At 45.0% G+C, this 144,179-nt stretch overlaps 1 protein-coding gene across 1 annotated transcript; it reads left to right on the forward strand.

Annotated features, from left to right (window-relative positions):
* Positions 1–11,291: 11,291 nt before the first annotated feature.
* On the forward strand, positions 11,292–11,981 carry LOC306915145 (kelch domain-containing protein 3-like; the record flags this gene model as incomplete). The annotated part of the gene is made up of 1 exon (XM_079492394.1): positions 11,292–11,981. The coding sequence occupies one exon, from the start codon at positions 11,292–11,294 to the stop codon at positions 11,979–11,981; it is 690 nt and encodes a 229-aa protein (XP_079348520.1).
* Positions 11,982–144,179: the final 132,198 nt, after the last annotated feature.

The following is a 144,179-nucleotide window of genomic DNA, read 5'->3' on the forward strand; positions in this document are numbered from 1 at the left end:
CGACCTTGTGGATCTGCTACTGTACTTGATGCTTTTGTGTCATTGTGTGACACTGTAGTACAACCAAGTAGGGAGTTAATTTATGAAGAAAACATGAAAAGTTAAGAGCAATTATGGAGATGAGAGGTTTCTGCCGACAGCAACGGAACACCATAACTATTCACAAAACTAGTATTTCAAACGGAAACTAAATTACAGCTATACGTCTAATTAGTAACGGGTATTTCTACATGACCTTTTGTGTGTGTGTGTGTGTGTGTGTGTGTGTGTGTGTGTGTGTGTGTGTGTGTGTGTTTCAGACTGCAGCTCGAGATGCGTGGGCATGTGACCGCACCGATTTTCCGGTCATGCCGAGGCAATAAAAGTTCCACCGTATTGGTTTCTCACTTTTTTGGAAGCGAGCCCTCCTCGTTATGTCGGCTCTAAAAAAAGTGCATGTTTGTGTGTTACGGTCCGTGAAGCGAGCGGACGGGACGGGTATACTCACTATACGAGCAGAGCAGAGCGGAGCGGAGCGGAGCGGAGCGGAGAGGAGCAGGGCTGGTTGGTGGTGGTGGTGGTCGGTGGTGGAACGTAACTAAGTACTTTTACTTAAGTACTGTACTTACTGTAAGTACAATTTTGAGGTATTTGTACTTTACTTGAGTATTTCCAACTTCCAGTACCGTTACTTCTACTTCACTATATCTCAGAGGCAAAATGTGTACTTTTACATCACTATACAATCATTTGAAAACTTTAGTTACTAGTTACTTTGGCGATTTGAATTTTGATTAGAAAACATACATTAACCGCTTCAACCCTATACATTTCGGCCATTTGAAAATAGCAGATCTACAAGCTCACAATGCGTCGCAACATTGTGAGCTTGTAGATCTGCTATTTTCAATAGATGTTTTACACATTTTGAACTTGTGAAGTGAGACATTCTGCAATATGAGTACTTTTACTTTGAGTACTTTAAGTACATTTTGATGCCAATACTCTTGTACTTTTACTCAAGTACATTTTCAATTCCGTACTTTCACTTGTAACGAAGTAGTTCTAAATTGCAGTATTGGTACTTTTACTTAAGTAAAACAATTGAGTACTTTTTCCACCAATGGTGGTGGTGGTGGTGGTGGTGGGTCCTGGCCTGCATGGGCAGAACGGGCCCAGATGTGGTGGTGGGTCCTCCTGGGTAGGATTAAATGGGGCCCAGATGTGCAGGTCTATAGCCTGATGAGCAGATCCAGTGTGCTATTAAAGCCAGGCATGCAGGGAAGCTTGCTGGGGGGGTGGGTTGGTTTGTTGGGTGGGTGGGTGCGCCGAGGGGCAACATGATAGGGGCCTCCTCTAATCAGCCAGGAGGCGCGCGCGCGCGCGCACGCACGCACGCACGCACGCACGCACGCACGCACGCACGCACGCACGCACACACACACGAGAGAGAAGGGGGGTTTAATTATGTTTTGTATTCCAGGGGTGGAAAGTAGCCACGTACGCATGCACACGCACACATACCATCAAAAGCATTTTTTTAGAGAGAAAGAGGGGGAGAGAGAGAGAGAGAGAGTGTTCTTGGCATCTTTAGATTCAAATTATTGATTTATTGCGACCATAGGTCGCAGCTTATTGCGACCGTAGTAGAGTACTATGAAAAACATGCAAAAAAAACCCTGCAAAACCTGTCAGTCAATCTGTCCGCCCGTTCCATATGCCGTCAGTCCGTCACGCCTCGTGACACACTCCATATATGAAGATCACGACACTGACCTCATCAAGCCCTGGATAGCCATACATGGAGAAGACTGGATCATCACCTAGATATGCATATGGCGCCAGCCAGCAACTCTACATCTAACCTCAAACCTCAAACCCTAACATCTCCATATATGGAGTTGACCTGTTCTGACATTCCATATGTTGATCCTTCCCCACCCGTCCTTCCTCTTCAATGTCTCCCTTTTGACTGATACCCTATTTGAAGGCTTCAAATAGGGACAACCGGAAGTTTACGGAATGCATTGGAGTCTATATGGGCTCGCATACGAGTACATGAACCACGTGACCAGGCTGTTTTCTGCCCCCTCAATATCACAACTCTTCTATTAGATGGCTCTGGAGCTAACGAGGGACAGGTGAGAGGGGGTGTGGTCCAGTGTCCAGTTGGTTGAGAAGTCAACCAACCAAGAAGAACCAAGAAGTAGGGGTAATTATAGCGGTGCTAGTGCTTATTAATACGCTGACCGTGAGGATCTAGGAAATGAGGGTGTGGCCATGTGAGAGAGTAGAGAGAGACAGAGACAGAGAGACATAGAGAGAGACACAGACAGAGAGACATAGAGAGACAGACAGACAGACAGACAGACAGACAGACAGACAGACAGACAGACAGACAGACAGACAGACAGACAGACAGACAGACAGACAGACAGACAGACAAGGCCGGTTCTACAAAGGCCGTCTATATGTCAATTAATTTCTCACACTTTCAAGATTGTTTAATACATGAACACAATCTGCATCACTCGCATGCAGCGAGCTTGTATATCTTCTATTTTTGAACAGCCAATGCTAAACTCTAAAATTACGTACTGTACGCTTTCCCAGTTTTAAAGGGTTAAAGTGAAGTAGAAGACACTAATGCATTTTTCAATTCCAGTTGTAGTATATTTTATTCTAGTCAATCTTCTGAACAGCCATTCTGTATATAAGTGGCTGCTTTAGGAACTTAAATGCATACAGGACTGTTACTGGTAACAGAGCTTTCTGCTTTTACTTAGAGTGAAAGATGCACTGCTGTATGCTGATGTGTCTCTATTGTCTCCATGTGAAGACAATGCAGACATTAAAACATCACAACGTCAAGATATAAACAGACACACAATGAGAGGCGGAGAGGGGGGGGGGGGGGTGCGCGCACACACACACACACACACACACACACACACACACACACACACACACACACACACACACACACACACACACACACACACACACACACACACACACACACACACACACACACACACACACACACACACACACACACACACACACACACAGAAAGAGGGCCAACAGTATCCAAATAAACAGGAGACAGATGTACAACTTGTAGATTGTAGATCATGGGTGTGTGGAGGATATGGAACACGCTGCTGATTTATCCACGTGTGAATATGTGAGCGTGTGTACGCAGTATTCATATTTATCTATAATGTATGACAGTAGGCTACAGTACCTTGTGGAAAGCATATACCAAAGTAGGCGTGTAAGGTGCAAGTTAAGTATAAGTATACGGTATGTATACAGTAAGTATGTAACTAAGTAAGTAAGTAACCAACCAACCTACCTCCTGGAAAGAGTACTAGAATATCCAACTCAAATGTTATCACACCTGAATATTAACCCATTTAGGCCTGATGTCTATGTCTAAATATTAAAAACATATTTAAACAGTCTGTAACAAGCTAAATACCAGCAAGCTTGTTGTAATGTTGTGAACTTGCTTGTTGTTGGTGGTTATTCAACTTCATGTCACTCTGTGGTGTTTGAAAGTTACCTGCCCAGTTAACGTCAGTCACGTGACGTGACGACCATGATATAAAGGAGGTTATCACTGATTAGTGATTACTATCACCTGATGAAGGCTGTTCACGGCCGAAACGTTGTGTCCTAATTTAATGGTGTTTTAACACAAATAAACACTGTTGGAGCAAAGCCTGTGTGTGGACCACTTCTTCTCTGTATGTATCTACCTTTGTCCAGCACCAGCCAGGAACTGGAGGTGCGCAAGCCACCTGCTTTTTAAACCAATTCTACAAATGCCTTCTTGATCACTTTCAAGATTTTTCTAAATATTTCAAAAGCAGCAGATGTATAAAAGCTCACAGTGTGGCACGATATTTTCAAGTAGCCTAAATAAAACTCCAAAATGACACAGCATGTGTTCCCCTGTTTTTAAGATACCAACCAATCCCTGTAATTCATTCACTCAATCACTCAAGAATATTTTTTCCTTATGAGGAGTTTTTCCTCAAAGATTGTCTTGAGAGGGAAAATAAGTTAGGCCTACTGCCTACATTTAAATAAAATGACCCTCCTGATTGTGACATCAAAGCATCAAACATACTGCCTCATAAATGTTGGTTTGGTGACTTTATACAAATATACATTGTCTGAATACTGCCTCATGAATGTTGGATTGGTGACTTTATACATTGTCAGATCCTTGAAAGTGGAGCTCAAGTGGAGTTAGGAGGTTTTTAACATCATCATTCTATAAGTAATCAATGATAGACAACACAACTATCACCACAAGTTGGAGTTATTAGGTGGTTTGAACGACAGTTTGAGGATCCCATGGAGGTAGGTGGTTTAGACAGAAGCCCTTTTTTTAAATACTTTCCATTGGATCAGTATTTGTAAAAAACCCACACAATGGCACCTCATTTATTTAAAGTTGAAAGTTGAAAAATTGCTGGTTTGTGCCCAACAGCGACGACATATAAAATATACGAAATGATACATTTAGTGACTTAACCACCCCATCTCTCCCTCCAGTGAAATGGGTTCCGTGCTCGATCTCCCAGGAGGGGGAGGGGGAGGGGGGGGTGAGAGTGTCGCGGGCCCAGCGTGGTGCCAAAACGCATCCTGTTGCGACTTGATGTGTCGTTTAATCCATTTACACCTGACGACGAAATGCCTTCTAAATCCTGAGAGTTTTCTGAAAAACCTATGTTTCTGGGTCAGTGGTTCTCAACCTTTTGCATGTCAAGGACCCCCAGAATTATATGTAATTGGCCGCGGAGTCCCATCTGAAAATGTGTTCCAGTGACCCCCAAGAAAACGTTCACTCTGAAAGTATATATATTCAAAGATTCGCGCCACGTTTTCGCGATTTTTCAAAAATAGCAGATCTACAAGCTTGTAGATCTGCTATTTTTCAACAGCTAAAGCATAACATAATGCTTGAAACACCAAAAGGGGGTTCCCGTCTAGAATGGATTAAGAGAAATCCTCAGCTGCCCTTTGATGTGTGATTTAAAAAAAAAAGAAGAGACCCAGGCTGACTGATCCAGGATCAGAGCCCAGCGGAGGCTGTCTGCCTTTGGCTTACCCTGCATGCTGATCTGTGGACAGCAGCCTCACAGCAGAGGTACGGTACAAGATGGTGGTGGAAGAAATATCTCATATTTCGTACTTAAGTCAAAAAGTAACAATACCACAATGTAGAAATACTACCGTTACAAATGCAGATCTACAAGCTCACAACGCTTTAGGGAAATGGAGGGAGGGCCAGACTATATAAGGCTGAAGTACGTGGTTAATGTACGTTTTACAAAGTAATAATTGTAGTGGAGTATACAAAGTACAATAGGCTATTTGCCTCGGATATGTAGTGTAGTAGAAGTATATTGTATATTGAAAACTGGAAATACACCAGGAAAGACAAATATATATATACCTCAAAATTGTACTCATTTATAAGTACAAGTAAGTATTTGAGATGTGGTAAAAGATAGTAGAGAGAGATGAGAGAGAGAGTATTTGCACCACATATCTGGAACAAACTCCCAGAAAAGTGCAGTAAGTTATTTTACACAGGAAATCAAAGCTGTAGACTAGAGTATCTAGACCACTGCCTTTCATTATCGGTTATGTGTCTCTTATTTGTCGGTTCTATTAACTCTTTAATATTCATTTTAAAATGTATTCAAATTGAAATGTACGAGTTTGTTTTGTCTTTGACTTAATGCTCTTAATGTTTTGTGTAAAGCAATTTGAATTGTGCTCTTCACATACACTTTTTCTGCCTTGCTTGGGCGTAAGAAGATAGATCGATATAGCCAGACAGACAGACAGACAGACAGACAGACAGACAGACAGACAGACAGACAGACAGACAGACAGACAGATAGTGTGGGATGTCGCATGACAGTGGGCCGTCAGAGCGTCACCCCAACGAGAGTCAGTGGAGCATCAGAGGCGGAGCACAGCCCAGAAGACGTGATTGACCACCAGTATCTACCCATCTTCCTCCTCAATCAGAGCAATTACGCAACAGCCGCACTGCGCGCGTAACGTTTGAAAGGGAGGGCAGACGAGCGCTCCGCCTCATTCTCCACTGACTCACGGAGGGAGCACTGACGTGGCAATCTGGCGGTAGGTCTCCACAAACACACACATCCCCTCTCATTTCCACTTGTCCAGACTCTGTGCTAACAGTGTTTCTCATTACACAGGCAAACCCGGGATGGAGGCATCCTGAAGAGGAACCCATATGGAAATAAACTCCTGAAGGAATAGGAGAGTGAAAAAGGGACACGGTCCCGATAGGAGGACTTGGACTGAGTACCGAATATAAACTGTTTTGCCCTAGTGAAAGGAAGAACCTGAGTTATCCATTTGTGTGCCAGTTAACCAACTGTGTGTGCTGAATTTAAGTTGAACTTGTCATATCCTCAATAAATGCCCGCGTAGGCAAACCTTGCTGTGCCTCCCGCCTTATCGTTGTCCAGTGGCGCCCACAATAGATAGATAGATAGTAATAGTCACTGGTGAATAAAGTTTAAAGTTCAAAAGATTAACGCTATCAGCCAGATACATAAATAAAATGTATTTACAAGATAACTATAACAGGTCATATATACCATCCATCCATCCATCCATTTTCATCGCTTATCCATAGTCGGGTCACGGGGGCAACAACTCCACCAGAGTAGTATAGCGAATTACTCTGCAGAAATAGTAATATAGTAACTATTTACTCCGCCAAAACACGCTTCGTTACTCCTTACTTTCACTTACAAATGAGCGTCATTTGTTTTGGTTAATTTGTTCGGTTATGCACTCATAGTAGATCAGGGGTCGGCAACAGGCGGCCCGCGGGCCAAAATTGGCCCCCCAGAAATAATATCTGGCCCGTGAGATAATTTAGAGATTTTTTTTTTTCTTTTTCCCCCACGTTAGCGACCATATTTACAATATGAAAACTGTCACTTAGACAATGTAGGTTACACACCGCTGGAATTAAACATGGAACCTGCAGGCAGCATTAGGTGAGTAATTCATTGTATATGTGTTGGACGTTCGTGGTTGTGCTAATGATAAACGGACAGGTGCTGCCAGTGGGATCCTCCTGCTGCTTAACGACGACACTGTTCTGTGACTAGGTGTACTAGTGTAGCTTTGCATCTGCCCGTGTGAAAGCAGCATAACGTCGTGTCAGCACCATATTTTTCCAGCAAAAAAAAAAGAAAAAAGTTGATTTATATTGGTCAAATAGACCCGAATTAGACCCGAATAAGACCGAATTAGACCCGAATTAGACCCGAATTTTTTCGCGCACGCACGCGAACGGGCGCACGCGCCAGACGGCCGGCCCGCGATGGAATGTCTGGGAATAATATTGGCCCGAGGACAATCTCAGTTGCCGACCCCTGTAGTAGATGGTTGTTGCATGGCATGCAAAAATAGAACAGATCTACAAGCTATCAACGGGTAAAAACAGACATGCGTTGTAGCTGGTAGATCTGTTTTTGTTGGCCTGCACAGCCTGCGCACATGTGACGTAGTGTATGCAACAACAACAGAGACAGACAGAGACCATGACAGAGAAATGTATCGGTATTATTTTGCATTCTCGTCTGTCAAAGATGCCAACTCCGTTGTAAACTTTGCGTGTGCAAAAAAACACTTTGTCTAAACGTGTTGAAGCATCTGTTTAAAGACGCACGAGAAACACAGAGCTCCCCCCCCCATGCAGGCAAAACAGACTGGATTTGATCCGCCAGGACATTAAATGGAGACTATCTGAAGAATTGGCTGGTCGCTGGGTGTATTGTTGTAGACGAGAGGTTAACCCGTCCCTCATGAACAGTTGACTCGGCCTCATTTAGATCCATCATGGTGCGGAGTGGTTGCGCAAAGACCCGCCCAGCATCACTGTTTAGGCTAATGCAATGTATTTGTGTGTGTTATACGTTTTTTTGGTTGAATTACTCTTGACAAAGTTGTAAAAGTCAACAGTATGTATATCCATAACATAAGCAAGCATCACGCTAGCAGACAATACACTAGTTCTGTCTTTCAATCATTTTATTATTATTATTGTTATTATTATTATATTTTCACAATCTGATACACAGATACACAGGCTACTTTCTGCTTGCTTATGTTATGGATATACATACTGTTGACATTTACAACTTTGTCAAGAGTAATTCAACCAAAAACCAAAAATTGGAGACTTCTTATTCCAAACAATTGGATTCAGTTGTAAAAGGAGCTGGCTAAACAGATTGTGTTCTTTTTGCGGGTGGAAGGGGCCCGGTTGAAAAGTAATATAAAGTAATATGTAACTATATTACGCTTGATTCCAAGTAATAAGTAATGTAATATTATTACTTTTTCTAAGGAGTAATAAGTAGAGTAAACATATTAGTAAGTAAGTAATATTGCCCAACACTGGTCAGTGTGGCGGGAAATCTGCGGACTAGGCAACCCAGTGAGAAACTGTCGACTAGGTGTCGTTCTCTCGCAATTTGTGGTGTTGCAAGTTTCAGACCTATTCATAGACCTGCTGTTTGCTTTGCAAATGAAGCAGATAAGCGTCCCGAATCATATCCACGTTGACAACGTTTGTAATAAACCAACCCGTTTGTAAATCCGTCAAGATTTGAGCGAGTTATGACTGTTTTTGTTTGAGCTGCCATTGAACATACTGTACTGTCGTCCCGAAGCAAGATGGCCGCCGAGTGAACTACGTCAGAGACTCCACCTTGAGCCATATAGCCTTTATACATGTCTATGGTCTCTATAGCGGTATGTAGGAGGGGCCTTTTATACATGTCTATGGTCTCTATAGCTGTATGTAGGAGGGGCCTTTTATATATGTCTATGGTCTCTATAGCTGTATGTAGGAGGGGCCTTTTATACATGTCTATGGTCTCTATAGCTGTATGTAGGAGGGGCCTTTTATACATGTCTATGGTCTCTATAGCTGTATGTAGGAGGGGCCTTTTATATATGTCTATGGTCTCTATAGCGGTATGTAGGAGGGGCCTTTTATACATGTCTATGGTCTCTATAGCTGTATGTAGGAGGGGTCTTTTATACATGTCTATGGTCTCTATAGCTGTATGTAGGAGGGGCCTTTTATACATGTCTATGGTCTCTATAGCTGTATGTAGGAGGGGCCTTTTATATATGTCTATGGTATCTATAGCTGTATGTAGGAGGGGCCTTTTATACATGTCTATGGTCTCTATAGCTGTATGTAGGAGGGGCCTTTTATATATGTCTATGGTCTCTATAGCGGTATGTAGGAGGGGCCTTTTATATATGTCTATGGTCTCTATAGCTGTATGTAGGAGGGGCCTTTTATACATGTCTATGGTCTCTATAGCTGTATGTAGGAGGGGCCTTTTATATATGTCTATGGTCTCTATAGCTGTATGTAGGAGGGGCCTTTATATATGTCTATGGTCTCTATAGCTGTATGTAGGAGGGGCCTTTATATATGTCTATGGTCTCTATAGCTGTATGTAGGAGGGGCCTTTATACATGTCTATGGTCTCTATAGCTGTATGTAGGAGGGGTCTTTTATACATGTCTATGGTCTCTATAGCTGTATGTAGGAGGGGTCTTTTATATGTCTATGGTCTCTATAGCTGTATGTAGGAGGGGTCTTTTATATGTCTATGGTCTCTATAGCTGTATGTAGGAGGGGCCTTTTATATATGTCTATGGTCTCTATAACTGTATGTAGGAGGGGTCTTTTTTGCCACATCACAGAAATTGCATTTCCATTCATGCCAATGGACTCTGGTTATGGGACTACAGCGTTGACAGACAGCCCCTTCAACCAATCAGAGACTCTGGTTATGGGACTACAGCATTGACAGACAGCCCCTTCAGCCAATCAGAGACTCTGGCTGTAGTCCCACAGCATTGACAGACAGCCCCTTCAGCCAATCAGAGACTCTGGTTATGGGACTACAGCGTTGACAGACAGCCCCTTCAACCAATCAGAGACTCTGGTTATGGGACTACAGTGTTGACAGACAGCCCCTTCAACCAATCAGAGACTGGTTATGAGACTACATCGTTGACAGACAGCCCCTTTAGCCAATCAGCCTCACCAAAACAACCACAATAACCACACATGAATGACCAATAGGGTCTGAGCAGGTTGGAGCTGACCAATAGGGTCTGAGCAGGTTGGAGCTGACCGATCGGATCTGGGTAGAATCTAATAAAAACCCACATGGGAATTAAAGCCCATTTGTGATTTTTTTCATAGCCTGAGCACAGAACGTTTATTACTATGTTTTTTCATCTCAACTGCTCATTATGGCTTCCCAGCAGCACCGCAATGCCCAAATATGGGGTTCCTGACATACATACTTATGTGACCGGTATGACACGACCAATCACAGCCAGTATGATAAAAAGCACTGCAGCCTCAGTGAGAGTTCAGATTGAATCAACTTCTCCAAGACTCAACTCTTCACCTCAGATCTCTACCAGACTGTTCTCTTCAAGACTCTTTCCACCAAGACTCAACTCTTCACCACAGATCTCTACCAGACTGTTATCTTCAAGACTCTTTCCATTAAGACTCAACTCTTCACCACAGATCTCTACCAGACTGTTATCTTCAAGACTCTTTCCACCAAGACTCAACTCTTCACCACAGATCTCTACCAGACTGTTATCTTCAAGACTCTTTCCACCAAGACTCAAAGAGCTCTAGAATCTAGAAGCGTACTTACTCTATAAGGGTGACGAGGGTGACTGGGCTGTCCTTTTCTTTGGCTCTTGAGCTCTTCGTTCTTCTACAGAGCAGGAAACCAACAGGTTTACTTAAATTCACCATTAACTGTTAAAACATGCTTTCCTGGACGTTGCATCATAAAGGATCACCAAAGGAAGATGGTGCTGCTGTAGCATTGAGACACCAGCTGTACTACTTTGGAATGATCACTGACGAGAACCACGAGGATCAGGTTGGTGTGCAGGCCTTCAACACACTGACTTTACTCTGGAGGCAGTTGGCCCCAGTGACCTCTGGAAGAGGAGTACCTCACTTTGAGGTTCCCTCGCGCTGGGGCCACACAGCTGTGCTGATTGAAGATATTGTCTACCTCTGGGGAGGGTGTCTGTTTCTGTACTTCTCAGACGAGCACACCAACGTGCTTTATGCATTTGATGTTGACACCCACACATGGTTCAAACCACAGGTTTCTGGGTCAGTTCCAGAGGAGAGGTGGAACCACTCAGCCTGTGTGTTGGGGAAGGTCATGTTTATCCATGGAGGAAACACCAAGCTGACTGGAGAGACTAATGACATCTACAAGTTGGACACCAGCAGGATGGTCTGGTCTGTAATTAACACCAGAGGAACTCCACCTCCTGAGTCATCAGGTCACTCTGCAAGCATCATTGGGACAAAGATGTTTGTATTTGGAGGCTGGTGGTTTCGGTACTACAACAATATCAGAGTGTTTGACACAGAGACCAACTACTGGGTGACAACACCTTCTGCACAGCCTCTTCCAGAAGGACGTGGTCATCATTCAGCCTTTACCTACAATGGAGAGCTGTACATATTTGGTGGTTCATGTGAGGAAGGAGACCTCAATGATGTGTGGAAATTCAGTCCAGAGACCTTCTCCTGGAAGAAGGTTGAGCCCAAGGGGAAAGGCCCGTCTCCGACGTATAATATGTGCTGTTGCATGGTGGGAGATCGTGCCATCCTCTTTGGAGGATACAACACCTCTGATGACCTGTCTGTCTTAGACTTCAGTCCTAGCCTCAAGACATTATGTAAGCTAGCAGTTATTCAGTACGGTCTGGAGAAGTCTGGACTCCCACACAACATCAGGTGGGAACTGGCAGCCATGACTAGCAACAGCAACGGAAAGAATAACATGAAAAAACAAAAACAAAAACAAAACAGCAAGCCCAAAACCAAAACAAACAAACACTAAATCAAAGTTAGTGTTTGGTTAATTATGGGTGTGCGAGATGTATTCTCAGATATTGGGGAAGAAAATATATATAGATTATGGTGTCTAGGTGTGTTCCCAAAGAAGAGAGAATTACAGCAATTGGTGAGTTAAGGAGAGCCTAGGAGGTCGTAAATGCCAGGCCACTTCCTTGCTGGGGGGTTGGCTGTTGGCCAGCATTCCAGCTGTGAAGGGTCTAATAGTTTATGGCACCTCTCAGGGCAGTGTCAACTCACACAAATAGAACATGGAAAATGGGGGATGAAGTAACCAATCTTTAATTCCTCTTCAATTGTTTAAATGTGTTCTAATAACCTACCAATATATTGGGTTGGTAAAAAGGCTAAATGATAAATACCTGTAATAATCTAAACAGTTTAAAGTAGTTGGGCATAACAGGGACTGTGTAGGAGCTGCTGTAGCCAGAGGTGCAAGCAGGATGGTCTGTGGGATCTGATTGGCTGAAAGTGTTTGTATGGAGGTGGGATCAGTCAGAAGGCTGCATTGACTATTCTGTATGGCACAAAGTGCAATTAGATTCACCAATACCATCGAACGTGACATGTCTAGGCAGAGACCAGCGGTAATTATATGCTATAATGTATTGTGCGATGTAATTGTGCATTATTAATAATTGATGTAATATGATGTTTAGATTGTAACCAAATGTCATCTGTGTTCTTGTCTCCCGATCATTGATCAATTACCATCTGATTAACGATAAGGTAGATTTAAAACCACTTAATACTTAATGTAACTAAGTCTGAGAGTCAACAATGACAAGCTAAACTGTACCATGATCTGGGAGATTAGAGTGTTCAAATGATAGTAAACCCTACTGACAGAGTTAGGATAGAACCACAGACCAATAGGACCTGTAATCCAGATTCCGGGGTTACTGTATTCATCTTGAGTTGGGGGGAAGTGTGAACAGAACGTGTGAATGTATGATTGTAAGTGTTTAATTAATATGAATTAATAAAAACCCTATAAAATGCACGTTTGAGTTCATCAAATATAAGCTATCATTGGGAGCATTTAGTTCAACTGTGCGTGTTAGTCACTTTAACTCTGCCTAGTGCAAGGGCTGGTCGGGGCCTCGGCACAACATCGCCAAATAACCGAACAGTTTTAAATCGCGGCCGGGCGGTTTGACTAGTAATAGCCTATAATCTAGACATATTACTAGTTTAAATCGCTGCGTGCAGCGACTAGCTTTAAACAGACACCAGTTTAAAGCGCTGTGCCACTCAAGTGCACAGTTTTAAATCGTTGCGGGGGGTTTGAAGCGTAATATAGCCTATAATCTAGGCATATTACAGTTTTAAATCGTTGCTGGGGGTTTGAAGCGTAATATAGCCTATAATCTAGACATATTACTAGTTTCAAATCGCTGCGTGCAGCGACTAGCTTTAAACAGTTCAACATAATCATGTTCAAAGCGCTGTGCTACTAGAGTGCACAGTTTGAAACCGTACGGCCACTAAAGGGCCTAATGTACGGAGTTTAAATCGCGGAGCGAATAGTTTAATTCGTTGCGTAGCCGTGCGCACAGTTTAATTCATAGCGTGTCACTGACGTGACTTGACTTGAAACAAGATCTGTACCGTGCGCTCAGCGCACAGCTTAGATCACGGCCGGGCGGTTGGAAGCATAATATAGCCTAAACTGAGACCGTTTGGACATATTATGGTTTCAATCGCTACCGCGTTAAATTAGTGGTCACTAAAGTGACCACAATTTAAAGGCAGTTGTGCTGTGCATTGGGATCAGTGCACAGTAATTCGCCGCCGAGCGAAAGTTAATTCGCCGCCGAGCGAACTGTTAAAACCATAGAGCCACTAAAGTGCCTAGTTTGAACAGAAAGAAAGAGCCGTACGCTGGGATCAGCGTGCAGCAGCAACACGCGCCCGGGCATATTTAAGATATAATATAGTCTGAACCGAAACCGTTTGACATATTACAGTTTAAATTGCTACCGCGTTGTAAAGGGCTTTAAATAGCAGTCACTAAAGGGATCTGCAATTTAAAGTTGTTTAATTCAGAATATAGTTCAACTGCGACGGTTTGAACTTATTTGGTGGCCGTGCTGTTTGAACTAAACAGCGTAGATCGGTGTATAGTCACTAAAGTGACCACAATTTGTAACAAAAATAAATTACAGTGTGTTGGGACCAGCACACAGAGTTGAATCGTGCCACACTAATAACCACAGGATTAAATCAGACAGAATTGGGGCCGAAAGACGGCACCCCGTTTGATTGTGGTTGTCTGGTGTGACGTTATTTAACTGAAATTTAAGCCGTGCGTTGATGGCAGCGCACGTTGATGTGAATGCGATGCCGCAGCGTTAGTATCCACAGGATTAAATCAAACTATAAATGCTGCCGTGACGGCATGCCGTTGATTTGTGCTACTAATAAATGCGACACCGTTAAACCGTTTTGTGTGGTTATGGGGCCATCTGAAACGGACTGTTAAAACCGTAAGCCACAAAAGTGACTGCGGGTTTAACAATAGTTTGGGAGTCATTGTTCGATAAGGCAGAGTTCTAATCGACGGTCAGTTTAGGAAACTGATTATTAAAGACTATTTGTAACCAAACATAAAGTTTAATTGAGACCGGATAAGACACCGGTCGTTTAAACCAAGAGAGGTGCTTTTTATACTAACCACAATAAAAGTATTTTCCTGCTGGGTGCAGCACCAAGAACAGCAGTTTAGTGCATGTGGGGGGAGATGGAAATTCCTTTTTCCCACTGTCATGCAAATGTCCCAATGTGTCACTGGAGTGACAGGGGGACTGGTAATTACTGCGGCGGTATAATCTACCAAAGTAGTAATTAATAGCGGTGATAAATGTTTAGAACAAAATAGGGTTTTAAACTCAGCATTAAAGGCGATGTAATAATCTTACCAGTCAATAATGTTTAACGCTGAAAGCATGCTTTGAAGTGCGCATAAAGGAAGGGCGTGTCTATAATAACTGTTGCGTAACGCATCTAGCAAAACCTGTAATCCAGGTTTACGGAAGGCTATAGAGTTTGACCGCCCACGGCCAGTATAAATCTATATACTTATATTATATATAATCTATATAATATAAAAAGGTTATAGTATAAAAAGGTTTATTTGGTGAAGGTAGTAACAAGGAAGTATGGGCTTCTCTGAGTACAAATAATGTCAGAGTCCGCTAATGAAAGCTGGGCAAAAAACTAACCATTTACTTGAGTGAATGAATGATTTGTGAAGTCGACTAAACCACTAACCCAGTCCAATTAGTTCCTGTACTGTTTGTTAAGGGGAGGGACAGAGGGGGTGGAAAATGGCTTCCTTGAAGGAGCTGCAGGATGGCAGCTCTGTAACCAAAGCTATTTTCTATAATCTAGCATTTAGTTTGGAATTGTCAATTAAAGTGGGCGCAGTCTGCGACATACCTGAAGAGCTTATTAAGCTGAAATTTGCTATGAGAGATGTGGTGGACATGTCCACATGTTATAGCAGAGCTTTGGGAAGAATGGGCTGGTTAGTGCTTGCTGACAATGAGAGACATGAGTTAGGAACTTGTGTGGAGAAATACTCCCAGTTTAGTTTCGAAGCAATCATGCAGGCTATCCGTCAGATGAAAGGCAGGGTAGCCATAGACACCACAGGGTGCCACCAGATAGGCCTCTGTGAGTTTCCTGCAGAAAGCAGGAACAAAGAAGACCCAGAGGAGGGGGGCATACTCCAGCCCGCAGAAGCAGCACCAGGCGTCACGAGATGTGACATCACGGACCCCTTCGCCAGCGCAGAGACGGGCGGAGCGGACACGGTGCCAGCGGACACGGCCCCTGAGGGGCGAAGAGACAGGGCTACCAGCCATCCAGACTGGGAGCAGATGGAGCCTGTCACAACGGAGGAGCCTGGTGCCTGCAGTATCCATGCAGGGAAGCCAGAGCCCTCTACCATGGGCAACGAACCCACGACAGGACAAGCCCTCAGTCAGTACCGTAGCAGGCCAAGAGCGGCTACGGGCAGAGCTGAGGGAACCGAGCCTGTCACAACGGAGGCACAGCCTGGTGCTTCCTGCAGTAACCATGCAGGGGGCCCAGGGCCCTCTACACCAACCCTCAGTCAGAGTCCTAGCAGGCCAAGAGCGGCTACGGGCAGAGCTGAGGGAACCGACGTTCCGCAGCCTTCGACAGAGGAGGAATGGCCGAACATCGAAGTGGGAAACCAACGAGCGGCAGACGTCGCACCTGTGAACGACACAGGACAAGGAGAACCGACAGCAGCGGCAGAGCAGCTGTCAACAAGAGCGGAACAGGTAAGCGGCCGTCCAGAGAGACTGGAGGCTGTCTACGCCTCACCGTTCATCATCAGAGCCATGCCCGCAAACGTAGTGGGCAAGGCCGACGGGTCGTCGATCCTCATCACAGAAACGCCGAGCGTGATTTGTGGCATTACTGGTGCCAGTCTACGCGATCAACGGGCGGAGGAGCATGACGCACACACCAGGAAACCTGGGGTGACTTTCGTGAGGGGTCCCGTGAGGGGTCCAGGCGAGCCAGAGAAGCACCCTGGGGTGACTTTCGTGAGGGGTCCCGTGAGGGGTCCAGGCGAGCCAGAGAAGCACCCTGGGGTGACTTTCGTGAGGGGTCCCGTGAGGGGTCCAGGCGAGCCAGAGACCGGTCCGGTCTTGAAGTTTGGGTGTGGTTATGAAACGACACATCTGCCGACGCATCTGTTGGGCAGAAATGGCTTTGATAAGAACAAGGCCACAATAACGCCTTTTCTGATTGATCCTGAAAAAGGAACGAGACCATGGAAGAACGCTTTCATGCCAGCGAGATCAGAACTGGGACAGGAGAGTAGCATGTGAAATGCTTCTCCACCCATTTTGTTCCTACAGCAGGGAACAATTGGGGCTTCAGTGACAACAAGATGTCACAAACACAGCACACACACACACACACACACACACACGCACGCACACACACACTCACACACGAGATGTGTGTCTGATCTGTGCATAATAAATGTGATGATGTATGTGGGTTCATTATATCTGTACAATACCAAAGTTACAGGTAAATGGATTTAATTTGTGTCAATTAAGTCCTTATGGACAAAGGTAAAAAAGAATGCTGGTAAAATGATTAAGTTTCCTTCGATTGGGAGGGGGGAACACGGTCTCTCAAAGTGCAAGTGGGTTTTGTGCGTGAGCGCGTGTGCGCGCACGCACGCACAAACTAACACACACACACACAAGCACAAAGACTGCATGTGTGAAAGACACATAATGTGGTTAAGATGTTGCAAGGATTTGCAATTTTCAATTGGGTTGCTTTTGGTAGGTAAAGTCAAAGTAGAAAATCCAAAAAGTCAAATGACACCAAGTTGTTGAGATGCAAAATCGATTATTTTGTTAAAATCACAATTTGAGGTTCCTAACACAGTGACAAAATACTAAGGCAAGTTTGTGATCATGATTGATTAGGAAACAACCAGGGGTAATAAACTGCATTGTTTGAACATGTGTTTACCAACTGGGCCCCATTCTGCAACCAAAAGAGTCGTTTCAGGTGGGGGGAGCGCAGGAAGAATGTTTCTTAAGATAAGGAACCAGTCTTGTGTGGAAATAAACTGTCTTCTTAAACAAGGGGGTTGTTTAGATAAGTCTGAAGCTTTGTCCGGGCAAACAGCCATAAAAATTAAACGGACAGAGGTGACCAGTTAGGTGACCCCTAACTGACATGAAACAGCATCTCTCCTACAAAGTGGAGATGCACTGTATCACATTATTACTACAAGTATTACATAAGTTTGATTAGCTGTAACTGAATTTAATACTTAAGGGTGCGTTGGGATAATTACAAAAAATGTCCACGATATCGACGCATGTAAACCTTTTATTATTTTCATTGTTTTATTGATTTATGCAGTTAATGGGTTGTGTTTTATTTTAATGTGTTTTTCAAAGTTGTATAATGTTATAACTTCAGTATGTGGATCCAGTATTATTTAACAGGTTCCGAAATTACTAAAAATGGCATGCGCCCAAATATAAAAAAAATAATATTTCCGAAAAAAAATTAATATCAAAAATAATCTTTCAGTTTATGAAAAATGAATAACCATATCAATTTTCATAACTGACGTGAGGAGTGTTTGGTTAATTATGGGTGTGCGAGATGTATTCTCAGATATTGGGGAAGAAAATATATATAGATTATGGTGTCTAGGTGTGTTCCCAAAGAAGAGAGAATTACAGCAATTGGTGAGTTAAGGAGAGCCTAGGAGGTCGTAAATGCCAGGCCACTTCCTTGCTGGGGGGTTGGCTGTTGGCCAGCATTCCAGCTGTGAAGGGTCTAATAGTTTATGGCACCTCTCAGGGCAGTGTCAACTCACACAAATAGAACATGGAAAATGGGGGATGAAGTAACCAATCTTTAATTCCTCTTCAATTGTTTAAATGTGTTCTAATAACCTACCAATATATTGGGTTGGTAAAAAGGCTAAATGATAAATACCTGTAATAATCTAAACAGTTTAAAGTAGTTGGGCATAACAGGGACTGTGTAGGAGCTGCTGTAGCCAGAGGTGCAAGCAGGATGGTCTGTGGGATCTGATTGGCTGAAAGTGTTTGTATGGAGGTGGGATCAGTCAGAAGGCTGCATTGACTATTCTGTATGGCACAAAGTGCAATTAGATTCACCAATACCATCGAACGTGACATGTCTAGGCAGAGACCAGCGGTAATTATATGCTATAATGTATTGTGCGATGTAATTGTGCATTATTAATAATTGATGTAATATGATGTTTAGATTGTAACCAAATGTCATCTGTGTTCTTGTCTCCCGATCATTGATCAATTACCATCTGATTAACGATAAGGTAGATTTAAAACCACTTAATACTTAATGTAACTAAGTCTGAGAGTCAACAATGACAAGCTAAACTGTACCATGATCTGGGAGATTAGAGTGTTCAAATGATAGTAAACCCTACTGACAGAGTTAGGATAGAACCACAGACCAATAGGACCTGTAATCCAGATTCCGGGGTTACTGTATTCATCTTGAGTTGGGGGGAAGTGTGAACAGAACGTGTGAATGTATGATTGTAAGTGTTTAATTAATATGAATTAATAAAAACCCTATAAAATGCACGTTTGAGTTCATCAAATATAAGCTATCATTGGGAGCATTTAGTTCAACTGTGCGTGTTAGTCACTTTAACTCTGCCTAGTGCAAGGGCTGGTCGGGGCCTCGGCACAACATCGCCAAATAACCGAACAGTTAGTGAGCTGGTAGTAATGACTACCATCTTCCACAACAGACGTTTTGTAATAATCCAAAGATAAATGATGACAGGAGATGCAGTAAAATAGACCCCTGACTGAAACCCTGTCTGTTAGCCATGGGTCAAATAGGCCTTTATCCAGGCCCGTTCCCAGGCCTTATCAGGAAGGAATCATGCTGCTGAAATATGTTTCCCACTGAGTTTTTTAGCGGTCTAGGCCTTACATTAGACGTCGAAACAACGTAGTTTCAACGTCTATGTTTAGGCCTCCCAGCAGCAGGTCAGTCATGCCCAAATATGGAGTCCCTGATGTCATACTTATACTGTACCTGTGAGTGTCCAAATAGTCAGCATTTTCTTTCTCTCCCTGAATTTGTGCACGTGTCTCATTCATATGCATGGCTATGTGCGTACATGTGCGTGCGCACACACATGCACACGCGTGCCTGCAATACGTGCATGCCCATACACACGCCCTGTCGGTGGCGGCGGTGCGCACACGCCGACTCACAAAGCTTTCCAACCGTAAAGCACCGACCCCGCCCGCCCGCTCTCCCACAGCCCCTCCCTGTATTAGAGCTCCACACGGTGAAAAGTGGCCCTCAGGAGAAAAAAAGAGAAAAAAGGAGTTTTGGAAATAGTTGGAAGGATGACACACGCGAGGCAAAAGAGAACGGCTCTAGAGCCAAAGGAGCATGAAATAAACTGGCCCCGAGCGAGCGCAGACAGAGACCAGAGAGCAATTTGTTTCCCCTTTCTCCCGAATTACAGGCCGGAGCCAGCCACTGTCTGTAACCCACTAAGAGCTGAAGCCCGTTACAGGCCGGAGCCAGCCACTGTCTGTAACCCACTAAGAGCTGAAGCCCGTTCGTTCTATGAAATGCCTTCTAAAATCAGTAGTTCTCAAAGCATTTTCATGCCATGAAGGACCCCCAAAATGATATACTGTATGTTTGGCCGCTGACTGCCCCATCTGATTAGTTTCGTTTTGTGCCAGTGAAGATTTGTGTTAAAAAAAAAAAACACTTTCAAGATTTTTCATAAAAGAATAGCAGATAACCCTAACCGCATTACTAACCCTAACCCCCCCGATTATTATGTTCTAATTAAACCACTTGCTCTAGTGTTTTCTGAAAAACTATACATTTTAAGTTCAGTTCAGTTTAGTTTCGGCACTTTTTGGTGAACAAAACACATCTTTAGAATGTACTATCGGTGCATTTAGAACAAAAGGCACAATCATAATAAAGCTCCAGCCAGGTGCCAGGCACAAGTCCATTTGACACGCAGTAACAATATGGTGTCCAAGATTCCGAAAAATGGGACAGGGATAAGCGTATATATATAGTGCTAAAATGACACAGATGCTTTCCCGGTTCTAAGGGGCTAAATGGGAACCAGAACCAGCCGGGCCCCTAGACAGACAGCTTCCACTGCTCCTTGGGCACAGCACAGTCCGTCAGTGAGCATGAGGGGAGAGAGAGAGAGCGCCAGCCAAAACCCCACCATACCACGACTCCTCTGGGGTATATAGACGGAGCCAGCCCTGCCTGAAAAAATTCCTGGGTGTTCCTTCTCGGTTCCCTTTGAAAAGGAAGACGGGGGCTTATGTAAGTGTACTAGTGGTGGAAACATCTAATATGGTGTCAAAGATTGTTTTTTCTTTTAAGGCGTCGACTGCGTTTTAGTGCGGTATCGTTATTTTGTACGGGTCTATGTGGCACCGCGGCTGTCCTGCTCCATTATGCCCCGATGACGATGATGTGTACATCGTCGTGTATACCTGAAATATGACCGATCTACATGCTCACATCGTGTCGTGCTGAGACGCGCTGTGAACTTGTAGATCGGCTGTTTTATCGGTGCACGATACGGGCGAGCATCAGGCTTTAAATGGGGCATGGAGAAGCGTGCGTGCGTGCGTCCGTGCACACACAAACAAACACACACACACACACACGCACGCACGCACGCACGCACGCACGCACGCACGCACGCACGCACGCAAGCACTTATCCACTCACACGCACGTTCTGGCCTCGACTTCACATTTTGCTCTCCTTTACCTTATTTGTGTCCCTTTGTTGTCGAGATGTTTGTGTTTATTGACGGGAAGTAAAAGCTTAAAGCTTTATACTTCAAAAGAACCGAAGCATAGGGATTTATTAAACACCAACAAATGCTCAAAAGGTTTTTTTTTTGGTGTTTTTCCCTGTTCTCCCGGCCGGCGGGGATGCACATTCAACAGAAACTTTATTTCTCATGACCCGAAATGACTCTTTTGTGGGCTAGTTGTTGTGCAGACTGACAGAAAATGTACTTTTTTTTTAAGTCATTTGGGCCTGTACAGTATTTTTTTTACTTCGGCCTGCGTTCAACTATAAAAGACTCTTGGGGGAAGGCGCTGGCGACGCGATAGTCAGCAGATTCAAACAAATAATAGAATTGTCCAGTCAGAACGCCTCCGTCGGACACGGGTCCTAATTCCTCTCGATGTGACCCGAGGCACCGTCCAGGTCTCGTATTTATAAAGAAATAACTGCTATGGCGCCGACGATGACACTCGGTAACCCCAAAAATACCCTAGGTAATTACTTTTCCTTTGGCAACATTGTAGTCCATAACCTCTCCAGCATATCGACAGTGTCAGGCGGAAACTTTGCAAGTCCAAAGCCGTTACGTTTCAGGTAATGGAAAACATTATAATATCCGTGTTCCAAGGACGTCCAGTGTAGTTATGGTTTAGTCACAAGCTCTTGATAATGGCCAGCTTTTCATTGGTTCAGTATATATAAAGCCCAAGGACCTCCAAAAATCTGAAAATATGTTGTTCCAGAAGCAAAGATTTGAGTTAAAAAAATGTTCGCTCTGAAAGAATATAAAGATTTGCGCAACATTTTCACGATTTTTCTAAAATAGTAGACCATCTGCTATTTTTCAATAGCTACAGTATAACATAATGCTTTAAACACCAAAAGGGGTTCCCACCCAGAATGGGTTAAATCGGCTCTATGTAACGTTATTTTTCTCCAATTGGGGTGGTTGTATTTTGGTCTCCTCCTCCTAGACATTTAGATCGTGTCAAACTATAAGATCATGTCTCACCATAGACACAGGATCTGACACCAATCTGTACCTGATGGTCAATATACAATTTATGCCCTGAGCAAGCAGGCACGCTCTATTAGATCATGGGTAAAAGTGACAGCACTTGCACGGGAAGTGCATGAAGTATTTTGTCCAACAGTTTATCATTGGGGGGGGGGGGGGGGCTGTGACACAAAAGTAGTGGAAATAGCAGCGCTATTATCATTACTATTAAGCTCACAAGCTTGTGAGACTATTGGCCTGCATTTTACTTAAAGGGGCATTCCACTCATTTTCAACATTTTACTATGTCATTAATATACCTTAGAGCTGTTGTGTGGAAATAATAAAAAAGTCCCCCATTCTGTGTTTCCTAGAACTGGAGGTCTGAAAAAAATAATTAACATGGTGAATCACATCTTGATGATGTCATCAAGATGTGATTCACCATGTTAATGATTGTTCTAGGAATTTTTTTTTATTGTTTCCACACAACAGCTCCAAGGTAAATTAATGACATAGTAAAATGTTGAAAATGAGTGGTATTCCCCTTTAAAAAAAGAAGTAATAATTACAAAAAGAATGGTTTTGGACATACATGGTTTCTACCCGACACCAACGACACATTCATCACCAACCCAACCCACTCCAGGTGGGCTAAACCCACTAAGCTCAGCATCTTTTAGCCCAGACTGTCATTTAATGTCACCTTAAACTTGCTAGCTCATGTTTTAAATAAACTCTTATTCTTTTTGTCATCTGCCACCATTGCATATTATTATTCCTTATGAAACTTTAATTCCCGCAGGGATGGCAGCTGCCTGTGACGATGCCAAAGGCCTGCCATCCCATTGCTGGGACATTTTTTTTTTAAATCTCTGCTTGATGAAAGGGAGGCAAGTCAGTAACACCCACCCACCCTCCGGCCAGGGAGGTTATTCAATGTGAGACCCCTGTTTTGTGTCAGAGGGGTGGGTTGACGCTTCGTGCGGTTGGGTTCATGCTTTCGTGCGGTCGCGAGTCGCGACGCAGCAGTGCCCACGACGACATGTGGCTCCGCTGGCATTAAAAAAGGTTCTCTCTGGCTGGACTTCTGAAGAGCGAGGGACTCCAGCTATGCTGAGCGAGCATGTCATCCCACCAATGTATTACGCACACACGCGTGCACGCGCTCGGGAGGACACATTTTGCTCGCACACACATTTGTATTTCTATACTTGCGAGGACATGAACCCTTTATAGGATTTTGCTGATGTTTTCACCACATTTAACCCTGTAACCTGGAAGCCGTGAAATAGCCGATCTTCAAGCTCACAACGTGTCGCAGTGTGATGCGTTGTGAGCTTGTAGATCGGCTATATTTCCGTGAGCAGCACCAGCAGCACACAACTGTGATTGTTAATCACTATACAACACAGTCAGCGAGAGGACCATTATGAGGAATGATTGGCCAACACTATTTTAAGCCAGGTCACGCTGTTTCAGTGACAGGAGACAGATTTTTTGATGACGAAGATCTGATCGCCCCTGTCGGTTAGGAGACCCTGAAGAGTTGAGAGGTCAAACAGGAACCTCAGGGTCTTCCTTCTCTGCTTCTCTTACCATCCCCCCCCCCACACACACACACACACTGCCCTCCCTTCCCACGTCTCCCCCCCCAACAATTCCCGCAGAAATGCTTCTGGATAGCATTTCCCGGTCTGATTCCTAATGGCTGGAGAATAGAAAAAGGATGGATATGGGGCCAGATTCCAATTCCCCCCCCAAAAATGTTGGAATGTATAAGAAACTTTTTGTCTTTTCCGTATCCTTCGCGGTGTCGTGTGTGTTTTCATTTGCGAGAGGTTTAGCAGATCGCACAGTCTTTCCGCCCGCACCCTCACGCACCGTATATCGACGGGACGGGAGACCCCCAGAGCTAGAGTTTCCTAAGTGCTCTGTAATGGGTGTGCATACTTACTGTACACATCTGTAATGGGTGTGCATACTGTACACATCTGTCAGGACTCGGTGTGGAATGCATCTCACTTGCAGCAGCAGCAGCGCTGATCAATTCACAGCAGCGCTGTCAGCAGATGTCAGTAAACGCGTTCATTAATTCATTGCAGTAATGTAATACAATAAATGTGTCTTCGTTACTCCTTCGATGATAGACGATGTCAAGGTGTTTGACAACAAATAATCAGAAAAAGAATAAAAAATAAAAAAAACTGCGTCCTGCCGAATACGCCAGATTGTAGCATTGTGCGGAAGTGGGGATTGAACCCGGGCCTCTCACTCGCCAGACCAACGCGCAACCTGTCGTGCCAATAGGGCTGCGCCCGATTGGCAGGGCTGTTGCGGGCTGGGTCTTGGCTGGGGGCTACATATACACAAATATTATAAAACAGGGGCAGGATCAGAAGGTATATGGTTCCTATTCCCCCGGCATCAAAGTGTCCTCGACTCCTTGAGCAAGACATTGAACCATTACACTGAATTCCAATACCCAACGTCTCAGTCACTCCAACACGGTGGTGTTACGGTGAACTTGGTGCCCTGCTGAAATATGTGACACACACACACACACACACACACACACACACACACACACACACACACACACACACACACACACACACACACACACACACACACACACACACACACACACACACACACACACACACACACACACACACACGATGATTATACTACAATAACTATAAACACGCTTAACGGCTCAAAGCCTTATCAGTGATGAAATAAAAAGACAGAAGGGGGGGATAAAACAAAGTGCAGCAAAAAGGAAAGACATACGCTGTATCTGCAGCCGCAGCATCAAACCAGTGTTGTGACAGGTCTGTCTGGGGTCTGGCTCTCACGGGGAAATTCCATGTCGTCGGTTCAAAAAACGTCGAAAAAGAAAACCCACATTTTTCCGAACGCAGAACAAATCATCATCCGTCAATGATTTGACGGCGAGTGAAAAGGCGCGATGGCTTTTTATTTGTTTTTTCAGGCAGATCGACAACTATATATTATACGGCCAAAAGTTGACACGACCGGGCTGCTCATGCGTCGATTGTTGAAAGACTATTATTTTATGGCAGTACGCGGCGAGGTGAGCATCCCGCGGTCGGTTCGGCACCATCGGCCGTCAAGAGGGAGTAGAAATGTCTCGTCTACTTGTGGCGCTCGCACTGCTGACACGCCGGTTATGCCCTTTTTGCCGCTGTCGGCTCTGACGTCAACGTTGGGCAAACTTTTTTAACGTGCCCAAAACTCTGATGAAGTGCGGGTGATTTTCTTTTAACGTGGCACTCGGATCCAACACATTATTCAATGTTAAATTGTCAATTAAACTTTTATGTTCCGACTATAGCGAGAGAAAGCCGCAAATCACCCAGGCCCATCTTTTATTCATCTTGGCCCAGTTTGCCGGAGACATAAAGAGTTGTGGTACACACACACACAGCACATCTTGAGATGTCAGTTCATCAGTCAGGCTTTTTATTTTAATAGCGCGCAAGCCATAACTTCACCTCCCTGATTGGATGACCTCTCTCTCGAGGCAAGACACATTTCATTCATAATGTATCGTCGACGCACGATGGTGTCGCCGCTTGCCAAAAATAGCCAACGCACAAGCTCACCACGCCTCGCAGTGCAACTTAGTGTCGTATAGAGCTTTGTGGATCGGCCGCGTTCGGCAAGCGACGCCATCGCACGACGAATTACGAATCAGGCTTTGAAGGGGTGCCTCTGTGTGAACATTTTGTAAATGTCTGCGTTGTGTGTTTGTGTGCGTTGTGTGCGTGTGTGCGTGCGTGCGTGCGTGCGTGCGTGCGTGCGTGCGTGCGTGGCTGAAACACAACAGAACCCAGTCAAAGTCCTCCAGAGACAAAATAGTTTTTTTGGAGAGAGAGAGAGAGAGAGAGAGAGAGGGAGAGGGAGAGGGAGAGGGAGAGAGAGGGAGAGAGAGAGAGAGAGAGAGAGAGAGAGAGAGAGAGGGAGAGAGAGAGAGAGGGGGAGAGAGAGAGAGAGAGAGAGAGAGAGGGAGAGAGAGAGAGAGGCCGGTGGACTCCATCCATCCATAGTCAGTTTAAGAGTCACACCACATCAATCCACCCAGAAGCATCTGCTTCAAACCCAACGCCTCACACCTCATTTAGCCTCGCGGCCATTCTTCACTGGCGGAATCCACGACAATGAGGGAGTGGCACGAGAGAGAGAGAGAGAGAGAGAGAGAGAGAGAGACACACACACACACACACACACACACACACACACACACACACACACACACACACACACACACACACACACACACACACACACACACACACACACACACACACACACACACACACACACACACAGTACTAATATACCGCTGTTCTGGAAGGCATTCAGAGGCACACATAAAGGATGATTCTATGACTGAGCTAGCTGGTGTGAATTGTTTGCACGTGTTCGGATGTTTGCCCCTCAAAGTTTCTTGTGCACACCGCCAGTATCTCTATAGTCTAGGCCAATGAAGCATCTCCACTCCATTGGATATTTAATGGTCAGTAGTAACTCATGCCTTCATCCAAAGCGCATTACATTCACCAATTCTCTCTCTGGCCCCTTTTCCACCGGTTGGTTCCCAATGGGAACCAGTTCAGTTCTTTTTGGTTCTTAGTCCATGAGCCAGAGCTCCAACATTAAAAAACGTGAATTATGAATTGAGTGTGCAAAACCATACCTATATTAAATTGTTATCACCATGAAACTTCCCCAATTGAGTACTTACACGAAGACAATGATTTATTCCATTACAAATGTTGTATTTTTAAATATGCAAATGAGGCATTATGTAGGAAAATATGCAAAATAATCGAAAATATGAAAAGGCTACTACTGTGGAAGGGTTATCATGTATTAATTTACTTGTATTGATCATATAAACATTTTAACATATTTAATATAGGTCTAGTTTTTCCCACCAATTTTGGAGCTCTGGCTCATGGACTAAAAACCAAAAAGAACTGAACCGGTTCCCATTGGGAACCAACCGGTGCAAAGGGGGTCTCTCTGGAGTTTTCAAACGTGAAATGTTTGAGGTTCGCTCTAACATAGGAGTGGAAGATCGTTCCACAGTTTCAGCCTCGTTTGTGGGACCAGGAGAAATGACTGGTCACTCAGTAGTAGGTTTGGGATCCCCTATAGGATATTTAACGATTCCGGTTCCTTGACGATTCCCTCCTAACGGGCGGATTCCTTAACGGTTTCCCTCAACGATTCCTATAGGAGGTTCCAAGTGGACTGTGGTCTGTAACAAATGGAACTAAATGGACCCTTACAGTTCCATTTGAAATGTAAAGGTTTGGAATTGCAATTGTATAGCAGATGTGAAGTCCACATGTGATAAAACCTGGCCTCAGAAACGGTTCCAAATGCGACGGAACCGATTCCTGGTTACTCCGATTCCAGATCCCAACCCTACAGTCAGTAGACCTCAACAAGACCCTTGTGGGGGGGTTTGCGAGTTACAAGCTCCGATATGTACAACCCAACAAAAGAGGTCCAGGTGGAGGGGAGATGAAAGAAAGTGATATGGGCCACGTATCGACTACGTGGCTCCGGCGTTGGTGGGGGTCTGTCCCGTCCTCACATGCCCGCCATGGAAAGGTGGGCCAAACACCCTCAGAACGCAGCTGCTCTCGCTCTCTCTCTCTGCTGCCCGGAGGCCAACGGTATACCGCCGCCAAAGCACACAATCTGTCCCCATTAACTCCTCATGCTTCATCTTTGATACCGGGCCCATCCAAACTGTAGACGCATGCACGTCCGTTTTCCTCTCGCCCCGATATAACTCTCTGTGCTCTCCGCTGCTATAAGCTAACCGCACAGAGCTGCTCCTCTCCAGGCCCCCCCCCCCCCCCCCTGGACTCATGGGATCTGGGTCTGGGACATATCCCTGCATGGCTTTTGGGAGCAGAACTCCCGTGATAAAACCAGGAGCAACGCAGAGCTTGAGAAATTAAATCTTTGTTTTTGCAGGGCCGAAAACTTGTATCTCCACATTTCATATTTCTAAAAGTGTTTTTTTCATAAATGAATGTCCTATTCCTGTATTCTTCTTCCTTTCTTTTTGCCCCCTTGTCTCCACAATTTAGCCATTTTGCCAATTGTTAGAAGTGAGGAGCCCCCACCGGGAGGACATAGAGCCTTCGTCCTACTCCTCCCGCCCAACATCCCCTACAGGTCCATCTCAATGAATTAGAATACTTTGTAAAAGCTCATTTTCTTCCGTAATATAATTCCAAAAGTGAAACTTTCATATTAAATCTTGATGATTATGGCATACAGCTCATGAAAATCAAAAAAATCCTATCTCAATGAATTAGAATATTTTACAAGACCACTAAAAAAATGTTTTTTTTAAACAAGAAATGTCGACCATCTGAAAAGTATATTAATACTTGGTCTGGGCTACTTTTGAACAAATCATTTCATCAATGGGGCGTGGCATGGAGGTGATCAGCCTGTGGCACTGTTGAGGTGTTATGGAAGCCCAGGTTTGCTTTGATAACAGCCGTAAATTAATTTGTATTGTTCAGTCTTATGTCTCACACCTTCCTCTTGACAATACAACTTAGATTCTGTGTGGGGTTCAGGTCAGGCCAGTTGGTTGGTCAGTTAAGCACAGTAATACCATGGTCAGTACACCAGTTACTATAGTAGTCTTGGCTCTGTGGGCAGGTGCCAAATGGAGCTGGAAAGGAAAATTAGCATCTCCATGAAGCTTGTCAACATACCTCAACAGTGCCACTGGCTGATCACCTCCATGCCACGCCCCATTGATTAAATGATCTGTTCAAAAGTAGCCCCGACCGGCCTGGGCCGTGGCTCAGCGGTCCAGGCACCTTGGCTGGTAATCCAGTCTGGCAGTGTGCCGCGGGTTCGACTCCCGATCCCGACGGCCTTTACTGCATGTCACCCCTCCATCTCTCTCCCCATTTCCTGTCAGCCTACTGTCTATCCCTCCATAAAAAAAGTATATAAAATAAAGGCGAAAGCCACAAAAAAAAACATCCGTCCACAGTAACATGCAGTATTTGTATTGAGTTGTGCTTTCATGTGAGAAATGTACCCATTTTGCAAACTGTTAATAATACTTCAATCAATCAATCAAGTATTCCACGTCCTTTCTCCTCGAGCCACGTTGCCATGTTGGTATAGCCCCTCCATTCATCACCCGTTCGTACAATCCGTGTCATGCGGTGCCAGGCCAAGACTGGGGGCGAGAGAGAGAGAGGGAGAGAGAGATTGAGAGAGAGAGAGAGAGAGAGAGAGAGAGAGAGAGAGAGAGAGAGAGAGAGAGAGAGAGAGAGAGATTGAGAGAGAGAGAGAGAGAGAGAGAGAGAGAGAGAGAGAGAGAGAGAGAGAGAGAGAGAGAGAGAGAGAGAGGCAGCTGCTCCCGGTGCCCACCAGCTTTGTAGCCATGCTGTGCCGCTTGGCCCTGCCGTGGCGTTGACTTGGCAGTGGTGGAACAATTTAAAGTACTCAAATGTTTTAATTAAGTCAAAGTATCAATACTGCAATAGACAAATAGTTACAAATAGAAGTCTGGACATTCCTAAATGTATACTTGAGTAACAGTACAGAAGTATTATTGGTATCAAAATGTACTTAAAGTGCCAAAAGTTATATGTATCATTATAGAATATCCCCTTATTAAGCACGTTTTCAAATGTATCTACAAGCTCACAATGCATCACATTATTGTGACGTAAATCAGCTATTTTCATTTTCCGAAATGTACATAATAGGCCTGAAATGGTTAATTAATGGTATGTTTTGTAATAATAATTCAAATCTACAAAATAACTACGTACTAACAAAAGCTGTCAAATATATGTAGTGGAGTAAAAGTATAGGCTACAATATTTGACATGTAGTAGAGTAGTAGTAAAATAATTGGAAATTGAAAATACTCAAGTAAAGTACAAATACCTAGAAAGTGTACGTTAATGCACGTTAATGTACGTAAATGTACATATTTACATTCCAGCACTGCCCCAGATGCCTACTAGCTTTGTGGTCATATACATGCTGCGCTTGGCCCTGCATGCATCATGGCATTGACTTTGACGCTGTGCCCTGGCATCATGGCATTGACTTCGACGCTGCGCCCTGGCATCATGGTATTGACTTTGACGCTGTGCCCTGGCATCATGGCATTGACTTTGACGCTGTGCCCTGGCATCATGGCATTGACTTTGACGCTGTGCCCTGGCATCATGGCATTGACTTTGACGCTCCACCCTGGCATCATGGCATTGACTTTGACGCTCCACCCTGGCATCATGGTATTGACTTTGACGCTCCACCCTGGCATCATGGCATTGACTTTGACGCTCCACCCTGGCATCATGGTATTGACTTTGACGCTGCGCCCTGGCATCATGGCATTGACTTTGACGCTGTGCCCTGGCATCATGGTATTGACTTTGACGCTGCGCCCTGGCATCATGGCATTGACTTTGACGCTGTGCCCTGGCATCATGGCATTGACTTTGACGCTGCGCCCTGGCATCATGGCATTGACTTTGACGCTGTGCCCTGGCATCATGGCATTGACTTTGACGCTGCGCTGTGCCCTGGCATCATGGCATTGACTTTGACACTGTGCCCTGGCATCATGGCATTGACTTTGACACTGCGCCCTGGCATCATGGCATTGACTTTGACGCTGTGCCCTGGCATCATGGCATTGACTTTGACGCTGTGCCCTGGCATCATGGCATTGACTTTGACACTGCGCCCTGGCATCATGGCATTGACTTTGACGCTGAGCTGTGCCCTGGCATCATGGAATTGACTTTGACGCTGCGCCCTGGCATCATGGCATTGACTTTGACGCTGCACCCTGGCATCATGGCATTGACTTTGACGCTGCACCCTGGCATCATGGCATTGACTTTGACGCTGCACCCTGGCATCATGGCATTGACTTTGACGCTGCACCCTGGCATCATGGCATTGACTTTGACGCTGCACCCTGGCATCATGGCATTGACTTTGACGCTGTGCCCTGGCATCATGGTATTGACTTTGATGCTGCGCCCTGGCATCATGGCATTGACTTTGACGCTGCGCCCTGGCATCATGGCATTGACTTTGACGCTGCACCCTGGCATCATGGTATTGACTTTGACGCTGTGCCCTGCCATCATGGCAGTGACTTTGACGCTGTGCTCTGGCATCATGGTATTGACTTTGACGCTGTGCCCTGCCATCATGGCAGTGACTTTGACGCTGCACCCTGGCATCATGGTATTGACTTTGACGCTGTGCCCTGCCATCATGGCAGTGACTTTGACGCTGTGCTCTGGCATCATGGCATTGACTTTGACGCTGTGCCCTGGCATCATGGCATTGACTTTGACGCTGCGCCCTGGCATCATGGCATTGACTTTGACGCTGCGCCCTGGCATCATGGCATTGACTTCGACGCTGCGCCCTGGCATCATGGCATTGACTTCGACGCTGCGCCCTGGCATCATGGCATTGACTTTGACGCTGCGCCCTGGCATCATGGCATTGACTTTGACGCTGCACCCTGGCATCATGGCATTGACTTTGACGCTGCGCCCTGGCATCATGGCATTGACTTTGACGCTGCGCCCTGGCATCATGGCATTGACTTCGACGCTGCGCCCTGGCATCATGGCATTGACTTTGACGCTGCACCCTGGCATCATGGCATTGACTTTGACGCTGCACCCTGGCATCATGGCATTGACTTTGACGCTGCACCCTGGCATCATGGCATTGACTTTGACGCTGCACCCTGGCATCATGGCATTGACTTTGATGCTGCACCCTGGCATCATGGCATTGACTTTGACGCTGTGCCCTGCCATCATGGCAGTGACTTTGACGCTGTGCTCTGGCATCATGGCATTGACTTTGACGCTGTGCCCTGGCATCATGGCATTGACTTTGACGCTGTGCCCTGGCATCATGGCATTGACTTTGACGCTGTGCCCTGGCATCATGGCATTGACTTTGACGCTGCGCCCTGGCATCATGGCATTGACTTTGACGCTGTGCCCTGGCATCATGGCATTGACTTTGACGCTGTGCCCTGGCATCATGGCATTGACTTTGACGCTGTGCCCTGGCATCATGGCATTGACTTTGACGCTGCGCCCTGGCATCATGGCATTGACTTTGACGCTGCGCCCTGGCATCATGGCATTGACTTCGACGCTGCGCCCTGGCATCATGGCATTGACTTCGACGCTGCGCCCTGGCATCATGACATTGACTTCGACGCTGCGCCCTGGCATTGACTTTGACGCTGCGCTGTGCCCTGGCATCATGGCATTGACTTTGGAGGCAGGCAGAAAGGACCCGGGCCCTCAGCGTGTTACTAGATGGCTGTTTATCCAGTCAGGGTGGCCCACTAATGGCTGAGCACACAGCAACCAGGAAGGGCCAGGTTCCCTGCTGACGCTCGTCACCCGGCAACAAATACTGATACACGCATGGTCGGATTTATATACTGAAACACGCACGCTAATGTCTGTAACACACGGTTTAACCCATTTAGGCCTGAATTTAAAAAAGGTCTTCTAAAGCCTGAAATACCTATGTTTACCTATATGTGGTGCTCAATATTTCATGTCAAGGACCCCCAGAATTATGTGCCGCCGACCCCCATCTGAAAATATGTTGATCCATGGGGACCCCGACAGAAGCAAAGATTTGAGTCGAAATGTTCGCTCCGAAAGAATATACATTCAAAGATTTGCGCCATATTTTCACCATTCTTCAAAAATAGCAGATCTACAAGCTCGTAGCGCGGCACTCGTGAGCTTGTAGATCTGCTATTTTTCACCATAATGCTTAGAAACACCAAAAGGGGTTCCCGTGCAGAATGGGTTAAAATACAATCACTCAGTCATGAGTGGAAACATTTCCTTATGTTCCTCATCTTGGGCAACACGTCGACTTCACTGACCGTTCAACTGGGACAAAGGAAAGGAAAGCCCATGTGGACGCATGTACGACACGTGTAAAGTATTTCCATGTATGATTAACTTCTATCATATTAAGCCATTTTGGGTGGGAACCCATTTTGGTGTTAGCATTATGCTATGCTTTAGCTATTGAAAAATAGCAGATCTACAAGCTCATAGCGCGCCACCGAGTGGCGCGCTACGAGCTTGTAGGTCTGCTATTTTTGAAAAATCGAAGAACGACTGACACAGAAACATAGCTTTTTCAGAAAACTGTCAGGATGTAGAAGACATTTTTAGAATCTGATCTCAGGTCAGAATTGGTTAACTTCTAACGGTGAGCAAACTCTGCGGGTATAACAACCACAGCGACACACACACACACACACACAAAAAAGAATAAGTTGATAAATGTGCCCCCGGGGGGGGGGGGGGGGGGGGGGCGGCACAACCCCCGAACACTGGAGCGGCTGTTTTCGTTTGGTCCAGCTTGGAGTTGTTTGCCTCCAACCCATGTGCACATAGCAACGCAAGAAGTGTTTGTCCCGGGCCACTGGCATGATGGAGTCCAACGGCAACAAACAGGGGGACGCGGGGGAGCCGGTTCAAAAGGGGCTAATGAGTAATTACAGGTCAAACATTGGGTGATAAATGGGCCCCGGGGAAAGGACGGACGGACGGACGGACGGACGGACGGACGGACGGACGGGAGCGTCAGGTTCGAGTTCTAGTGCGACCAGCCCTTCCCAGTGCCGTGCCACGCTCAAATACTTCCCTGCCTTTTTTTCCCCCTTAGTATACATGCTTTCATTAAGACCCTGAGTGGCCATTAATCACGGCAACACATCACCCGGACAAGCCTCGGTGAAGCGCAGAGTGGAGTCGTAATGGCGGTTTAATGCACGGCATGGAGGTTTCGGTGCGCACGCGGAACTTAGGTGTGTAACAGCCAGTGTTTCCATGGCTCGCTTTGCTGTGAAGCCCCTTGTGAATGATCGGTAGTCGTGGATTGCGGTTTGTTGGGGCTTGCCTAGTCGTCGTGTTATTTAAATCAGTGATTCTCAAACATTTTCAGGTCAAGGACCCCCCCGAATTAACAATTTAGGCATTTAGCATGCAGACTCTCTTAATCCAGAGCAAGTAAGCAAGCAAGAACACCACAAGGTAATACATTAAATACATAAAAATAGTCTAGTCATCGGTCAAAAAGGAAATGAATAATCTGTACATTGAAACTATAAACACTATAGGATGCCATTAACACAGATTTGTCTATACATAACATGTGGACAAATCTAAAATATAGTTGTGTTTTTAGCCTTTGCAAGGTGCGAGTGAAAAAGTGGAAATGAATGAACAGTACTGATTACTATGAAAACCTGCAAAACATGTCCGTTGTTCCATCAGTCACGCCACCATATATGGCCATCAGTCCCTCACGCCTCGTGACACGCTCCATATGTGAAGATCACGACACTGACCTCATCAAACCCTGGATAATGTCATACATGGAGAAGACTGGATCATCATCTAGATCTGCATATATGGAGCTGGCCAGCAACTCTACATCTGACCTCAACCCTCAAAGCCTTCTTAGATCTCCATATATGGAGCTGACCTGTTCTGACATTCCATATGTTGATCCTTCCCCACCCGTCCGACAGTGTCGGAGAAGAGGAGGATGAAGGAGAAGAGTACTAGAAGACCACTCCTTGGCAACCAAACCTTTCTAATTAAGCGACTTACACAAGTGATCTAATCAGAAATGAATGGGTTATTTCAATGTCAATCAGCCCAACGATTTTTACTTACTAAATAGTAGTAGTAGTAGTAGTAGTAAATAGTACTTAGATGTTTTTTTCTCATTATCAAAAAATGGTTGGTTTATTTTTGGAACACGGTTCTTATGACACAATCTAAGATTTCCCTGTGGGAATTCCAATACAACAAAATTACACCGTGACTCATGGGTATAGTGGGGGTGATGTCAGGACGCACGCACGCACGCACGCACGCACACGCGCACACACACACGCACACACAGTCACAGTAGAGTAATAACACCCTCTGTCATGACCTAAAGGCGGCTATTTCCTCTGCTTTGATCTTTGTGGTTTTGTCGAGCGGTGGTGACATCAGCGGCCCCAGACCGAGGCATCTTGTTTTTCGGCTTCATTGTTTTTCGGCTTCATTGTTTTTCTCCGTGACGCTATTTGGCTATTTTCAAATAGAATAACTAAAGTTTTGTTATAATTACAGTGGAGTAAAAATACAATATTTGCCTCTGAGATAATGGGGGAAAAAAAGTATTGAAAATTGGAAGCACACCAGTAATGTCAAAATACTCCCTTTTGGTGTTTTAAGCATTATATATTTATACTTTCTTGAGCTATTGCAAAAATAGCAGATCTACAAGCTCCGAGCTACGAGCTTGTAGATCAGCTATTTTTTTATTATTATCGTGAAAATGTATAGTAAAAAAAGAATTATTTCAGAGCGAACTCAAATCTTTGCTTCTGGGGGGAGGGTCCCTGGAACAACATATTCTCAGATGGGGGTCGGCGGCCAATTACATATCATTTCTGGGGCTCCTTGACATGAAACAGTTTGAGAACCACTAAACATAGAAACTGAAAACTGTCATGATTTTAGAAGACATTTTTTTGTAGAATCTGGTCTCAGTCCTATAAACGGGTTAAACACAGTACTTGAGTAAATGTACTTGGTATACTCTCCACCGCTGCTGCACTATAGGGCGCAGCTGCTATAATGAAGACACAGAGAGAGAGAGAGGACTGAATGGGAGAGCGTACGTACATACTAGCGGAGCCTGCAGACTGTCAGCGCTGAGGGCCAGCCATGAGAGCGGACCCACCTAATCTATCACCATTAACTCATATTAACCCCCTTCTTTTGAACTGTCACCGGAGTGGATGGCTCTCTGTGTGTGCGTGCGCGTGTGTGCGTGTGTGTGTGTGCGTGTGTGTGTGTGTGTGCGCGTGTGCGTGTCACTAACCATGTGGTCTGATGATGATGATGATGCGACCATGAGCGTGTTCTGTTGCCCGCCGCTGCGTAGAGCGAGGCTGCTGTGGGATCACTGCCGCCGACATCTGCCACGTTGCGCGTCGTCCTGTTCAGGAAGATGTGAAATATTAGCAACGGCAAAATTATAAGTACTGTTTACTTAACCCCCCCTTAAGACCTGAGGCCGGTTCTACATCCTTCTAACATCATGAGTTCAAGAGTTTTCAAAAATGTTCCAAAATAGTAACATTTGTGACTCTTTTTGATACAGAGACAGTCATGGCGGCAATATTAACTGTTCAGGAGAGGAGAAAACCTGTTTTTTTATCGTTAATAGCACAGGCATACTCTTCACATACTAGAGCATGTCTGAAATAAATGTCAGAGCTGAAAATATGAAATAAATGCTTAAACATGTAGCTGGGTGTAATGTTAGAGACCACAGAAGTGAACCATTCAAGCTTTTCTCAACTCGCTGTTTTCTGCAAGACATTACTCTATAAGTTATATCTCCAAAACTGGTTGGTCAAACTGAACAACCAATATGTCAATTTGAAGCTATGATTCCCTGCTTTCACATATGACATGAAAAAACGAAAATTAAAAAAGTCAATGACTTAGCCTCGACTCAGAAGTGGTCACATTTGTACAATTACGAGCTTGTACAAACAAGTACAAGCTTGCATGTGAGCTATTGTTTTTGAATAGCCAACGCTTAAATCTTAAATGTCAAAGTGTCCTTGAGCAAGAGACCGAACCCCTAACTGCTCCCGATGAGCATGTTGGTGCATTGCATGGTTTTCGCCACCATTCGTCGGTGTGTGAATGTGTGAATGAAAATGCACTCTGTATAAAGGCGCTATGGGTTGTGAACGTGTAGATCGGCTATTTTAAGACATTTAGTGTAGAGCGATAGCATAGTCACTAGACCCCCCGAGGGACTCCGATAAAGTAAGTAAAGGGTTTAAGCGTATACGTTAAAGAACACAGAACAATGTTCCGTCGGACTATTTATTCATTTATTTTTGTGTGCGTCTTGAACACTGTGGCGTCAGCCGTCGTTTGTTCTGCCGTTGTACCGTTTGCCAGTCAGTCAGTATAAAGGCGTCAGTCTAAACACTCGTAATGTCATGTAACAGGTCAGTCGGTATAAAAAGGCCTCATTCTAAACGCACATAACAGGGTTGTCAGACTCATTTAGGTCCCAGGCAGGGCTGGTGAACATGCTACTTATTAGTGGTAGGCCAGAATACTGTGCGTCAGCGCGTGTGCATGTGCGTGCGTGCGTGCGTGCGTGCGTGCCGCTCCCCCAACGATTGAAGGCATGTATGCGGTCATAGTATATTGGTCACCATGCCTCATACAGTACATGATGCATCACTGTTAGGACATTGATTTCTGGTCTTATGTACAGTACGCAGTGGTGGGAATTAACATTACATTTCATTCAAATTGTACTTGAGTATTTCCATGTATTTATATAGATTATGCTTATACTCAACTATACACCTCAGAGGTAAATATTGTACATTTTACTATATGATTATTTGACAGCTTTAGTTACTAGTTGCTTTGCAGATTTGGATTATTAAGACAAAATGTACATACAACCAAATAAGCCCTACTTTGTACTTTAAAAAAGCTGACTACTACAACTACGAGCTCGCAACGCTCTGCGACGCATTGTGAGCTTGTATAGGTCGGCCATTTGCAAAAAGACGTGTATACATTTTGAAACCTGAAATGTGACTTTCTGCCCTAATGAACACTTGTACTTTTGGTATACTGCCAATACCTTTGTACATTTACTCATGTACAATGTTAATACAGAACGTTGACATCTAACAGAGTATAGTTCTATATTGTGGTTTGAAAAATGTACCACCACGGAATGCACATTTTGTTTTATTTTCATAACCAGTGTGTACAGGAGCGTTCTTTCAACGACCCTGAAAGCACTACGCGTTCTACTCTATGATGGATGGAGAGTCCTCAATATGACACTGTTAATGTGGTTATAATCATAAGCCCGGATGCTCCACAAATGTACTGTACCATACTGTTAATATGGTTATGATCATATAAGCCTATGATGCTCTTTAAATGTACTGTAACATATTGTTCATTTGAGGTTTGGCACTCTGTGCTGCACTATTGATGTTGTTGCAACAAAGAACACGAGGACAATTCAATAGAAACCACGTCAGCATCAATATACCTTCCCCACACATGTTTCCCCCCAGAATCCTGACACACGTACTGTACACGCTTTCAAAATGTTTGCATTTCATAATCTGTATACAGCCTTGTACAGTGTGTGTGTGTGTGTGTGTGTGTGTGTGTGCGCGCGCAGTGGTAGAAAGTATAACCAATTACATTTACTCAAGTACTAATAATACATTTCTACAATCAGGTTTTGATTGTAGAAATGAGTACAGTACTTCTTCCATCACCGTTGTGCAGTGTGTGTGTGTGTGTGTGTGTGTGTGTGTGTGTGTGTGTGTGTGTGTGTGTGTGTGTGTGTGTGTGCTGGATGAGTGGTTAGGTGCGATGATGCTGTGAACTGTAATGGGCCCGTTGTCCCCTTGGACCGACTGCAGCAGTGAGCCTAATGACGGTTGGGGCCAGATGAGACCCATCACCACACCTCAGCCCACTGTGTCAGCGCGCGCGCGCGCACACACACACACACACACACACACACACACACACACACAGTAGAGACGTGTCATAGTGAGCATTCATCTCACATACACAGTTTACACCTCAGCGCACTGTGTCAGCAACACACACGCACACACGCACACGCACACACGCGCGCGCGGTAGAGACGTGTCATAGTGAGCATTCATCTCACATGCACACTGGTTGACTGGTTACATGTAGCCTGGAACTCACCTATGCTTTTTATGGCATAGGCAGCTCCCGGCAGGATCCGCCGGGAGAAACTATGCGCAGCTGCTAGACATGAGACTAATTAATTAGAGCGACAGAGAGGAGTGTGTGTGTGTATATGTGTGTGCGTGTCAATTTAACAAAGGTGCAGACGATCAGAAATCAGCAGAGAGTAAGTGATGTTTGCGCTACTCTATGCCGAATTGAAGTGGACTCGGACCCAGACTTTTTTTTCCTCCCTGGAAATAAAAACGTCTGTGTTTCCGAGGCTATAGGTTACATGTGGCTTACACAGGATGCATTCAACCAGCTGACACAGTTATAACACAAACATTTCAGGTGCAAAACGCAATAGTTCTTCGTATAATATAGATTCTATTTTGTCTTAGTTTTTTTGCATTGCCTTTGACACCATTGTCCTGCGTGCCTCAGCATGGCCGCACGGCTCTAAGCATGGATCTGTTGGACTGTCGTGAAATGCTATAGCGGCCCAGAGGAATTCATCCTTAGCCTTGGGCCAGGCGGTTATCGGTTATGTGTTACCATCGATCAAAGCCCGTTTCATTATAATCTATAGCCCGTAAAGACGGATATTGTGAGAGGAGCGAGCGGACAGACAGACAGCAGGGACGTGCGGGGAGTGTTAGAGAGGCACTTTTGGGCGAAAATAGCTTTTGGGCGAAAATAGCTTATCTACAAGCTCACAACGCGTCGCGCTGCGACGCGTTGTGAGCTTGTAGATCAGCTATTTTCGGGGCGCAACCCAGCACTCTTTAGCTAGTGGAGATGTGGTGTACGACATGGATTGCTATATGTTGCTATTATGATTAGGTGATGTAATGATGATGTAAAACAAACGGTGTCAAAACAAACAAATTATCTTTATTGTTAATGGGATTTAATGGTTGTGTTGGGGACAAAACAAACATTGATTTCTCTTGGCGTTTTTTAAACCAAACATTGAACTTAAAACAAACATTAAACCTGTATATAGGAGGGGCCCTCGACTAGCGCCCCTCGATAAACAGACGTCTTGGAAACTCAGGAGGGTGGAGAGGGGAAAGGGGATAGGGAGAGAATGGAGAAGCTGCAGGTATAGACAAAGTGCCCCACTCTGTAAAGTCAGTGTGCATGCTGGCTCTCTCTGGAGGGAATGTTTGTGGGGAAGGAGAGGAGAGTTGACAGGACAGGGGAAAGAGGGGGGGAAATGAGAGGAGAGGCTCGGGTAGACAAGTGCCCCACTCTCTCTCTCTCTAGCTCGTTCAGGACGGGAACCCCTTTTGGTGTTTTAAGCATTATGTTAATGAAATGAAATGATTACTATATTTACCCAGGGTATCTGGGCTAAGCTAAGTTATACTTTAGCTATTGGAAAATAGCAGATCTACAAGCTCGTAGCGCGGCACCGAGTGCCGCGCTAAAAGCTTGTAGATCTGCGATTTATGAAAAATCGTGACAATGTGGCGCAAATCTCAAAATATTTCAGAGCGGAACGTTTTTAAAACTCAAATCTTTCGTCCCTGCACGGAACTACATATTTTCAGACGGGGTCTGTCGGTCCGCAGTCGAACACAGATAATTCCGGGGGTCCTCGACATGAAATCGTTTGAGAACCACTGCCCTTAGAAACATAGGGTTTTCCGAAAACCTTTTATTTTTATTTTTTAGAATCGGCCTCAGGTTTAAAGGGGCTAGACGTCCCCCCAGTCTGTCGGTTCGTCCGTCCGTCCGTGCAGTCACCCCGCTCCCCGGTCGGCGGTGTCAGTCAGTCCATCCATCATATCCCGATACCACACGCCACACCGTTCCACCGCATTCTTCAGTTACAATCACCCTTTCATCCTCCATCCTATGATGAGTACGCCAGACGCGGGTAGCAGACAGGACAGTAGCAGCCCCAAACCAGCCTGGCTCCCCATGAGAGAGAGACAGAGAGAGAGAGAGAGAGAGAGAGAGAGAGAGGGCCGACATCCAATCCGCCACGCATCTGCCAATCCGCGTACGTAACGCTATACGCCCTCGTACGGTACGGCGGAGCAGTTGCACTGCGGAGGCACTTATCTGATCCGATGATCTACGGTGTCTGAAATCGCCCCGATGAAGGCGGCGCGATGATATATCCGCCTCGGGGACGCTGGAAATGGGGATCGCTTGATGATGAAGTGCCTCGCCTGATATTTATTCTCTCTCTTGTCTCTGTCTCTGTCTCCCTCTCTCGCATCAGGGGGCGGAAACGAAATCGCAGTCGGCGATGGTCGACGGAAGGTCAAATCACGGTCTGTTCACCTTTTCCAGATGCTTTTATCGCCACATTTTCACGATTTTAAAAAGAATAGCGGATCTACAAACTCGGTGCCGCGCTATGAGCTTGTAGATCTGCTATTTTCCAATAGCTAAAGTATAACACAATGCTTAAAACACCAAAAGGGGTTCCCGGTCCTGAATGGGCTAGATCTTCTATGGAGACATTTAGGTCCTGTGGTTGCGGGTATAGGGACGACTACATGGTTGCATGAAGCTCAAAGCATAATATCTGCCCAAACAAGCTTTTCGCTAGAAAAGCAGTAGAAATGCCGTACGCATCCGTTTAAAAAAAAAACCCGGGTAGGAAAATAAATCTTCCGGATTGCAACTTGCAACTGCAACTGCAAAAAAATTTCAGTATACATTATTTGCATTGCAAAACGATTCGATACCGATTATTTCCATTGGCAATACGATACGATACAAAGCGATACGATATTACATAACGAACGAACGACACGAAACAACACACAATAAAAACATGTACTTGCAAACATACATTCATAATACAAATACATTTAAGACATTAAAAAATACAGAAAGATAAAAAAAAACACTAAATAAGACATCCCCTTAAATGATGCCAATATAATATGCTGCCTGCACGGTGCGAATAATGTCAAAACTATAAAAGTGTGCAAATATATAAAACACGGCGTTTCTTTGCACGATCAACGGAGACATCGCATCCCCGCAGCGCGCGACAAAGTATAAAAAAATGAATATAACGTCTAACAATCCCTGCATGTGAGTGAAATGTCAGCGCCGTTGCCAGAGAACGACGGTCCTTTGATAGGGAGCACCCTGCTGATATATCCTGTGTCTTCCGCACGGTACAAGTGAGAAGGTTCATTCCTCCCCACCTGTCATATGGGGGAGGGGGAGATGGAGGGAGGGGATCATCCGAATCTCTCCGGATGTGCTTTTCCCAGAAGGTATATAAGCCAGAGCCACAAAGAGCCCATCACAGACAGAGAGCAGGCAAAAAAAAGAAAGAAAAAAAACCCAAACTAGAGGAAGATTTATCTCATTTTGGGCGGGAACCCCTTTTGGTTATACTTATGTTATGCGCTATGAACTTGTAGGTCTGCTATTTTTTTTAAATCGTTAAAATGTGGCGCAAATATTCTTTCAGAGCGAACGTTTTGAACTCAAATCTTTGCTTCTATAGGGGGTCCCTGGAACAACATATTTTCAGATGGGGGTCGGTGGCCAAATACAGATATTTCTGTGGGGGTCCTTAATGAAAATGCTTGAGCACCACTGACATAGAAACATGGGTTTTTTTCAGAAAACTGTCAGGATTTAGAAGGCATTCGTAGAACCGTTCTCAGGTCAAAACGGGTTATAGAAAGAAACCCCGCAGGTTTGGGTAAGATTTCACCAGGGGCGGGGCAGGGGGGGTAAGAGGGGGGGGGGGGGGAGATCGTCGGATGAGAGAGAGAGAGAGAGAGATCATTTCGCTGCACGGCTGATCTGTACATCAGACAAACAAGGGGTCTGGTTTTGATGTTAAGATATTCTCTTCCTCTTCTCTCTGATCCGTCCTTTTGTACCAGAAGAGATGTCTCAAGATTTCTCAAACCTTTGAAAGAAAGAAAAAGGAGCTTCCTTAATCCCCCATGAGAGTCGTTATAGGTGGAATATCCATCTAGTGTGCACGGACAGAGAAACCAACGCTCTTTATAGGTGGAATATCCATCTATCTAGCGTGCACGGACAGAGAAACCAACGTCATAGGTGGAATATTCATCTAGCGTGCACGGACAGAGAAACCAACGGTCTTCAACACAACGACGGATATTGTCTAGAAGGTAACCGGCAGGGCAAACCTTTTTACTTAAAAAAAAAAGAATCCAAGCCCTATTATTGTAAGTCCTGTTTTAAACACACGTCTTCAGTGGTGGAAGCAGTACTCAATTTCTTTATACTTAACCCTTAGGCCTGACGTCGAAATTTAAAAAATGTCTTCAAAATCCTGACAGTTTTCTGAAATACCTATGTTTCTAGGCCTATATCACTCAAAATGTCATGTCAAGGACTCCAAAAATTACATGTAATTGCCCGCCGACCCCCATCTCAAAATATGTTGTTCTAGGGGCAACCCCAGAAGCAAAGATTTGAGTTAAAATCGGTCACTCTGAAAGAATATTCCAAGGTTTGTGCCACGTTTTCACATTTTTTAAAAAGTACCTATAGTTACTTTCCACCACTGTCAACACAGGACCAGATAATGGTCTAGATTCTAGAACTATAAGGTAACCAGCAGGGAACAAGTGTAGAGATTGATTTTGTTTTATCCAAAGCCTATACTGTAAGCCCTTTTGTATACTCATGTCAAAAAACAATAGCATCGATCTACAAGCTCACAGGGGGGGTGGGTGGCATAGTGGTGGTAAGCTTGGTTAAGCTTGTAGATCTGCCGTTATCGAACATGCGTTTGCCTATAATGATGACATGCTCGACGGGAGACCAGGTTATTGAACGTTTTCTGGTTTGTGTAGTCGTGCATTGTAAATTAAATGGTACGCATGGATTTATTATTGATTTATGTTTTCTGTACGTCTCTGCTTTACACATGTGTAAGATACGGATAGTACAATGCATTTATGTCAATAGAAAACCAATCAATCAATCAACCAACAAGGGCCTGCGGTATCACAAGGTACACATTTATGCTGCAGTCAGCTGCACAATGCATTCCACTATTCATAGGCCTATGACTGCAACGCATTGACCTTTTCGTCTTTGTGTGTTTTTCTAGCACCTAAAAGCAGTGGTTTCCAGACTTTTCCATGTCAAGGACCCCCAAATTGACACTAATTAGCCCCGCGGACCCCCATTTGAAAAGACGCGTTTAATTAGGACTTTTTCCATTTAATGGCATTTCTATCTCTGAGACTCCAATTTATATTGTAAAATCAAACTCCGAGAGTGTACAAAATGTACACCTGTTATAGGGTCAATTTGGTTCCATTTGTACACTCTGAGTTACAGACCCATGAGGGTCAATTTGGTTTAGCTGGGGACCCCCTGGAACTCCCTCAAGGACCCCTAGGGGTCCCCGGACCCCACTTTGGGAACCACTCCCTTAAAGCATCCATAAGTATACACCATGCACAGTACTGTGTATCAGTGGTGGAAAGTAACTAAGTACTTTTACTTGTAACGAAGTACTTCTAGATTGCAGTATTGGTACTTTTACTTAAGTAAAACAATCGAGTACTTTTTCCACCACTGCTGTGTATACAAGTGATGCTATGCTCACGCACCTTCACATCTTATCTATACATATTTACCATGTGTAAATATGCATGCCTAGATATTTTAAATAACTTTACGTCTTATCTCAGGTACTTTGTTTCTTGTTTGATCTCCTTTCCAACTTGCCCCCCCTTCTTAAGTTCCTTTTATTTTTTCCCCACCCACTTTAACACTTTGACTCAAGGGCTTTATATTGGGTAATATTCGTTGCTGTCGGGAGGAAACCTCATAACTCCATTTTTTAGGTTGATTTTTTTTCGTTGCATAAATCAGTGCTATTGAACATCCTTTACATCTGTGTGTTGTTTTGAAAATATTGAACCAATGGAAAGTAGTAAAAAAACGCTTTGGAAAAAACCTCTTAACTCCATTGGACCCTCAAACTGTCTGCAACTAACTCCACCACCTCATCCCCCTCTCATGCAAGTATAATTGACAATATATAAACTCACAACACCAACTTTGATGGGGCAGTATTGCTTTGTTTTGAAAGTTTTCTTAATTTCCTGAAAAACGTATAATTGTAATTTCCTGAAAAATGAACAATCTGGAGTTAAGAGGTTTCTTCCCGACAGCAGAGATATGACATTATACCCAGGCTGCCGGGATTGTTTAATTACCTTTGGAGCATACGCCAAAGTATTTGCACCTTTGATCAATGAAAATGCGCTTGAAAACACATCATTTGTTATTGAGCCGACAAAAAAGCCACTTCCGTGATCCGGGTCATAGACAAAGAGCAAAGCGAGCTAAGATTGTCCCTACCCCCTCGTTCACTTTGCATTGGACTCAGTTTCCCAGAAGCCCTTGCAAGCAAGCCGGCGGTTGGTTGATTTCCGGTTACTTCATCATAACGCGTCAACCTCGTCGATTCCACCTCGTCGAATCGAATGTTGTGCAACAGGCGCTCCCAGGCTGTGGAGCGACGCGATCGGCTTTGATATCAATAAACTTCGTCTTTTTGATAAAACTTCATCCTGGGTGCTGGGTGTTACAAATTGAAAGGACGGTGAACGTCGTCCTGGGCGATCGGGGTGTTAAATAGCGTGGAACGCGGGTTATGCAGTCAAACTGTTAACCTTGTAAACCTGTGGTTTACAATGTAGGCACTTAATGCACAGACACAGACACTCATAATCCAGAGCGATTTACAGTAAGCAAGAACAACACGTGGCAATACATGAACTACATAGAAATAGTCACCGAGGATCGATCATAAGCAAGCTAAGAACCCAACATTCGTCTAAGAGTATAGAATATCTGTATACAGTGAAACTACGAGTATACACTATAGAGTGCTTTGGCTCTGATGTGACAATAAAGCTGATTCTGAAGAGGTGTACAATAATATAGTAGAAGGTTATGTAAGTATAGCCTCTTTGCCACACACAGAGGAATGTGAAAAAACACTCCATGGCGCCATGCATGGTGGGTCAATAGACTCAACCCTTAAGAACTCCTTTTAACCCATTCTGGACGGGAACCCCTTTTGGTGTTTTAACCATTATTTTATACTTTATTAGCTATTGAAAAATAGTCTGCTATTTTTTGAAGAATCGCGAAAATGTGACACAAATCTTTGCATATATATTCTTTCAGAGCGAATATATATATATTTTTTTATGTTTTTTTTTTTGTGGCTTTCGCCATTATTTTATATTTTTATGGAGGGACAGACCGTAGGCTGACAGGAAATGGGGAGAGAGATGGGGGGGGAAGACATGCAGTAAAGGCCGTCGGGATCGGGAGTCGAACCCGCAGCACACTGCCAGACTGGACCAGCCAAGGGGCCTGGACCACTGAGCCATGGCCCAGGCCAGAGCGAATGTTTTTAACTCAAATCTTCTGGGGGGAGGGTCCCTGGAACAACATATTTTCAGATGGGGGTCGGCGGCCAAATACATATAATTCTGGGGGTCCTTGACATGAAACAGTTTGAGAACCACTGACGATATAGAAACGTTTTTTCAGAAAACCGTCATGATTTAGAAGACATCAATCGGTCTCGGTCGAAATGGGTTAAATGGGCCCCATTTGTCTTGGAAGACATGTCAACCGTCGGCGTGTCACACCTCACTGTTTGCCAACTGAGACAGAGCGAGTGACGGAAAATAAGAGACAGTGAGTGAGTGTGAGTGTGAGAGAGAATGTGTGTGTGTGTGTGTGTGTGTGTGTGTGTGTGTGTGTGTGTGTGTGTGTGTGTGTGTGTGTGTGTGTGTGGGCGCGCGCGCGTGCGCATGTGCGTGCGTGTTTGCGTGCGTGCGTGCGTGCGTGCATATGCATGCATGCATGAGAGAGAGAGAAGGGGGGGGGGGGGGGGGGGTGGGGGATGCGGGACGAGGAGAGGTCCTATAAAGCCACAGTGCAGTAACGACATTTTTGGAAACTACATTTATTTGTGTCAAATGACAAAATCAGCGGCCTTCATGATTTTGGGGCGTCAGATATATACAATTGTGGTGCAATATCACTTCTAGATAAGATAACCCATTTGAGTGGCCAAACTTAAAGAAAGCGCCCCTTTTTTCAGTTCTTTGAGTATAGTTACTGCACTTTGACTTTACAGGTCAAGGGCATAATATGGGAGGAGAAATAATAAGAATGTAAATTGCAAGCAGACAGACAGACAGAACAGATTGGGTTCTGGAGATTTACTAAGCCAGCCTGCTTCCACCTAACCCTCCCTGCCAGGGGCCTGTTCTGTAATTAAGCATCTGCATGGAGGAGGAGGAGGAGGAGGAGGAGGAAGAGGAGGAGGAGGATGAGGAGGAGGACTCTAGGTCTAGGTCTAGGATAGTGTTTCTGAACCGTCTTCATTTCAAGGACCCACAGTTCGATATCTATCAAACTACGGACAACATTTTGATACAATCTTGGTCTCCGGCAAGGTCGGACAGAAGACTATTATATATTTTCGCCCCTCCGTGTGCATGTCTGTGTAGGTATGCCGTACGTCTGACCGTCTATGAACAGCTAATGTCAAGCACCGTTGGACCGATCTCCGTGAATCTTTGCACGCACGGTCCCACTAGGCCATGAAAGAAAATGCCAACCTTATATTATTCAAATATTATTCAAATAGGCTGGTGGCACTATAACAAACAGGCTCATTCACCTTTTGGTCTTGTTGAATTGTAGGTCATACAATCAAAATAGTTTTTTCCCCCATGGTTTTAAATATCCGGAATCCCCAAAGAGACCTGTAAAGGTCCCTTTGGTTGCTATACTAATGATGAATTGCATTTTTATAGCGCTTTTCCAAGTGCTCTGGGAGGTGAAGCGGCGAACAGTCGACGCCAGCGTCCTCACTTCCCACATGCGAGCTCACACCGACCAACTCATTGGAGGCAATGTAGGGTTCAGTGTCTTGCCCAAGGACACTTCGACATGTGGACAGGAGGAGCCGGGATTCGAACCACCGACCCAGGGATCATTGGACGTCCTGCTCTATACCTCCTGAGCCACAGCCACCCTACTACTACTGGGGACCGCCTCGAGACCCCTCTAGGACCCCTGGGGTTCCCCGGACCCCATGTTGAGAACAACTGCTTATAGGAGGGGTTCGCAAACACCCCTCTAAAGTTCCCTTTCGTCCACATCACAACGACCAAATCGAATCAATAAATCACGCATGCAATCAAACAAATTCGGTCTCGCCCCAAAAATACGGCCTGCGGGCGTTACGCTCGACTGCAAAACAAAAAAAAACAGGGGGGACTCTTAGCCGATGGTGAGAGGTTCAATTCCCGACAGCGGTGCCTCAAAGCGTGGCAGGGCAGGGCAAGGCAGGGCGCGCCAACAACAACAAATGGAAGCGATGGGCTTGGTGGGAAGCTGGCGAGAGACGCATGCATGAATTCGCTTCCTTCCTTCCTGCCAGGGTGCCTCTTCAGAGGCGAGGGGAAAAGGAGGGGACGAGATCATGAACTTCAGCTATGCGTCAAGGCCTGGAATTTCATCGTTTTTCTTTTTTTTAGGGGCACGGCCACTTGTCCTTTGGTGTAGTCAATTGTTTTGAGGACACAAAGGCACAAATGCGAGGGCAGCAAAGCCTTAACCCATTCAGAACGGAGGCCAATTCTACAAATGCATTCTAAATCAGTTCTTATCAAACCTTTTGGTGGAAAGGAACCCCCAAAACGATGCATTTAAAGATGGAGTGCCACAAGTTTTGTATTTTTCCAGTTTTTCATGTGTCTATGAGGTGAAAGTACTTCATTAGACACCCTGGAGTCGTTTTTATGTGCAATGGTGTATTAACTTTGTATTTAGGGTTTCTTCCTGGAGGCTGAACCCTTGACAGTCAAACGGGCCAATGAAATAAACAGTAATATAGTGACACCACACTATCAGCCCCTCCCCTAACCCCTCCCCCTTTATCATACAACTATAGCTGTGGGTGCGGCTTCAGTTGAGGTGGATCACCACCCATCACCACCCACCAGGTAAACCAGGCATACTTAATGAACTGGTGGGCGTGCCCACATAAAAACAACATTTTAACAAATACTGTACACTTTTTTGAAAAAATTATACCTCTTTATATAACGATAAGACCTGATGATCATGTTTTAGGGTGGAAACAAATCACGGCACTCCATCTTTAAGATTTGTGTTATAATAAAATACAGCTTTTATTTCACAATTCAGAACCTCAGAAAGACACTGGTGTTTAAAAAGCATATAGACAGGACAGAAGCAAAGGAGAAGTCAGCAGGCACACTTGCGGGGCAATGCGAATAGGGGTATGAAGGCCTCTGTGCTCCCATGTGGCGCGTGGACCAGAGCCATCTAATAGAAGAGTTGCGATGTTGAGGGGGCAGAAACCGAGCGCTCGAGCGCAGTTCATGGAGCCCTGAACTGAGACAAGCTGGAGTTGGAAATACATCGTTTTCAACGAGGGCGGTATTGTACAGTAGCAACTAAAGTCTCTTTAACGTTTATGTCGTACGATTACTACAAAACAATCTAAAATAAAGGGATTTAAGATCATTAAAGCTGGGCTGTTGCCTGAGTCCAATGCATTTCTGCCTATACTTCCGGTCCAGGACTTGTCCCAGGTGGTTGTCCCCCATGCTCAATAGAAGTCTATGTAGAGGATTGGATTGGCCCAATGAAGTGAAAGCAGTTTGCGTAACTCTGTCTTTATCTAAGGCTCTGGCACGGACCTGGAAAATCTATACGCACACACAAACAATTGCACGCGTATACTCCCACAGCTGTCACATGGCAGCCTTAAATAATGCATTAAGTCATTAATTTCTGCTTGCTGCTTTGGCAAGACACCAAGACATAATATCAAATGCGTTTATAGTTATCACGACGATATGCGCGTCACATTATACGTTGGTGTTTTTTGCTGCGAGCCATGGGTGGTGCCGCAACCTGCCTGAAGAGTGCACGTGTAGAACATGAAAGGATCAAATCAGCGGCTGTGCTGATCACAGACAGACACGGCTGGGAGTCAGAGGAACATGAAACGAAAGCCAAATCAGACGTGACAACTATTTTGAATAGTATCTGGTTCACTTTTACGGGGTATTCATTCGTCTGCTCCTATACGTCTCCACTGTCATCTGTGGACTGCAGAAGCTATACCAAACCATTAACCCATTTTGACCTGAGATCAGATTCTAAAAATGTCTTCTAAATCCTGACAGTTTTCTGAAAAAGCTATTTTTCTATGTCAGTGGTTCTTCGATTTTTCAAAAATAGCAGACCTACAAGCTCGTAGCGCGCCACTCGGTGCTCTTCTTTTATTTTTTTCTCCATTGCTCTGTAAAAGGACTTTGAGCTGCATTTCATGTCATGAAAGGTGCTATACAATTAAGTTGTATTATTATTAACCACTTAAAACGTATTATTCTACATAAACCGGAGTGTCCCGGGGGTCCATCTACACTAGGCCCCCCCTCCTTTGAGCCTGATCTCCAAGCTAGCTTGGATATTTTGGCTGAAATCTCACTCCAGAACAGAGACACCAAAATGTGGAACGCCCTACCAACAGTCATTAAGACATGCGAATCCCTTGACTCCTTCAAAACCGCTCTCAAAGGGCACCTACGGATGGCTGCAATTCGAAACTGGCCCCCGTAAAATCTGAATCCCCCCCCACCGCCCCCCCCTTTTTCCCTCACTGTGATGAATTATGATGATGAATTCCTGTTCTGTTCTTTGTCTATATAGAAGTGTCTATTTGTACGTCTCTAAAAGTTTTGATGAATTGAACATGGTGGACCCTATTGTAAACAAGTGTAATGCTTAATTGGGTCGTCCACTCACAGTTAACAGCCTTTGTATTGAGTTTGTGCTTGAAATGTACTGTAATTCTGCAAACTGTTAATAAATATTTCAATCAATCAATCAAAAAAGACACTTGTAGGGTTCAAGTGGCTTTTCCCCTCAATAATATGCATGTTGTTTTCCCGATGTGAATGTTCCCTTCCTTCACGGATAGTTAGCATGGGTGTGTTTGTGCAGTGTGCATGCGTCTGTGCATGCACTGCACATCACATGCACGCGCGTGTGTGCGTATGTGTTGGCGTATGCGTTCCTTTGTGTGCAGCGCACCACGCTCGTTTGTGCGTGTGTGAGGTTGTTTTGGAGAGTTTGGCAGGAAAGAGGGGTTTAGTCGACGAGCGGAGGGGGGAAAAAAACGACAACACTTCTGAATAGTATGATGATGATCGCTCCAGTGCCTCAGGTATAAAAGGGGGCGGGACCTGTCAATCATTCCTGCAGAATGCGGGGGGGAATTCCCAGACTTCCTCCTTCTCAGCTGGTGGGCGTGGCCAAACAAGTAGCTGTGGTGGGGGAGAGAGAGGGGGGGGGGGGGGGGGGGGGACACACGAACGCTTCCACAGAAAGGCACCGTAACCACTGGTGGAAAGTACATTTACTCAAGTACTGTATAGCTACTCCATTACATCTCAGAGGCAAATATTGTGGACGAATTCAAATATCTCGGCCTCTGGCTCGACCCTCAGCTCACATTCAAGCCTCACATCACCTCTGTTATCCAGGAAGTACATTTCAGCCTGAAAGTACTCTATCGATCAATATAACTGCTTCACCCTTCAGGTCAGGAAAAGAATCATCGCACAACTAATTCTCCCAATATTAGACTATGTTGCTGACATTGTTTACCAAAATACCTCCGATATACACCTCCATCCCCTCAACGTAACATATAACAATCTCTGCAGATATATACTGAAGTGTCCCTACATGACCCACAATATTGTAAAATGAGTCCCTCAGCTGGCTAACACCAGTTAGACACTCTCACTGGCTATTATTTATCTTTAAATGCATATACTTTAATTATCTAAAACAATATCTACGTCCCTTCAGCTCACCATACAACCTGTGAGGCACACACAGGCTATCCTTACCTTATAGTCCCCACCAACATCAGAAAATAAGTTGGTCGACGTGCTTTTAAATGTAAAGCTCCTGTCGACTGGAACAATCTCCCCAGTTCCCTCAGATCCATTAACTCCTTCAATGTCTTTAAAGTGTCTATCATTACTCATCTCCAAACACCATGCTCCTGTTTCTAAATGCCTCTGATTGTTCTGATTGTTCTCTCTGTCTCTTACATCATGCTGCAAATTATTATTCAACGACTAAGGTGCATGTGCATGTTTGTACTCATGTGTGTGTCTGTTGTGGTGCTCGGCCTGTTGTTTGGCTTCCGGTGTATGTTCATCATCTTTACATCTTTACATACTTGTATCATTACATGACTATATTGATTTATTGATACTATATGTTGCGGGTGATTAGGTGGGGTGGGAGCGGCTAGTTTTAGGAGAGCTTTGTTGTTTGTTCCTCGATTATGTACGTTTGTATTGTTCTGTTTTTGCTTTATGTTGCTGGACCCCCTCGAAAACGAGATGATACATCTCAAGGGGATATCCTTTTCTCAATAAAGGTTCATATATATATATATATAGTACTTTTACTCCACTACAATTATTTGAAAACCTAATTGGTTACTATAGATTTTGATTATCATTACAAAACGTACATTAACCATTTTCAACCCTATATAATACTGTAGCCTACTTTGGATATTTGAAAATAGCCGAACTACGAGTTCACACGGCGTCGCAAAGCCACTCAATCTGTATTGTCAAGTGTGTTAAAGTGTTGCACATGAACCCCGCCATGCATCACTATTCTGGGGGGGCGGAAATTATAGATCAGCAACAGTGGTTATACCAAACCGTCATTTCAAGATAACGAGAGCATAGTGGAAACACATTTGGCTCCATGTGTTACGCTGTCAGAGTTACAGACCTGTAAGGGTCCATTTGGTTCCATGTGTTACGCTCTCAGAGTTACAGACCTGTAAGGGTCCATTTGGTTCCATGTGTTACGCTCTCAGAGTTACAGACCTGTAAGGGTCCATTTGGTTCCATGTACGCTCTCAGAGTTACAGACCTGTAAGGGTCCATTTGGTTCCATGTGTTACTCTCTCTGAGTTACAGACCTGTAAGGGTCCATTTGGTTCCATGTGTTACGCTGTCAGAGTTACAGACCTGTAAGGATTTGGTTCCATGTGTTACGCTGTCAGAGTTACAGACCTGTAAGGGTCCATTTGGTTCCATGTGTACACTCTGAATTACAGACCTGTAAGGGTCCATTTGGTTCCATGTGTTACTCTCTCTGAGTTACAGACCTGTAAGGGTCCATTTGGTTCCATGTGTTACGCTCTCAGAGTTACAGACCTGTAAGGGTCCATTTGGTTCCATGTGTTACGCTCTCAGAGTTACAGACCTGTAAGGGTCCATTTGGTTCCATGTGTTACGCTGTCAGAGTTACAGACCTGTAAGGGTCCATTTGTTTCATGTACGCTCTCAGAGTTACAGACCTGTAAGGGTCCATTTGGTTCCATGGGTTACGCTCTCAGAGTTACAGACCTGTAAGGGTCCATTCGGAACTCACTCAATCAATCAATCAATCAATCAATGCATCACATTGCTGTGAGCTTGTCGATCTTGTTATTCTCGACAAAGACGTTTAGTGTGTGAAGCGGGGAAAGAAAAAAAACGAGGCGGCCTACTATAGGCCCCTGGGGGACTCCGGGGCAAATAAGTATTATTGTGTTGAGTGTGGGGAAACGGGGGATGTGTGCATGACAGTATTATGTTAGTGTATCACACACGTGCCATCTTGCTTGCAGGAGTTCTGCCCCTGGCTTGCATTTGCATCGCAGACAACCCCCGATGCTAAATGTTCCCGTCGCCCACATTGGAATGCACATAAATTTCCATGCTGGATGGCTGGCTGGCTGCTTATCAGGCAGACGCGCTAGCATGAGCAGAAACACTGCACAGCTCTCCTCTCCCATCAGACACACACAGAAACACATCGCGCATAGCGCGGCCATTAATCAAATTAGCAGGGCGGGAGTGAGCTTCGATTCAGCGTCGTTTTGTTTGATTCAGGGGAGCAATTATAAAAAACGGTGTAGGCTACTTTCAATCTAGACGGCGTCCAGAACAGTTAACGTGTCAAGACCGGGAAAGCTGCTGCATGTGTCAAAAGCATCTTTTGATTTGAACCCATTATTTTATACTGTACTTTGGGCTATTCAAAAATAGCAGATCTACAAGCTCACGGCACGTCACTTCGTGAGGTGCTATGATGTTGTAGATCTGCTAAAACCGTGAAAATCCCCCAGGACCCCCAGAAATAGTTGCTTCTCGGGCTCCTGGAACAAAATATTTTGAGACGGGGGTCGGTGGCCAAATACATATCATTTTTGGGAGGTCATTGACATTAAAATGTTTGAGAACCACTGATATAGGAACACATGTTTTTCAGAAGATTTAGGATTTATAAGAGATTATTTAGTAGAATCTGACTCGGGTCTTAATGGGTTATGATTATGAAACGCCTACAAATCTTGCTGAAAGGTGGCACGGTGTGAACTAGGGCTTTAAGCAACTAGTTGACTATTCAACTAGTCGATTAGTACCAACAAGGTCGACTAGTAGATGTACTAGTCGACTAGTAGATGTACTAGTCGACTAGTTGAATAGTCGACTAGTTGATAAGAACATTTTCTTCCCATTTTGTAGGCCTCAAGATCAGCTAGATTATAATTATAGTCACCAATGTACACAGATTTTAAAACTATTATTATTATTATTTTTAACCCATTTAGACCTGAGGTCGATTCTATGAATGTCTTCTAAATCCTGACAGTTTTCTTGAAAAACCTACGTTTCTATGTCAGTCGTTCTCATACATTTTCATGTCAAGGACCCCCAAAAATGTATGTAATTGGCCGCCGACCCCCATCTGAAAATATGTTGTTCCAGGGACCAACCCAGAGGCAAAGATTTGAGTTGAAAATGTTTGCTCTGAAAGAATATTATAACATCTTTACATAATAGGTAGGTAGGCCTCTAAACAACTAGTCGACTAGTAAAGTAGTCAACTAGTAAAAATCACTAGAAGTGAAAGCCCTATAGTGTGAACTAACGGTGAGCAAGAAGAATGCGGGGAAGGTTTTTTTTCCAAAACATCTGCTTGGGTTCTCGTCAGCCGTGGAGTGCCATCGATCAAGCATCCCTGGGTTGTATGGGCCCATCCTGTGGGAAATTCCCCACCTTTTGAAAGGGAAACTGCACGGCGCGTTTAGCCCGATGGGAGGGAAGTTGCACGGTGCGTTTATGTGAATAGGAAACCGCTCAAGCCTGATTTATGCTCTGTAATTTACGACTCACAAGCTCACAACACGTCGACGTTAAGGGTTATATACGTGTGTGGTATAATGCTGTCATTTCTACAACAACGCTCTCGCTTGATGTTAGTTTTTTTTTATCGGTCGAATACTTTATTAGTACGATTATTAACACTAAAAAGGCCCTTGGGGCTTGTTCCCATTATGCTCAATTCACAAGTCATACACATCATACATATACAACAATAAAATACAATAAACAATAATACATTATACGGCTGCTGGGGGGGCTCAGAGGATTCCACTATCAAGGTGTTTAAAGAGTGTTCACTTGCATTTTGAGGACAGGAATTGATGTTAGTTTTGAGTTGGGGTATAGCGACAGCCCAGAACTTTTGTCTTTTAGGTCATTCCTAAATTTTTTACCCAAGTTTGAGCTGAACTTTAGGGGAACGAAGTCATATGATTATGCCCTCGGGCATCACCCACTCTCTAGAGGAGAGAGTTTGACAGTTATCTGATGGGCACTGATTCTCTGTCACAGTAGCCTACTGACATACATAAAGTATATCTGCAAATCAGCGTTGTGAACACCTTCACATTAGATCCGTTATTCAACAGATTTGATCTCTGTATTGCATTCTGCTCTGGTATAAAGATTGATCGATGACAGCTGAGAGAGAGAGAGAGAGAGAGAGAGAGAGAGAGAGATGAAGTGGCTCAGGAGCTATAGAGAGGGGCCGCTTGGGAATTGGAAGGTTGCCGGTTCGATCCCGGTTCCCCTTGTGTTATATAGTGTCCAAGCGAGACACTTAACCCCGAACTGCTGCCAATTAGCATGCTGGTTGCCGTGCGTGCGTGCGTGCGTGCGTGCACACTGTAAAGTGCTTTGGATAATGGCACTATATACTGTAAATGCACCATTTACAATTTGAGAGAGAGCGAGAGAGAGAGAGAGAGAGAGAGAGACAGAGACAGAGACAGAGACAGAGACAGAGACAGAGACAGAGACAGAGACAGAGACAGAGACAGAGAGACAGAGACAGAGACAGAGACAGAGACAGAGAGAGAGAGAGAGAGAGAGACAGAGACAGAGACAGAGACAGAGAGAGAGAGAGAGAGAGAGAGTCCTCCCACGACAGCTGTGGTTGTGTCCATCCCACTCACATTGTCTCTCCACTGACCACCAAACTAAACTCTCTATTGTGTTACCATGTCAGATTGTGTGCCAGACGTGGAGATTAAAGGCTAAGACGTGCAGCACAACTGTTGTGTTTGGTTCTCATAAAGGTATGTCTGTGTAGCTCTGCGGCCCTGCATCATGTGAACAGTGTGGAGGAGTCTAGTGTGGAGTGAGTGGACTGTGGCTGCCGGTATTTCATATTTTCGTTTCGGTGCATGTCTCAGCGGGGACTCCCTCCCGGGGCGATCCATCACCCCTGTCAGTGAGTGGCCGGACTAACCCCACCAACTGGGACCATCTGCCCACACGAGACCCCCCTCCATCCTCACTGCCAAGCCTCCTGATGCCCTCGTGAACAAACCCCTCCCCCCGAAGCCCACCAGGGCTCCATGGCAGTGGTTTTTCAACCAGTGGTCCTTGATGGGGTTCCAGGTGACACAATCAGCGCCGGAGTTTCTTTCAAAATAACAGCTCGGGGTGCCGCACAGATAGGGCCGCTTTTACTCTGTAAAAATAATAATTTTGAATAGTTAAAATGGCCAGTCTACAAGCTCACAACATGTCAATGTAGATTGGCTAGTTGAACTATTCAAAAATGTTTTTCAAAATAGTAAAAAAAAGGGGTTTAGTGGTGACACAAATGGAGCCCAGAGAGTATACTCATGGAAGTAGGGTTGTCCCGATCCCATCACGTGATCGGAAATCAGGGCCGATCACGTCATTTTCAAATGATCTGGAGCAAAAACACATATCGAGTATCAATATTATATCCATATCATGATATTAGACTGCATATCGTCTGTTATTTTGGATATTATTGTGATATGGCATAAGTGTTAAAATATAAAAATGTATGAAAATATAAATATCAGATCGGGAAAAATCGGTATCGACAGATACTCAAAATCAAATGATCGGAATCGGATCAAATCGGATAAAAAAAACGTGATTGGGACATCCCTACATGGAGCCAAACCCCCCAAACATGGTGCCCAGTATGCTGTATAGTCTCAGAGCTATACGCATGGATACAGTGTGAATATTACAGTGTATATAGACATAAGACCATAATTTATTCTAATGTGTGTCATGGGGGGATTTTTCAATAACAAGTTGCTCAATTATTTTCACATGGCTGCGGGGCGGGGAGTTGGAGTTGTTTTCTCGATGCTAACATGCATCAGAATTATTCAGGAGATAGTAGAGGGCACCCTGCTGTGAAGTTGTGAAGTATTTAAACTTCTCCGCGAGCATAAGAATTTAGCATTCGATGGATGTTATTATGTACAGATAAGTGCAATATTTTCCCTTTTGGCTCATGTTCAAGTTCATGTTGCTGAAGATCAAGCTGACAGTGATTTAGCTGTGCTTACAACAGCCATATCTTCTTAAGGTCAATGTATTTTACCCGTGCATATGGCAGAGTAGTGCAGACCCCGAATAACAAGAGGTCTAACTCAGTGGCTGCCATGTGGATGTGATGGATCCGTCTACGATGGTAATATAGACTTCATTCATACAGTTTCAGCCCAATCGGCACCGTTCCACCCATTACAAAATGTTAGTTCTAGTACATATTTAAATTAGGGGTGTCCCGGTCACGTTATTTTGCTCTCGATCCGATCATTTGATCTTTCGATACCAGTTTTTCCAACTTATGCCACAATACAATAGTAGCCTACAATATCCCAAATCGCAGACATGCACTCACAGACAGATTCACAGACAAATGCATACACACACTCAAGAGGCTCACAGACATGCACTCACAGACTAGCCTGGATCCAGCCAATGGACCCCGCCCACAGACCCCGATTCACAGACAGATTCACAGACAGACTCACAGACACTCAGATTCACAGACAGATTCACAGACAGATTCACAGACAGATTCACAGACAGACTCACAGACAGATTCACAGACACTCAGATTCACAGACAGATTCACAGACAGACTCACAGACAGATTCACAGACACTCAGATTCACAGACAGACTCACAGACAGATTCACAGACACTCAGACTCAAAGACAGACTCACAGACAGACTCACAGACACTCAGATTCACAGACAGATTCACAGACAGATTCACAGACAGATTCACAGACAGATTCACAGACAGATTCACAGACAGACTCACAGACAGATTCACAGACACTCAGATTCACAGACAGACTAAGAGACAGATTCACAGACACTCAGATTCACAGACACTCAGATTCACAGACACTCAGACTCACAGACAGACTAAGAGACAGATTCACAGACAGACTAAGAGACATATTCACAGACACTCAGATTCACAGACAGATTCACAGACAGATTCACAGACAGACTCAGACAGATTCACAGACACTCAGATTCACAGATAGATTCACAGACACTCAGATTCACAGACACTCAGATTCACAGACAGATTCACAGACAGATTCACAGACAGACTAAGAGACAGATTCACAGACACTCAGATTCACAGACAGACTAAGAGACAGATTCACAGACACTCAGATTCACAGACACTCAGACTCACAGACAGATTCACAGACACTCAGATTCACAGACAGACAGACTCACAGACAGATTCACAGACACTCAGATTCACAGACAGACAGACTCACAGACAGATTCACAGACACTCAGATTCACAGACACTCAGATTCACAGACACTCCGATTCACAGACAGATTCACAGACACTCAGATTCACAGACACTCAGATTCACAGATACCAGTTTTTCCAACTTATGCCACAATACAATAGTAGCCTACAATATCCCAAATCGCAGACATGCACTCACAGACAGATTCACAGACAAATGCATACACACACTCAAGAGGCTCACAGACATGCACTCACAGACTAGCCTGGATCCAGCCAATGGACCCCGCCCACAGACCCCGATTCACAGACAGATTCACAGACAGACTCACAGACACTCAGATTCACAGACAGATTCACAGACAGATTCACAGACAGATTCACAGACATACTCACAGACACTCAGATTCACAGACAGATTCACAGACAGATTCACAGACAGATTCACAGACAGACTCACAGACAGACTCACAGACAGACTCACAGACAGATTCACAGACAGACTCACAGACAGATTCACAGACACTCAGATTCACAGACAGATTCACAGACAGACTCACAGACAGATTCACAGACACTCAGATTCACAGACAGATTCACAGACAGATTCACAGACAGATTCACAGACACTCAGACTCAAAGACAGACTCACAGACAGACTCACAGACACTCAGATTCACAGACACTCAGATTCACAGACACTCAGACTCACTCAGATTCACAGACACTCAGATTCACAGACACTCAGATTCACAGACACTCAGATTCACAGACACTCAGACTCACAGACAGATTCACAGACACTCAGATTCACAGACACTCAGATTCACAGACACTCAGATTCACAGACAGACTCACGGACAGATTCACAGACACTCAGATTCACAGACACTCAGATTCACAGACACTCAGACTCACAGACAGATTCACAGACACTCAGATTCACAGACACTCAGATTCACAGACACTCAGATTCACAGACACTCAGACTCACAGACAGATTCACAGACACTCAGATTCACAGACACTCAGATTCACAGACACTCAGATTCACAGACACTCAGACTCACAGACAGATTCACAGACACTCAGATTCACAGACACTCAGATTCACAGACACTCAGATTCACAGACACTCAGACTCCTCTAAATGCATATGTCTCACGTCCTACAGAACCACACCGTAACAAGGCGACGTTAACCTTGAAACGCAACCCGGCCCCAAAAATGGAAATCAGTCGAAGTGCAACTATAACTGCTGCTGCAGCAAAAAAGAAAAGAAAAAAGCACATCAGCGCTGGAGAAATGAGAGTTGTTGTTGTTCTCCTCCTCCCCTCAACGCCCCACCCTGAGCACAACACATTTGGATCCTTCTGTTCACCGGCGCCCACTTTCCCCCAATTTTGTCATTAGAGTTGCAGCTCTGCAACATCCATTCCAAGACGTGCGTGCGTGCGTGCGTGCGCGTGCACACACACACACACACACACACGTGCACACAGCCTGTTTGTGCTGTCAGGGTGTGTGCCTCCGTGCGTGTGTGATTGTATAAAAAACGGCCTTCATTACTATATGGTGCGACAGCTTGTGGTTTTTGCCTCTCCACTCTTTGTGTGTCGACTCTCAAGCGACATTTCTGTGGCGGCCAGCGGCCCGTGCTATACCGCTACTTACTAATAAGACGGGGGAACGCGTGGGAAGTCGGCGTGTTGCGCCCTTTCCTTTTCACTCCCAACGCCACGTTGTTGGGTCTTCGGGGGACGTGTCCTTGACACTCTGAAACCGTCCTTCATATAACGAGCGGCCGGCCGGCAGGCGGACGGGGGTGATCGAGAGACACACACGTTCGACCCAACCAAGAGCTGTGAGTTTAGCAGCGTGACGTTCTTGGAGGCGATCTTGACTTTGGCTCCGGTACAGGGACCGACCGCGCGCCGCGGAGCGAGCAGCTATGGCACTCTGCGGGCTGCAGGGAAACATTAGACGGCCTAATAGAGTCTGGCTAATTGAATAATGGGCCCAGGTAATGAATTTAGCACATTTTGGTCCGAGACGTCGAGGTCTCTCTATCCGAGACAGACGGTTATTATCTGCTCAAAGATCCCGGGGGCCAGAGAGATGGCAATTACATGCCTCGCGCACACACACACACACACATATGCACACACACACACGCGCGCACGCGCACATACATACACACACACACACACCTCCCAGAAACCCAACCAAGAGGAGAGGTGGGGGGGAAAGGAGCTAGGCAAGAAAAAAAAATGAAACAACTGCCAGACATTTTTTACTGCCTGTCTCGGAGGAGAGCGAGAAGGCAGCGAGACACAAAGAGAGAGAGAGAGAGAGAGAGAGAGAGAGAGAGAGAGAGAGAGAGAGAGAGAGAGAGAGAGAGAGAGAGAGGAGAGGGAGAGGGAGAGGGAGAGAGAAGGAGAGAGAAGGAGAGAGAAGGAGAGAAAGGGAAATGAAACAATCCGTCCCTTATGTCAAATCAGATTGGAACATTCTTGCCATTTCACACTGCCTTGCCCGTGTTATTCTGGAGGTTGCAGGGGAAAGGCAATCTCGCCTCGCTGCGGGCGCCGTGTATGTACGGATGGCGAGCTGGCCAGGAGGACACTCACTCAGCCAGCCCCATGCATGCATGCAGCCCCTGGGCCGGGCCCGCCTCTCCTTGTCCTCCGGTGATTGAATCCCCCCCCCCTTTGCATCTCCTTATCTGAATGTTATGAGAAGACTGGCCCTCATACTTAACGGGGTTAGGCGTTTTCCATTATTCCTCCTTAAATAGTCCTGTGTTTTAGCTGGAACGGGAGATGTCCCCCGGGGGGGGGGGGGCGTCTGCTCAGGTGTCTGTCCTGTGGGGTCTCTCGGCTTCCCTCCGACCCTCAGCGCTGGAGAGGTATTTGCGGTTTTGTAACAGGAATCGAGCCGGTCCGTCCGCCCGTCCGCCGGTCCCCTCCCCCGGCCCTATCCAAACAAAACGCGGTGGAAAAAAGACCCCTAATCCCACTTTACTGTCGGAACAGATAAGTCTTAATTCTTATTACTCCCGCCAGCATTATTAGGTTGTTTTGCTTATCGCTTATTCGGACCGCTGCGGCTGAAAAAAAGGAACGTATTATGCGGTGGTGGTGGTGGTGGCGGGGGGGAGGGGGGGGGGGGGGGGTCTTCTTGGGAGGAAGGGGGCAAATGTCGTTATGATAATCTTTGATCGTCTCCGAGGAAAAGTGAAGCTGTTGGCGGGAGGAAACGTGAGCTGTAATAACTCAACCGGAATATCCTAATTATTTTCTCTCTCTCTATAAGACGGTCGCGAGGAGGAGAGAGAGAGAGAGAGAGAGAGAGAGAGAGAAAATACCCGTATTAACCCGCTAAGGCCTGAGGCCCTTCGATTCTACAAATGTCTTCTAAATCAGTTTTCCTGATCTCAGATCAGATCTCCAACTTTTTTCATGTGAAGGACCGTCCCCTATACAGTTATATGTATTTCACCCTCCCTCAACTAAACATATTTTTTTCCGGGGACCCCACATGAAGCAAATTTGAGTTAAAAATGTTTGCTTTAAAAAGAAAACATTTGCACATATTTTCCCGAGTTTTCAAAAGTAGCAGATCTACAAGGTCGCAGCGCGTCACTTTGAATAGCCAAGACTTAAAACCTAAAATGACATGTTGAATGGTGCATTTATCCAAGGCTCTTTTACAGAGATTGTGCATTACATTCATCCATTCACACACACCGATGCGGAGGAAAACACCAATTAACCTGTACAACGGGAGCAATTAGGGGTTTGGAGTCTTGCTCAAGGACACTTGGGACACTAAACTCTGGGGGAGCCCACAGGGATCGAACTGGCAACCTTGCGGTTCCCATCCGGTCACTCTATACCCCTGGCATGAGCCACTGCCTCCATGAATGCTTTCCCGGTTTCAACGACTTAAACAAAACAAAAAAAAGGGGGGGGGGAAATCTCCAGCACACTGCAGAGATTAAAAATGCATGAGGGAGTATAAAATTATGTATGGCATGAAAGCTTTTCAGAGAAAGAGAGACCAGGGCTAGCACACTAAAGCAGCAGCGTTTTTCAAAGAAAACAGGGCACGCCTATCGGTGATGTGCGCACGCACCCACACACAGTCACACACGCACACGCGCACTCTTTCTGCTCCTCACGGCCTTGTTTATCATGACAAAAAAACAAACGTGTATGCAGCTGTCAAACTCAGCCTGCCTCCTTGTGTTTCCGTCTTATTTTAATTGGCCTGAACCCTCTGAAAGCAGCCAACATGCTCTACAGTACCTACCCAGGAAGCCTCCTGCATGCATGCGTAATATAGCCTATACGTTGTTGTTTTTGGCAGCAAATTTCTATTTTAGTTTTAGTCATAGTCTCTTGAATAGTTTTCATTTAGTTTGTCACATTTTAGTCACCTGGAATGTTTTATAGTGTTAGTCTAGTTTGTCGACTAAATATCATAAGATTTTAGTCGACTAAATCTACAGTTGATTTAGTCGACTAAAATGTATTTTGGCGGGCCTTGATGCCGTCGTAATGACTGGTTTTACACTTGCTGAAAATAGCCGATCTACAAGCTCACAACCAAGTGTAAAATGACTTATACTGGATCTCTTGTCCACTAGTCCCTCCCTGACATTTTAGTCTAGTTTTCATTTGTTGACGAAATTGTCAGTATATTTAGTCTTTATATAGTTCTAGTCATCACAGCTTAGTTTTCATTTAGTTCCCAATAGGTTTCGTCAGTGGAAAAAAGGTAGTCGACGAACATTTTTCGCCTTCATTTTATAGTCGACGAAATCAACAGTGGTGACACGCATCAAAGGTCATCAAATCAACAGTGGTGACACGCATCAAAGGTCATTACATTACATTTCAGTCATTTAGCAAACGCTTTTATCCAAAGCGACTTACAATAAGTGTATTCAACATAGGTAGGGAACAAAAACTACTAATCACCAGAAGTCTTTAGTGCATTTTCATCAAATCAACAGTGGTGACACGCATCAAAGGTCATCAAATCAACAGTGGTGACACGCAGCAAAGGTCATCAAATCAACAGTGGTGACACGCAGCAAAGGTCATCAAATCAACAGTGGTGACACGCAGCAAAGGTCATCAAATCAACAGTGGTGACACGCAGCAAAGGTCATCAAATCAACAGTGGTGACACGCATCAAAGGTCATCAAATCAACAGTGGTGACACGCAGCAAAGGTCATCAAATCAACAGTGGTGACACGCATCAAAGGTCATCAAATCAACAGTGGTGACACGCAGCAAAGGTCATCAAATCAACAGTGGTGACACGCAGCAAAGGTCATCAAATCAACAGTGGTGACACGCATCAAAGGTCATCAAATCAACAGTGGTGACACGCATCAAAGGTCATCAAATCAACAGTGGTGACACGCATCAAAGGTCATCAAATCAACAGTGGTTACACGCATCAAAGGTCATCAAATCAACAGTGGTGACACGCATCAAAGGTCATCAAATCAACAGTGGTGACACGCATCAAAGGTCATCAAATCAACAGTGGTGACACGCAGCAAAGGTCATCAAATCAACAGTGGTGACACGCAGCAAAGGTCATCAAATCAACAGTGGTGACACGCAGCAAAGGTCATCAAATCAACAGTGGTGACACGCAGCAAAGGTCATCAAATCAACAGTGGTGACACGCATCAAAGGTCATCAAATCAACAGTGGTGACACGCAGCAAAGGTCATCAAATCAACAGTGGTGACACGCAGCAAAGGTCATCAAATCAACAGTGGTGACACGCAGCAAAGGTCATCGGGATCGGGACTCGAACACGCGGTGCCCATGCAGACGTCCTTGGCCGTTTTTGAGGATTTCTTATTTTGGTTAGTTTCCAATTCGCAACACTTTTACCAACTACTCGTCTCAGAGGCAAATACTATATAACGTTTTATTCCACTACAATTATTATTTGACAGCTTTATAGTTACAGATTTAGATTAGTTATTATTTGGGCCATTTGAAAATAGCCGGTCAAACAAGCTCACAATGTGTCGTGATGCAACGCTTGTAGATCTGCTAGTTTAAGCTATTTTAGGGTCTTGCACGCACGCACACCGCACACACACACACACACACACACACACACACACACACACACACACACACACACACACACACACACACACACACACACACACACACACACACACACACACACACACACACACACACACACACACACCCCCTCCAACCATCTTTATGGGGTCTTTGAACTGTGGAGGGCCCCCACATATTCGTCACAGCTGAGGGTAATGTTTTTTCTCCCCCCCCCAGCCCCCCCCCCCTCTCTCCAGCTGAAGTAACTGCAGTCCACTTGTTGCTGGGATCCATGTCTGCACCTGTCAGTCAAGCCCCCCGGAGGTGTCGGAGTGTGCATGTGTGTGTGTGTGTGCATGTGTGTGTGTGTGTGTGGACGACCCCCCCCCCCCCACCCCCCCACCCACCCCCACGCTGACCCGACCTCCTCCTCTGGCCCCCCTCCCTCCTGACAGCACCACCCACCCTCTACATCATTCTGACGCCCCCTCCAAGCCTCCCCCGATCCCCCTCCCCTAACCCTGAGCCCCCTCTCACACTCAAACGTGCACCTACTGACTGACTGAATGCTGCATGAGGCAGGTGGCGGGTTGTGTGTGTGCAGCTATATAGCTGAACACAAAAGTCACATTGGAGACCCCCCCCCCCCCCCCCCCCCCCCCCATAGGCAGGCAAGTGATTATACCACAATTACCCGGCCTAAAAGAGTGCCGTGATTTTATTTTCACCCAAAAACATGATCATGAGGTATATTATTATAATATAAGGAGGATGGTCTTTTCAAAAAAGTGTAAGGGGGAGGGGTTAGGGGAGGGGATGATATTTTGATGTCACTATATCACTGTTTTTTCACGTTGGCACATTTGACTGTCAAGGTTTCAGCCTCCAGGAAGAAACCCTAAATACAAAGGGAAGACATCATTGCACATAACAACCACACCAAGAGGTCTAATGAAGTACTGTCACCTCATAAACACATGCAAAACTGGAAGAAATTAAAACAAAAAGCATGTCGACTCAACTCCAAAGCGCTTTACAGTGAATTTCATATTCACATTCACGTTCATGCACCGATGGCAGGGAAACCAAACCATGCAAAGCACCGACCTGCTGATCAGGGATCAGTTAAGGGTTCAGTCAATGTCTTGCTCATAAGGACACTTCAACACATTACATAGCTAAGAAGGAGGCCGGGAATCCAACCTGGAACCTTCAGGTTTTCCAAGGCGGCTGGTCTATAAATTTTTTTATGTATGTATGTATATAGCCTATATATTTTTTGAAACATTTTAACACACATCTTGTATGGGGGGTCCCTATAATAGCTTGCACAAAAATTGGGGGTCCGCGGCAAACAACATCGAGGGTCCTCCTCGACAAAGAAAAGGTTTGAGAACCACTGCCTTCGGGCATAGTTTATTTTACTGTAGGCCTACTGTTTCAAACTGTGAATGAAGTATATTCCAATCAAAACTGGAGGAAAAAAAAGCACGGAACACGAAATGGTGGCACGAAACACCATACCGAGGAGAAAAGGGAATGCTTGGCTTTATGGGATTAAATAAATACCCCCCCCCCCTCTCTTCGTGCAATGGCCGGCCCCTCCCTCCTCCCTCCCCCCCCGCCCGTCTTTCTCAATACGAGACAACAGTAACGCTGTTGTTTTGCCCTCGATGTCGACCGTATATATGTACAGTACGTCGCTGCAGTCCCCAATGCGCGCATGCACGTCGTAAAAAGCAAATACCTAGGAATGCCCCCCCCCCCCCCCAACCTCTCTTTCTTGTTTTCCCCCTGCCGTCGTCGTTGTGGCACAAAAAAACGAAACCACGCAGTCAAAAAATTAAAATGTCCCTTAATTCTGCCTCCGGTCGTCTTGTAAGACGATACGGCCGTTTGGTTCAACTGTATAAAGCGCTGGCACGGCTTGATATAAACACACGACAACCAGAGCGTGGACGGTCGTTACAGAGAGAGAGAGAGAGACAGACTTGTTCTGTTTATGTTCCGTTTCTGTTTTGGGGCGGCATGGCGTCCAATGGCAGACGTTTCTCACAGCGCCGCACCGAGGGTTCTCCACAGACGTGGGCGAGGGTTCTGTTGCTTCATGCATGCAGGCCCCTGGTCCACCGGGGATGGAACCGGTCCGGTTCTTTTGTCCTGCCTATATATATTAAACCAGTTCAGAGTGTTTCCATCGAAGATTAATTGGTTCTCTAAAAGTTGGTTTGGAACTTGAGACCCAAAAAATCCCTGAAAGCACAGCTGGAAAGGAACCAGTTCTTTCTTTTTCCCCCCACGATTTTGTAACCCATTTTTCACCCCCTGTGTCAATTATCTAATTTGATCATGGGCTCTCCACACCCTCCGCCAACCTGGGGAGAGCACTTGAACTCATGCTTCCTTCCTTCGTGTCCAAGTCGCTCCTTTACACCTGACAGGGAGGAGTTTCCCTGGTTGGACGTAGCGCATGGAAGGAACACGTCGTTATTCCAACCAGTTCCTTTCCCCTCCACCAGGCGCCCTGGCTGGCCAGGGGGAGGCAGTTTAGAGACCAGGATTACTGCAACTGTTTTGTTGTGAGAGTATACCTACCCTAGGGGACACGGGGAGAACATGCAAACTCCACATAGAAAAGGCCCTTTCGCCAACCCCGCCTCGGGTATGGGCACTGATGACGCGGAGGAGAGATCACGCCTCCAGCGGAACCAGTTCTATAGAAGCAAAGTTATTTTCGTGGAAAAAGTGCCACCCGTGTGCAGGCCTGCTTCTCATACAAGTGGTGACCCCCCCAGCCAGGGGTCCAAGAGGGGATCCCCCTAGAGAAGTTAATGTATAACTATTCAGTTCATATAGGTTTCATCATAGGAGAGCTGTAGAATTTGGTACTAAATCTACTCTGATAACTAACATCTTCCCTTACGGGGGTCCCTGGCAAAACAACAACAACAACCACGTATCTGCAGCCTAACATCAATTTGGGGATCCTTGACCTTGTTTGAGAAATATCTGCAACACTTTCCTCCCACGAAACCCAAAAATGTCCATTTGGTGTTTCAACATAAAGTCAGTAAAGTATTAGTACAGTATACTCTTCTCTCTCACGCCTGCCTGCCTGCCTGCCTGCCTTCCCGCCTGCCGCGCAAACACGCGCATGCATGTGTGTGTGTGTGTGTGTTCAGGTTGGTAGAGTGGTTGTACTGTGATGTGGTGTAAACGTGATGGGCAGCAGTGTAAACGTGATGGGCAGCAGTGTAAACGTGATGGGCAGCAGTGTAAACGTGATGGGCAGCAGTGTAAACGTGATGGGCAGCAGTGTAAACGTGATGGGCAGCAGTGTAAACGTGATGGGCAGCAGTGTAAACGTGATGGGCAGCAGTGTAAACGTGATGGGCAGCAGTGTAAACGCAGGGTGAAAAGATGGCAGCGGATCCCTTTCCGCCCGACATACTTTTATGTCGCCGCCGCACGGCTAGCAATACTACAGCTGCATGTTCAGGAGACGGTTCTTTGGGTGTTTCTGTGCAGTGAGTGTGTGCGTGTGCGTGCGTGCGCATGTGTTAATGTTTTCTCGCGTGCATGCATTCATGTGCCTTCGAGCAGGTTTCCTGTTTCTGATCATCCGCTTGGGAGCATGTGTGCGCGTGCGTGTGTGCGTGCGTGCGTGCGATTTGTGTGTGTGCGCGCTCAGCTATGTGCAGACACTAAACGTATCTGTCAGTATCTAATTATGTGACATTGTGTGTGTGTGTATGTGCCAGCGAGTCTGTGCGTACAGTGTGTGCCAATGTGTCTGTGTTGCGTGCGCGCGCGCACACACATGTGTTGTGTACGTGTGTACATATATGTGCCAATGTGTCTTATTGCACGTGTGTGTGTGTGTGTGTGTGTGTGTGTGTGTGTGTGTGTGTGTGTGTGTGTGTGTGTGTGTGTGTGTATGTGTGTGTGCACGCGTGCCAATGTGTTTGTTTGTGACTGAATAGCATGCATAATAATCATCCTGGTGGTGATAACCAGGGTTAAAGGCACTGTCTGGATTATTCAAGACGTCTTCTAGCCCCCCCCCCCCCCCCCCCCCCATTCAACCAGGGAAATAATATTCCATATTTTATGCTTCTGTACCCTATGGGTATATATCTGGTAATACGCTGAGTAGACGACAACGTCTCGACACAAAAAAAAAACATTTTTCGCCCTCCAGAACTAAAAAAAGCGTATACCGCTTAGGAGTCGCTAATGACGCTCGTTTATTCCACATGATCACCACGCAGGCAGGCAGGTATAGTCACCGCGGGCCGCGAGGGGACCGACGGGCATTAGCCTATACGTACCTACCTACCGCTGCGCAAGTAAATAATCGCCACACACTCAATATTCATCATCGGCACGTGATCTGATTAACATATGAGCTCGCAGGGGAAACTTCTGCATGCATGCATGTTGAAAAAGGTGGAGAAAAGAACCCCTGGAGCCAAAAGAAAAGAAGTATAATAATGCAGGCGCGAGCACTCGCCCTCTGCTGCGCCAGCTCCACTTGCTCAGAGCCAAATTAGCCAATTGGGCCAGTGGGGCCGTGGCCCAGGGGCCCTTGGCTCTCAGGGGCCCTTCGGGGAAATTGAACCACGAGGTACTGGGTTTGAGGCCCTGCAAAGGGCTCCTGGGGCCCTTCATTAGCTGTTGATTTTGTTAAATTTAGGTCAAAAAGGTGACAAAAACACAAAGATTGTGCACACACGCGTGCTATAGAGGCCCCAAAAAGATTACCGGACCAGGGGCCCTCGTGGGGGTTAATCCGTCCCTGCACTTGCTGACTAGCGTTACTTTACTTGAGTATTTCCAATTTCCAGTACTTTTACTTCTACTCCACTGTACTGTACATCTCAGAGGCAAATATTGTACTTTTACTCCACTACAATAATTTGAAAACTTGAGTTACTACTACTTACTTTGTAGATTTTGATTATTACAAAAACATACATAGCACCCCCCGAGCGCACAGGACGAAGTTCTCCGCCTTTTCAATATTAGCAACGCTCAGCGCTCAAGACGGAGATTGATCAAAAAGACGGAGATCATTGATATAAAAAACGATCGCATCGCTCCACAGGCTGGGAGCGTCTGTTGCGCAACATTCGATGTTGCGCAACAGTGGGACGTCATCGAAAATGCCCCCCCCGTGTAGCCGACGAGCCCGAAAACCGGTCCGTCGCTAAATGTGCTGCTATAAATCGCTGGGCGCTATGATTTAAAGGATTAAATAACCCCGGGGCGTTCGAGGTGTTAAGCGCATGTCAGCCCATATATAGCCTATACATTTCGGGGCGATTTGGAAATAGCAGATCTACAAGCTCACAATGTGTTGTGAGCTTGCAGATCTGCCATTTTCAAAAGATTACTATACATTCGAAAACTTGGGAAGCTCGCGAGTTCGGCTTGCTGACTCGTGCAGTGACAAAATCACCCTTGGGTCACCGCCATGCGCATGTACAGCATGACTTGTTGACTCGTCTGCGCTCATGGTGCGCTCTCCGCGTGTTCACAATCTGCCCATTGTTTCGTGTTCCCCGATGTGCGTCTGACTGTAAATCAAAAGCACATTCGTTCAGACGGGGTTAATTTACGACAAGCCCCGTCATCCCAGAGTTTGTCTTTAGAATCTTAATTTAATTCATCTCTCGGAGAGAGAGAGAGAGAGAGAGAGAGAGAGAGAGAGAGAGAGAGAGAGAGAGAGAGAGAGATAGAGCGACACTGTGGGAGCAGCCCACAACGGTGGAACCAAACCAACAACGGACGGACGGACGGACGCTCATTGATCCTCGACGAGGGACATGCTGTAGTCGTTGCAACACCACAGTGTGAAACACAGGACACGTAAAGGGGGGAGGGAGAGGGGGAGAGGGGGGTGTCAAAATTAGATTATAGGGTCCTTAGTTTAGCCATCCACACACGTTGGACCGTAGGGGATTAGCAGCATGTTATCGTTTCTTTTGTATGTTTTGGTTCCATTTATTCGTACAGGCTATACGACCTTTTTTTAAGAATATATATTCAAAGATTTGTGCCGCATTTTTACGATTTTTCAAAAATAGCAGACCTACAAGTTCATAGCGCGCCACTCGGTGGCGCGCTATGAACTTGTAGGTCATAGCGCGCGTGGTTAACTTGTGAAGTGCATGGTCCTCCTTCCTCCGTTTGATTTTGACAGCAACATTTTCATTTTAGTTTCATAATCATATAGTCTTTTTGAATAGTTGTCCTTTTAGTTTCAGTCACATTCTAGTACACCTGGAATGTTTTAGGGTTAGTCTAGATTTAGTCGACTAAATCTACGGTTGATTTAGTCGACTACAATGTATTTTGGCGGGCCTTGATGGCGTCGCAATGGCCGATTCTATGCTCTTGCTGAAAATAGCCGATCTACACGCTCACAACGCGCCGCACTGCGACGCGTTGTGAGCTTGTATAGTTCAGCTATTTTCAGCATGAAAACAAGTGTAAAATGACCTGTCTTTTACTTAGACTGGATCTGTATACTTGTCCACTAGTCCCTAACATTTTAGTCTAGTTTGTATTTGTTGACGCAATTGCCAATATATTTATAGTCTTAGTCATCATGGCTTAGTTTTAATCTAGTTTCCATCTATAGTTCTCGTCAGTGAAAAAAAGGTATAGTCGATTAACATTTTTTGTCATTGTGTATTAGTCGTCGAAATCAACACTGCAGCCATGCCGACCTTGCGTGACTGTCCAGCGGAGAGTATACTTTAGCTATTGAAAAATAGCAGATCTACAAGCTCATAGCGCGCCACCGAGTGGCGCGCTATGAGCTTGTAGGTCTGCTATTTTTGAAAAATCGTAAAGCGGAGATAGTGATGGAGGGAGAGGAAGGACGGTGTGCCAAGGGAGGGCTATTTAAGTGAGGTGGGTGTGTGTGTGTGTGTGTGTGTGTGTGTGTGTGTGTGTGTGTGGGGGGGGGGGGGGTAGAGGGGTTGGCTGGCATACCAACGTTTCCCTGTGGGTATACAGGAGGGCCCCACCTGGCGCCCATGGCCTTGGGTTGTGTTTTTTTTGTGCGCCGGCCGGGTGGGTGGGAGGGTGGGTGAAGGGGGAGAGATAAGTCTTGAGAGGCAGCCTCTGTTCTGTTCTGTCCTTTCCATCCCACCCACCCACCCACCCCTCCCCGTGGGTCAGGAGCTCCCAGGGCAGTGTGGAGCACTGGAAAGTCTTATCGGCCATGATAAGAAGACCCCCGGGCGGAAGCGGGTGGGCTCCAGAATGATGGCCATGGTGAAATGTGGTGAAGTAAAAGACTGAGGTCGATTAAAAAAGGTTCTAAATCCTAAAAAAAATCTGAAAAACCCATGTTTCTATGTCAACCATTTTCATGTCAAGGACCCCCAGAATTATCTCTATTGGGCCACGGACCCCCATCTCAAAATATGTAGTTCCAGGGACCCCTCAGAAGCCAATATTTGAGTTAAAAATGTCCGCTCTGAAATATATATTCAAAGATTTGCGCCACATTTTCACGACTTTTCAAAAATAGCAGACCTACAAGCTCGTAGATCTGCTATTTTTCAATAGCTAAAGTAGAACAGAATGATTAAAACACCAAAATGGGTTCCTGCCTAAAATGGGTTAAGTATATGTACTTATAGTTACTTTCCACTGCACTGTGACAGACAGTAGATGTGTAGTCTCTGCATGCATGACTCTGTCCAGGTCCACACGAAAACGCAACGTCATCCTATATTAATGAATATTTATGGTTTTTCCGATCCATTTTTTATGCATATTCATGCATAAATGGAAACCTCGGCATGGCCCGCGTCCACCTACGTGAACCCCAAGTAATTGTGAGCATGTACAGTGTCAACATTTTTATTACATTATTATTATTTTTAAATATAGTTCAACTAGCTGATTTACATCGACAGGTTGTAGATTTGAACTATTTTAAAATTATTTTTATTTTCCAAAATAGTAATAAAAAGGCAAAACGTTTAGGGATAAGGGGTAAGATATAGGGCCATTAGTCCTTCTCACTAGTAAGACACACACACACACGCACACGACACACACACACACACACACACACACACACACACACACACACACACACACACACGCACACGCACACGCACACGCACACGCACACGCACACACACACACACACACACGCATGCACACACACGCACACACACACACACACACACGCGCACACGCACACGCATGCACACACACGCACGCAGGGTCGGAAATCATCGCCCGCTCCATTCATGTGGTCTGCATGCCTGCTCCACACAGAATGGGCAGCAGAAAGAAGGAAGAACATCGGCCCGGGCTGCGCTCCACGAGAGAGAGAGAGAGGAATGGATGGAGAATGTAACGTCTGCTGACAAGTGGTGCTGGTCCGCGGACAGATCAATGTGTCTATTACGATGATTCTGGAGGGTTCCATGTGGGCCGCGGGGAACTGCCAAACCCACAGATATTCGGGGGATTTTCTCCCCCACGGTGATTGATACCGATTCTGTCCGCTGTCGTTACGGGTACGTTGCGACTAGGTATTTCCTCTGTGTGCGCGCATACGGTTATAATTAACGCAAGCGATAAGGTATGAAATCCTCCCCCTTTTTTTTTGTTTCACAAGCATTATCTTGAGAAGGACCACCCTGGCCAAGACCTACGCTGAAAAGACTATCAGCGGAAGTGGCGGAAGTGTTGCGTGTAAGATAACTACGTCACGCGGTGCGGCTGTGTTTACTAGTCCCCACCCAATGATCATTTCAGCGGGAATACATTTTCGGGAACACAACGCTGCGATTGGTCAAAAAACGTTAACTTCCGGGGGGGGGTTACACGGCGGAAGTCCTGCCTTAGATAGCTTATTTGTCCTAGGTTGTGACCAGGCTCTTCTTTTTCGCAGTTAAGTGAGCCTGGGACCGAGGCTAGAGAAGGACAGTATAGAGCGTCGCAGTCCCGCCCCCTACCAGGGCCCAGGAAATGATTCCCCGTTCATTTTCCTCATAGACATTTCAAAAAGTATTTATTTAAAGACCTTTTAAGCCTCATACAGAGCCAACTCGTCGTGACAAATCATGACAACAAACACAATCTTTTGGGCCTTACAAATAATTAGAAAGAAGAAAAAATCTGCAGGTTACAACACTATTTTGGTTGTTTTTCTTCTTTGTAATTATTTGTTTGGTCCAAAATATTGTGTTTGTTGTCATGATTTGTCACAACTCGAGTTGGCTTTGTCTGCGGCGTAACCGTCTTTAAATAAATACTTTTTGAAATGTCTATGGGAAAAATGCATTGGGAATAATTTCCTGGGCCTGGCGTCTCATGAAAGGGGGCGGGACTGCGACGCTCTATAGAGCTGAACTCAGGGCCAGTTCCACACTGCATCCTTATAGCCTTCAAAGCTGTTAAAGGCTGTTTGAGTGTTTGTGTAAACACAAACATTGTGTAAACACAAACATTGAAGACAAAAGTGTGGCGGGGGGGCGGTGGTAGTCAGGGGTAGAGTGGTTCGAACCCTGTGGGCTCCCCCAGAGTGAGTGTCGAAGTGTCCTTGAGCAAGACACTGAACCCCAAATTGCTCCCGATGTGCAGGTTGGTACCTTGCATGGTTTCCGCCGCCATCGGTGTACCACTTTTCAACCAATCTTCATCCTCATCATCATCAATGGGGAATCCAAGAAACAAGAAACTGCAGGCTTTCTATAGTCCTGAAAAGTTGAAATGCAAAAATGGAAGCCATCGTTCTCACGATAATAATAATAACACATTTTGTAAAAAAAATCAAATAAAAAAAAATCTGCCCACAGCCCTCCTATGAGACACAGACTGAGTAGGAAAATAATTGTGAGAGCTTGTACTGCTATTTTTGAAAAATTGTGAAAATGTGGCGCAAATCTTTGAATATATATTCTTTCAGAGCGAACATTTTTTTTTAAATCATCGTCAGGTCTAAATGGGTCAAGTCGATAGAGACAAAGATTATCATAGATACGAAAGCAAAAGTCAGACTCAATAAAACACGATACGAATCTCTGATTGTCTTGGCTATATCTTGTTAGTCCATCCACGGCTACCGATATCTTGAGGAGGGAGAAGGAGAAGGACCCTAGAGAGGGCCACACTATAGCATGCACCTCGTAGCAGATGTCTGACTATGATAAATCATCACATTAGAGAGCTGTCGTGGGGTTAACATCACTTTTCACAAAAACCTTTTACATCTGGAATAACAGCCAGACAGAAAGACAACAGCCGTCTCAAACCCAGACAGAGCGAGGAGGGAGAGCGGGGGGGGAGAGAGAGGGAGAGAGAGAGAGAGAGAGAGAGAGAGAGAGAGGGAGAGTGAACGGCAAGAGGAGAAAGAGTGAAAGATGATCAGGGAAGAGGGAAAAATGAGTTAGTGCAGAGAGAGAGGGAGAGAGATGCAGCTCTCTTTGGGGAGAGAGAGAGAGAGAGGCGGAGATGAAGGGTGCTATGGATGAAGTGGTGGAAAGGCCATGGGAAGACAGAGTGAGGCAGATACAACGGAATGCCACAAACGACAGGCAGTGCATTTGATACCCATCTCTGTCTGTCTGTCTGTCTGTCTGTCTGTCTGTCTGTCTGTCTGTCTGTCTGTCTGTCTGTCTGTCTGTCTGTCTGTCTGTCTGTCTCATGATAGGTTCAGGGCGTTGTTGCAAGGTCTGCTTATTAGAAGTGGTTATTCAATGACGCGCGACGGGGTGTGGGCGTCGTAGCCGCCGTACTTCCGCGTAGCGGAGCCGTCCTGAAAACAGTCGTTGTTTAAAGTCCCTATTATATGCCATGCAGGCAGAGACCTCCATGAGAGAAGATTTTTACGGCTCTAGCAGTGATTCTCAACCCGTTTAATTTCAAGTGACTCCCACTTCGACATGCGTTAGTCTACGGGACCCCCTCCCCCCCCCCCCCCCCCCCCCTGCCATTTTTGTCGAAACGTGCCCTCTTACGGGATTTCAGCCCCTGCCCCTCTAAACACTCTCTGCACGGCCGTGGTACAATACATATGGAAACAAATGGACCCGGATTTGGTTTCATATGTACACTCTCAGAGTGAACCTGGCTGCAACGCTCCATTTGAAACCCCCCCTCGAGGAACTCCGACGAGGGTCCCCGGACCACACTTTTTGATCTAGTTATTTATAATTTTTTTCTTCTTCGAAATATAGAAAACAGACAGGTCAAAAACCAAACGATTAAGAGCAAAAGAGACATTTACATGAAGAACAAAGAAAGGCTTTCAAATGAAAGCGGAGGGGGGGAAAAAACTTATCAAAAGAACATAAAAACACGGCTCATTTCACAGAGAAAATGAATTCAACCTCCGGGTGAATCTCTCCACACTGAGCCACTGCCTCTACCAACTCACAGAACCCCATCCGGCATCTGTTTGTATCAAATGGGACCATTTCTGACTGAGGCTACTGTAAGTCATTGGATTTTTCGTTTTTTTCCCCATCATATGGAAACAGGTAGCTTCAAATCAGTGTTGTTTTTGGCAGCAAATTTTGATTTTAGTTTTAGTCATAGAGTCTCTTGAATAGTTTTCCTTTAGTTTTAGTCACATTGTAGTCACCCGGAATGTTTTAGTGTTAGTCTAGTTTTAGTCGACTAAATGTCAGAAGATTTTCTACAGTTGATTTAGTCGACTAAAATGTATTTTGGCGGGCCTTGATGCCGTCATAATGAGTGCATCCGACCTCAAACCTCAAACCCTTAGGTCTCCATATATGGAGCTGACCTGTTCTGATATTCCATATGTTGATCCCTGTCCTTCCTGTTCTGACATTCCATATGTTGATCTGACCTCATCAAACCCTGTACACTGAAGACACGCTCCATATATGGCCAGTACAGAATGAATTCCATATGTTGATCTGACCCCCAATACCAAAGTGCCCGGACCACACTTTTTGATCTAGTTATTTATTAAAGAAAAATCTTTTTTTCTTCTTCGAAATGTATTACATATAATATATACTATATATATACTTTGTATATATAATACAAAGTGCCAGCGCTCGCCCAGCAGTCGGCCGTCACCCAGGCAGATGCATGCATGCATGCGTGTGTAGATAATCACAACTGTATTTCAGTATAGACTGTCGTATAAATAATTAAATTAATTAAAACCGGAGGATTTATTTTTTTCTTTTTTGTAATGAGACTCGACTCATACTCGTGGCTAAAGACTCGAGACTCGACTTGTACTTAACCCCCAAAGACTCTAGACTCGATTCGGACTTAACCCCAGAGACTCCAGACTCTACTCAGACTCGAGCTTCGAGACTCGTGGGCATCTCTGCTGCCAGCTCCCACCTGATGTTGTGTGGAAGTTCTGACTGATCCAGACCGTACTGCATAAATGCTAGCTTGCATAACGTCTTAAGAGTAGGACTCAAGTCTAAGATGTACAGCTCATCAGTAGGGTTTCCGTTTCTTTTGTATCCTCCAAAGAGGATGATCCGATCTCCCATCATGCAACAGCAGATATTATACATTGGACAGGGTCCTTTCCCCTTGGGCTCAACCTTCTTCCAGGAGAAGGTCTTTGGACTGAATTTCCACATTTCATTGTCCAGGTCATTATTATCGAAGCCACCAAATATGTACAGCTCTCCATTGTAGGTGAATGCTGCATGACAACAGCGTTCTTCTGGAAGATGCTGTGCAGAAGGTGTGTTCATCCAGTGGTTGGTCTCTGTGTCAAACACTCTGATATTGTTGTAGTACTGACCCCTGCTCTGGCCACCAAATACAAACATCTTTGTCCCGATGATGGTGGCAGAGTGCTCTTCAGAAGCAGGTGGCGGAGTTCCTCTGGTGTCAATTAAAGTCCAGACCATTGTGCTGGTGTCCATCTTGTACATATCATTAGTGCTTCCAGTCATCTGGGTGAATCCTCCATAGATAAACATGACCTTCCCCAAGACACAGGCTGAGTGGCACCACCTCCCCTCTGGGACAGTCCCAGAAACCCTGGGTTTGAACCATCTGTGGGCGTCGACATCAAATGCATAAAGCACATTGTAGTATTCCTTTCTCCAGTAGCCTCCCCAGATGAAGACTGTATCTTCTACCAGCACAGCTGTGTGGCCAGAGCGCATGGAGGGAACCTCAATGTGGGGTTCTCCTGGTCTAGGGGTCGACGGGGTCAACTTCCTCCAGCATAACGCCACTGTATTGAAGATGTGAACATCAATGTGATCACGGTATCCTCCAAACTGGTACACGTTGTCTCTTACGGATACAGCAGCATTACGAGCAATGTTAGGGACTCCGTTCAGGTGTAGCGTCCAGTGTAACATCTCAGACCAACAGTAAAACCCAGTGGAAGCAAGTAGCTTAGTTTCAGTTCTGCCCTGTCGAAGAATTGGTGTGCGCTACTTATATTGTTACAGCCCAAAAAAACACGTACACATTGTCCAATCAGTGAAGCCGAAATTGGTTAGGTCGTCTAGGGAAACCGATGCCGCTCACCAAATATGGCTGATCGATCGCCATAGCAACCCCTCAGCTCAGGCAGGCCGTGTAAGAGGCCAGGCATGTGTGGGTGTGTTCACACGTGCGTGCGTGCGTGCGTGCGTGCGTGCGTGCGTGCGTAACCCCAAACCAAAAACCGAGGGAACATATAGTCATGACCTCCTAATTGCTTCTACACTTGCCTACTGTACGTGTACTGTACGTATAACTATTCCTAACGGCAAATAAACGCCTTTATGGTTTTGTAAGCTGTCTTTTCTAAGTGTGCTGCAGCACTGTGCCACGTACGTTACGTACAGCTCTGTTTAACTCAAAGATTTATCCCCTCGTGCTGTTCAGCATGCGTCACTGTCTCACTGTTGATTGTTTTCATTTGACACTCGCTTTGGCAACGTAATCGCAATTTACGACGCTCTCAGCTGCCAATAAGACTCCTTTGAATTGAAATGTGATTGAATTGAGAGAGAGAGAGAGAGAGAGAGAGAGAGAGAGAGTATGTCTGTGTGTGCGTGTGCGTGCATGCGTGCGTGCGCGTGCGTGCCCGTGCCTGCATCTTCAGGACTATATAACGGTGCACCCATCTCTTCACGCGGGGCCTAAATGGACAGCCAGCTTCTCAGGCAGACATAGCATCACTATTCTCACGGCCCCATTAGCAAGAAATAGCCTCCAGCCTAACCTCTATACGTGGCATCTCTGCAGCCACCCCCCCCCACCCCCCCCCCGCCTCATAAACCACCCACCATGTATGTATACAGACAGACAGACAGACAGACAGACAGACAGACAGACAGACAGACAGACAGACAGACAGACAGACAGACAGACAGACAGACAGACAGACAGACAGACAGACAGACCAATGGGTCTGTCTGCCTGCCTGCTCCCCCCCACCACCTCTCCCCAGCATGGGGGCTGAACCAGTCTGAGCAAGGGGGGGGGGGGGGGGGGGGGGGAGGTATAAGGCCCAAACCACACCAACTCCTTACAACTTCTTGCAAAACAAAACAAACCACACCAGCTACAATTCCTGAGTACACCACTTGGCAAAAAGCATGGAATACGCATTTGTATATTACAGGAAACTCCCGTTTCCAACAAACTCTGGTAAACTCCCGAATTGTACCATCACACCTGTATATTACCGTATATATATATATATATATATATATAACTGTATACGCTAAACTTGAGGTTTACGGGAAAAATACAGTGCCCGTAATTGCCGTTTAACGCCTCTTTTCACGCAGTGCACGTCATGTAAATATTGTACTTGAAAATATTGTACTGCAAAAATGTAGTCGGGCAGAAACCTCTTATAACTTTGTGCGTTCTTTTTTTGCCTCATAAATTAACGCTCTACTTGATCACACTGCAGCGTCACAAAAGCATCAAAATGTGCAGTTCTGCAAAGCTGCGGAAACGTCGGACGAAGCCACGCACGCGTTTTGAGATCTCCTATAGATACGTCAATAATTTGAGATGTAGTTAAGTAAAACGATAATAGTAATAAAATACCTCGAAATTGTACAGAACAGTACAATTTATTTAACCCAATTTATTTAACCCATTTTGGGCGGGAACCCCTTTTGGTGTTAGCATTATGTTATGCTATGTTGTGTTATGCTATGTTTAGCTATTGAAAAATAGCAGACCTACAAGCTCGTAGCGCGCCACCGAGTGGCACGCTACGAGCTTGTAGGTCTGCTATTTTCCATGGCCAACAGTACTTGAGTAAATGTTACTTTCCAGACAGACAGACAGACAGACAGGAGACAGGGAGGCACAGACCCGCTGTAATCACAAAGAGGAGATGACGACTATAACCACAGATTAGATAACCTGGACCACCACCATAGAACAAGTGACCACCACCAAAGACTATGACTAAAACTAAAATAGAAATGTGCTGCCAAAAACAACACTGCTACAGCGTCACACATTAGCATCACAAGTGGAAGGACGGCGGGCTCGAAACGTGGCGCAAAGGGTCACGTTTGGAGCCTGCTGACCTTGCTTATGAATTTGAATCCGGAAAAAGTAACACGATGACTTAACTCATTTTGGGGCGGGAACCCCTTTTGGAGTTTTAAGCATTATGTTATACATTAGCTATTGAAAAATAGCAGATCTACAAGCTCATAGCGCGGCACCGAGTGCCGCGCTACGAGCTGTGGCGCAAATCTTTGAATATATATTCTAACGTTTTTAACTCAAATCTTTGCTTTTGAGGGGTTCATGGAACAACATATTTTCAGATGGTGGTCGGTGGCCAATTACATATCATTTTAGGGGTCCTTGACATGAAATATTGAGCACCACTGATATAGAAACATCGGTATTTCAGAAAACTGTCAGGATTTCAAAGACTTGTTATAAATTTCGACGTCAGGCCTAAATTGACTTAATGAGGTTTCCAATCGGTGACAGAGCCGTTTTTATCATGTTTGTCTGGCGTATCGGTGAGGTCATAAAAGTACCACAGACGAAGTCTAAGTCCACACTATTGATCCATAATATATAAATGATAGATAAGGGTTCAGGACAACAAGGCCTTTTCGTGGAGGGGTCAGTCTGAAATTTGGACTTAGACTGTTTTTCGTCTGTGGTACTCGGGTCATCTCTAAATTCGGTCACAGTTTCAGCCATTGAAGTTAAATATATATAAAAAAAAGAAAAAAAAAAAAAGTATAAAACATGTGAAAACATGTTTTGTTAAGTTCGCCTATACTGGCAGCATGCACCAGAAATAGGACACTGATTGGACAAATAGAAACGCGTGCACGCACACACGCACACACACACAGTGAGACTTAGCAGTTAGGGCAGCATATGGGAGACATTACAGTCAGGAAGGAACAGAACAATAATACTGTTACAAACACACCGCGCACGCACACACGCACACACACCGTGTGTGATAGAGAGAGAGAGAGAGAGAGAGAGAGAGAGAGAGAGAGAGAGAGAGAGAGAGAGAGAGAAACAGAGCAGGTGGTTTCCACAGTAGTACACTTTAAATTGAATTCATCTCTATCATCATAACCACCTGCCTGTACAGTCCTACAGTATAGCAGCCTGCTGGAATACTCACATTGTGTTAGTTAAAACGTATACAGCAGTACCACAATGTAGACATACTCTATTTCTAAGAGAGGGCAGAGACCAAATCTTGGCATTAAACACATTTTTGAGTGGTGCAACCACTCCTATAGACAGCTGTGTGTGTGGCTGGGTCTGTCCCTGGCTGTCCGAGCACGAAAATAACGTTATAGCGTTTGTTCACCAACAAGTGTCACTGTTGCACAGCCTAACACACACAGGCCAGGGAGGAGTACAGTACAGTACAGTACAGTACAGTACAGTACAGTACAGTACAGTACAGTACAGTACAGTACAGTACAGTACAGTACAGTACAGTACCACTCACTTCAGACAGGTCTGATTTATATGTTATATTCTTTACACTAACCACCTTTTACACTAACCACTTTAACATGTACGACACGTTGTGAGCTTGTAGATCATCTCTTCGGAGATGCAGGTAGTAGTCAACATTTTTCATCATAGTTTTAGTCGACGGACTTAACCACTGGACTGGTCGTATACTGTAGCTCGAAAAAACAGACTGGAAAAGACACAAACAAGCGCCCACGTCCGGTTCCACTCCCCTCGTCACGCAGGCCAGCATGTTGCTTGTTTGGAATTTTAATTCTTGTTTTGCTCGTTGCTTAATTTCCTGCAGGAGCGGTCGGTGGATGCCCTTCGGGCAGCTGACTGACTGAGTGAGCGAGCAGTAGTCATTAAAAACAAGTACCCAACCAGACTTGCTGACAGAGATGCCGAGAAACAAACGACCGCCTTCAAACGGAACTGGCACGGCAAACAGAGGCCATGCAGTGTGCGTGTGTGTGTGTGTGTGTGTGTGTGTGTGTGTGTGTGTGTGTGTGTGTGCACGCGCACATGTGTGTGTCAATGCTGGAAAAAGTACTGTTTTTTTTTTTTTAAGTTTCAATACTGCAATGTAGAAATACACAGAAGTACAAAAGTGTGGGCCGCAAATTAGTACTTAAACCGTACCAAAGGTAGAAAGAACTCTTCATGCCGAATGTACCATTTCACAAGTTTTCACACATATATAATGTATACAAAATGTATACAATGTATACAAAATCTTATGGAAAATAGTAGATCTACAAGCTCACAATGTGTCGTGAATGAAAAGTAACTACAGTAACTTAAAGCTGTCAAATAATTCTAGTGGACTATAAAATAAAGTGAATAAAGTGAAGTAGAAGTAAATTGTCTCGAAAATCGGAAATAAAAAGCACCTTCAAAACATGTACTTTCCACCACTGGTGCGTGCGTGCGTCACGGTGCGTGCGTGCGTGCGTGCGTCACGGTGCGTGCGTGCGTTCGCATGCGTCTGTGTTTTTCCTGGCAGACAGTGCATGCGGGCAGCGACGTGGGCATACACAGTACAGCATGGTCTGATGATCGAGGGACCGCGTTGAGGACCGGGCGCTGACAGCGTTCACATCCTGCCCACGGGGCAAACGCTTCCTCTATAATGTCACACAGGCCGGCTGTGGGTGTTGAGTGTCTAGAGGGGCCATGTGGCCCCGCACACCGCACGGGCCCCGCAGGCGCCCAGCGGCTAACAGGGCCCCAATTATTAGTTAGACGCGCACACATGCTCACAACACAGACACACATAGTGCAGATGCTGTTCAGTTGCTGTGCATTGCACGCACACACACACACACACACACAACTGGGTAATAATGACAGGTACGTGTTTGGTCTGCTTCTATCTTAGACCAGTGGTATTCAAGGGCCATTATTTATTCAGAATTTGAGCCACGGACCACCATCTGAGGACGTTTTCAGACCCAAAACGAAAGAATATTTCGCTGTCGTTGAATAATATTTTGTCCACTATACATGCTGTATTGATTTTGTTACCATTAGGAGAGACTCTTGAGTGTTACATTAAACCAAATGGACCCATAAGGGTCCATTTTACGCTCTCAAGAGTTCAAGATCTATGAGGGTCCATTTGGCTATAGCAACTCTCCATTTTGCTGAGGACCACATGGAACCTCCTCAAGGACCGCTGGTGGTCCCCGGACCACTGGTTGAAAACCACTGTCTTAGACAGTAAACACAATGCAGCCTACAGTGCAACACATAATATGCAATGCATTTATGTTCTACTACAACTTTTCTCCCATATATACAAGATCAAACCGGTATATAATATCTTGGAACATAATATGCAATGCATATATTTCCTACTGTACCACATCATCTCACCTCATATATATGAGATAACAGCAGGCAACCTTTCCTCGCAAATCGTCTTTAATCTCCACAATCTGTCGCTCCATTAACCCCCTTAAGTCCTCTGGCCCTCGGAGCACACTGGAGATAAACATCAGGGGGTCTTCCTCCCGCAGACCCTCCTGTTGGCCTTGTTGATTAGCATCGCCCTCCTCCTCCTTTTCCTTGAAGGGTCCAGCTTCCCTGCAGGTTTCTCTTCTCCCCTGCAGTAAATCCCTATCTCTGTCTGTCATCCCTTCTTCACTTTCACCCTCCTCCCGTGTCCTAGACCTCACACCCTCCTCATCCTCCTCCTCCTCCTCCTCTCTCTCCTTGATTTCATTCTGTCTTTCACTCTTCCTTTCTTATCATGGTGTGGCTCTCTAAAAGAGCTAGCTATTGTCTCTTCCATTTGCATACACTCTCTCTATGGGGGGTCCTTGACATTAAAAAGGTTTGAGGAGAACCAGTGATCTAAGAATAAATACTGTACAAAACAAGTTCCATTAACAATCCCGTCCCGTCACATCATATGGGTGACACATGGTCCAAATCCTGCCACAACTCGTCACCCGGTCGACGCAACAGGTCTGAAAAAGCGTTGCCCGACGAGGAGCTACTGTATAGGTCCCGATTTGCTTGTCTCGTGGCATGAAGGCAATCATTGAGCATGCTCATGTTTTTGGTGCAGAGCGGTGAACTGAATGTATCCGTTGGCAATTCATCAAAGTGACTGCGAGCGTTGTTAACAACTTAAGATGCTCGCTGTACTGTTGCAAGTTGGTGAATAAAGACGTCACGTTTGTCAATTCCAAGAATGCAAAGAGCAGACTTGTGCCCATGTACTGCATCTATACAGTATATACACTGCAACTCTTGTTTGTGTTTGTTTTTTCTTTGCTTTTAAAAGTAATTTGTGTCTGTTTTGAGAAGTGGACAATGGGCAGTGATGGGTAGGAGGAGGAGGTTGCATTGAAGAAAAAAAAAAGCTCAGAGTATCTAGGAAACAAATGTGAACTTTGAGCTTGCTTTTGTTGAAGTGTGAACTCACACAACACTGGATATGTTCTGCATGTTTTTTGTTTTGTTTTTACAGATTCAGAGGAGACTTCTGTCAGATCACGTTAAAGTTTATACAAAGAATGCTTGAGAACTGTTGTCCTCGGCACGCCAGTAACAGCAGGGAACAAAATATTGCATACATATTGCAATATTGTCTGACCCGTTGCACGGGTCACTGGCCCAGACACCGACCGAGGCTATTTCTAAATAACTTTTCGAGAGCTCTGGGTGAGGCATGGCAAAATAACTCTGACACATTGGATCACACACACGCTATGGGGAATAGAGTTATTATCCTTTAAAGCAAAAGATAACAAAAAAAAAAGAACAGAATTCTGTTCCAGAGCGGCCTGACAACCATTTCTTCTTGCAAGAAGTCGTCTCTACTCTCTCACAGCTTACGTACAAAGGGAAAAGCTGACGGGGAGAAACCAAACAGCACTCTTTTAGCCTCCAGAAGAGAAGTGCTGAATAATAAAGGGATGTACCCTCGCTCTGATGTACAGATTTGTGCGTACTGTACTATGCACCAGGAGGCATTCAACCGCATGCACATAAAACCTGCCTTTTTAAGAAGAGAAGAGCTGGTCTGTGTTCTGGTCGACCCCAAATAATATATTGGGGTCGACCAATATATTAATAGTCGACTTATAGGAGTTAAGGTGGTTGCACACTGGGCGCGTTTTTCGATGGAGAAAACGGATGGAGAAACGCTGCTAAAAATCCGAAAAACGCGTCCAGTGTGCAGGGACCTTTATTGCGACCGCAGATCACATTTACTATAAAAACCTGCATCTCCCGTCCGTTGGTTAGTCACCCCACACCTCCATATATGGTCACACCTCGTGACATCACACCTCCATATATGGTCAAGCCTCATGACATCAAGGGTCCATATATGGTCACGCCTCGTGACATCACGCCTCGTGACACGTCGCGCCACCATATATGGCCGTCTCCATATATGAAGATCACGACACTGACCTCATCAAACCCTGGATAGTGTCATACATGGAGAAGACTGGATCATCACCTATAGATCTGCATATATGGTGCCGGCCAGCAACTCTACATCTGACCTCAAACCCTTAGATCCCCATATATGGAGCGGACCTGTTCTGAGACGTCAGAACAGGTCCTTTTCTTCCTGTTATGACGTTCCATTATGTTGATCTGACCTCATCAAACCCGGTACACTCAAGGCACACTCCAAGGCACACAGACAGACAGACAGACAGACAGACAGACAGACAGACAGACAGACAGACAGACAGACAGACAGACAGACAGAGACCCTCTTAGTGAATTGATATGAAGTGTTTGCTTCATAAAAATATGATCATGTTGTTCTGTGCTTTCCAACGACATCCATCTCCATTTTAACCGCGTAAAATAAATAAGGGAAAAACATCACAAATCAAAATACAATAATGGAATACAGAGAAACCGCAGAGCCACTTCAGCAGTCTATAGACACGTGCACACGGGCACCGGTTTACGCACACGCACGCATGCACGTGCACACACACGCACACGCACGCACACACGGGTTTGTTTATTTTGAAAGCTGCATTCCCACATGCTAATGATTCTGTGCATTGAAAATTAATAAACTCCACTACCGGTGCTCTGTTCCGCTGTGGTAAAGAGTAAAGACCAAACGTTTCAATGCCATCTGTGTATCACTATTTCATTTAGATGAATATATAAAAACACATGTATATTTTAATACGTATCACTCACTCATTAGCATTATGTTTATGGATGATGTACATATGCTGCTGCTTTTGGCCTATTGATATGCACATTCTAATTCGTGAACATATGTTCCATATGAAATGTGACTTTTTGCAACAAGAGCGCCCTTTCATTTGTCTGCCCCTCCTCAACCCTAAACCAGGGGTTCCCAAACTGTTTCATGTCAAGGACCCCCAAATTGTCAAATTATCAGCCCGTGGACCCCAATTAAAAACATATGCCAGAGCAGATTTGGACGGCTCCAGCAGAGATTCTCAACCCGTTTAATTTCAAGGACCCCCAGTTTTACATGTATTAGTCTGTGGACCCCCCCATTTAATGGCATTTATATCTCTGGGACCCCCAATTTAGATTGTAAAATCAATGTTAATTTAACTCTGAGAGTGTACAAATGGAACCAAATGGACCCGTTAGTGTCTGGGGACCCCCTGGAACTCCCTCAAGGACCCCTGGGGGTCCCCGGACCCCCCTTTGGGAACCACTGCCCTAAACCACTTCAGTCATTGTGGCGTGGCTGTGTGACTCCCTCACACAGATATCGGTATCAAAATATACAAAAGTGAGTTTTGTAGTACAAAGTACAAAAGTGAAATAGCAGATCTACTGTACAAGTTCACAAAGCTGTATGAAAAGATTTAATGACCACAATTATTGATTTAGATTTTTTTTTATATATAGGAATCGTGACAGGGGAACGTATACTGTTTAAGAGGGAATCGTTAAGGAACCAGAATCATTAAAATCATTAAACAAAAAGGACACCAACCCATAATCACGGGCCGATAAGCTTGCGGGGGTTTGTTTGCTATATGACGCATTTCACGTGTCCCGTTGCCTTCCGGTAAACATACCGCGTATAACAAGGCTTTATCTAAATGGGAACTGGAAACACGTTCATGGGAAATGCTTTAAGTGGACCCTTTAAATCAAGAGGATTATAGGGACCATATGTGAAGTTCTCTAATCTCATTTGGGGGGGGGGGGGGAAGTAGACCCCCAGGGGGCTCAGTCAGTGCGTCGGTATGTTTCACGTTAAGCCCCAGAATCGAGTGCAGAGACGACACACGGATTTATAGTCTCAGCTGGTTGTGGACAGCGGTGGAGACAAGCACTCGCATCGGGTACGTGGGGGACGTGTGAGCCTTAGATATAGACAGAGTTACGCAAACTGTGTTCACTTCATGGGGCTTCAGTCCAATGGCGGCTCTCTATAGACTTCTATTGAGCATGGGGGACAACCAACTGGGTCCTGGACCGGAAGTATAGGCAGAAATGCATTGGACTCAGGCAACAGCCCAGCAGGTGTAATGATCTTAAATCCCTTTATTTTAGATTGTTTTGTATTAATAGCACAACATAAACATTAAAGAGACTTTAGTTGTTACTGTACCTACAATATCTTTAAAACAGTTGTCATGTTGCACACATGCTTAAAATAGCTCTCGTTTGCGCCGCCCTCGTTGAAAACAATGTATTTCCAACTCCAGCTTGGCTCAGTTCAGGCTGCATGAACAGCGCTCGAGCGCTCGGTTTCTGCCCCCTCTATATCGTAACTCTTCTATTAGATGGCTCTGGGTGCAGCAATGCAGAAGTGGGGTCTCTCGGACAGTGCCCACTGCGAATGTGGCCATTGTGGGGATCCACTACAGCCTTTGGAACACGTGCTGACCAGCTGCCCCATAAACGGCGGCCACCAAATGGTGATCGAGGCTTAATTAGCCCTTCGCTAAATCCCACCCCAAAAAGTGTCCAATGCCAATCCAAATAGTTTAGCGACTGTTGCTATGCAGGTCAAGCTTTCGCCACCTCATAGCTGTCAGTGTTATTTTTGCATGGCTGTGTTGTTGAACATTTACACGGCTTAACGTCGGGGAAAGATACCCGACGGACCCACCCAGGTGATGGCAATAATACAATGACGGTAGTCTGTTACAAGAAATAATAACACAAGCTCACAACACAAGCTACAGGAAGTCAAGGAGGACATTCTGCCACGGATACTCATCTGAAAAGATATTGAGCCAGGGACATCAAGATTTGTGTTAAATATAGGGTTGTCCCGATCGGATCGGGAGATCGGGGCGTCGGGGTGTCACCCACAGAAAGATCTATATGACGAGTTATGAACTTGTAGATCGGCTATTTAGGTTGTAATAAGAAGAAAGAGTACACACATTTCATGCTGTGTTCACATGGGCAGATGCAAAGATACAAAGCTACTATACATTTTCAATGGAAGCCATCGACATGAAGACACATCCGAACGTTTGCAGCTGCTGCAAAACAGCTACAAAAAAGATAAGCTGGTTTCAAACTTCAGCTACAAAGATGCAAAGCTACAAATATGCTGTGTAGCTTTGTATCTTTGTATCTTTTGCATCTACCCATTGATTGATTGATTGAAAATTGTATTAACAGTTTGCAGGGATTCAGATTTTACGCGGGCCAGTTTCGAATTGCAACCCATGTGAACCAGCTGCTGAAACTACCATTAACAACCTATGTAAGGCAATTGTTTCTCTAAATGTCATTATGCATTAAGTAGCATGTGACATGTCAAACTAGCAGGTTTTCATGATTTTGAATCCATTTCAAGCATTAGTGTTGCATGAAAAATGCTCTTTGGGCTAGATTCGGCTTTAGCCACTTGCTCAAAACTGCCCAAATGTGATGACCATTGACCTCATCACATTTGTGATGACGGCTATGGCTGTTTTGTGTTTTGTGCTTGCACTGGAAACCCCCCTAGTTTGACATGTCACATGCTACTTAAAGCTTAATGAAATTTTGAAAATGTTGCCATATATAGGTTATTGATAGTATACCCAACTTTCAGCAGCTGTCACAAAGTTTCCCTAGGTCGCCGGCTTGGGTGCCCTAGCTAAATCATTAGAACATGCCCTGCATTTGTGCAAAACGTGGCACATTTAGACGAATTTGTGCAAAATATCCTGAAGATCATCCACTATCAGAGAGACAAACAATTCCGGTGTTCCTTGGTTCTCCCTGAAAACAGCATCCGTGCTCCCGTAGTTCGGTAATTTTGTTGTCCAGTGATTGGACGTTGGCGAAGAGTTGGAGTTGGAGGAGTTGGCCTATCGATGACGAGGGTCTTCCCACACCAGGATCCCAGCACGGCTGCCCATGGTGTTCTAAAAAGCCAGCATCTTACAGCCTACATTAGTTTGCATATGTGCTGAGCAGTATGACTGAACACTAGGTGTCACTGTTGAACAGTGTGTCCCTGGGTGGGGCTTACTAATGGTCAATATACCATATAGGGAGATCAACAGGCATCAGCTTCCTTGATTGGCCAACCCAAACCATCGGCTTCACGGATTGGCCAAGCTTTGCGTGATGCTTGTGCCTCAAACCAATATAAGTTAAGACGCAGAATATGCCATGCTTTTACCCAACAGCTAGACCTATAGTATACCATTGACCAATAGGATTTATCCACTGTTTTGAGTAATGTTACGCTGGATGTTGCATCTGAGAGGACCAGAGACAGCCACTCAAAGTGCTGTGACAGTGAGACACTGTGTACTCCTTTGGAGGCAACAGGGAGCAGATTGATGTCCACGTCTTCAACATAGTGGCTTTGATATGGAGGAAGTTGACCCCAGTGGCACCAGGAAGAGAATGTCAACTTGAGGTTCCCTCGATGCGCCGTGGTCACACAGCTGTGCTAGTAGAAGATACAGTCTTCATCTGGGGAGGTCAGTGGCGAGGGGATTACTGCAATGTGCTTTATGCATTTGATGTGGACGCCCACAGATGGTTCAAACCACAGGTTTCCGGGACTGTCCCAGAGGGGAGGGAGACCTGCTCAGCCTGTGTCTTGGGGAACGTCATGTTTATCCATGGAGGATACAATCTGCTGACAATCTGCTGGACAAATGACATGTACAAGTTGGACACCAGCACAATGGTCTGGTCTTTGATAGACACCAGAGGAACTCCACCTCCTGCTTCATCATGGCACTCTGCTACCATCATCGGGACAAAGATGTTTGTATTTGGGGGCTGGAGCTGGAGCGGTCAGAGTCAGAACTACAACACCACCGTCAGAGTGTTTGACACAGAGACCGACCTTTGGCTGAACACACCTTCTACACAGCATCATCCAGGAGAACGCTGTGGACATTCAGCATTTGCCTACAATGGAGAGCTGTGCATATTTGGTGGTGTAAGCAGAAAATACCTCAATGATGTGTGGAAATTCAATCCGGAGACCTTCTCCTGGAAGAAGGTTAAGCCCAAGGGGAAAGGATCACGTCTTTATCATAAGGGGAGCTGTTGCATGATGGGAGAACGTGTCATCTTCTTTGGAGGAGACAACACCCGAGATCTGTACATCTTAGACCTCAGTCCCAGCCTCAAGACATTATGCAAACTAGCAGTTATTCAGCACCATCTGGAGCAGTCAGAACTCCCACACAACATCAGGTGGGAACTGGCAGCCATGACTACAAATAGCAACCAAACGAACAAGCTAAAAATAATTCATTAAAAATTCATTATAAAAAAGTATAAATAACACTGACACGTGGGACCTTTTTTAGAACTCTTCCAGGCCGTCAGTTGAATAGCCCTGCCAGACTTGATCATACTACAGTCACACAAAAATCATCAAATTTGTACCGGTAATAATGATCAAAATCTACAAATTAACTGGTGAGTAAAGATTTCAATTAATTGTAGTGGAGTAAAAAAACAGGAATAAAAAAGTACATAATTTGCCTCTGAAATGCAGTGGAGTAGAAGTATCACAAAGTGGACATACTCAAGTAAACAACCTCAAAAGAGTACTTAGTTATAAGTAGGGTTGTCCCGATCGGATCGGGTGATCGGAAATCGGGCCGTTCACGTCATTTTCAAATATTGTACTATTGTGATATGGCATAAACGTGTTCTATAAAATATAAATATCGTATCTGAAAGAAAAAAAACGGTATGGGCAGATGCTCAAAATCATATGATCGGAATCGGATCGGGAGCAAAAAAAACGTGATCCCTAGTGTTAAACATTTCAAACTTATTCCAAAAATTCTCTGATCTACAAGACAGAGTATATTTAAACAATCTAAAGATTAGCGTTAAAGTATAACCACTTTAACCAACTTTAAACAAATACATTTTACTCGGGAGGACGTAGGAACCCTGTCAAGGACTACTGTACTGTATTTTGTCGACAAAACTAAGTCGAAAAATGGTCGTCGACTACCCTAATGTGACTGACGAAATCTATTGGAAACTAAATTAAAACTAAGCTATGATGAAAATATAAAATAAATATACTGACAATTTCGTCAACAAATAAAAACTAGACTAAAATGTTAGGAAGGGACTATTGGACAAGAGATCCAGTATAAGTCATTTTACACTTGGTTGCATGCTGAAAATAGCCGATCTACAAGCTCTGCAACGCGTTGTGAGCTTGTATATCGGCTATTTTCAGCAAGTGCGACTATGACCAAAACTAAAAATCTGCCAAAAACAACACTGGTCCACACACCTCTCTTGTATTCCTTGTGCCTGATTTATATATCTACAGGCTTACAATGTGACGCGGTGTGAACATGTATACTGTAGATCGGTTAGCGTGTGACACCGTCGTGACTCGTAAGAACAGACTTATGAATTAAGCATCAGGTTTACGTCACCTCTTACATCAGCCTGCATATCCCAAGCCATTTAAATATTCATCCTATACATGCATATTAATAGACTTGTGTGTTTTCTGCACAAATTAACCGCGTCTACAAATAAGGAACAGCCTCGACCTGACGGGGTGCAGCGTTCACGCGGAATGCGAACGGCAAGCTCTGCAATGAATATTTCATCGAGGCCTCGATCTCACTTCCTCGGCGAGTTTCGTGTCATCGGGAAAACGAGGAAAATGCATGGGAATTTACTGAAAAGCCCGACCGACCGACCGACCTAGACACACACAGCCTCGCATGCAAATTAAGCGAGGATACATTAAAGGTAATGAAATATACATACATCTCTCGAGTGAAAACGTATTACTGGGGCGGTCACTAGTATAGTGTTGTTGTATGCCAGCTATAGCAGACTCTTGCTCTGAGTAGGGCTGACCTCGAATAGTCGAATATAATCAATCGGAATGAGTCTTAGTCGACTGCCAATCTCTACTTAGTCGATAGTCGATGTATTTTGTTTTTGCATGATTCGACTTAGAGATTTGCCTAATTTGTTACACTAATTAACAAATATTAAAAAAGAGGTTTTATATAACATGATTTATCAGGAGAAATCAAGCAAGTATATGTTAAATCAGACATTAAAGCAGCCCCACAGCCCAAATGGAATGATTCTGTTGCAGGGTTCTCCCAATTAGTTTTCCCCCAAGAGCCAAATTATGTCTAGGGTGACATGCTGAGTGCCACGGAAATGTTATTTCATTAGTTAGATTCTAACTATAATTGCCTTCCTTGACACATTAACGCGGCCTCACCAGTGGTCCCCGCCGGGCCCACAGGTTGATAACCACCGCTGTAGGAGGAGGAGGAGGAGGGATGTGGGAACGCCACAGCTCGCCCCGCGCACGCATGGGAACGGGGGGCGCCGCCATCTTTACAAATGCAAGATTAAACCATGGCACCTTTAATGCAATCAACTCAGAGGGGAACAAGTCGAAAGGGGTCAGAGCTTTGGAAATGGTGATCAAAACGCCAGTTTTCGTTCTCTTCTCAAAATTAATGCAGAAATGCTCGCTTGGACACAATGAGGGCCAGGAATTAAAGGAGAATGGAGGGGGGGGAGGGGGGAGGGGGGACTTGGAATAAACTTGAAAGCCTCCAGACGGAGAGAGATGAGATCTTCGGAGAAGAATGCAAAACTCCGCGGAAGTTTAGCGGGGCTATCGCCGTCTGTCGGCGCGCTAATAAATCAACGCGTGCGTTCCGCTCTGAGATGAAGTGCCCTCGCGGCATGTTCGAGAGCTCGGCGACGTGAAATGAGCCGGAAAATCACCTCCGCACGTGGAACGAGTTCAAGGGGAGAAAGAGAGCTCATCCTGGCGTTTTTTGTTGTTGATCAGAACGGAGGAACAGAACCAGAAAGGTGGTGAAAAATGAACACTAGGGCTAATGGCTATGTCATGGTGACGAGATGAAGTTGGTTTTCACCATCTTTATAATTCACTCCTTGCCGTTTGTCTGTTAGCGTCTGGGCTACAGAACAGACGGTGCTTTTTTGCGCAGTGTTGTTTTCGGCGACTGAAACTAAGATGAAAAATGTTTCGTCGACTACCTTAAACTAAATGGCAACTACATGGAAACTAAGGTATGATGACTAAAACTATAAGACTAAATATACGGACAATTTTGTCAACAAATAAAAACTAGGCTAAAATGTTAGGAAGGCTATAGTGGACAAGTCATTTTACACTTGGTTTCATGCTGAAAATAGCCGATCTACAAGCTCACAACGCGTCGCAGGCTCGCAGTGCGACGCGTTGTGAGCTTGTAGATCGGCTATTTTCAGCAAGTGTAAAATCAGTCATTACGATGACATCAAGGCCAACCAAAATACATTTTAGTCGACTAAATCAACTGTAGATTTAGTCGACGAAAATGTTAGGATATTTAGTCGACTAAAACTAAAACATTCCAGCTGACTAAAATGTGACTAAAACTAAATGAAAACAATTGACTATGAGACTATGACTAAAACTAAAATCAAAATTTGCTGCCAAAAACAACACTGCTACCGTTGCTGTCGGGCAGAAACCTTTTAACCCCATATTTAAAAAAATATATATGTTTTTTTCCTGAAAATAAATGCCCTACTTCGTCATACTACAGTCACACAAAAGTGGCGAAAATAGCAGATCTACGAGCTTGTAGTTATGCTATTTTTGATTATGTTTGAATCCTGAAAAGTAATTGGGACATGACATGAGGTTTCTATACTCCACAGCGACGTTATTATATTAGTATATACTGTATATATATATTTCGAAATAGCCAATCTACAAGCACTGACTATTTTCGGCACGCAAGGCCTGTGTATGACAGTCATAAATTAAGCTCTTTCATAAACCTATTTTTCGCCGTGCGTGGGCTATAACTTTTCTCCTCGCTGGGAAGTAATTTGTGAAAAGCCGTCTCCAAACGAAGCCAAGATATCTCAATCCAAAAGAAATAACTTTACAACTTGAAAATTCTCCTTCATATTAAAACCCATCATTATAGTCGCTGTCGGGGGAAAAAACCTCGTATCTCCATATTTAAACTTTTTACTTTTTTGTTTGTGTTTTTTGGAAATGAATGCCCCAATTCATCATACAAAATGTTCGCACAAAGTAGTGAAAGTAGCCGATCTACAAGCTCACAATGCCTCGCATCACCGGACGTTGTGATCTTGTAGATGTAGCTATTTTCACTATAAAAAAAGTAATAATTATCATGATGACAAAAAAAAAAGAACGGTGTTATGACATATACAAGGTTTCCACCCGACAGATTCTGGCTGGCTCCACAGATTACCCTTCCAGGATAGTTTTAATTCAGTGACTTCAATTTGAGAGATTATAGCAGCAGCTATAATCTCTACCTGGAAAAGGATTAGGATTATTATGCCGAAGACAAAGACGGTATGAATCTTAACCCATTCTGGGCGGAAACCCCCTTTTGGTGTTTTTAGCATTATTTTATACGTTAGCTATTGAAAAATAGCAGATCTACAAGCTCATAGTGCGGGGGGGGGGGGGGGGTCCCTGGAACAACATATTTTCAGATGGGGGTCGGCGGCCAAATACAGATAATTCTGGGGGTCCGTGACATGAAAAAGGTTGAGCACCACTGACATAGTTTTTCATAAAACTGTCAGGATTTAGAAGAATTTGTAGAATCGTTCTCAGGTATAAATGGGTTAATTTATGCTCTGGTCGCATGACGTCATTACGCGCTATATCTGACAATAGCCGACCTACGCTAATAAGTCTCGAAACACATCACACGTACGTACTGCAGCCGTTTGGGGAGCTACATTTTCACCATATACGACTCCGTTGTACGACGAAGCATCAGTTCGGCTTAACAGGGAAATAAAAAGTAACGTCGGCGAGAGCTTGGAAGCTTTGGACAACTTAATTTGTGGGTTAATTTTTATACGGCTCCGATGGCCAAGTACCATAAACCTTCCGAGAACGGCGGTTTGAGTAACACTATAGTGCACGGTTTACATCACACACACACACACACACACACACACACACACACACACACACACACACACACACACACACACACACACACACACACACACACACACACACACACACACACACACACACACACACACACACACACACACACACACACACACACACACGGGGAGAAGAACGGCAACAAGGAAAGTGTTTAATTATTGAATATAAAACCATGTGTGGACGAGAACATGAGGCAGCGAGAGGTTTACAGTATGGGGAACATGCAGGTACAGTACAGTACAGTACAGAGTACAGTATGTGAAGGAAGAAGCACAAAGGGGGTACAGTGTTGAGTCCAGACCATGACTAGCCCATTGAGACTTGAGACCAGATTCTATTCTACAACTACAGTCTTTCAAATCACGACAGAAAAAAAACCTGTTTCTTTGTCAGTGGTTCTCAAACAATTTCATGTCAAGGACCCCAAGAATTATTATGTAATTGGCCGCCGACCCCCATCTGAAAATATGTTGTTCGAGGGTCTCCCCCCCCCCCCACCTCGCTGGGGGGGGGGGGGGGGAATAATATTATATTCAAAGATTTCCGGCACATTTTCAAGATTTTTCCAAAAAAATAGCAGATCTAGCGCTATGAGCTTGTAGATCTGCTATTTTTCAACAGCTAAAGTATAAAATAACGGTAAAAGTGGTTAAAACGACACGGATACGTTCCAGCAGGTCTTAATGGACTATAGAGGAACGGCCTGGGGGAGAGAGAACGGGCCTGGGGAGAGAGAACGGGCCTGGGGGAGAGAGAACGGGCCTGGGGAGAGAGAACGGCCTGGGGAGAGAGAACGGCCTGGGGGAGAGAGAACGGGCCTGGGGGCGAGAGAACGGGCCGTGGGACCGACTGGAACTGCAGGGCAGTTGTTTTATCCATTAGAAAAGAGCTCGGAGGCAGCGTTCAAGAGTTGCCAGATGTTGCGAGAGAAACAAGCTGGCCTGCATCGTCTATACGAAAAACCAATAAGCCCAAAAGAAGCGATTTGGATTCTATAGGATTCGGAGCGGGGGAACCGTATATAGAAACAGGATCCAACATTGAGGAATCGCGGTCCGTCCCATTTTTAGAACCGTTTTCCAGGACCAGGTTTTATCACGTTGTCAGAGCTGCTAATGTGGACTTCCCCTGTGTTACACGATGACTAAGCCCTGCCCTCTCCCACTTGGACACTTTCCAGCCGGGCTCTCATTCATTCCAATGCAAATATCATGGATTTTTTTACACATTAAATACTGGTTCATTTTTGGAACCAGCCCTTCAAAATCTCTTCCAAATCTGTCAACAAGGCCTGCCAAATGGACCCGAAAATGTCAAATGTCCAATTGTCCATTAAACAACATAAGGAAACAAGCCCAAAAACTGCAACACGCAACTACAGTACCAATACAATTTACAAGCAATGTCACAGAAAAAAAAGCCCAACGTCGCTTACAATAAGCAGACATGGCAACAGTGGTGTGAGGGAGTGGAGAGGTGATTGGTCAGGACTTATACTGCATGTCTGATGCGGCGAGCGTCTTGGTATTCTCATTGAGAGAGAGAGAGAGAGAGCGAGAGAGAGAGAGAATATCCAGTGAAGGACACATGTTTCAATGAGTGATAAATGATATACAGTAGCATATTAAATATTATTTTAAAGATATTATCTTTGAAGTGTTTAGTGGTATTTCAAACTGTGCAGGTGTACAGTAGACAATAACTGCCTGTTGGCCTGCACACACACACACAGCTGTGCATACACATTCACACAAAACAACCGACACGCTTATTAGGCGGCACCTTACACACTATTATATTACTTAAACACATGCTGCGCGCGCACGCACGCACACACGCACACACGCACACACACACTTTGTATTTTACAGAATTGGCCTTTGAATAACACATTTTTGTTATTTATTTTTGTATAATCCACTATGGACAAAATCATAATTTCAAATGTTTCTCATGCTCTGCTCATGGCCATAGTCTCTCTCTCTCTCTCTCTCTCTCTGTGTGTAAAGCATGACAGCGAGTTATTTTCCTACGCATTTCTTTAGCTCCGATGTTCTATAATCACTGATGAATTGATCGATGATCGATCATGGTTATCGAGGGATCTCCATTGGGGGCAGTGGTCCATATCTCCGGCATATGGACCCGGTCCATAATCTCCAACATATGGACCCGGTCCATAATCTCCAACATATGGACCCGGTCCATAATCTCCAACATATGGACCCGGTCCATCTGTGTTTAGTCTCATAGTGTGTGCATATAACGGTGCATACATAGCTCTGGCATGCAGTCTATGAAAGGTGTGAACTGACGTGCATGTTATGCTGACATCTTGGAATGAGAACCACGGTTGTTTTTGGCAGCACATTTAGATTTTAGTTTTAGTTACATTTTAGTCACCTGGAATGTCTTAGTGTAGTCTAGTTTTAGTCGACTAAATATCATAGGATTTTAGTCGACTAAATCTACAGTATTTTGGCGGGCCTCGATGCCGTCGTAATGACTGTTCTTACAATTGCTGAAAATAGCCGATCTACAAGCTCAAGATCGGCTATTTTCAGCATGCAACCAAGTGTAAAATGAAATACTGGATCTCTTGTCCACTAATCCCTTCCTAACATTTTAGTCTAGTTTTTTATTTCTTGACAACATTTTGTCTTAGTTTTAGTCATCGTAGCTTACTTTTCATTTAGTTTCCATTCAGTTTTCGTCAGTGAAAAAAGGTAGTCGACGAACATATTTCGTCTTGGTTTTAGTCGACGTCCACTATTTTTTAATTTGAATCCTGTAAAGTAAACAGTTGTGGACATATGAGGTTTCCCCTCGACAGACGGTTTGGAAATACTCCAGTCCCATATAGTGTTTGCTTTACAACCTGCCCATCATGTACCGTGATGAATTGAATACACAGACAGGACCACAATGGAACCAAGCCCTTTTAAGAGGGCTTTTTGTGTTATCATTGTGCAATCGTACACCACTGACTGTGCCATTTGCAAACTGTAAATACAAGTATTCAATCAATCAAAAAAACTAATGCGTGGGGCTTGGCCACACAAAGGACAATAACACTCATAAAACTACCATTCCAACTTAAATTCACACATTGTTTGAATTGTCCGGAACAGCAAACATTCAAAGATATCCGAGTTGTTAGGGGAGTGCAGACTGAGTTACCACAAGGGCTGTAATGCCTAATAGCGAGTGCACGGTTCGACTAGCCAGACCATATTTGCTGCTCATTGATTGTTTTGGGGTGAACTGGCTCCTTTAAAATGGTTAAATAAAACCCTCTCTACAACCAGGTCATTAAAATACAGTTCCACTCAGATTACATATAAATGCTTTTTTCTCAGAGCTGTCAAAAATCAATAGAGCTGCATGGGCCAACGCCACTCCTTGGGTTTTTTTGTCCACAGTGAAAATGAACTCTGTGCTGACCCAACGATCCCTCCTCTCCTCCGCCAACACCAGTTCGTTCCCATGTTCCCACAATCCCCCAGCAGCCCCAGCCCCGGCCCCGGCCGCACTGGCTGACCACTGTCTATTATTGTGCGAGGGTCAATAATGGGCCCGGGTCACCGCTGGCCACTGTCCCATTCAGGGACTGCTGACCCCTCCCGCCCGCCCGCCCCCCTCCCCCACCTCGGGGACAGGACCAGGGGTAAGGCTGACCAGGGCTCCATTGTTGAGCCCCATTGTGAGGTCCCTCTCTCTCTCTCTAGAGAGAGAGAGAGAGCGGGAGGGTCTTTGTGTTGACCGGTTCCCTTTTCTAGTGATTGATGCCGGACTGACCTCAGCCATGGCCTGTCCCAAACACTCTGCTTGGAGATGGCTGGACGCAATTAGACTGAATTAGCCTCCGGTTCCCACCTCCTCCCATAATAACATCTCTCTCTCTCTCTCTCTCTCTCCCCCTCCCCCTTGCAGAATTCTAAGGCGTCAATTGAGGGCAAAGATTAACCCTCGACCACATGAAGCCCAGCATGCAGTGTCCCTATTCTGCAGGGGTGTGAAAATCAGCAGATCTACAAGCTCACAGCGCATGGTGTTGTGACGTGTTGTGACCTTGTTGATCGCCTATTTTCAGTTCTCGTTAGTGGTTCTCAACCTTTTCAGGCCGCGACCCCGCGGAATAATCATATCTGCTTTTATTTTGTACTTTAAGGTATTAACTCACTCAGTGCCACAGGACGCCTTTGGACGCCTCCCCCTTATAGATTCCTGAAAATCATGCCCTGACCCACAGGTTGAGAACCACTGTGTCATTATGTGTTGTATTGTATTGTTCTGAGGCTGTCTCCCCATCCTATAGGCTACTCTCTCTACGACTAGTTTTATATAATATATATTAGGGCGTGTTCCTTTTTTATGTACAGTAACATGTAAATGTGCCTTGTTTTAAAGACAAATGTGTTTTTGAAGCTTGCTCATAACATTGTTGGCTTAATCCTTTTGATGCACAGTTGTTGTTCTGCTATATGCCTATTCGTTGGCCAGGTAGGCCTATAGTGACTTATCACATTAAAAATGGCGCACCCCCCCCCCCCCCCCCCCCCCCCGCCCCCAAAGGTGCGAGGTTTGCATGCCCTATTGAGACATTTAGACCCAGGTGCAGTATATGTTCTTATCAAGACCATTCAATGAAGCCAGTATGGGCATTTCCACTGCCTACCGCGAGTAGGCGACTTGCTGAAGTGAAATTACTGCGGCCCGAAGCAAAAACAATGTGAAACTAACTTACAGTACATGGCCGGAGAAGACTGATATGAGTTTAAGGGAATTACGTTGCCGGTTAAGACTGAGGTTATACGGTTAGGGTACACAAACTGCACTGCCCGGAGCTCCACAACAAGCACCAATATCTCTCAGGTGGGACCGTGAGAAGGCGAAACCCCAGGTTGGAATCCCAGAGTAAAGCACGAAAAAGTTACAGAATTAAGTTCAGCATGTTCTTCTAACAGAAGCACTCTCAGAAGGACTCGGATATACAGTCAAGCGATTCAGAACAGATGTTTCGGAGCAAAAAGGAATTTAAAAAAAAAATCACACTCGTGTGAACTGAGTGACCATAGCAACCATGCTCATTTTTTGGTACGAACAGACAGACAGACAAACTAACAAAGCCAGTTGTAGGAGTGGTTTACACCACTCAAAACTAACAAAGCCAGTTGTAGGAGTGGTTTACACCACTCAAAAAAGATACTTTAAATGCACATCATTGCTGTCGATCTAAAAACAGTTCGTGGGGGTCTGTATGCTCACCAAGGTTTTAAAACGACTCAAGGGTACCAATGTGGTCAATTTGAATGTCGTGTGCAGATCATTCCATGTATTAGGGCCACAGAAGCTAAAAGCAGAGCTTCGTAGGCCTACTAAGCTTGTCGATCTGCTACTTTTGATGCTTTTGAATCCCGGAAAAATTAAAGGACCACTTCACCACTTTTCAACATCTCTTCATATAATTGGTCCTCATGATAAAACACCACCATTTTGTTCGTTCGCTAGGTCTGTGTCTCATAGGAGGGCTGTGAGCAGTTCAGACATCCGTCCACCAGTGACATCATCGTTAGGCAGATTTGTTTTAAAATATATTTAGATTTGTATTATCGTGAGAACGATGGCTTCCATTTTTGCATCGCAACTTTTCAGGAAAAGAAAGCCTGTAGTTTCTATTGGCTTGAAATCCCCATCGATGATGTCACTGGTGGGCGGGTTTCTGAACTGCCCACAGCCCTCCTATGAGACACAGATTGAGTAGAAAAAAATTGCGGTATTTTATCATGATCATTAGTGAGGACCAATTATAGGAAGAGAAGTTGAAAAGTGGTGAAGTGGTCCTTTAACATTTTGGACATAATTAATGAGGTTTCCACTCAGACAGAGACGATATTTAGAATCCGGGAGATACGAAGACGTTCTCCCCCGCGCAGCAGGCCATGTAGCTTGTTTTCCCTCGCTATGTAAGTTCCCCAGTAATCCATCTGTATACGAAGCTCACGCAACACCTCCTCCGCTATTCCTGCATGCGGAGGAGGAAGGAAGGAAGGAAGAGCTTCCGTCACCTCCTCCTTACAAACAGTAATACCACCTCCTATATCCCTCCCCACTGAGCATTTTTCAGGCTATTAGACATCTAAAATATGTCTAAATGGCCGTCTAAAAATGGTGTTATAACTGGTCTAAAAATGAAAGGCACCTTAAAAAAAACCAAGGGCCCTGTGAACTTGTATCGTTGTATAATTGAAAGTGTCTTAACTGGTTGTATCACGGTGTGCTTGCGAACGCAGTGAGTGATTTACTATGAGACCCAGCAGATCCTGTCTGTCTGTCTGTGTGTCACGCTGTAACACCACCCGCCCGCCACCAGAAGGCGCAGCTGTCACACACACACACACACACACACACACACACACACACACACACACACACACACACACACACACACACACACACACACACACACACACACACACACACACACACACACACACACACACACACACACACACCTTAAAAAAAACTTAACTTAAAAAAAATCTTAAAGTACGTAATTTATTCTAATTGTTGTTCTTGCAATTTACGAGCTGCGTTCGCTTCCCGCGTTCGCGCGTCTTACTTGTATACGGCAACACGACTAGTGCACAGGCTGCAGAGGACCGTTAAAACAGCAGCTAAAATAATCGACGCAGCACTACAGTCTCCACAACATCTACACCACTCGCTGGAAGAAAAAAGCCCACAACATCATCAAAGGCACCAGCCATTCCACCCATACGCTGTTCCAACTACTCCCTTCCAACAACAAACGCTACCAGAGCATCAAATCTCGTACCATCCGTCTCAGTAACATTTATTTCCCCCGAGTCAGACTGCTGAACCTTGAAACTGTAATGCACTGTCACTTTACATTGCACTCTTTGTTTGTTTTTGTCTTAAGACTGAGAGTGCTCGGAGCACAATGAATTTCATTGTATTTATACATATTAATGACAAAAATAAACCTGAACGTGAAAGTTTTTAGGCTTAGATCAGACGTTGAAACAACGTCGTTTCAACATATACTGTATATGTAGATGGTCTATATATAGAAGTTTAAAAAACAGCGAATCAACGTCTAAGCCAGGGGTGGGCAACTTTGAAGATGGAGAGGGCCACTATACTTCCAAACTCACTCCAGAGGGCCACATTGCATATATAATGTCTTATCAAAACTAGCAGATCTACAAGCTCAAGCAAGTTTTGAGCTTGTAGATCTGCTAGTTTTGCTATAATTGAATTGAAATCCTGAAAAGTAACATGTTTATTTAATTTCAAATGCATTTAGTTAGGTTATTTATGTTAACTTTATGAACTTAAATGCAAATACATTGGACATAAAAAAGACTATAGCATTCTAATACTAGTACAAGTAATTCAAGTGGGTCATTGGTTGGAATTGTAACAGCTGAAATCAATAATATATCAGTATTGTGATATTAACCTGCGGGCCGCATTAAGTGAAGGTGGGGGCCGCATGTGGCCCGCGGGACGCCAGTTGCCCATGTATGGTCTAAGCTAAACCTAGACCGCTAAAAACGTTAGCGGTCTAACACCGTTTTTTAGGCGTTTGTCTAATAGCTGACTATTGCTCAGTGGGTCGTGTCCCCTCCTGTCCTGGGGAGACATGTTGTGTCACCACTCCTCCCTCTCACTGAGCCAATAAAAGCTCTCCTCCTCTCCTCTCTGTGTTTAAGAGCCGATAGCGCGCTCCACCTGCGTCTGTCGTCTGGATAAAGCTCGGCGGGGGATCCGTTGTGAATGGCCCCCCTGGGACGTCTGGCCCCACGCTGGGCTGCATGCGAGGCGGCGGTACACGGTATACTTTGGTTGGTTGTGTGGCCCCCCTGGGGTGTCTCTGGTCCCACGCAGGGATGCATGCGAGGTGATGCTACACAGTACAAATCCTCAGTGGTAATTTAATGCATTTGTAAACTCGGAGCGCTGTGTGACACATGCGTACGCTTCTCAAGAGTTCAATTAAGACTGAGGATTTGACTGTGTAGCAGTCCTGAACGTATCACTGTCTCGCCTACTGCTTTTCATCCTCTCTCTCTCTCTCTCTCTCTCTCTCTCTGGACACAGCAGAGAATAAGAGCTGTTACTTCCTTCGTTCTCCTCGAAGGAGAGGATGCAACCTTCCGAAGCCAATCGGGGCGTAAACAGGATGAGATTACAAACAAGATTATACAGCAACAGGCTGATGTGAATCAAATCTACTGGGAAACAGGTGTACCAGAAAAGTATAAGGCTGCCTGACTTCCGTTCTGTGCTGCCGCCGCATGCAGCGAGTTGCATTCGGGCTTACAATATTAACAATTAATATAAATAGACGACAACAAAGAAATGGGACTCTTAGCTAATTTAAGCCACCGTGCATGAAATGTGTTAAGTGCTGCTCATATGCTATAGGGAGCTGGCGTAAGCAAATCAGGCAAATGAGTGGAGATAATCCTAGTATATACCGTCACAGTGTTTGTAAAGCAGAACATTAACCATTATGTCTAGTTGGTCAGCCTGTGGATATTTATTAGTATTGACTGTGTATCCAATAGTCAATTTGAATCCCATAAGTGTTCTGCTCTTCCAGAAATAAGGTTAATGAATAATAATAATACTGCTCCAATGGCCACGCCGCCGGTCGTAATCTACCCGGAAACACATGTCTGGTTGTGGTGATGTCATGATGATTCGCTCCATAGTGTACATTGCTGATGCTACACTTATAGAAAAGACCATTAATTTTGAGCGACCGCATAATATCCAAAATGCATAATAGTGAAATGACATTATACCCCGTGAAATGCAAATGGTAACCAACATTTATCTTGACTTTGCATATTTACATGCTGTATTCAAAATGGATGTTTCTAGAACGCTACTCTTCTCTCTTTCCCTCTGCAAATGAGTCTCTCGTATAGCCTAAAAAAAAACTATTCCACAATCTTAGAATGAAGCATGATTTAAAATGTGTGGGCTGGGATTTAAAACGCCAGGCGAGACTACAGTAGATGTAAATCAAACAACAAAAACTAAATAAAAACAATGTTCTGCCTTAACGGCACTTTGCACAAGGCATTCTCTTGCTTCTGTTTACGTGGACGCTTGAAATATGCGTGCGTGTGTGGTTTGGTACTTACATTGTCTTCGGTGTTATGTGGGTGGATGTTCAGAAAAGGCTGATCTGGTGGTGGCGGTGGTGGGGGGGGGGGGGGGGGGGGGGTGGTTGTTGATTTCTGATCAGAGGGATGATTGATGGCGCTCTTGTCTTTTCCCCTCCCGCTGTCATCCCCGGGTTGTTCCTGCATGGTGTTCTGCATGCTATTAGATCCATATATCCGTCAGAGCTGGCCTCGGGCTCGGTGTGACAGTCCAAGGTTTGCGGTGACAGATTGGCCCGGTGACACGAGGAGCGTGCACTGTGTGCTCTCACTTGACCTTCCGGTGGCCAAAGGTCCGAGGCACGCCACTCACACCGCATCTCTGAGGACCTGCCCGCCATCGATGGCACGCACTGCAAGCTGAGGCCAGACCCGAACACAAAGGAGAGCAGTGATTATACAACACAAAGACAATATAATCACAATGAATAAACTGATTTTTTTTTTCAATAGCACTTAATCACTCCGAACAGGTGAGCTGAAAAAGAGAAAGATTGGATGACGAGAAAGGAATTAAAGGGCCCACAATCATGCATGGAATTAACACGTACAGCGCTAGCATTTATTGAAAAATTAGGATCTAATATTCACGGCAACATTTTTCCCATTTGAGCTCTTATTTTGAAAAGCCACATTTCTAGTCTACCGGAAGTAGTATTATCCTAGTAAGCTCAACGGAGCCTGGACAGGCCTCGTTTACAAGATCGATCTATGTTGGTGCACTGGAGAGGTCAACAATGTCGGCTCTGTGCCGTCAAAGAAACGTTGTTTTGACCAAAAATGCCATCTGGGACAAGGAATAGGAGATACAGGCGATTGAAAGAAACGATCCAGTGCTGTGACAACAACATAGCTAGCTAACCGGCTAATGTAAGTAGCATTATGGAACGGTCGATCGAATGCACTATAGAAGCGCAATTGCCATTAATCAACGGCAATGGCGCTTAAATAATTAAGAGCCCAAACAAAAGTATTTTGGCATGGGAGCGTTGTCAGTGACATTTACAACTATAAGAATCAAGGAGGTTTTATGTTGTCACTAAACTTATACAAGAACAGGCAGCTAAAATGTTCTTGAGACAAGGATCGTGCAACATCCTATACATAATAAGGAACATTAGCTTATTAATATGCAGCAGAAGTGTGCAGGTGATATACAGCAGATATACAGTACATATGTAACTTTGCAGGCAAAGAGCATATAACATGCATACCGATATCTAATCAATAGCAGCAATATCACAGTCGAATGTGCAAGGATCAGTTGATTTACATAAACTATATGTGATCCATATATCTGTCAGAGCTGGCCTCGGTGTGACAGTTCAAGGTTTTTTCAGAGAAGCCAAAACTTAAAAAATCGGCATCGGCGGTTAATGCGATTTCGCCCATGTTTCCGTTGTCTCCTATAGCCGTGTTATGCATCTTTGAAACATCTCACCAACACTCAAGCGGCGCGCCGCTCTCCGTGAACGGAGGGTATGTACATCTGCATCCCATGGAGGGCTTAATAACCGATCAGGGACCCTAGGGCAGCGACGTCCAAACTTCAGAAAAGGTTCCGAAAGGGGCTATGAACGGCCCTGCGTACCACCTGTTTCGAATTCGCACATAATATGCAGGAGACAGCAGCGCAACTCGTTAATAAAAAACGAGTGCTTCCAAACTTCAACACTTAGAAAAATAATCACCTGCACAGAATTTCTTGACAGAAAGTAACTCATAACATGTCAGATTTTTCTGACACAAAAGCTCGGCAGATTGAAAGAGGATAATTCAAGCTTGGCCTAGAGCTGCAATGTTGGTGAGTTTAACGTTGTTTAATACAAGCAGATCGCAAAAGCAAATTGGATGAATGGGGAGTCAATGGAGGGTATTGCAACTCTAGCTTCATCCCATTACAAAAAAATCTAGAGTTGCAAATTGCGGCTACCACACATGGAGAGAAGACTCCACAAACTCCCACATGCCACTACCAATTTGCTTTGTTATTTTCCTTTATAGTCATTTATAATACATTCAACACAACTAGTTTGTTTTGTTTTAATAACATGGATATAATATTCAGTTCACATCGTTGGGTAATTATTGTTCAAGATGTTTAACTTTAAGTTGTACTAATCCATTTCTCCTTGTTTGACCTACCTGGAATGAAGTGGCAAAATCTGAGACACAGGGTGGAGCCAGTTTTTCAAGGCAAGGACCATACCAAGAGACTTGATTGATAGGGGTGACCGGGATTTGTCTACTTCTACTACTATGTGTACTATCCTCCCCAATTATCCATATGCAAGGTACTACCTACAGGTGCAACTTCCATTGGCAGCCAATTCATCCAAACAGAAAAGTCCTATCTGAGTGCCTCCAAACTGATGGAAACATGGCCGCGGTCTGCAAGGGCAATGGTCTACCACTACAGTATATGAGTCTCCCTCATGTATCATCATTATGTCACGTCTGTTAATTGAGTTCACTTTCGGTTTTGTTCAACATTATTTCCAGTAAAGTTATGTTCTGTTGACCTATTTCTAAGAGCCATAAAACAATGTTTGTTGGACATTTTTTTCACTTTTTCTTTCTTGGAAATTAAACAAACATTTGAGTTAGTATCTGTAAAATACACATGGTACACTGGTAACAAACCAAGTAAACCAAGTGAAATAAATAAATAAACAAAATTCATAATCGACAATAAATAATAAACTTCAAAGGCTAGAAGCAGTGACTTCTGACATAATTATTGACATGGCCACGGGCATGATGTCTACTTCCTGGTTCTGTGGCGGAAGACATTTATACAGTATGCTAAAAAGGTGGTTTGGTTGAATCCGCATGGAAAATAGAGGCAAACTATCCTGCCCAAGTTTGGTACAGGCCTACATTAGGCAAGTGCAGACGTTTTTCATCAGCGTGACTTTGATCACTTGCTGTTTTGCAGACAGAAAGATCAAAGAGGTTTGCATTACTGTATATCCATGGCTCTTGTATGTTTAGGATGTACAGTATAGAGCGTCGCAGTCCCGCCCCCTACCAGGGCCCAGGAAATGATTCTCCGTTAATTTTCCTCATAGACTTTTCAGAAAGTATTTATTTAAAGACGGTTACGCCGCGGACAGAGCCAACTCTTGTCGTGACAAATCATGACAATAAACACAATGTTTTGGGCCATGTTTTAATTTTTTGTTGTTTTTCTTCTTTGTAATTGTTTGTTTGGTCCAAAATATTGTGTTTATTGTCATATGTCACGACTGGAGTTGGCTTTGTCCGCGGCATAACAGTCTTTAAATAAATACTTTTTGAAATGTGGGAAAAATGCTTTGGGATTCATTTCCTGGGCCTGGCGTCGTCATGACAGGGGGCGGGACTGCGACGCTCTATAGGTAGAGTATTCTGACACTAAACTAAGAGAAATATAGTAGCTAGGTCGATCTTATTCATTGCCGCATTGATGGAGTCGTGTCGTGTGATTCTGTCAGAAGATTCTCTCTCAATATCACCGCTACGATTTAGCCATACCCAGAGGATAAACTTGCTTCTCATTTTAAGATGATAGGTGATAGATGATATATTGCTTCCGAGACAGAAGGGAGCTAACATTTTGTTTCTCATGTGTATATAAAGCTGATGTTGCATCATTATGCTTTTGAGAAAGGTTGCACATAATGATGCATGTCCAAAATATGGACAGCTGGGTTAAAGACGTTAAATTGTTGACAATAAAGTATCCCATTTGAAAACTGAAACCAAAAAAAGCTTTACAGAAGGTTCTGTGATGATCAGTGCTATTAGCAGCACCAGTGTGAGATGTGATTACGCACAGCTGAGGCAGATAAGCACCAATTACGGGTGTCAATGGCAGAGATGCAAATGTATCCGAGATCTAAGCGAGATACACAATCTGGCCGCAGTGTGTGGGACTGCGTACACGCCTCGGTGGGACCGCTTCCTCTTCCAGAGTTCAGCGTACTCTGTGTTATCAGCAGCCTGGTGCCGCTGGCTGTGATGCCATGCAGCGTCCCTCTCTGTTATCTGCAGCCTGGGTTGCCGCTGGCTGTGGTCAAGGTGTCGATAGCCAGGTCAGTCCCTCCCCAGGGTCACAGCTTATAGTGATTTATTGAACCCACCCACCCTGTGGCGCACGACTTGGGTGGGCTTTATTTAGCACACAGCCCGGAAGACAGCTTGAGGTATAGGCCTACTGTCCTACCATTGTAGGTTTCTCTTAAAACTGGTTCTTACTTTTGAGACTTTAGTAATCAGGGGGGGGGGGGGGGGGGGTCCCCAGTTCAAATATGATTATTGTGGGGGGGTCCCCAGTTCAAATATGATTTTTTTTTTTTTGGGGGGGGGGGTCCCCAGTTCAAAAATAATTATTGTGAGGGGTCCCCAGTTCAAATATGATTTTTTTTTTGGGGGGGTGTCCCCAGTTCAAAAATAATTATTGTGAGGGGTCCCCAGTTCAAATATGAGGGGGGGGGGGGGGGGGGGGGGGGGGTCACAGCCTTCAGGACACTAAGTACTGTAAGTGACCACTGTCTTCACCTTTTCTCTTCACTCTCCATCTTCTTGCTTCTTCTCAGCCTGCATGCTTTACTTTGTCCTAGGATGGATTTGCGTAGCCTGGCTAATAAGCCAGACTAATATCACACAACACTGTCGCGGTATATTAGTCTGGGCTGGCTCCACTTGGATTTAATTTCCCGGGGGGCGGGTTCAAACATTTTCCCTTTGACGCAATTGGTCAGAGCTACTGTCAGTCAAAGGTCTCAAGCATTGAACGTCACTGTACCAAAGCCCGCCCATATTGCATACCGTGTCCCGATTGGCCCGACCTGTTCTCGGTTGTAGGAAAGAGGCGTGCTACTGAGCCTCGCCAGACCCTAATCCGCTGGCAGGCAAAACAATTTTTGCCAACGGCTGATTCGGTCTGGTTTATTAACCAGGCTAGGATTTGCGTGCCGAACATAGCAGATCTAGCTCGCAACACGTCCCACATCGCCACACGCTGTGAGCTTGAAGATCTCCTATATTTTCAGCATGCGACCGAGTATCCTCTTAACGCACTCTTCTCCACATGCATCTCACAATCACATTCCCCTTGGCTAACATTTCTCTACTAATGACGAAGATTTCGGGTCACAGGTCCTTATTTGTAATCCCCCCCCCCCCCCCCAACACTACCCCCAACTGCTATGTTATACACATTACACATTTAGTGTGGCGCAAAGCAGCATTTTAAATTAGATCCAGAGTAATTTGGAGTCATTTGTATTGTTTTGCAGTCTCGAGCAAGGTTTTGATTTCTATGCAAATTGTGGCTCATGTGGCTCAGCCTGTATATTGATTAGACGTTTATCTCTCAAGCTGTTTAGGGGGTCCTGCAGGGGCATGTGGAATTGTGGATCTGTCCCCCGTCCCCCGTCCCCCCCCGTCCCAAAGGTCACATGCTGGATGTCTGTCCTATTAGAGCACATGCACGCAAACACTTGGAAGTGTGTGTGGGCATGCATGTCTGCAGTCCTACACTAGAGCTGGGTAATATGGTCAGAAACAGCATATATGTTTTATTTTTGAGGTCCGCTATAGCCCCTCCTATATGTACAGCTCTTTGTCTTAACTCGTGTCTGATAAGAGCGCCCCTACGCGGGTGTGATTTTTATTTTATTGACTGCGTGTACTTAAATCCGCCGTCACAGTGACATTAAAACAAAAATCAAGACTATATATCATGATATCAATGCAGACCACGAATGCAGCATATGGTGAGAGAAATGCAAAACGCCACTCCTTTCCATGCCATGCCGGAAGGAAGCATTCTGGAGAATTGCTTTTTTCCCCCCGACGTCTCCTGAACTTGAACACAGTATTTTGCGTTGCACAAATTTGTTTAGAAATCCATGTCGTTACACTAGCTAAGAGAGTGCTGGGGTTGCGCCCCGGAAATAGCTGATCTACAAGCTCTCAACGCGTCGCAGCGCGGCGCGTTGTATGTGTGTATAGAGCGTCGCAGTCCCGCCCCCTACCATGGACCAGGAAATGAATCCCAATGCATTTTTCCCATAGACATTTCAAAAAGTATTTATTTAAAGACGGTTACGCCGCGGACAAAGCCAACTCGAGTCGTGACAACTCATGACAACACAAACAATATTTTGGACCAAACAAATAATTACAAAGAAGAAAAACAACAAAAAAAGTGTTGTAACCTCCCGTTTTTTCTTCTTTCTAATTTTTTGTTCGGCCCAAAGAATTGTGTTTGTTGTCATGATTTGTCACGACTCGAGTTGGCTTTGTCCGCGGCGTAAACGTCTTTAAATAAATACTTTCTGAAATGTCTATGAGGAAAATGAACGGAGAATCATTTCCTGGTCCATGGTAGGGGGCGGGACTGCGACGCTCTATAGAGCCTGTTCCAACACCAGGACATTGGTAAACATATTGATAATAACCCTGTTCAACACCAGGACATTGCATCGATAAGCGATGAGCCATGCCGACATCCCAGTGAGGTAAATGTTGAGGTGTGACTCCACAGCACAGCAGACAATCTACCAAATGTAGGATGTTTAGTGGGATTAACTCCAGGCTTGGTTATAGCCATATGGACCCACAATACAGAGGGTTTTACACAAAAATCACAGAGCCTCATAAGCATAAATGAGTCGATATTGGCTTGTGAAAGATTGATATAGATCAACAAGCACCTGTACACATCTGTATTATTATCTTAACTCTTTCAGCGCCAGGGGGCGGGGCCCTAGTTTTGGTCGGGTGCCATTTTGGCAATGGGACAAAAGAAAGAAAATGTAATTCTATTGTGCATGTAATGTGCATGTCATCACCTGCACACCAGATTAGAGGAATTTTCAAAATATGGATAAATAGAAAAAAATAAAAAATAAAAGAATAAAAAATATATATATATATATACCTGGCAATCAGTACATAGTGAAAGCGGGCTCGTCTTAACGTCCCTGGCACTTAAACTGTTTTAATATCCCTTAATAATAATAATAATATCACTACTTTTTGTTTTGTTTTTACTGTGAGGTAAATCAAGGCTCAAAGTGACAGAAACAAGGGACTGGCTGGTATCACACAAATTGTATTTAACCCGTTTTGTCTTTCCCCAATTCGGCCCCATGAAATACCATAATAACTTTCACCCACTTCTTTACACCCTGTGATGTTACTAACCCGAAGGTGGAGGAGATCACAGACCCATGGTGAACACATTTAAACCAGGTGTCATAATGGGCCCATAATTCAGCCCGGGAAGTGTAGTTGCGGAGGCCCTCTAGGCGCGCGGCCAAAGGCTGCGCGCCTATTTTATTAATACAAAAAAAAAAAACTGCTGGCCCAGACCGGCCTGGACTGGACCGGCCGTTCGGGAGTTGTCCCGATTTTCCCAATGGCCAGCATGTCCCTGTGTTTAATCTTTCTCATATCAAGTTCCATTCGGCATTTGAGCCACGGCCACTTGATGAGATTTAGCCTCTCAGACCCAAGATTTAGTTTTCGGATAGGATTTTGTATAGGGGCCAGATTTTGGTACCATTTTGGTGACCGTAAAACAAAATATTTTTGTATTCCTACATGTCTCTAGTTTATTATTTTTGTATGATACATCTTCCATTCAGTAGCTTGATCCCAGTTATTGCCATTTATATGTGACCATACCATTAACAACCTACAACATTTTCCAATTTTTATTATGATTTAAGTAGCATGTGACATCTCAAACTAGGGGGTTTTCATGATTCTGAATCCATTCCAAGCATTAGTTTTGCACGATAAACACTCCTTGACCTAAATTGACTCATGACATGACTGACATTATCGAAATAGACACAGTAGAAATCGATGTTGAGAAAGCAGAAAGGACCGAAATACAGAAAATGTATGTTTCTCCCACACAGCTTCTACACAATGGGACGTGACTCTCCTTGCAAATGCAGCCAAGCATTGTTCGCGCTGTTACGTATAGGCAACTCCAACCAATCACTGGAAGTGCTGATGATTGGCACGGTTTGATTGATTGATTGAAATATGTATTAACAGTTTGCAGAATTACAGTACATTTCAAGCACAAACTCAATACAAAGACTGTTAACTGTGAGTGGACGACCCAATTAAGCATTACACTTGTTTACAAGAGGGTCCATCAATTCATCAAAAATGAATGGTGCACCCACCAATCAGCAATCAGCAGATTTAGACAGCACCTGGAATTCATATACCCATAAATATTCCCGTAAATCTCTAAGGGAGGAAAAAAATCTATCTGTGGCACAACCAATTTTGTCCGCCAGTGCTACGCCCTCCAGCTCGGCAAGGAGAAATGGGCGACATGTGACTCTCATTCCCAGTACAGATTATGATGATTCCGATGACAGACACGAGCTCATCCAGTCTCTTCACAGCCAGATGCAACGCATCATCATTATGGGAGTGCAGTTGCCAGCGCCCCATTAGTCTGCGTGCGTGCGTGTGTGACTCTGTGACTGTGTGTGTGTGTGTGCGCGCGCGTGTGTGTGTCAGGGTTCTTTGGAGACGATGCTATCTCAGCAAGCACAAATGACAAGAGCAATGAGAAGAGTGGCGCACGCACGCACACCCGCACGCACACCCGCGCGCACACCCCCACACACACACCCGCGCACACACACACACACACACACACACACACACACACACACACACACACACACACACACACACACACACACACACACACACACACACACACACACACACACACACACACACACACACACACACACACACACACGGTATAGGTACTTAGAGGAGACAACAGGGGGCCATGACTGAGCTGTGGAAATGCAAATTAGCCCGGAGACTGCCGACGCAGGCACGCTCGAAACGTGAAAAATGCTAACGCAAAGATGTGTGTCTACCGCGCCCACATTTGATGTCTGTCTACCCAGTATACCCACCCACAGATATAAAGCACATTGGAATATTTAGCATCCCGTTTCTCTTTTCTCGTTTTTTTAAAGACATATTTGGGGCTTTTCTACCTTTGTTGGATAGTTGAGAATGACAGGAATCCTGGAGTGAGAGACGATGTGACACACAGCAATTGGGTCGTCGCAATGGTTGGGTTTGGGAATCGAACTTGTGACTCGCTGTCAGGCTGCATATGTGGGCACCCCCATCATCCTGTTTCTCAACACCAGGTTCGGGGAAACCGACCAAAATGAACCTTTTGCGGGTTTGTGACTCTCTACTGTCACTGTTCCACCAGGGGTTGAACCAATTCAGTCACACGCAAGCATCACTGAAGTGGCAATAATCACGTTAAACCACACCCTTGAGTGTAATATTGCAATTATACAACAGTTACCCTTAAAACTAAGAAAATCACTGAAAAAACATGTTTTTTTTAAATGACAGATGTAGTCACTACGACCACAAATGTCCCAAGAAACTAGCTAGCCTAGCCACCGAGTTTGCTGCGCTCTGGGAAAAAAGAGCAGCTGAATTCTTTGTTTTGATTAGGTGTGGAGTGGTGCTTGTTTGAACGACGGCTAGAAGGCCGTTTCAACCAATCAGATTGCTTCCTCGAAACGACCTGTTGTATAATTTATAGCATACACAAGGACATGATCTCTAACTCCAGGTCACTTGGGGACGGAGCGAGTCCCATGAGACAGAGCCCCATTACCTCACAACAAGCCCCTCTGCATCTTGGGAGAGGGGGATTCCTTTAGCCGAGTAAAAACAAAACGACAACTAACAACAGCTATAGATGCAATCAAGGCCCCTCCGAATCCAATCTAGTGTGGCTTCTTCTGAAATGAAGCAGGCTTGCCTGGAAAGACAAAAGGAGTGAGTGGGAGGGAGGGAGGGAGGGAGGGAGGAAGGGGCACATGTCTATAGTGGGTCCCGCACGTCTCAGTGTGGCGCAGGTTTCTAATGATCAGCGTGGATATGGCAGATGGCAGGGGGATGCGTACACACATGTGCCCCCGCTGCGCTGCGAGGGCGTGTGTGCGCCGCCACCGTCTCCCGCTGTATAGCGGTACCATGGTGATGGAAGAAGTACTGTACTCACGTTTTTTCTTTTTTTACTTTACTATTAAAACAATTATCATTTCCCTATCGTAGAAACAGTCTGGTATTGAAAATGTCACTTGAGTGAAAGTACACTTAAAAGATGTAAATGTACTGAAACTAGCATGCCCAAAATCAAAAGTGCTCCTTATGCAGAAATTAAGTCCCATTTTCAAAATGAATGAAAATCCTTTGAAAATAGCCGATCTGCAAGTCGCAAAGCGACGCGTTGTGAGCTTGGAATAGCCAAAGCATACATAATCCGAAAGTGGTTAATGTTTAGATGTTTTTTTATGAATAATCAAAATCTAGAAACTAAAGTATTGGATATGGGGAAATACTCCAGTAATGTAAAAAAATACCTTCAAATTGTACAGTACAATTTACAGTACTTCCACCACCAGTTACCATGTTAACCCATTTAGGACAGGAACGCATCTTTGACACTTTAGCGTTTAACGACTTTAATCATTATTTCTTTTTTACTTCAGCTGTTGAAAAATCTCCAAGCTTGTATAGATCTGGTATTGTGGCGCAAAATGTGGCGCAAATCTTTGAATATGTATTCTTTCACAGCAAACGTTTCTAACTCATAACCTTGCTTCTGGGGGGTCCTTGGAACAACATATTTTCAGATGGGGGTCCGCAACAATTACATATAATTCTGGGGGTCCTTGACATGAAATAGTTTGAGAACCAAAGTTTTCAGAAAACTGATCAGAAAATCATGATTTAGAAGCCATTTGTAGAATCCGTAAACTTAGCCCTATAACCACACCATAAAGGGTCACCATGCAACTCCTTGGGTCCAAACGGTTGCAAGGAGTTAACGCTAAAACCGTCTCGACCCTTTGGTGTGGTTTGGGCCAATATTGAATGCCATGCGTTGAATCACTAGGGCCGACGCGCGTCAACACGCGTCAACGTGCAACAGGACATATCACACCGCAGGGACAACGCTAAAACCGTCTCGACCCTTTGGTGTGGTTAGGGCTTAGAGCGTACAAATGTCTCTCAGAGTTGCGAATGGATAAATGAACACAGCTTTTTTTTACCATGTTTAAACACTGGAAATAGGATCATGTCTAAATCATCACATGCACAACAAGTTATGTTGTATATTTTATTCATATACTGCGTGTTGTGTGGGCAGAGTGTATTGTACTAGCGGGGAAGCGTGTTGTTTTCAAATCGCTGTCGGAGGAATGACAATTCTAGCATCAAATGTGAACTTGTGTTGATTTCGTCGACTAAAAAATCTAAAAGACTATCTTTTTTCACTGACAAAATAAATGGAAAAAAAATTAAAACGAGGCTATGATGACTAAAACTAAGACTAAATATACTGACGATTTCGTTAAAAAAAATTGACTAAAATGTTAGAAAGGGACTATAGTGGACAATAGGTCCAGTATAAGTCATTTTACACTTGGTTGCATGCTGAAACGCGGCGCGACGCGTTGTGAGCTTGTAGATCAGCTATTTTCAGCAAGTGTAAAAACGGCCCGCCAAAATTCATTTTAGTTGACTAAATCTGTACATTTAGTCGACTAAAATCTTATGACATTTAGTCGACTAAAACTAGACTAACACTAAGACATTCCAGGTGACTAAAACTATTCAAGAGACTATGACTAAAACTTGCTGCCAAAAACAACACTGATGTGAACTCGCACTCGATATTGCGGATGATGTTGAAGATCTTATAAGACCTGGGAAAAAAATAGCAATGTTTTTGACGAATTCCATCTTAATTCTTTTTGTCTTACGTAGCCTATACATATATTGACAAAAAACGTCAATTGTTTTGCTGTTAATCAATGTATAGCATTGTGTTCCTTTGTTTAGGTGTCTTAAAATGAAACATGACCCGAGGGCCATTTACACACCTGGGGGCGTGACAAACACACAATAGGAACATTAGGGTTGTCCCGATTCCATCGCGTGATTGGATGATTGGAAATCGGGTCCGATCACATCATTTTCAAATAATCGGGACACCCCTATAGTATCAATATTATATCCATATCATGATATTACACTGGATATTGTCTGTGATTTTTTATATTGTACTATTGTGATATGAAAAATATAAATATTGGATCGGGAAAAATCAGCATCAACATATACCAAAATCAAAATAATGATCGGAATCGGGTCGGGATGAAAATAAATAATGTAAAAGTCATTCAGGTATTCTCACACGTTTTCATGTCAAATGAATAATAATGTATTTGGGGCGCGGAGTGGACCCTGTTGTGCCAGGGATCCCCGTACATTACAAGGTTTGTGAAATCTTTCACACGTCAAGATTCCTTTGAAAGTGCTGGAGCAGACAGACGGCAGTAGCAGCGATTTGTATAGACAGATGCTGCATGGGCCTGGGCCGTGGCTCAGCGGTCCAGGCACCTTGGCTGGTAAGCCAGCCTTATAGAATGCTGTGGGTTCGAGTCCCGATCCCGACGAACCTTGTTGTGTGTCATAGTGAGGGCATAGTCAGAAGCAATTGGTCAGCTGACCTCAAGGACCTGGCTGGGGGGTGTATGGATTTAAAAGGAGTGATAGATAATGGGGAGCGAGCCCGTTTAGGGTTTTAAAAACAAATAATAAAATCTTGAAATCTATTCTAAATCTAACAGGTAGCCAGTGGAGTGTGGCGAGGACCGGGGTAATATGTTCACGCCTCCTCGTGGTGGTGAGGTGGTGGGCGGCAGCGTTCTGTACAAGCTGGAGGCGTCTGAGGGCAGACTGGTCAATGCCTACAGTATGTACAGTGAGCTGGAGGCGTCTGAGGGCAGACTGGTCAATGCCTATGTACAATGAGTTGCAGTAATCAAGCCTCGATGAAATAAAGGCATGAATAACCCTCTCAAGATCTGGTTGGGAGAGATAAACAACAAGGAGGGATCACAGTCATGAGGTCCTGGGTCAGGACGACACTTACAGACACGGGCCCACAGAACTGGGCCCACTTCGTTGACTCAGCACTGGTTTGTAGTGTCGCTCTCCGAGGGTACTGTAGAGTAGATCAGGGGTTCTCAACGTTTTTGGCCGGGGACCCCCGGAAATGCTTTGGCAATGTCTCGGGACCCCCGCCCCGCCCCCTCCCGACCCCCAATATAAATTGACTGCTACAATAACCATAATAATAGAGACAATACACCATAAATAAATACTGAAACCAGATATAATCATTATGGAAGGTGTATACTGTATACTATATGTAAACTCTTCATTTCCATTCAGTTGCAAAAAATAATAATAATTTGGGGACCCCCCCAGAATAATTTGGCGACCCCCCGAGGGGTCGCGACCTACGGGTTGAGAACCCCTGAAGTAGATGAGTGAATTAGCCTCCCGGCTAGCAGCTGTCAAACTGGCTAGCAGAAAGGCGGATGCTAGCTGCTGCTCCCATATTGCTTATAGGGACCCCCTGGCGTCCCTCAAGGACCCCCTGGCACCCCGCAAGGACCACCTGGCACCCCTCAAGGACCCCCTGGCACCCATCAAGGACCCCTGGCGGTCCCCGGCACCCCACCTTGAGAACCACCGATAAGAGTTGACGCCTCATTCGTGGTACTTATTTGCGGTGTGGGTTCCTCTTAAACGTGTCCTCGATCCAAACATGCATGGGTCCCCGACTGTTTTGGGGGAAACGGTGATGTAAAGACCTTCAGGGGTCAGAGGTCAAGCGTTTAGGGCTTTTACAATTGAGTCCACGACTCAAGTTGTTTGTATACACACACACAGTGTCTGACCCAGCTGTCAAGACTAGCACCACACACACACACATCCTAAACAAACACGCGCGCACGCAGCAGAGAGGGAGGGGGAGAGGTGGATTTGTTTTGGAAACCCGAGTCATCCTCTCTTCTTCGGTTCTCCCGGGAGAGTCCTTCTCCTCCTGTAGGGGGTGCAGAGAAGGAGCAATGGGGGGCGGGGGGGGGGGGTTGTGTGTTCAAAGGAGGGTTGAGGAGGGGAGAGGAGACCGAAACAAACAGCAGTGAGAGAGTGGAGCCACTGTTTTACACATGACACAGTTGTATGGGTCCCTATTTGTTTCCTATACATTTTGTTTTTAATTGTTATTTTAAAACATGAAAAAAACACTTCAAAAAAAGATTAATTAAAAATAAATTATTATTATTTATGTTTTAATTGCATGAAGAAATCATAAAAGAAAGATCAAAGAAATAGTATAGAAAACAAAATGTTTAAATATTTAGGCTTTCAGCAGACGCTCTTAACCCTGTAAGCCCCAACGATGCTTTTTGGTAACATTTATTTTAATTAATTACTTAATTAAAAAAAATGTTCTGTTCTTTTTTCACCTAAACATCATCATTGATGTTCATTGTCCAGAGCTATGTGTATATACTATAGAGTGCCATGTCTACATGAAATGCTAACTAAATTGCATGTAAGCAGTAGTGGAAATAGCCAATTTGATATTTTCCCTAGTTTTGGACCCGGTGGAGACATCACAGTTCTCTCTTGGGTCACGGGATGAAAAGTTTGGGAACCAATGATCTATACCCCAGGACTTCTGGACAGTGTTGTTTTTGGCAGCAAATTTTAATTTTAGTTATAGTCATATGAATTGTTTTCATTTAGTTTTAGTCACATTTTAGTCAATGTTTTAGTGTTAATCTAGTTTTAGTCGACTAAATGTCATACGATTTTAGTTGACTAATTCTACAGTTGATTTAGTCGAACAAAATGTGTTTTGGCGGGCCTTGATGGCGTCGTAATGGCTGATTTTAAACTTGCTGAACATAGCTGATCTACAAGCCGTTGTGAGCTTGTAGATCGGCTATTTTCAGCATGCAACCAAGTGTAAAATGACTTATACTGGATCTCTTGTCCACTAGTCCCTTCATAACATTTTATTCTAGTTTTTATTTGTTTTGACGAAATTGTCAATATATTTAGTCTTAGTTGTAGTCATCATATAGCTTTTAGTTTTAATTTAGTTTCCATTCAGTTTGTCAGTGAAAAAAGGTAGTCGACGGACATTTTTTTCGTTTTAGTTTTAGTCGACGAAAATCACACTGCTTCTGGATCACCAGCCGAGACCCCCCCCCCCCCCCCCCCCCTCTCTCTGCTGGCGTCCCACTGTCACCAAGAGAATGGCAGATGCTACACACTCACAGCACAGACACATAGACACACAGACACACAGACACAAACAAGCGACACGCTTCTAAAAAAAAAAGCCTTCTAAATCAGTATAGTTCTCACACTCACACTTTAAAAAATGTTTAGAAACAACAGCTCACAGCGTGGTAGCACAAAGTGACACAATGGGCCCTTTTCCACCAAAATAACTTTGGTTCTATAGAACTGCAGGGTCCGTTCTATAGATTCTTGGAACCAGCGTTGTTTTTGGCAGCAACATTTGATTTTAGTTCTAGTCATATAGTCTTTTGAATAGTTTTCATTTTAGTCTTAGTTTTAGTCGTCATAGCTTAGTTTTCATTTATAGTTTCTATTCGGTTTTCGTCAGCGAAAAAAGGTAGTCGACGGGACATGTTTTGTCATAGTTTTAGTCGACGAAAACAACACTTGCACTGGTTCCAGTGCTTTCAGGGATCCGGCGTTCCAGTTCTGAACCAATTGATTTTCGGTGGAAACAAAAAAAAAACTGAATCTGCTATTTTTTGTAATTAGCAGATGTTGTTGTTTTTTTTAGAAGAAGAAACAATTAACATGACACAGATGCTTTCTTTATTTGGATTTTCAGTTTAAGACATAAATCATGTCAAAATCCAAATAATATCAGAGTAAAAAAAGAAAAAGCAAGATCATGACCAGTTGTCTATATACGGCAGACACAAGTGACAGTGCCTTTTCCATATAAAGTGACGCACGCACGCACGCACGCGCACACACACACACACACACACACACACACACACACACACACACACACACACACACACACACACACGCACACGCGCACACACACACACACACACACACACACACACACACACACACACACACACACACAGGCTTTGAGTGGCAGGTCCGTCTGGGTCAACAGTGTCCTGCACCCTGCAGACATTCCAGCGGCAGTGAGTTGAGAGACAGATATGGGGGTGTCATCTCACCTGGCGCGTCTCATATGGGTGGCATCATGGCACAGAGGCAGTGGGGATCCGTGCCCTCGTCTTATTTGTTTAGCTGTTCGGGGGCATCATCATCGTCTGGATGTCTTAACCTATTTAGACCTGACGACGATTCTAAAAAAAAGTCTTCTAAATCCTGACAGTTTTCTGAAAAAACCCATGTTTCTATGTCAGTGTTCTCAAACATGTTCATGTCAAGGACCCCCAAAAATGATATGTAATCGGCCGCCGACCCCAATCTGAAAACATGTTGTTCCAGGGACCCCCCCGAGAAGCGAAAGAATATCATCCAAAGATTTGCACAAATTTTCACACATTTAAAAAAAATAGCAGATCTACAAGCTCTGAGCTACGAGCTTGTAGATCTGCTATTTTTCAATTGCTAAAGTATAAAATTATGCTTAAAATAGTGGTTAAAAGCTAAGGCGACACAGATGCGTTCCAGGTCCTAATGACTTAATTTACCCTCTCCTCTGCTAAGAGCCTGCAACACAAGACAGTGTCTCGGCGCGGCTTCATGACTTACTGATGAGTTATAAGTGTATACTGTGTATCCACTGTGCCGGACACACCACGCAGTGGTCAGCTCACATGCGGCAGCGTCACATTCCTGTCATGCCTCCAGTTCAAAACCCTGAACTCAAGACTGCAAGTCAAGGGTTGTCTTTCCATTACCCGCCCGCCACCATCTCCGGTATACATCAATGTCACCGTCGGAATGAAACTGAAGGATTTGATTGATTTAATGAATACTGTATTGGTCCGAAATGTAACCGGCACGAGGTGTACAGTCAGACATGAACACATTCCGACCGTGTGGAAAACGTCATATGAAATACAACCGACCAGATGAGCATACTTCTGTCTTCATTTCTGACTTCAACATGCCTCTCGTTTAGAATATTTAAGGGCCTTGCAAACGTGAAGCGAGGAACACAGGCGTCGTTGCCTGGATCAACACATAGGTCTCCTCCAGGTCTGCTGAAGAGGGGCGCAACAACGCAAGCGTAAAAAATAAAGAAGCTAAACAGAATCCAGGTCTGGTGAGTCGCGGGCGTGTGCACGTAACGCAAGCAACAAATTCACGGGACCGAGCTCACGTAAATACGCTTGCGTTGTCGCATGGCGACTTCTCTGAGCAAAAACGCAGGTCTGTTACGCTAACATGTGACCCAGTGAAGGGTGCAGGTCACATGGGGCTAACAAGCTAACTGGGCTCACATTCCGTGTTTCTGCATACAGTAAGTAACGATTAAATGTAAAGTTAATAGTAGCATTAATACAGCTCATTTTCATTCCTCAGTCAGAGTTGAAATAACGCTGCATAATTTACCCCACATCAGCCGACATCCAAAATACACCACGCCGTGCTGCTGAGCCAACACATTTTGAACAGAAACCCCTTCCCACTCAGTGAGCTCGCCTGCCATAACCCTGTTTAACATTTACCTCCTTTTACCATCTAGTCTGGGATAGTCTAGACATACATTAGATTCTAATGCAAGTCTAGTTTCTGAACCCCAAAAGAGGTGCACGTCCTCGAGACCAAAGGACTGAAGCTTAATGCATAACAATCCCTCCTCCTCTTCCTTCTCCTCCCAAGGTGCAATCCGACAGCTTTACATCCAACTTTACATCCATCTGTATTCTGTTTATCTATATATTTCTTTACCTCCAGCAGCCCATAGGCCCGGGTTCAGCTCTCTCTCTCTCTCTCTCTCTCTCTCTCTCTCTCTCTCTCTCTCTCTCTCTGCGCCCTTATAGCTCAATAATGCATGAGGTGTTCGGGGCCGCTGCCGTAATCCTGACTGACACTAAAAGTCTGTCTAGATTTAGCATCATGAAATTTTCATCCGCAAGAGTACGGCTGAGACCTCTCTCTCTCTCTCTCTCACCCTCTCCCTCTCTCTCCCTCTCTCTCTCTCTCCCCCTCTCCCTCTCCCTCCCCCTCTCTCTCTCTCTCTCTCTCTCTCTCTCCCCCTCTCCCCCTCTCTCTCTCTCTCTCTCTCTCTCTCTCTCTCTCTCTCTCTCTCTCTCCCCCTCTCTCTCTCCCCCTCTCCCTCTCTCTCTCTCTCTCTCTCTCTCTCTCTCTCTCTCTCTCTCTCAAGCTATTCATTCTGCAAGGGAGGCTATAGCCTCGCTCCCTTGGTTGCACAGGCACGCACACACACACAAGTGACACACGCACGCACGCAGACACACAGACACACAGACACACAGACGCACACACACGGAACCTATAAACACGAGCATGTTGTGAGCACACAGGCAGAAACAGAGAACACTGAGAGAGAGAGAGAGAGAGAGAGAGAGAGAGAGAGAGAGAGAGAGAGAGAGAGAGACAGAGAGCGTTCGAATTACATGTACATGATTGACTGACATCCCACGCGGCCTCTCTCTCGCCCTGCCGGGGACGTGTACACTTGGACACATTTTGTTCTCGTCGGCAGCGAGCGGAGCCCTCGGAGCTGCAGAGACACTGTAGACACTGAAGACTATGTGTGAACCTCAGGAGTATGAAGTGCCTCGTCGACGTTGACGAGAGCTGTGAGCGGAGTCGGTGTTTGGGCGATGATGGGGCGTCCCCGTGGAAATCAGGCTCTGCTAAAGGCCCGGGAGCAAGCTGTCACTGTCATACTCTCTACTCTCTCTCTCTCTCTCTCTCTATAGCAGAGGCTCCCAAAGTGGGGTCCGGGGACCCCCATAGGGTCCTTGAGAGAGTTCCAGGTGATCCCCAGCTAAATGATAAAATAGGAACCAAATGGTTTAGAACGGTCTCTACCTGGTATTCCTACACTTACCCTCAGTAAACTATGCCTAAAACGGTTAAGCCTAAACTTAGGCTTTACGGTTATCATGTCACTAAATATTTCCATTGGGCCTTTTGACTCAAAGGCTTTCAGCTTTCAGGAAGAAACCAAAAATACACAGGGAAGACAAATTTGAATGTTATAACCACACCTGGGGGTCTATTTAGACTAGAGTAATGTTAGCTCAATAGACATACAAAACGTAAAAGTAAGGTCCGGTACTTTTGGTGTCCGGCTGAGTATAAACCAGGCGTCAGGTTTCAGCGCTGGCACATTTTCAGGGGTTTGATGTTATCACATCGACGCTGCGATTGCCTTTCCGTCTGCATATCTGGGATTTCCTTCGCGATCGATGCAATAACCTTGTTCCCGGGGTTTATCTCCATCTCACGAGGAGATAAAGCCTGGAAAACAACTAGTGCTGAATGTATCTAAGTAGGCTACAGGAAGTACAGTACCATATGTTGTATAGCACATGGACATGGATAGATGTTGCATCGGCCACAGATTGGTACATCAATGTCACTGCCCATGTTAGCCTGGCCTGGCCAGCATGCTTTCTGGTCTAGAGCGGCGCGCGCGCAAGGGGCAATTAACCGCTGGAGAATATTGGTTCACCGATCTGCCATGTTAAAGATGGAGTGCCACGATTTTTTTCCACCCTAAAACATGATCATCAGGTATTATTATAATATAAGGAGGAAGAACTTGTTCCAAAATGTGTATTTGTTAAAATCATGCTGGTATGTGGACACGCCCACCAGTTCATTAAGTATGCCTGGTTTGCCTGGTGGGTGGTGATGGGTGGTGATCCACCTGAACTGAAGCCGCACCCACAGCTGTAGTTGTATGATAAAGGGGAGGGGCTGATAGTGTGATGTCACTATATTACTGTTTATTTCATTGGCCCGTTTGATTGTCAAGGGTTCAGCCTCCAGGAAGAAACCCTAAATACAAAGTTAATACGCCATTGCACATAAAAACGACTCCAGGGGGTTTAATTAAGTACTGTCACCTCATAGACACATGAAAAACTGGAAAAATACAAAAATTGTGGCACTCCATCTTTAACCTATTATCCTATAATACTGAGGCAGACTCTACAAATATTGCCTTCTAAATCAGTATTTCTCAAACGTGTTCATGCCAAGGACCCCCAAAATGATTATGCATTTGGCCACGGACCCCCTATCTGAAAATGTTTTTGTTTTTTTTGCCAGAAGAGAAGAGAAGTTAAAAATAAGTTAAAGTAAAAAATGGTGGATGGTATAAGCGCAAGGTTGCCAGTTCAAACCCTGTGGGCTTCCCCAGTGTTAGTGTCGAAGTGTCCTTGAGCAAGACACTGAACGCCCGATTGCTCCTGATGAGCAGGTTGGTGCCTTGCATGGTTTCCTCCACCATCGGTGTATGAATGTGTGTGTGAATATGTAAAGCGCCCTGGATAAAGGCGCAATATATAAATGCACCATTTACCATTTACAAGCTTGCGGCGCGGCATTGTATCGATAAAGCATCTACACTGTCTACATCCATTCACTGTCCTCTGTCTGTCCACCCGTCCGTCCGTCCGTCCGTCCGTCCATCCCTCCATTCAGCCACCTGGTGGTTGAATAGCCACTCCACATATTCAAATAAACCTGTGGGTGTGGCTGAGAATCTGGGGGTGTGTCTGTGGGTGTGTCTAACAGAGGTACCTATGGGCTCTGATAGAGATCATTTTGAGACTGAGGAACAAACATATGGACCCCACTGTACTTCTCAGCTTACATCATCACATAATGTCGGTGCATATTGGGGGGAAGAGAAGAAAAAAAAAAGAAGTAAAGAGAACTTGAAAACTTAATATGCTAATTAAAATCAAATGCAATAACAGTGGGTGCATTGATTCATCTGGTGCTGCCTGCATGGGAAACGGAGGCCATCTGGTTTCCATGACTCGCAAGTAAGTAGATCGTCAAATCTCTCATATACTGTACGTTAATCGAGTATCTTAACCCATTCAGGCCTGACGTCGAAATTTAAAAAAAAAAGTTTTCTAAATCATGACAATTTTCGGAAAGATTTGAGGCACATTTTAACGATTTTTCAAAAATAGCAGACCTACAAGTTCATAGCGCGCCACTCGGTGGCGCGCTATGAGCTTGTAGATCTGCTATTTTTCAATAGCTAAATTATAACATAATGTTTAAAACACAAAGGGGTTCCCACCCAAAATGGGTTAATGCCGGTTAATGTGGTTAAACGCTAACGTGACATGGATGTGTTCCAGGTCTCAATGGATTAAGGCCCCCCTTTTTTTTGCAACGTGGATAAAAAAAAAAGATGAGTCATCGTCTTTCTGCGGCACAGACGTTCTGCTGCTCGTTGAAACGTTGGAATAGAATCATCAGAATTTGTACAGTAGAGTTTTGTATGAAATCAAAGCTTGATGGAAAGATCAATGCATTGTCAGGACACAGTTCTTTTTCGTCATGATTAGGAATTGGACCCAAGGGCCCTATTTTCTCCAGTGCCTTACCCCCTTATCCCTACCCCACTTCTTTGCCTTTTTGAGGGGCGCTAGCCCCTCCTTATATATTCAGCTAGTAGTGTAGATTTTCGTCCTACACAAACATTAAATTCCCATCGACAACGAATGGAGAATTTACGTCATGATGTACGATGATAAGAGCGCCCCTCACTTCACACGGGTGTGATTATTATTATTATTTTTTTTACAGTTTTGAAAAACATGTTAAAATTGTTCAACTAGCTGATCGACATCTACTCGTTGTGAGCTTATAGATTGGCTAATTGAAATATATATATTTTTTGCATTTCTGTCTAATAAAGTATTCAATCAATACTCAGGGTGGCTAACTGTGTTATTAGTGCTTAGCAACAAAGGTTTATATGCATGGAGTCCACATGTCGTCTGTCGGTAGAGCCACGTATGTGCTGAAAAAAAAAGGTAAAATGCCCTCCATCATAGTCATGTACTGTATATATGCTATAATGGTGTGTGCGACAGCGGCGTGCTGCACTGGTGAAAGAGAAGCCCAACTGAAAGTGATGTTTAACTTGTGCAATGTTTTAGGCTGCTTTAGGATCAGCGCAACAACATCAAAACGTTGCCAAGCATGCGTAGCGTGCCACACTGCATGGCGTGCACTGCAGCCGCCATGCACTGCCGTCCAGGCCGATTCCTCCTCGGCTCTTTAAAGTCTCGGTATTAATCGGATCTCGGAACAAATCGGGTCCATACGTAAAGAAAGGCGGTCGTAGCGGTTCGGACCAAAATTGTCACGGGTCCAATCGGGCTCTGTGCCGTCATTTGAAATAAATCTTTCGTATAGCGGGTCGGAATCGGATCAAATTTCCCATATCCATTTTGGGTTCGGGACCTTTTTTTTAAATTTATTTTTGACCCGCAAAGAGCTAATGTACATGTTTTCACATTCATTAAAAAGGAATAGTTTTGAGCTTGGAAGTTTTCCAGTCGACAGTGACGATATGCGGGAAATGCTGGCAGAACCACATCTGTACATTGAAACAAGCAACTGCCTTACTGCCCCTTACCGCCCTTACCCCCCCACCTCCCCCTTACCGCCCCCCTTAAGGCTCATTCATAGTCTGGATTTTCGGTGGTGAGGTGACCACCGCTCCGGTGGTGAGGTGACCACCGGAGCTGAAATAACGTTGAGCGGTGGTGAGAGAGAGTATAGGACTGGGGCGGTGGTTTGCTCTTCACCGCGGCTCTGTGACGTCATGTTGTAGTTCGGTGGGCACCTCACCACCGAAAATCCAGACTATGAACGAGCCTTTACTGTCTGCACCCCACTGCCCCCCGACCTCCCCCACGGCAGACGGAGAGATCAGCCATCATTTAAAGCAACTACGGAGAGTCATGCTCAGACGGACACGCTTGAGAAAAAAGAACCCCATTCTCTCCTGGAGGCGGAGAGAAGGGCACAAGGCACAACCCACCAATGCCTCAAACACAACCATTTTGTGCTATACACTACTACGGCATCATTAAGGACTCCACAACGCGCAACGGTGGGCTTGTTATAATTTACCGGCCGGGTCTCGATCCTCCTGCCATATTATCCGCGGCCCCCACGGCTGTTTTCAAACATTAAGGGCGGTGGAAACAATCCTTCTCTTTTCCATTAAAATTCCACTTGATGGGGCTTTAGCGAGGCAATCTGTCGATAAGGGCCAGGCGTTGCGTGCGTGCGGCCGGCTCCCGGAACGACGTCTCTATATATACTCCGTCTGCTCCGCCGTATATATCTGCGCGGCCCAGAGAGGAGGTGGGTGGAGGGGGGTGGAGGTGGAGGGGGGGGGGGGGTTGGGGGGGGGCGGGCGTCGATAAACTTTCAATGCTCATCAACGGACGTTCGTCAGGCGGGTCGAGGCACAGGGCCGGCCTCCGTGGCAGCATTAAATAGCCTTCTTATCAGAGGGGGGGGGGGGAGGTTTAATTGGGTGTCGTGTCGGGGGCAATTTCTCTGTGTGAAACTCGGCCGGTATCAAAGCGAGAGGGGGGGCTGCATGGCAAGGGGAGATGGATTAGATAACCCCGGGATGGGAAGGGGGGGGGGGGGGGTGTTTCTAATTACCACAACCCAAACCCACCCACCCACCCACCCAATAGTGCAACGGACCGACCGCCGCTGTTTGACTTGCCGCCTCTCCGTCTACAGGCCTATATACCCCTCACAAAACCCCCGACACCACCACCACAACCCCACCCAAAAGCTCCCCCCATGCCTGCACCTACCTCCCTCCTCCATCCTCTGCCGCGGGCCCCACTCAGGCGTGCTACATGGACCTGGGGGGGGGGGGGGGGGGGTTAAGTCAACCAACCCGAAGAGAAAAGCGGTATAACCACAGTGTGGAGAGCAGCACTCATGCTAATGGACGGAATATGGCAAGCGAGCGAGGGGGAAATGGGTTTCTCTCTCTCTCTCTCTCTCTCTGCCTCATCTCTCATGCCCCCCCCCCCACCCCCTTTCTGTAAAGAAATGTGTCTCTTTTCATATTTCTGTCTCTTCATCTCTCTCTCGCGCGCTCTCTCTTTCGTGTTGAAAATGTGCGGGCTTAAACACTTCTCACATGCATGAGGCTCTCTCTCTCCCCTCCAGCAGCACCCTTCTCCCTGCAGACTCCCCGCATGCAGACACATGCACACCAGTGTCTGTAAAACCTCCGTTATACTTCTACCAATCTACAACGAGCTCAGAAAGTGTTGCTCCGTGACGCGTTCTGACATCATAGATCTGCTATTTTCTACGTAAAAGTATAATAAATCAGCCTCTACAGCCCCGTAAACCTCTCCTGTGTCATGGCGGCCGTAAAATATGGACGGCAACACGTATCTCTGACGCGGCCCGCTCCTCCCTTTCGTCCTTTTTTATACGACAGGACTTTTTTTTCTTTCTCTACAGGTTAACCATCAACTGACACCGATATAAACGGAAGAGTTTCCGAGCCCTTTTCTCTGATCTCTCCTTCACCCTTTTCCCCTTCTTGTCGTAGGACGACCGCCAAAACGACAGCTGTTATCATGTCAGCCGGCGGTCAGCGGCGTGTTCGCTTTTATCGGCCGTAAAATAAATTAAAAAAATGACGAGGACTCCTTTGTGAACCGACTTCCATTTAGATTAGAAGACCTTCCTGCAAAGTCGTTGTCGTGTTCGTGTCATTGTCGTCTTTTCACGAGCCATCATGTGCGGGATAAGGACTCGTTTACAGCGGGCGGCATTAACATAGTAATATGAAATAATGTGGCTGGTGTCGCGGAACCTTGAAGTGCTGATTTCGTCGACTAAAACAGTTACGGAAAATGTCCGTCCACTATCTTTTTTTCACTGACGAAAACTAAATATGAACTAACCTATATGTCGACTACGACTATGACTAAATATACTTTTAGACAATTTTGTCAACAAATAAACACTAGATTAAAATGTTCGAGAGGGACTATGGAGAAGAGATGCAGTAGAACTAATTGTTAGGGAGGGACTAGTGGAGAAGAGATGCAGTAGAACTAAATGTCAGGGAGGGACTAGTGGATAAGAGATGCAGTAGAACTAAATGTTAGGGAGGGACTAGTGGAGAAGAGATGCAGTAGAACTAAATGTCAGGGAGGGACTAGTGTAGAAGAGATGCAGTAGAACTAAATGTCAGGGAGGGACTAGTGGAGAAGAGATGCAGTAGAACTAAATGTCAGGGAGGGACTAGTGGAGAAGAGATGCAGTAGAACTAAATGTCAGGGAGGGACTAGTGTAGAAGAGATGCAGTAGAACTAAATGTCAGGGAGGGACTAGTGGAGAAGAGATGCAGTAGAACTAAATGTCAGGGAGGGACTAGTGGAGAAGAGATGCAGTAGAACTAAATGTCAGGGAGGGACTAGTGGAGAAGAGATGCAGTAGAACTAAATGTTAGGGAGGGACTAGTGGAGAAGAGATGCAGTAGAACTAAATGTTAGAGAGGGACTAGTGGAGAAGAGCCTAGACAGGGAAGTGCAGTGGAAACTGCTAGGGCACGATGGCCTACCCTCTAAAATCACCAATCTAATAAAAAAACATGTACCAGGATTTCAGTGGCCGTGTGATCAGCAAGGGCAAACTCTCAGACACCTTTGCCATCACAACAGGAGTACGGCAAGGTTGTCTCCTCTCTCCTCTGATCTTCCTCATTGCCATTGATTGGATAATGAGAACAACAACCAAAGATCATCGGACAGGAATCCAGTGGACCTTGTTTACACAGCTCGAGGACCTTGCACTACTCTGAAAACCACACACACATGCAACAGAAGACAGACAGACTGCAGGCAAACAGCGAACAGCTTGGGCTCAAGATCAACATCCTCATGGTCTTTGTTTTACTGGTGTTACACCAGTAAAACAAAGACCATGAGGATAAATCCGAGGATACATGACCCCATCACACTTGGAGGAGAGGCCATAGAAGATCTGGAACACTTCACCTATCTAGGGGGAAACATCAGCAGGGATAGAGGAGCAGACAGGGATATAGAGCTTAGAATCAGCAAAGCACAGCTGGCATTTAGGATCTTGCGACCGATCTGGCTATCCAAACAGCTCTCTAACAACACCAAGCTACGGATCTTCAACACCAATGTGAAAAGTGTCTTGCTCTATGGCTCTGAAACATGGAAGACCACCGAGGGCCTAATAAACAAGCTCCAGGTGTTTGTAAACAAATGCCTGCGTTACATCCTCAAGCTATGGTGGCCCATCAAAACCACAAATGTGGAGTTATGGAGGATCACAAAACAGGACAGTATAGCTAGTACCATCAAAAGGAGAAAGTGGAACAGGATAGGCCACACCCTTAGAAAGGACACAGATAACACCACAAGACAGGCCCTGGACTACAACCCACAGGGGAAGGAGGGGGGTAGGCCAAGAAACACCTGGAGACGTTCCACTCTCCAGGACCTAAAGGACATTGGAATGAGCTGGCATGAAGCAAAAGCGCAGGCCCAGAAGAGAGTGAGATGGAGAGCTCTGGTGGACGCACTATGCCCCTCAGCGGGGTAAAGAGGATTAAGTCAAGTAAGTCAAGTGGAGGAGAGATGCAGTATAACTAAATGTTAGAGATGGACTAGGGGAGGAGAGATACAGTAGAACTAAAACACAATTAATTTTATGTTTGGTTGTGCTCGGGTGTTGCACATTGAAAATAGCAGATCTACAAGCTCACAACGTGTCATGTTTTTCAGCACACAACCAAGTGTAAAAAAAAACAAACATATATATGACTAAAACTAAATGGCATTTTATTCAAAAGACCCTGACTAAAATGTGCTGTCAAAATCAACAGCGTGCGGAACTGTGACTATATATATTTCCATATTTCCATCAGGAACTACACCAGAGAGGAGGCTCAGACACGCCACTCGCCAGTCCACTGGAAAGGAGTTGAAAGATCGCATTAAAAAAAAATGCAAACCACCCCGATTTCCGTCCAACAAAAGCACGGGGCAGTGTGCCGTGCGGCCACTGTTTATAACTGGGGGAAGAGAAACAGTCACGTTCTATTGCTATAATTAAAACGCCCTTTCCCAAACTGGCAGAACATGTCGATGACCACAGCGTTACACATACTGTATAGTGCCTGTTGAAAGGAATCATAGCATGGGGGAGTTTATTTTACTTTTCTTTTTTATCTTTTCTTTTGTAACCCATTTTCACCCCTGTGTCAATTATCTAATGTGATCCTGGGCTCTACACACCCTCCGCCAACCTAGTCCCCATATATGGGGGACATGGGGAGAGCAACGGACTTGAACTCATGCTTCCTTCATGCCTGAGTGTCCAAGTTGCTCCTTTTACACCTGACAGGGGGGGGTTTCCCTGGTTGGACACGTTGGAAGGAACACGTTATTCCGACCAGTTCCTTTCCCCTCCCTCAGGCGCCCCGGCTGGCCATGGGGAGGCCGTTTAGAGACCAGGATTACTGCATGTTTTTTGTGAGGGTACCTACCCTATAGGGGACACGGGAAGAACATGCAAACTCCACACAGAAAGGCCCTTTCGCCAACCCCGCCTCGGGTATGGGCACTGATGCCGCGGAGGAGGAAACACAGCATGGGGGAGTTTCAACCAAAGAACCTGCCCTCACACACATGCGCATGCCGGAGAAGCTGCTAGTGCAGGCCAATATTTCCCCCGGAATAGGGGTTTCCCAGACTTTTATTTCAGGTAGAGACAACAAAAGAGAAAATGTGTGTCTAGGTGGCAAACCTATAAAACTATACATTATGCCATGTTTAAAAAGAATATATAGTGAAGCAAGCTCTCAACATGTTGCGTCGTAACACATTATGAGCGTTCTGAAAATGTTTTAGATTTTTAGAAAACTGGATATTGAGTCATTGAGTCTCGACTCATGACCCCAAAGTTTTGAAAGTCAAAAAGTCAAAGTCAAAGTCGTACGATTTGTCACACATGTTACCGCAGTGGCATTTAACCCATCTCTTGGAGCAGTGAGCTGCAGCCAAGGAGCTGCAGCCGTGCTCGGGAATCATTTGATTCATTGATTTGACCCCACAATCCAACCCATGGATGCTGAGTGCCAGGCAGGGAGGCATTGGGTCCCATTTTTACAGTCTTTGGTATATGACCCGGCCAGGGATCGAACCCTGACCTCCCAGTTGCAGGGGAGACACTATAACCACAAGGCCACTGACTGGTACATGTAAATAGCAGATCTACAAGCTTGTAGATCTGCTATTTTCACTAGTTTGAGTCCCACCTGGAGAGGGCAAACATCTCATTTCCAAAAAAAGTTTGGTAACCACTAGACTCTATAGTCGACGCCATCACATGACAACTCAACTCTCCATGACACTGACGGTGCAGTACATTGTCAAACGTCTAAAAAAGAATATATAAAAAGCTCTTCAGCTTTACGTCTTTGAAGGAGGTGTGAAGGAACGCTTGCCTCGAGACAAAAATGAACGTTTGAACCACGCTATAAAAAAATATCGAAGAGATTAAAACAGAAGAAGGAAAAAAAACATGTCTGCTGAACTGTCCGTGACTCTCTTTTCGTCAGAAGACGGTTCCCAGTTTGATCCTCATATAATATATATATATATATATATATATATATATATATATAATATATATATATATATATATATATATATATATATTTTTTTTTTTATACAAAAAGATTTGGCACATGAGGAGGGATGTTTTTCAGTATAAAAGTGGTGGTATTATAGGGCCTGTTTGTTTGTGTGTGCCTCTAGACAGGTGCAATTATGGTTTGACCCCAAAAAAATTTGCAACAGAAGGTTTCTCAACTGTTTTGTGTAGTATTAGGTGTCCTTAATAACATACTAAAAGTTTACCAAAGTTTGACCATGCGAAAGGTGTCATTTTCAAGATGGCCGCCGCCAGTTCTTAAAAGACCATTACTCATCCATTATTCATCCTAGACAAGTAATTTTGGTGTCTAACCCTATGTTTTAGTTATGTAGGAATCCAATTAGCTTATATAAATTAGAGTTATGATTATAATAACTAGTGTATTTGAAAAAGTGGTTATAAGGTGGTTATAAGTGGTTTTAAAGGTTCAAAATGAACGCTTTCCAATATAAATTTACATTTATCCTTTTTCCACGTGCCATAATGCCCATCATTGGTGATTTTACTTGTAATTCAAATTATGTTGAAGCTTTCAACAATTTACTTAAGGAATAAATGCATTATTACTGTGTGGTACTGTGAAATTAGTCAAAACAGGGCCGCCACGTGAAGGCTCAGTACTGCTAACCCCTATTTTTTTTTGCTTTTTTCATACTACACCGTTCTATTTCATGGTTTCTGACCATGAGAGACTCAATGGAATACCTATTTTTATTATTGGGTGTGTCTGGACCCTTATTGTGCATATTTACAAGATGGTGGCTACCCGAAATAGTGCTTTACCATGATTTCTACCATGATTGTTGACTGTTTTGGCAAACACAAGCAATATTAATCCATTGGCTAAGATTCATGGCACAGAAGGAACATATTTTCTTGAGCTTGCATATTGTCAAAATGGCTGCAAACATGAAAAAGAAAAGAGACATTACATTTCCTGTCAGATCCTATTACCCAGGGGGGCAAACCACCCCTTTTTGGATACCTGCATTTGCCATAACATCAAAGGTTGACCACCAGAAATATCTATGACCCAATAGAATCACAACCTATATGGACACACCGGTCAATTTCTTTGCTGGAAATGCAATATGGCCACCACAATATTAGCCCCCATTAGCCTATAATGCGGGTGAATAGGGCAACATTTTTAACTGAGGGATATTTCCACGAAACTTCACAGGTTGATCAAATATATGAATACCATAATGGTTTGTATTGGAAGTTTCCATGATATCCAATATGGCCACCACAATACTAGCACCCAGAAAATAGGTTTGGCTTCTGAACCAGATGAGCTATAAATACAAACTCATGGTTTCTAACCACGAAAGATATTATTGTTCTGGGGTGTTTCTTTGCAGAAAGACATCCCTCTGGCTGTATTTTGGTTTTGTTCTACTGTTTGTTGGAATTTCCTCTGTTTATGTTGACAATCATCCCTGGCAGGGACGTGCATCGCTGAGTATGGATGGTCTCTCAGTGACGGGAATGCAGTCCCCTGTCCATCTACAGAGCCAGCCTGGCCTATGTCAATGAACAAGACAATATCATGTAGCTGTATCAAAGGCTGCCAGAAAATCTGTTCATGTGCCAGGGACTGGAGACAAGATGCAGCAGGAGCTTCACTCCATACCTGACTGGGAATGTCTCAGATGCATGCATCATTCTGTGTGCTCTTTATGGGCCCAAAACCACTGGCTCAACTCCAGTCCGCTCCTCTGACAAGTGTCCTGCTCACTGACAAGAGTGACATCCTAGCACACTGGGAAGAGCACTTCAGTGAGGTCTTAAACAGAGAGTCCTCAATTTCCGAAGAGGATATTGCCACGATACCCCAGCTGCCAATCAAAGCTGATCTGGCTGACCCCCCCACCAGTGCAGAGACAGTGAAAGCACTCCAACAACCCACTTCTGGAAAGGCACCAGGAGGTGATGGGTTGCCTGCAGACATCTACAAGAATGGAGGCATGGCACCTGTACCAGGTAATCTGGATAGGGGGAAGTCCCTCCAGACTTCAAGGACGCATCCATAGTGCATGTTTACAAGAGGAAAGGGGACAGGGCATACTGTGATAACCATCATGGTATAGCCCTCCTGAGTCCTGAACATCACAGTAAAGATCTTAGCAAGAATCATCCTCAACCGGCTAATCAGCCATGCTGAGAATGTTGTCCCTGGATCCCAATGTGGTTTCCACGGAGGCAGAGGTACCTGTAACATGATCTTTTCCATTTGCCAGCTGCAAGAAAAGTGCAGAGAGCAGAAGGGTCTCTATATGGTGTTTGTCGACCTCACCAAGGCCTTTCACACAGTCAATCGTGAGGGCCTGTGGCAGATCCCTGGCAAGTTTGGCTGTCCAGGGACATTGATCTCTCTCATCGCGTCCTTTCATGACAGGATGCCAGCCAGAGTCCAAGATAATGGTGATGCATCCCCAGTCAGGAATGGAGTGAAGCTCCTGCTGCATCTTGTCTCCAGTCCCTGGCACATGAACAGATTTTCTGGCATAGGCCAGGCTGGCTCTAGATGGACAGGGGACCATCACTGAGAGACCATCCATACTCAGTGAAGGGATGTCCGGCTTGGCGATGCACGTCCCTGCCAGGGATGATTGTCAACATAAACAGAGGAAATGCCAACAGAAACAGTAGAACAAAACCAAAATACAGCCAGAGGGATGTCTTTCTGCAAAGAAACACCCCAGAACAATAATACTTAATAGAGGGAAATTATGGCTAAAATATTTACAGTATATATCTCTCGTGGTTAGAAACCATGAGTTTGTATTTATAGCTCATCTGGTTCAGAATTTAGAGCCAAACCTATTTTCTGGGTGCTAGTATTGTGGTGGCCATATTGGATATCATGGAAACTTCCAATACAAACCATTATGGTATTCATATCATTGATCAACCTGTGAAGTTTTGTGGAAATATCCCTCAGTTAAAAATGTTGCCCTATTCACCCGCATTATAGGCTAAAGGGGGTTAATATTGTGGTGGCCATATTGGATTTCCAGCAAAGAAATTGACCGGTGTGTCCATATAGGTTGTGATTCTATTGGGTCATAGATATTTCTGGTGGACAACGTTTGATGTTATGGCAAATGCAGGTATCCAAAAAGGGGTGGTTTGCCCCCCTGGGTAATAGGATCTGACAGGAAATGTAATGTCTCTTTTCTTTTTCATTTTGACAATATGCAAGCTCAAGAAAATATGTTCCTTCTGTGCCATGAATCTTAGCCAATGGATTAATATTGCTTGTGTCAACAATTGCAGTCAACAATCATGGTAGAAATCATGGTAAAGCACTATTTCGGGTAGCCACCATCTTGTAAATATGCACAATAAGGGTCCAGACACACCCAATAATAAAAATAGGTATTCCATTGAGTCTCTCATGGTCAGAAACCATTAAATAGACACCGAGTTTGCATTTCTAGCTCATCTGGTTCAGAAGTTGGAGCCAAAACCTATTTTCTTGGTGCTAATATTGTGGCGGCCATATTGTGGCGGCCATATTGGATTTCATGGAAACTTGCAATACAAAATGTTTTCGTATTCATATCATTGATCAACCTGAGAAGTTTCGTGGAAATATCTCTCAGTTTAAAATTTTGCCCTATTCACCCCCCATTATAACTAATAGGGGCTAATATTGGGGGCGGCCATATTGGACTTTCGCAACAAAATTGACCGAGTTGTCCATATAGGTTGTGATCCTAGGGGGTCATAGATATTATTTCTGGTGGACAACTTTGTATGTTATGACAAATGCAGGTCAACCCCCTTTGCCCCTGGCAAAGGGGGCAACTTCAGAGAGTTTTAATAGAGTCAAATATAAAATATTGGATTTCACAATGATCTGATTCTATCTCTGCCATTTTGACAAGTCCAATGGATTCACAGGCCTCAAAAACATAGGGTTAGACACAAAAAATACTTGTCTACGATAAATAATGAAGGAGTTAGGCTATTTTAATGATATTTTGGCCATCTTGGACGCCATCTTGAAAATAACACCTTTCGCATGGTCAAACTTTGGTAAACTTTTAGTATGTTATTAAGGACACCTAATACTACACAAAACAGTTGAGAAACCTTCTGTTGCAATTTTTTTAGGGTAAGGTGCCTTTTTTTCATATATGCCCTCACCTACTCACAGCGGTAGAGTATCTACTATCTGTTTATATTGTTGTTTTTACTGTACAGCACTTTGTAACTTTTTTTTGAAAAGTGCTTTATAAATAAAATTTACTTACTAAATTGACTATCTGCTTGCCGGTTGTGGTGGGCCGGTCTGGGCCAAATATCAGGGCCGAATGTTTTACCCAGTTCATCCCTGTGTCGAATACCTTTTTTTCCACTGACGAAATCTATAAAAACTAAGCTACTTAGTTTGCATGTTCTTCCCGTGTCCCTTAGGGTAGGTATATACCCTCACAAAAAACATGCAGTAATTCTGGTCTCTAAACTGCCTCCCCCTGGCCAGCTGGGGCGCCTGATGGAGGGGAAAGAAACTGGTTGGAATAACGTGTTCCTTCCACGCGCTACGTCCAACCAGGGAAACTCCCCCCTGTCAGGTGTAAAGGAGCGACTTGGACTTGGACACTGCATGAAGGAAGCATGAGTTCAAGTCCGTTGCTCTTCCCAGGTTGGCGGAGGGTGTGTAGAGCCCAGGATCACATTAGAAAAAGAAAAAGAAAAAAAAACTAAGCTACTGTATTACTAAGGCCCAAACCATACCAACGCGACTAATTGCAACTGCTTGCAACAGAAACTGTTTTAGGGACGTGTCACACCAATGCAACTCCTTGCAACTGCCATCGGGGATATAGGGACTTGAAGCAACGGCGGCTATACGGCAGTCCGCTCCGGCAACCGGGAAATGGATCAGTGCTCGATACATAAACCTGCTTGCTGTCGCAGCCCTTTCTACTACGGCAGAAACTACACTTACACGTAGTGTCTACAACGCCAACGTCATAACCATGGTTATTGAAATTATAGCTGTCATACATTTACACCGATTGCTCCATCACCTATCTTATGCTGTGTAATGTGTTGGCATGCTCTGAATGAAGAAATAACACTAATACCATTATGTCATATTAACCATGCTTATTAAAACTGTTTTAGAATAACACAGATTGCTCCAGCACCTTCCTCTTTCCACTGCTGATCATGTCCAGCGCATGTAAGAATTAAGCAATATCGGCAAGTTAGCTGACGCGCAACGGGGTTTATTTTTTATTTTTTATATTTGACACAGGCTGCATAGACGCGTCACCATGGCAACCAAAAATGGATGGGAACCCGTCGCCGACGGCTGTTTGCTTAACGATTTTGACAGCTACGGCGATTGCGCCATAGCCGCCGTACTTCCGCCTAGCGGAGCCGTCCTGAAAACCTCGTTGCTTAAAGTCTCTAACTGTTTGCGAATCATTGGTGTGGTTTGGGCTTAAACTACGACAAAAGCAAAAACTTTTCAGAGGAATAAAATATGACTAAAATGACAGTACTGTTACATTACAAGTGAGTAACCAGTACGAGGGAGAAAAACAGAACGGGAGGCGCCCGTTCTTCCGGCGAGGCAGGCCGTGGCCGGGTCCCATTGAGGTTGACCCTCCCTCCCCAAGGGATACAAAATTCCCCCCCAACCCCCCAAACGCTGGGGTGGAAATTGCTCACCATCGGTGGGCCTCGGTTGGCCCATCAGCCTCCTGTTCGCCGCCGTTTTCTTTTTTGTTCAACCGGGGCTGCCTACCTACCTATACCTATAGTTACAACCAGCATCATGGGTCGTTGATAAACAAATTATCGGAACAGAGGTGTTGCCCGAGTTTATCCAACTTAGGACAAAGTTTGCATAAAGGATTTCCATGAATCCAATGCAATATGAAAATGCTTTTAAGTGCAGGTGTGCAACAAACAAACATTAGTGGAAGGAGGAGCAGGGAAAGGAATAGTTAGAGAAGGCAAAGCACAGAGTTCATCATTTGGAGGATCTCCTCTCATCAGGAAGGAAGTGACCGTCGGACGAAGAGACTTCACCAAAACACCAACTCAGAGATCTGAGACACTCTGCTGGCATCAAAAGGTGAGATCCCTTTAACCTTGTGTTCATTGTTCATTAGAATAGTTGTTCAATAGAATAGAAACATTTAGAAGAGTTGTTAAAAATGTTTACTTGTGTCATTGTTATATCAGGTCAACTGTGCTCTAATCCGTCTTCTGTACCGGTTACAGGACACACACAGAGCCTGAAGATGAACGACACACTGGCGAATGGCACCAACTCCTCCTCCTTCTTCACATTCTCAGATCTGGCCCTACCGATTACCTTCAGCTCCATCAAGCTCACCCTGGGTCTGCCCATCAACAGCTACGTTCTGTGGCTGATACTGAGTGGAGCTGGTGGGACGATCGCCTCCGAGTTCTTCTATCTCAACCTGATCGTATCTGTGATCCTATCTACCTTGGCCGATGTCTTTTACTCTGCCTGGCTCTTCACATACAAGTTCAACTCAATTTTGTTCAAGGTTACTCACTTTATTTTTGCTTTGTTTTTCTTCTTCTCCATCCCATCGTTCCAGTGTTGTATCTGTGTGGAGCGTTACATAGCGGTGGTTCACCCTGTGGTTTTTCTCAGGTACAAAGCTCTTCGGTACAGGGTGGCCTGTTGCTGCCCTGTCTGGCTGACGGGGCTTGCAGTCAGCGTGTTAACTGTTATATTCGGTAGTACGGTGTATCCTCACTACTTCTTGCTGGGCTTTTGGGTGGTGTGCATTTCTGTGGTGTGTTTCTGCTGCCTCTCGGTCCTCAGAGCTCTGAAACAGCCTGGACCAGGAGAAGGACAGAGGGACAGTGGGGAGGGAAACGGCCTGAAGAGAAGAGCTTTTAGAATCATTCTGATCAGCTTGGTAGTAATGTCAGTGACTATAATGAGCTATTTTCCCACTCCTCTGTTTACACTACTACTGAAGTCTTCCGGCACAGTTGTTAATACCATCGCATTTACAGTCGCCTGGATTTCAGTGTTTGTTCATCCTTTGCTCTACCTTCACAAAGCTGGGAAACTGCCATGCTTCAAGTAGTCACAGAATATAATAATAATAATAATAATAATAACAATTAAAGTGGTGTTCACAGCAGGTTGTTTCAATGGTAAGAAACTATGGCCCGTATACAAACTAGTGCCGGTGCACCCGGCAGGGAACACTTCCCATAGTTCATCCGGAGCGTGAACACGCGCCACTGCTTTTCGTGAACCTGTCTGTGTTTACAACATTTTGTCAACGGGGGGCAGCAGAGAGCCATAGTCTAGCCTACTCCAGCCTAGAAAGGACTTTCTATGGGGTCCAACACTTAAGTGTGGTTCGGGGACCCCCTGGGATCCTTGATAGGTTTCGATGTGGTCCAACACTGGTTATCAAAGTGTGGTTCAGGGACCCCATTGGGTCCTTGATGGGTCTCGGTGGGGTCCAACGCTGGTTAACAAAGTGTGGTTCGGGGACCCCATGGGGTCCTTGATGGGTCTCGATGGGGTCCAACGCTGGTTATCAAAGTGTGGTACGGGGACCCCCTGGGGTCCTTGATGGGTCTCGATGGGGTCCAACGCTGGTTATCAAAGTGTGGTTCGGGGACCCCATGGGGTCCTTGATGGGTCTCGATGGGGTCCAACGCTGGTTATCAAAGTGTGGTTCGGGGACCCCCTGGGGTCCTTGATGGGTCTCGATGGGGTCCAACGCTGGTTATCAAAGTGTGGTTCGGGGACCCCCTGGGGTCCTTGATGGGTCTCGATGGGGTCCTTCACTGGTTATCAAAGTGTGGTTCGGGGACCCCATGGGGTCCTTGATGGGTCTCGATGGGGTCCAACACTGGTTATCAAAGTGTGGTTCGGGGACCCCATGGGGTCCTTGATGGGTCTCGATGAGGTCCAACACTGGTTATCAAAGTGTGGTTCGGGGACCCCATGGGGTCCTTGATGGGTCTCGATGAGGTCCAACACTGGTTATCAAAGTGTGGTCCGGGGACCCCCTGGGGTCCTTGATGGGTCTCGATGGGGTCCTTCACTGGTTATCAAAGTGTGGTTCGGGGACCCCTTGGGGTCCTTGATGGGTTTCGATGAGGTCCAACGCTGGTTATCAAAGTGTGGTTCGGGGACCCCATGGGGTCCTTGATGGGTCTCGATGGGGTCCAACGCTGGTTATCAAAGTGTGGTTCGGGGACCCCATGGGGTCCTTGATGGGTCTCGATGGGGTCCAACGCTGGTTATCAAAGTGTGGTTCGGGGACCCCATGGGGTCCTTGATGGGTCTCGATGGGGTCCAACACTGGTTAGCAAAGTGTGGTTCGGGGACCCCATGGGGTCCTTGATGGGTCTCGATGAGGTCCAACACTGGTTATCAAAGTGTGGTTCGGGGACCCCATGGGGTCCTTGATGGGTCTCGATGGGGTCCTTCACTGGTTATCAAAGTGTGGTTCGGGGACCCTTTGGGGTCCTTGATAGGTTTCGATGAGGTCCAACACTGGTTATCAAAGTGTGGTCCGGGGACCCCCTGGGGTCCTTGATAGGTTGCGATCAGGTCCAACACTGGTTATCAAAGTGTGGTTCGGGGACCCCTTGGGGTCCTTGATGGGTCTCGATGAGGTCCAACACTGGTTATCAAAGTGTGGTTCGGGGACCCCATGGGGTCCTTGATGGGTCTCGATGAGGTCCAACACTGGTTATCAAAGTGTGGTTCGGGGACCCCATGGGGTCCTTGATGGGTCTCGATGAGGTCCAACACTGGTTATCAAAGTGTGGTTCGGGGACCCCCTGGGGTCCTTGATGGATTTCGATGAGGTCCAACACTGGTTATCAAAGTGTGGTTCGGGGACCCCTTGGGGTCCTTGATGGGTTTCGATGAGGTCCAACACTGGTTATCAAAGTGTGGTTCGGGGACCCCATGGGGTCCTTGATGGGTCTCGATGGGGTCCAACGCTGGTTATCAAAGTGTGGTTCGGGGACCCCATGGGGTCCTTGATGGGTCTCGATGGGGTCCAACGCTGGTTATCAAAGTGTGGTTCGGGGACCCCATGGGGTCCTTGATGGGGTCCAACGCTGGTTATCAAAGTGTGGTTCGGGGACTCCATGGGGTCCTTGATGGGTCTCGATGGGGTCCAACACTGGTTAGCAAAGTGTGGTTCGGGGACCCCATGGGGTCCTTGATGGGTCTCGATGAGGTCCAACACTGGTTATCAAAGTGTGGTTCGGGGACCCCATGGGGTCCTTGATGGGTCTCGATGGGGTCCTTCACTGGTTATCAAAGTGTGGTTCGGGGACCCCTTGGGGTCCTTGATAGGTTTCGATGAGGTCCAACACTGGTTATCAAAGTGTGGTCCGGGGACCCCCTGGGGTCCTTGATGGGTCTCGATGAGGTCCAACACTGGTTATCAAAGTGTGGTTCGGGGACCCCATGGGGTCCTTGATGGGTCTCGATGGGGTCCTTCACTGGTTATCAAAGTGTGGTTCGGGGACCCCTTGGGGTCCTTGATAGGTTTCGATGAGGTCCAACACTGGTTATCAAAGTGTGGTTCGGGGACCCCATGGGGTCCTTGATGGGTCTCGATGGGGTCCAACGCTGGTTATCAAAGTGTGGTTCGGGGACCCCATGGGGTCCTTGATGGGTCTCGATGGGGTCCAACGCTGGTTATCAAAGTGTGGTTCGGGGACCCCATGGGGTCCTTGATGGGGTCCAATGCTGGTTATCAAAGTGTGGTTCGGGGACTCCATGGGGTCCTTGATGGGTCTCGATGGGGTCCAACACTGGTTAGCAAAGTGTGGTTCGGGGACCCCATGGGGTCCTTGATGGGTCTCGATGAGGTCCAACACTGGTTATCAAAGTGTGGTTCGGGGACCCCATGGGGTCCTTGAT

This window comes from Electrona antarctica, assembly GCF_951216825.1.
Source record: "Electrona antarctica genome assembly, chromosome: 22".
NCBI classification, from domain to species: Eukaryota; Metazoa; Chordata; class Actinopteri; order Myctophiformes; family Myctophidae; genus Electrona; species Electrona antarctica.